We start from the raw sequence: 144,179 nt of genomic DNA, 5'->3' as shown, positions 1-144,179 counted from the left end.
CAAGGAAAGAAAGGGTTTATTTTCATTCCGATATTTGTGTCCCATTGACTTGCATTGGTTTCCGGTATCGGAATCGGCGATATCCGATATTTTTTGGGTATCGGTCCGATCCAATCCGATATTTCACGATATCAGAAGGTATCGCTCAACACTACTCATATGCGATTTTAAAACTTACGGTCACCTGACAACGAGCTTCTCTTCCTGCTTCTCTCAGTTTTTCACTGAACATTGAGAGAATTAGGGAGACCAGCTCGTCGGCACATAACTAAGTTTGCAGATCGCATATATCCTTTGGGGTGAGGGGCGCCAAACTGAAATTTTGCCCCGGGTGCCAGAAAACCTAGATACACCTTTGAGATCTGCTACTGAAAATTTCACAGTAGAACATATTTTTTTAAGAAAAATAGAATGTTTTAATAGCACCAGATACACCAATACTTCCACTGGCACTACTTCTCTAGTAAGTGGAAAATATCTGCTGGTTTGAGATCCGGTGGCTGGCAACGTCATAAAAAATACCAAGGAAAAGTTCCTTCTTTTAAGTCAAACAAAAAATTCAGTTAAATAGAGCATAGAAATATCTGCTGGAGTGCAAACGTTAGGTGGCTTTATGAGGTTGTGTTTTGCAAATACAACCATTGTGAGGTCACATTTTAGGGCCACATTGTTTGGAAAGAATACAATATACCCTATTTTATTACACAAGATTAGGGTAAATCCAATCTGTGCCACTGACTATAGAATACCAACACACAAAACAATGTAGACAGTTCCCATTCTCATTATCATTGACACAGCAGACTGACGTTTGAACCCTGTATACTTAGATCTAAGGTGGAAATGCATATGACATACTGATGCTACAACTCACCCCCGTTCTCCTGCATCTTTGAACTAACTTCAGTTTATTAAAGGGAATCTGTCAGCAGGATTGTATTATGTAACCTGAGAGCAGCGTGATATATGTGTACAGATGTTCATTTCAGTGATGTATCACTTGCTGGGCAGTTTGTTGTTGTTTCAATAAAATCAGTGTTTTATCAGTCAGAGATTATCACTAGATGACTAGTTGTCTTGTGCCATGTAATCCTCTGGCACTGTGTAACCCTGCCCCCAACACTGATTGGCAGATTTCTACCTATGCACAGTGTACACAAAAAGCTGCCAACCAGTGGTGTAGGCAGGGTTATACAGAGCTCAAAATTCAGAGAGCTGGTAGATCTGCAGAAGAGAAAACAGGGATTTTATCAAAATGACAGCAAGCAGCCCAGTAAGTGATAAATCACTGGTATTAGGGGGTCTGTCACTGTTTAATGCTGCTCTCAGAAGTACTGATTCAGCTAATTCCATGATCTATATTGCACTTTACTGTTGATCTATTTACCATGGGATCTCTGACATTAAACCTGCATATAGAGAGACATCTAATAATTTCACTCTAAGGAGCTCGATAGTGGCCCAGACTGTGAATAGAGATGTAAAACCAATTTTCACTTGTTTGAATCTGAGCTAATGAAAAAAAGAGTTGCACTAATTTATTAAAATTGATGTCATACTGGGGAACTGTTACGGATCTGGGTGGTGGAACCTCTGTGCCGTGGTGCAAGGAGGGACCCAGAGGGGAGTAACTAAGTATCAACTCAGACCGACCCTGGTCGTACGGCGGCTAACAACTCCGTGACCAGGGAGGGACCGAGCAGAGGGATCAGGTGCTACTCTGGGGACGACCTTGTAAGAGAGCAGGTGGCTCCCACGGGTCGGATGACTGGGACTGACCGGTATAGTGGATGGGCACAACAAGCAGGCAGAAGTCGTAGGCTATCAGTTGGTCACGGCAAGTGACGGCCAAGCAGGCTGAAGTCTCTTGGTTAGCAGGCAGGTGGTCACGGCAAGTGACGGCAGAGCCTCCAGGTAGGCTAGCAGGTAACAGGCAGGTAGCAGGCGAGTGCTCCCAGGTGAGCAGGCTAGCAGGCACGGCAGGTAGCAGGCAGGTAACTGGCAGGTGCTTCCAGGTAAGCAGGCGGGCTTGCCCATAGACAGACTGGTGGGTTGAATGGAAGACAGACTGTCGGGCAGGAGAGTAGTCAGGCTGGCGGACTGGAACAGTAGTCAGGCTGGCAACTGGACCTGAGGGCTGAAGCAGAGGTAAGAATACTTGTGCAACAACTATTGCTCGGGCACCTCCATTTTGGAGGAGGTGCCTTAAATATGGGAGGTCCTCCGGCAATTGGCCGGGGACTCCTTAGGACGGCGTGCGCGGCCCCTTTAAGAGAGAGGGAGCGCGCGCGTGCCCTAAGTACAGTGCCCGGGAGGAGCGCAGGAGGACGCCGCGCGGGAAGCGGGGAGGTGAGAGGGACGGCGTCTCTGCCTGGCAGGTGGCAGAGACGCCGATGCTACAGGAACATTGGTCCTACCAGAGGACTTGATTCTATAGAAAACCAATGCATTATTATTAAAGGGTTTTTTAGGATGCAGGTGTTAGTTTTGGAAATGAAAATTTACAGGGTGATTCCATAATTTTTTCCTCAAAATTCAGTGACTCCATAATTTTTCCCTCTGCTTGGTCTGAAAAAAATTACCCTTACTGAGTACCACTTTTTTTTCTTGATTTCTTTTAGTGTTTCTTAAAGCCCTAAAGTTGCCATTTGAAATGACTTTAGTTGTGTGCCATGTCTGTGATCTGCTTTTTTTTTCAACAACATTAAACAACTGAATGAACATCCTCCGAGCCCGGTGATTCCATAATTTTTGCCAGCGGTTGTATAGCCCACTTAATAATGTAGAAAGACCTTCTTAAGTAGTTTTTCTTTAATTAGGCTAAAACTAATTATCATGGGTGTTTGAGATTGATTTCAGCAATCCAAAGAGCCCTAAGACACAATACCAAACATGAGTTTATTTAAAAAACAAAAAATTGCATCTTTATGACACTAAAACCCAATTTGCATAATAATTTGGAATGCAGTGTACAGTATGATGATCCCTACAGGATTCCTATACACGGTATGTTGGTCCCCAAAGCTCCATATATGCATTATAATGGCCCCTACAGCTTCCTATACCTAGTATGTCAGCCCTCACAGCTCGTTACATGATATGGTAGTTCAATTAATTTTTGCACTTGTGTATACATCTTTGAATATTACCAGTTTCTCAGAAAGATAACTATATTTTGCCAAGAAAGATTATGGTCTGGGCATTATGCAAAGAAAAACTCGACACGTAATAGAAGATAGTATAACATAATTAGGTGAAAAGTTGCAAAATGGAGTATAAGGACAAACAAAATGGCAAGCACTCCAACACTGCAATTTTTGGGTTTGTATTTATTTGTCTTAGATTTTACGCTGTTCATCACACTGTACAAATGACATATTGAATTTATTCTGTGGTTCAACACATTTAGGCGGATATCAAATTTATATATTTTTTTATATGTAATTTTTGAACAATTAAAACACTTAAAAAACATTTTTGTGCCTATATATTCTGAAAGAAATAAATGCTTATGTGAAGTCTTTTTTTTCAGAGTGAGTTGACATTTTATCAGTATAATTTTGGGGTTTACAAGTCTTTTTGATCACTGTGAGATGGGATAAACAAAAACAGCTATTCTGCCATTGTCTTCATTTGATTTTTAGAACATTTATTGTACTACTTAAATAGCATTGTGGTGCCCCTGAGGGTTCGACCGCCACAGGGATGCTGCACTTCTCTAATGGAGTGTAGTGTTCCTCCTCTGAGGTAAGAACAGTGTGATAGTCGTGACCCAACCTTTGCATCCAACACCACATTTCTCCACCAGATGGGGCTAGTATGCACTAGGTGCTGCTCCCCTGGTTACAGGGAGACTGGGGAACCAAGAGTGAGGGGAACCAGTTAGTGGGTGAGGGTGGAGGACTTACAAGTTAGTTACCCTTTAAATTTCATATTTAATAAAAAGCCATCTTTGGTTTTGGTCTTTGCTCGTTCTTCTGACTGTCAAGTAATGTGATCTCCCATCCTGAAAGTGGATCCTGTGTGGACCTGCACGGGAGGGAGACACGGCCCTCGTACCCCGGCCTTGGGACGAGGGGCAGGTTGCAGACAATGAATGTCTCAGCCCGGTTAAGGACCATGACCAAGAAGGCCCGGAGCTAAAGAGTGTGGCTCCACAGCAAATGGATCCCAGGCAGGATGCAGACGGAGCGGTGTACGCCACCTGTCCTCGCCATGCTGATATATTCAGAGGGAGTCCGGCTGCAAGAGGGGTACCGGCCCCCGACACCCAACCTTGCTACTCTATGTCCTGGTCGGGAAAGCCCAGTAGGCCCTGAGGATCCCACCAGGTATCGGACGGAGCGGAGCTGCCACCCGTGCCCTTGTTCTGAGAGGAGCTCAGAGGGAGATCCGGCCTATTCGCACACACACGGACAGGAAAGGACTCGGTCTGTACTGTAGTTCAGGAACACTCTGGTGTAGGGTCCCGACTGAATGCTGGACTTACTCGGAGGTTGTCGGACCCCCGTCCCTGGTGACCGCAGGACTCCGCGGGGAGCAGGGAGTCGCCTTCCTTCTGCCATCTCTAAAGTGAGTAAAGCCTTGGAAGTTCACCCCTATGGCCTCCGGACTGTTTATTCTGCGCCACCCCGCGAGACGCGGAGCCCGTACTCCTCTACTACTACCCCCTCCATCGAGTCGCTCTGCCCTGAGGCCCTGCTCCGCCTGTGGGGAGTAGTAATAACTCTGGCCGCCATAACACCATGCCTCAGAGGACTGCAGCGGCGCTGGTGGCCCTTCACCAGGTACCACAGGTGGCGTAGTCGTTAATCAGCCACTCAACCCGGATAAGCCCATACCATCCTTTTTAAACTGTGACGGCCCTGAGCACGGGTCGGGTCCGGGCCACGGCTGCACCCCATCTCTCCATCGACGGACCCGACTCCGAGTCCCCCATCTCCCAGGGTAAACTAAAGGGCTTTTTCGAGCAAGAGGCATCACAGCATGATCAGTTTAAATTTAAAGTTATTTGGAAGCGGCAATTTCAATTATATGTACATTTTCTTACTTTCTAATTTGTATATACTAAAACAATTTTTAGAGGGGGGATTTTTTTGCGCTTTTTTTTTCTTTTTTTTTATATTTTTAAACTTTTTTTTGTTACTTTTTTATTTCCACTTTGGAATTTGAATGCTGATTACCCCTATCATAAACTACTGCTAAGGCTCACCTGGGAGGTGGATTTGACTCGCCCCCTGTGCCGTGGGGTACCCGGAACCGGGCTTCTGTACGATGCTGGGGGTAGTAGTGGCAACCCGATCCCGTGGCTCAGGGTGGTCAGACCAAATTGTGGCAGTCTATTTATCAGTGTTTTGAATGTCCGACTACGCCACCCGTGGATTGCGGTCAGGGATAACCGCCGCTGCAAGGCAGACCGCTGAGGCTGGTGTTGGTGTGCAGCACAGGGGTAGGATAACTCCCCACGGGAAGAGTGTAGCCTCAGGGCAGTGTAGGTGGATGCTGGGGGTGATAGTGCAGGCCGCAATAGTAAGAGTTCAGAGTCCGCTTCAAACAATCCAGGGTCTTTATTGTAGGTATTATTAATGACCCAACAGTGGTACTGGTTAGGAATGGGCCTGGGTGTCTGAGAGCATTCGGGCGAGCCCCACTGGTCAGGGTGAGTGTGTAGGCCTACCGTTCTCTCTATGCTCTTTCTGACTATCCCCCTCTTCGTGGTGTAATAGCCCACGTCCCTGAGCTGGCCGTGTACTTCTCGCCCATATGGCTTGCAACTTGGGTTCCCTTTACCTTTGGCCTCTCTAGGCTTTGCTGGTCCCTTCTGTTGTGGCGGAGCCTCCGGGCTTCTTAGGCCAAAGGACATGAGATCCCTCGCGGGTTGGTTCTCTGCTGTGGGACTTAGAGTCTTTACAGCCTCGGACCCCAATGTCCGGTTAGATTAATTCTTTGCCAGGACCGGCTCTCATCGCCTCTGTCCCTGGCCTGCAGTTCCTCCTCTGCCTCACGGACTCCTCAGCTGCTGCTGATCTGTCCCTTCCTCTAAGGAACCCTTCTGGTCACTTCAGAAGTGGGTTCTGGTCTCCCTAACCCTGCCCCAGTTCCAGCTTTTATAGGGCAGCCAGCTCCCCCTACTGGCCTGGGACAGGAGGTGCTGCATGCTAATGGTCCCTAACCAGGGAACCTCCCTCCTGCTCTCAAACACAGCCTTTAATATTTGTGGCATCCAGGCCTGGGGTCACACATTCCCCCCTAGTAAAATTTAGTACTCCGGACTAAACAGGAAACACCAATACAGGGTATAAATGATAACATAACATATTTGCAAGCACATTTTGTCCTTAAGGTCACGGCGCTTCCGTAACCGGGTGTCCATGTCACCCAACTAGGTGAAGCTTTGAACGGTGCTGGGACCTGTCTCCATAAACCCCAAGTTCCTGGCCCTGGGCGTGGTGACAAGGCTGAGCTATCTACTTTGGACCACCAGGGAGCCACGCCGGACAGGTTTTTCTTCTGTGGCCATCTTCGCAAGAGGGCACCAAGTGCAACTATCTACAAGACAGTTCCGGCCATTCAGTGTCCATGACCTGTCAGTCCATTGAACTAGGGAAACTGGAAAAACATTATTAATAACCGGGTAACAAACATAAAACATTTGCAATATACAGCAATTAGATCTTCCAGAGAGCTGGTATTTGACCCCTAGTGCTCCGGGTTGACCTGCGTAACCCACTGTCTGGTGGTGGTCTAACCTGGCTTTCCCCACTAGCATTTAGGGTACAGCTACTAGCTGGGTTTACAGGCAGTGCAGGCAGCTGTCTGCGGGTCCTTTGGCTTACCGCAGGCATGGCAGGCTCACTGTCAGCAGAGGGTTGACTCTCCTGGGCTGGTGGCATGGGTTCTTCTGCCTCCGGGGCTGCTTGTTCCTCTTGTTATTCCTGCTCTCCTGTAGGCTCCTGCTGGGTAGGTTGAAGGAAGTGTAGGACGGGTACCACTATGGCATCGTTTATCCGAGTCCAGGACCGGGGGAACTCTCCAAGAACTGTGCTGACCATTTCTTCCTTGTCCACTGCGGACTCAAGGTCATCTTGTTCTTCACTTGGACTCTGCAGTTGCTCGGGGCACCGTTTTAGGTGGTCTCTGGAGACAGTGCTAGTGGTTTCTCCTCCATCCTTGGTAATTACACATACCTTCGGGTTGTTGTGGTCGGACTGCAGTACTGTGTACGGGTCTCTCTCCCACTGGTCATCTAGCTTGTGAAGCTTTCTCTTCCGTTTCAGGACTTGCTCGCCAGGTTCCAGGGGACCAGCAGGGGCGTGTTGGTTGAAGAGCCTCTCTTGCTTTTCTCTCGCTTGAGCCAGACTCCTCTCCACACTCTCCTGTACCTTCTTGTACTGTAGCCGCCGTTCCGTATCCCAGTCCGCATCTGGGGAGGTGTCATCGGGTGTCAGGACTCCCATCTCCAGGTCCATAGGCAGCTTACCTGGTCTTGCTCGCATCAGGTAAGCCGGGGTGCAGTTGGTAGCATTCACCGGGATATGGTTGTATAAGTCTATCAGGTCTGGCAGCTTCTCTGGCCACAGGCTGCGTTCTTCCAGGGGCAACGTCTTGAGGAGATCAATGACGATATTATTCATTTTCTCACACAGCCCGTTGGTTTGCGGGTGGTATGGCATTGTCTGAATCTTCTTACAGCCGTAGAGGTTGCAGAACTCTTGGAAGATTTCCGCCTCGAACGCTGGACCTTGATCTGTCAAGACCTGTTCCGGATACCCGTGTGGACGGCAGAAGTGTTGTTGGAAGGCTCTGGCCGCTGTTTGGGCTGTCAAGTCTTTAACGGGAACCACCACCAGGAACCGGGAATAGTAGTCCACTATTGTCAGGGCATAGACGTAGCCCGACCGGCTTGGAGCCAATTTCACATGGTCCAGAGCTACCAGCTCAAGAGGCTGCCTGGTGACGATGGGCCTCAAGGGTGTCTTCTGGCTGGTACCATCCTTCCTTCTGAGGTTACATGGGCCGCAGTCCCTGCACCACTTCTCTATGGCCCCTCTCATACCGACCCAGAAGAACAGCTCTCTCAGTAGGAACTCCAGCTTCTTCCACCCGAAGTGTCCCGCTCTGTCATGGCAGGCCTCCAGGACCATTGCTGCATCTTGTCTTGGGACCACTACCTGCCAGGTCAGCTCGTGCGTCCGGTAGTTGACAAGCCTTCTGCACAGCTTACCTTCGTAGAGGAATAGCCTGCTTTTCTCCTTCCATAACTGCTTGGCTTCCTCTGGAGCGTCCGGGCCAGGGCTAGCGTCGGCCTGGGTTAACATGTCTTTCACCAGGCGTACTGCAGGGTCACTATCTTGCGTTTCAGCCCAGCCATGGTGGGGTAAGGGGTTGAACATGACGGTGGTTAGGTCTTTGTCTCTTACCCGGTGAGAATACTGAGTGGCCCCATACCGGTGGAACGCAGGGAGCTCTACTTCCTCCAACTCTTCTGAGTCTTCTTCTCCTTCGGGTAGGTGGGGCATTCTTGATAGGGCGTCTGCATTGGCGTTGGTTCTGACCGGCCCGGTATTTGATTGTGAAGTCATAATTCGATAGCCGGGCCATCCACCGCTGTTCCAGGGCACCAAGTCTTGCATTGTCCAGGTGTGTCAACGGGTTGTTGTCCGTGTACTCAGTGAACTTTGCGGAGGCCAGGTAATGTTTAAACCGTTCTGTGATGGCCCACACCACTGCCAAGAATTCTAGCTTGAAGGAGCTGTAATTCTCCGTGTTTCTCTGGGTGGGCCTCAGCTTCCGGCTGGCGTACGCGATCACACTTTCTCTGCCCTGTTGGTTTTGGGACAGTACGGCTCCTAGCCCCACATTACTGGCGTCGGTGTGGAGGATAAAAGGCTGGCTATAATCAGGGTAGGCCAGAATTTCATCTCCCATGAGGGCCATTTTCAGCTGGCGGAAGGAATCCTCTTCCAACTTATCCCACTTGAAGGGTGGCTTGTGACTTCTGGATTTAGACTGACCTATCAGAAGGTCCTGCATTGGAGCTGCCATCTTAGTGAACCCGGGGATGAACCTTCGGTAGTAGCCTACCAACCCGAGGAATTGCCTCACTTCTTTGATGTTAGAGGGGCTTGGCCAGCTCTTGATTACTGTCACCTAGTCGGGGTCAGGGGCTACTCCCTCTGAACTGACCACGTGTCCTAGGTACTGTACCTTTGGTTTCAACAGGTGACACTTTGAGGGCTTCACCTTCAGGCCAAAGCCTGCCAGGGCTTCGAACACCTCTGCCAGGTGTTTCAGATGGTCCTCGTAGGTCTTTGACCTTGTCGTCAAGGTCTGCGGGGTAAGGCACCGCCCCCTGGTGGTAAGTGATGGCAGGGCGCCGGGAAGCTACAGCGCCACCTGGTGCGGGTTCTCGGAGCACCCGGATGGCCCTATCTTTGAACTGTGCAAAAGTCAAATCGGGGTTCTGTAGGGCGCTGGACAGCAAACCTTCTATGAACTGATCAGTCAACAGTTTATCTGTATCCTGCACGCTGCCAGGGTCAGCTTGCTTAACTGCCCCCAAGGCTTCCTGTAAATTTAGGGCATAATCTCTGATGCTATCTTGAGCTCTCTGCTTACATCCATAGAAAAGCATTTTGATTTCTGCTGAGGTACGGGTATCAAAGGTGTCCCGTAGACGGGTCAGAACCCCCCTTACAGTCCTTTTCTCCTCAGCAGTCCAAGACTTTACCTCCCGCTGGGCAGCACCAGTTAACTGCCCTATCAGTATGCTTACTTTCTGTTCTTCTGTCAGGGGATAAACTTTGAACAGGCTATACAGCCTTTCTTTAAAGTCGCCCAAGGTATGCGACTCGCCGGCATACTGTGGCAGCCAGGCCGCTCCGGGGATATAGGGCATGGAAAACGGCAGCTGCAGCAGCTACGCTGGTGGTGGAGGGTCCCTCCGCGTCCGACATCTTCCTCCCCAGTAGTTAACCGTGGCCTACCTTCCGGCGATCCTCTTCTGTAGGCCGCGGCTCCGCTCGCGATGCTCTCTGGGCGAGGACCTTGCGTCGCACGGTGATGACGTCGGCGTCCGCTGGATCTCCTTCCAGGACCTTGCGCAGCGTCTCAGCTAAGGGCGGGGCTTCAGGTCTCGCGCGTTTTTGACGTCCACGCCCCTCTTCTTCCCGCGCAGCGTCCCGAAGATGGCGCCCGATGGCGGGAAACGGCTCCGATTGGCGGGAAATGGCCCCGAATGGTGGGAAACTTCACTCAGGTGAGTATAAAGTCTTTTTCAGGCACGCAATACCCGTTTGTGGTGGGTTGGTAACAATCCTGCCGACTACGCCAAAGCTGACTCGCCCCCTGGGGTACCCGGAACCGGGCTTCTGTACGATGCTGGGGGTAGTAGTGGCAACCCGATCCCGTGGCTCAGGGTGGTCAGACCAAATTGTGGCAGTCTATTTATCAGTGTTTTGAATGTCCGACTATGCCACCCGTGGATTGCGGTCAGGGATAACCGCCGCTACAAGGCAGACCGCTGAGGCTGGTGTTGGTGTGCAGCACAGGGGTAGGATAACTCCCCACGGGAAGAGTGTAGCCTCAGGGCAGTGTAGGTGGATGCTGGGGGTGATAGTGCAGGCCGCAATAGTAAGAGTTCAGAGTCCGCTTCAAACAGTCCAGGGTCTTTATTGTAGGTATTATTAATGACCCAACAGTGGTACCGGTTAGGAATGGGCCTGGGTGTCTGAGAGCATTTGGGCGAGCCCCACTGGTCAGGGTGAGTGTGTAGGCCTACCGTTCTCTCTATGCTCTTTCTGACTATCCCCCTCTTCGTGGTGTAATAGCCCACGTCCCTGAGCTGGCCGTGTACTTCTCGCCCATATGGCTTGCAACTTGGGTTCCTTTTACCTTTGGCCTCTCTTGGCCTCGCTGGTCCCTTCTGTTGTGGCGGAGCCTCCGGGCTTCTTAGGCCAAAGGACATGAGATCCCTCACGGGTTGGTTCTCTGCTGTGGGACTTAGAGTCTTTACAGCCTCGGACCCCAATGTCCAGTTAGATTAATTCTTTGGCAGGACCGGCTCTCGTCGCCTCTGTCCCTGGCCTGCAGTTCCTCCTCTGCCTCACGGACTCCTCAGCTGCTGCTGACCTGTCCCTTCCTCTAAGGAACCCTTCTGGTCACTTCAGAAGTGGGTTCTGGTCTCCCTAACCCTTCCCTAGTTCCAGCTTTTAAAGGGCAGCCAGCTCCCCCTACTGGCCTGGGACAGGAGGTGCTGCATGCTAATGGTCCCTAACCAGGGAACCTCCCTCCTGCTCTGACACAGCCTTTAATATTTGTGGCATCCAGGCCTGGGGTGACACAGATTCACTAAGACAAAAGTCATACAGACCGCGGGCCATAGCACAGCATTGACCACCTGGATAATGGATTATGCTGGACAGCAATCAAACAAGTGGAGAAGGACATACTTGAAGCCACGGAGTCATGAATATAGACAAACACAGGAAAGCAGATGAAGGGTTAAACAACAGGTCTGAACCAGTATGTAGATGCTGGTTGTAGAAACCACAGGAGTTTTGCAGAGATGATTGCAGGGTTATGTGAACAATCTATCGATTGCAGTTTGTAATGCTTTCACCATATGATGGAATAATCAGCACGTAGAGGAGCAGCATATTGAAGAAACACATGAGTTCACAGAGATGATTGCAGCTGAAGAAAATGGATGGCGGCGCACTCCAAATGGCAGCTGAACATAAAAGCTGACTAAATATTCAGACACCACATGTGTATCTAACTTAACCTTAAAAGGCCTTGGATGATGATGTCAGAGAGTAACATCGGGCTTGCCGTGAAACCCAACAGCTAAGGGATGCGGCCATAGGTGATTGTCAGCAGCATCTAAAACAACATCTAAAGGGTTAAGCTGCTGGGATTGATGCAAAGTGGGTATTGAGTATACTGTGAGGTTTTCTATTCTCCCCTGCAATATATCATGCTACATAATAGCACCTACATATTTTGCAGCAAACAATAGGAAATGCCACAATCTACTGTATCTTCCTAAACTATTTCTGGAAATAAAAAGTACATGCTGGCCATGAATCATACTTTTCTTTGCATTGTGTCATATCTATATGAACAGTAAAAAAGAGGAATTTAGATAGTGGATTGTTCAGAGTTTTAAAGAATACAACATGTCTGCAATTGCAGCATTAGTACTATCAGAGATGGGCTGTATCAACTCTATGTAATGGTAGGTTTTACACTTCATAATTTATGAAGAATGTTAATGATGGCTTTCTTTCCTTTTTCTGTGCAGTGTAATGGTTTCTATTTACAACAAACCAATAATCGTATAACTTTAGCTATGCTGATGAGTAATCCATCAGAGAGCTGACAAATACATGGTGGATTTTGAAAAGCTTATATATCTTTTGATTAGAGATGCAAGCTTTAGGGCCTATGCACACGTTGCAGATTTGTCGCTTTTTTTCTGCGCAGAATTATCACAAAACCTAAAGGGATTCCTGATGCCAGCAAAGTGAATGAGAATTGTGAAGTTTCATGCACACATTGCTTTTTTGTGATTTGCAGATTTGGTGCAGATGTAAATCTGCGGCATGTCAATTCTTTCAGCGTTTTTGCTGCAGATTTCACCTATACTAATAAGTGGGGGAAAACACATGTAAAAATGCATCAAAAACACACTTAGGCTATGTTCACACATTGCGTTTTTGATGCGTTTTTCTTTCTGCAGGCAAAACATGCTCTCTTGGCAGTAAAGAAGCAATGTCAAAAAAGCAGGTTTTGCGGAGTTGTTGCTGCATTTTTTGCAGTGTTTTTGCTGCAATTTTTATTGTGTTTTTGTCAGGTTACATTTGTCTCTTGTGCATGCTGATGAAGTTTAGTGCATTAAAAAAATAACCTGATTCAACTTCATCAGGCTTTGGCACCAAAAACGCAGCAAAACCTGATACCTGCGTTTTTTGCTGCATTTTTGCAGCATTTTTTGCACTATCCATTGCTTTCAATGAGTGAAAAATGCAGCAAAAACGCTGAAAGAAGTGACATGCTGCAGTTTGCAAAAACGCAGCTCTTAGACAAAACAGTCAGGAAAAAATCAAGCTGTGTGCATGAGATTTCTGAAATCTCATAGACTTTGCCGGTACTATAAAACGCAGCTGAAAATTTCATAAACGCTGCAAAAACGCAACATGTGAACATAGCCTTATTATATGCTGTGTTTTTCCTGCCAAGAGATGCAGAAATGGTGCAGAAATTTGTGCCCTAAATATTTCACGTGTGCACTTACCCTCCAGTAAAACTGACAGCTGATTCATGCTACTTGGACTATAGGCAGCAATAATCAGAGTCTGGTTGCATTATGCACTTCTGCTGCCCCGTCCCTGGCTGGAGTGGGGGGAACCAAAAGTGAGGGGGAACCAAGTAGTGGGTGTAGGTGGAGGACGCAGAACCGGGGAGCACTTGAATATATTTATATATATATATATATATATATATATATATATATATATATATATATATATATATGGAGGCCATCTTTTTAGGGAGTTGAACAGTGAGAAAGAGAAGAGGAGAAGTGAAGGGAGCAGAGGCTCTTCAGGAGCTCTGCTCGGGAGGCAGGCTCGGCCTGTCATGCCCAAGACTGAGAGAGGAGTGGGAGCAAGGGAGGAAGGCTCCAGTAACAGAAGGGATCCCAGGGGGTACGGTGAGTGCAGGGCGGCACCCGTACGCCCGAATCTGCCAGGTGTCAGAGGGATCAGGCCGCAAGAAGGGAACCGGTCCCTGGACTAGCCGAGTTACTTTACGCCTCAGCTAGAAAACCAGAGGCTTCTGCACTTTCAAGGTGCAGTTGCCACATCCGCACCTAAGCCGCCGAAAAGGGCACCAAGCAAGGTCCGGGAACTTCAAGTTGCCCAGAGGGATCTCAAGGTACCCGATCGGGACTTTGCGTGGTGGGGCGCAGGGCAGGAGGGAGAGACCCAGCGCGGGAAGTCGGCTAAGAAAGGAACATACAGAGAGGGGTCCCGTTAAGTGCTCTTGAGATACTTGAGGGAGTGCTGAACCCCTGCCTGGTAAACGCAGCGCGACATGGGAGACTGTCAGCTATATAGTGGTACCTGAGGAACCTAAATAACTGTGAGTAAACTCGGATGACTGCACCCCACTGCTTCTGTCAGTTATTTCTACCACGCTATCGCTCCTGCACTACAACGCCCAGCATCACCACCTGCACCTACACTGCCCAGGAGCTGTGCTCTGCCTGTGGAGAGCCGCACCAACTCAGCTGCCCTAACATCTGCCCCAGAGGTCTGCAGCAGCGCCGGTACCCATTATCGGGAACCACAGGTGGCGTCACGAGACAAAACGGTTATTCATCCCATCAAGTAACAAAGCCCCTTTTAAAGAGTGACCCCAGGGTACGGGCCCGGGAGGCGACTGCCGTGACATCCCAAAGAAGGTCAAGGCCCGGGTACCAAGTTTACCCCATATCCCCCTGGGCGAGTCAGGAGTAGGGTGATGCCACTGGAGACCTACCTGTGTGGTATTTCACAGTAAAATAATAATAATCTTTATTTCTATAATACCAAAATATTCCGCAGCACTTTACAATTCAGAGGGAAAATGTACAGACAATAACAGACATTAAATAGTAACACATAATTCAACAATTAAAATTGTTGCTAACAATTAGGTCATTAGCGGCTGAACGCAGAGAAGGGGTACTGTGGTAGACATAGATGAGAGAGGAGATGTAGGGTGGTACAGAACTGTTGACAGCTTTGTGGGTGAGAGAGGTAAGATTATATTGAATTCCGTAGTGAATGGGTAACCAGTGCAATAACTGGCACAGGGTAGTTGCTGGACAGAAATATGAGCCTGGCTGCTGCTTTCTGAATAGATTGGAGAGGAGACATTTTATTAAAAGGGAGATGGATTAGTAGAGAGTTTCAGTAAAAAATACACAGTGAAATTGATGCGGCTGGACTTAGATTCATGCTGCGCATGTTTCGGGCAGCATAAATCAGTTGTCAGGTTCACTTTAAAGGCACATTCCCATCTCAAGATTTAATAACCACAATAAATATTAAATGTCTAATAGTTGTAAGTCGCACACCCATATTGAGAACACTATCCCATCTTGTGGCAGTTCTGAATGGATAGGGGACTGCGCATATGTGGCTTTCTCTAGTCACTTCTATTGAAGCTCCAAAAATAGGAGAATAGGAGAGAGGGATTCATCTGTCAGACACATATAGCACATTTTGTGGCTATGCCATAAATGTCCATGATGGAAATACTTCTTTAAGTACTATATTGAAGGACAACACACTACGATGTACTGCCTTAGGGTTCATTCAGACGAGTGTATTATATTTATCTCATACGGAGAGCACACGCACTCATTATAGTCAATGTGACAATCACATGGCTCATTTTCCACATAGACCAACAGGCTGCGTATAATAAAATCGTAGCATGCATTACTGTAGTCAGGGGCGTATATAGGAATCATGGGGCCCCATAGCAGAAGTTCTAATTGGGCTCCCCCCCTAAACCCCCCCCCCCCCATAAGGTATGATGCCAACAAAAGTGCCCCCCCCAACCACAGTGATACACCCAAGTTGAATTCCTCCACATGTGCAGTATAATGACCCTACTGTACCCCATCTCAACTCCCAGGGCAAAGTATGCTGACCCCAACACAGTATGATCCCCTAACTGTGACCCCCTAGAGCTAGAGAGGATGGTAGGTAATAAGGGTGGGTGTTATACATAATAAAAGATTAAACATAATAAGTGAGTACACTATATACTAAGGGACTGTGCTATACATAAGTGAGTACACTATAGACTAAGGGACTGTGCTACACATAATAAGTGAGTACACTATATACTAAGGGACTGTGCTATACATAATAAGTGAGTCCACTATATTCTAAGGGACTGTGCTATACATAATAAGTGAGTACACTATATACTAAGGGACTGTGCTATACATAATAAGTGAGTACACTATATTCTAAGGGACTGTGCTATACATAATAAGGCTATATTCTTGTATCTGTGTGCAGGGTTGGTGTGCTGCCCTATTTTACAGACATATTGAGCACGTCCTATTCTAATCCTCAAAATCAGATCAGAACAGGACATTCTCTGACCCTCACAGATCTCATTCTCAGATCCATGATTTTCATGGATGTGTGAATGGATCTATAAAACTCTATGAGTCCATGGACCATTCAATAAAAAAATCTGGACATTTCTCACACAAATGTGAGAATGCAGCCTAAGGGATTTTACATACAGCATTATCACTCCAAGTCACACAGTGCAGATACAGAATAATATTTCCATCCAGGAACTTACCACTGATGTCTCATCTGATCAGAGATGGTTTCTGCTGTTTCTTCTCCGTCTGGTCAGACCTTCATGTCGACATCTCCCAGCCACGACTCGTCTTGTCACGATGATCTCCAGCCTAGAAAATAACAAGGTCACATATATTGTATATATACATGTATCTCCCCCACACTGCACCCCTGAATAGAGATATGTACCCCCCACGATTAATATACTATTAGCCACTTAAGCAATCAAAATGTAAAGTGATAAGCAGCACTGTGCCCCCCATTAACTATAATCTCCTCCGGACAATAATATAAATTATTCAGTCTCTGTGACTCTCCCCAATTAACTGTAAGGCTATGTGCACACGGAAAACATACAAGGTTTTACAGTACAAGCAAAGTGAAACCCCCATAATTGCTCTCTCCCAGCACCCCCATGATTGCTCGCTCCCAGCACCCCCATGATTGCTCGCTCCCAGCACCCACATGATTGCTCTGTCCCAGCACCCCCATCATTGCTCTGTCCCAGCACCCCATCATTGCTTTGTCCCAGCACCCCCATCATTGCACTCTCCCAGCACCCCCATCATTGCTCTGTCCCAGCACCCCCATCATTGCACTCTCCCAGCACCCCCATCATTGCTCTGTCCCAGCACCCCCATCATTGCTCTGTCCCAGCACCCCCATCATTGCACTCTCCCAGCACCCCCATCATTGCTCTGTCCCAGCACCCAATCATTGTTCTGTCCCACCACCCCCATCATTGCTCTGTCCCCATTGCCACCAGCCCCATCATTGCTCTGTCCCACCACCCCCATCATTGCTCTGTCCCCATTGCCACCAGCCCCGTCATTGCTCTGTCCCCATTGCCACCAGCCCCATTATTGCTCTGTCCCCATTGCCACCAGCCCCATCATTGCTGTCCCCATTGCCACCAGCCCCGTCATTGCTCTGTCCCCATTGCCACCAGCCCCATCATTGCTCTGTACCCATTGCCACCAGCCCCATCATTGCTGTCTCCATTGCCACCAGCCTCATCCTTGCTGTCCCCATTGCCACCAGCCCCATCATTGCTGTCCCCCACCTCCCCTCATTCTGCCCGCCGCTCAATATTAGCCGCCCCGCAAGGGCCCCCCTGACCCTCCAGGCCCCGGTGCAGCTGCACCGGCAGTATGTCCGCCCCTGGACTGCTATGGGGCCCCCCGGGCTCACGGGCCCCATAGCAGTCGCGTGGTCTGCCGCCATTGGCGGTACGCCACTGACTGTAGTCCAATTTATGGACGACCAGGCTAGTGCATGTAAATAGCAGGCAGCTCCTGCAATCATCCGCAGTTTGCGGATGTCATTAGCTTGAGTTTAGTTCAGCCTTCTGAACCTGGCCTTAGGCTGTGCTTACACTTTGTGGCTATGGCATGTTTTCTCTGTGATAAACACCCTTTGCTGAGATTTTCAAAAATAGTTGCAAAACATTGCGGTTTTAAAGTGATTGGGGCAAAAAAATGCATCACAGCTGCAATGTGTGAATGTAGCTGAAGGCCTTATTCAGATGTCTGTGAGTCACATGCGTGTTCCATCCATGTTTTCTCTTATAAAATGACGCGCGCCCTAGGACCGTGGGGTACTCACCACCAGGTTGGTTGGTTCCTTGGGATTGTCACAGGGGCGTGACCCGGTCCGGTGCCCTAGGTGGTCAATAAAAAGGACAGTTTATTTAGGGGAAAAGTTTTGTGGCTATAGGTGGCCGCTGCTGCTGAAAGAGACCGCTGGGGCCGTTGGTGATGCAGCTGGGATGGATTTGCTCCCCACTGGTAGAGGGGGGCCCCAGGGCTACCGGTACGGTTTATGTAGGGGATTGTGGATGTTGGGGTGCAGGACTGAGGGTGCAGATAATGACCAGGCAACACAAGAATGGCGGTTTCCTCTACCTTTACTTGATGTTTGATGGTGCAGACTGGGGCACTGGTAACAGAAGGTAATGAAGATCCGGGCAGCCTAGATGCAATTTGGGATCCACCTCGCCAGGTGGGGTTGTAGGCCTTCCTTCTGCGCTGCCCTCTTTGGTTCTGCTGCCTAAAGCTATGCTGCGGCCCTCTTTCCTGAGTGATCATTAAATCCTAGCCCGTATGGCAGGCAGCTCGAGCCTTTTTCAGGCGTCGCTCCTTCGTGGCGGCTCTAGTATGCTACTGAGCTGCCAGGTGTTTGGTGGGGCCAGGAAACCTGAAGTCTCCTGCCCTCCGGATTTAGCTGCCAGGACTTCAGTAACCGAGCAACCACGGACTCTGGTGTCTGGTTTCTGGCGCTTTTCTCTGGGGCGAGCTTGGTCACAGCTCCCCTCCCCAGGTTCTCCCTCGTCTCTCTCTCCCGTCTCCAACAGACTTTTCTCACTCCAACTGACTTTTCTAACTCTCGCCTCTGGGCTCCAATTTAAAGGGGAAGCTCCCATGAAGCCAGGTTACAGCTTCTGGTCTGGAGCCAGGAAAAGTGTTGGATGCTGGTGTTACCTGATAAGGGGACCCCTCCTTGCTTCCAGGCATGGCATCACCTCCTGTGAGGGTGGCAATGACAATGTGGCAACCGGACTCCAGGTGTGCCACATTCCCCCCTAGTAAAATTCAGTACTCCCGGACTGAGGACACCTTTAGAGTTAAACAATTAACAACAATAATGATTTATATTATCAAAAATTTACAAAATCTCAAAAAGGCAAAAATTACAGAACAAAAAAAAAAACAAACAAAAATTAGAAGCAGTCATTGCGGCGCTTATTCTTTATGCCGCTATCCGGGAATTGTCTTTTTCCGGGTACCTGAAGGTTGGTTGGTGGGAACCGCCTTAACCCACTTCGTGTATCGTCCCTGGGTGTGGCTTCATGGCACTCTGTCGGTGGGCCTGGTTTTCGGCCACACCTGCGGTTTATTTTCAAGGTTAACAATTAACTTTACTCAATATTGTTCTGACCACATCTAGTCCTGTGGTACATTTGTCCATAAATATAACTAAATGCACTCAAAATTGCTTTAAAGTTCTTACAGGAAGTCTCTGTAGGCTCTCATTCTTAACGGTTGCAATTATGTACTATACACTATTATCTTATTCTATCCTATAACGGGCAGGGAGCTGAACTCTGGTACTACGGGTTGATCTACGCAGTACAGTTATTGCTAATGACCTACCCAGGTCTCTAGTGTCTAGTGCTGGTGTGGTGGGTGCACTATTCACTACGCTACTTGTGGACCTACGTAGTACTGGTATACCAGATTGCCTTCTGCGAACTCCTATACTCACCATGGGACTGACAGATTCACCGCTAGCAGGGGGTAGATTCACTCGTTCCACTGAGGTTGTGGCATCTGTTGCTGGGGCCGTCTAGTCTCCCAGCTGTTCTAGAGTCTCTGCGGCTTCTGGTAAGGCTACTTGGGGAAAAGTCAGGACAGGTACCATGATTGCTTGGTTCACCTGCGTCCAAGACCGGGGAAATTCTCCAAAGATGGTTTGGACCGTCTCTTCCACCTTTTCTGTGTGCTGGGGGCTGTTTTGGTCTTCCTCTTGGTGTCTCAATTGATCAGGGTATATCTTTAGGTGGTCTCTTGAGACTGCCGCCGAAGTCTCTCCTCCATCTTTACTGATGAGGCATACCTTGGTGTTGTCGAAATTTGAAGGTAAGACGGTGTATGGCTCAACCTCCCACTGATCGTCGAATTTGTGAACTCGTCTCTTCCTTTTGAGTACCTGTTCTCCAGGTGACAAGGGAACTGCAGGAGCATGCTGATTATAAGTTCTTTCCTGCCTTTGCCTCGCCTGGGACAAACTTCTCTCTACACATTCTTGCACCTTGCGGTATTGTTGCTGCCACTCCGTATACCAGTCTGCATCTGGTGATGTCGTCTCAGGTGTTAAAACTCTCATGTCTAAGTCAATGGGTAATTTGCCAGGTCTTGCCCTCATCAGGTAGGCGGGCGTACAGTTGGTGGAGTTCACCGGGATGTGGTTATATAGGTCTACCAAATCCGGTAACTTCTCTGGCCACAGGCTATGCTCCTCAAGGGGCAGCGTCTTCAACAGGTCTATTACTACCTGGTTCATTTTCTCGCATAACCCGTTGGTCTGGGGATGATACGGTGTCGTCCTTATTTTCTTGCAGCCGTACAAGTTACAGAATTCCTGAAACACTTCTGCTTCAAAGGCCGTGCCTTGGTCGGTAAGCACTCATTCAGGGTAACCGTGCGGGCGACAAAAGTGTTGTTGAAACGCTTTGGCTGCTGTCTTAGCCGTCTGATCCTTCACTGGCACTACTACCAGGGACCGGGAGTAGTGGTCTACTAAGGTGAGAGCGTAGACATCGCCTGACTGGCTTGGGGTTAGCTTCACGTGGTCCAAGGCTACCAGTTCAAGTGGTTGTTTGGTGACTATGGGCTGCAGGGGAGCCCTCTGGCTATCACAGTCTTTCCATCTCAGGTTGCATGGACCACATGCTTGACACCATCTCTTAATTGCTTTCCTCATGCCAACCCAGTGGAATCGCTCACGTAGCAGGACTTCCAACTTCTCCCACCCAAAGTGTCCTGCTCCATCGTGGTAAGCCTCTAAGACCATTGGCGCATCCCGCTTCGGGACTACCATCTGCCAGACCAGTTTGTGCGTCCGGGAGTTGATGCTTCTCCGACACAGCTTTCCCTCATAGATGAACAGCTTGCCCTTCTCCTTCCACAACTGTTGGGTCTCCTGTGGAGCATCTAAACCAGGGTGCGAGTCAACTTGTGTCAGCAACTCCTTTACTAGGCGGACAGCCGGATCGCTATCCTGCGTCTCTGACCATCCATGGTGGGGCAATGGGTTAAACGTGGCCTCTCTGTTGGCAGAGCGCTTGTCCCTCACACAGTGGGAGCACTGGGTCACCCCGTGATGATGGAAAGCCGATAGCTCTATCTCCTCCAGCTCTTCCGGGTCTTCTCCCCCATCTGGCAAGTTGGGCATCCTGGACAGCGCATCAGCATTAGAGTTTTTATGCCCCACCCCATACTTGATGGTAAAGTCGGTAGTTGGACAGCCGGGCCATCCATTGCTGCTCCAGCACACCTAGCTTCGCCATTTCAAGGTGGGTCAGCGGATTATTGTCTGTGAAAATGGTAAACTTCACTGAAGCCAGGCAGTGTTTGAAGCGCTCCGTTATAGCCCAGACTATGGCTAGAAACTCCAACTTAAAGGAACTATAGTTGTCGGCGTTCCTTTCCGTGGGACAGAGCTTCCTGCTGGCATAGGCAATCACACTCTCTCTTTGCCTTGGTGTACCTGGGATAGCACTGCTCCCAATCCCATGTTGCTGGCATCCGTATAGAGTATAAAGGGTTGGCCATAGTAGGGGTAGACCAGGACTTCGTCTCCCGTAAGAGCCACCATCAGCTGAGTGAAGGATTCTTCTTCTTTTTTACCCCACTTGAACTGAGGATTCAGGTTCTTGGCCTTCTTGGACTAGCCTACCAAGAGGTCTTGATGGGAGCCGCTATCTTGGTGAAACCCTTGATGAATCTCCTGTAGTAGCCTACCAGCCCGAGGAACTGCCTCACTTTCTTGATAGTGGAGGGTCTTGCCCAGTCCTTGATCACGGTGACTTTTTCAGGGTCTGGTGCTACACCTTCGACACTTACCACATGGCCTAGGTACTGCACCTTGGGTTTCAACAGGTGGCACTTGGACGGCTTTACTTTCAGGCCAAAACCGGATAAGGCCTCGAACACCTCGGCCAGGTGCTCCAGGTGGGCTTCGTACATCTTTGAGTAGACGATTACGTCGTCCAGGTACAGCAGAACGGCTTCAAAGTTTTTGTGTCCTAGGCAACACTCCATTAACCGCTGGAATGTTCCCAGGGTGTTGCAGAGCCCGAATGGCATGCAGTTGAACTCACAGAGGCCCATTGGTATCGTAAATGCGGTCTTCTCTCTGTCTGCCTCTGCCACGGGAACCTGCCAATACCCACTGGTGAGATCTAACATGGAGAAATAGTTAGCGGATCTCAGTGCAGCTAATGATTCCTCAATTCTGGGTAATGGGTAGGTGTCCTTATGTGTAATGCCATTAATCTGCCTATAAGCAACACATATCCTCATTGCACCATCTTTCTTTCTAACGAGGACTAATGGAGCAGCCCAGGGGCTACAACTGTCTCTGATCACCCCAGCCTCCTTCATCTCCCGTAACATTCCCTTGGCACATTGATAGTGAGCTGGGGGTACAGGCTAGTACCTCTATTTAATGGTCGGATGATCTCCTGTGGGGATATGATGTTGGACCCCTTTTACCTGCCCAAAGCCTAGTGGGTGTTTGCTAAAGACTCGCTCATAATCTTGGACCACCCGGTACACCCCATGCTTTTGGTGCGAAGGGGTGGAGTCAGTGCTTACTTGTAGCTTCTGACACCAATCCTCCATCTGCCCCTTGGAGCCATTGTCCTCCGCCTGTTCGGACGGAGTCAAGGGTTCCACTGCCTTTATTGCGTTGTTACTGACAGTGAATAGCTTAGCAAGGCTGGCATACCAGGGTCAATGGACCTCTTTTTCCCCACAATTCAGGATGCGTATCTGTACTCTCCCCTTGCGGACATCGACTACCCCCTTGGCCGTCAAGATGGTAGGCCTACTATCAGAGTACACGGGTTCTACCAGGGCCTGATAATCTTGACCCCTGAGACCTATTGCTGCCCGACACCATATTAACATTTCACTCCTAGGGGGTATTGCAATGGGGAATTGATCACTCACTCTGACACTGCCGACTTCTCCATCAGACAGCTCTACCTGTTGTCTCTACATCAGGGCTTTCATCTCCTTCTGCAGAACTCACTGCTGACTAGAGCTGGCAGTCTCTGCGACCTGTTGCAACAAAACAATAAAACAATTCTCTATCACATTGGTGCCTAAGGTTATCATAGGATGGCTTTCTCGGCGATCAATATCTACAATAATCAACTCTTGTGATGGCAATTCTACTCGGCCAACCTTTATGGTCACTTCTTTATACCCCACCTGAGGAAAGGGCTGACCATTGCTGGCAAAGATGTTAAAGTGTTCATCTGGACTACGGGTAATGTCTGAATCAGCCCAGTACCATTTAAAAAGGATATATGGCATCGTTGTCACCTGGGAACCGGTGTCCAGTAACGCGTTCACCGGGATGCCATCAAGCACGACAGGCAAGACCGGTCGTTCTCCTACGTACTTGTCTCGCCAGCTTTGTGGGCCTGGTCGTCTTACTCCTGGGGGTTGACCCTCTGCCCCAGGGGTTGCTCGTTTAAAATCGCAGAATCTTGCGATGTGCCCCGCCTTTTGCAAGCACCATCTGCGGCGGCAGATGGGTTGTCCGTTTTGGTCGTAGCAATCACTGTCTCTCCCTGTGGTCAGTGGAATTCTTCTCTGCCGTCGCCACGGGACGTCATCTGGACTGGAAGCCAGCTGGATCCTTTCCTTTGGAGATACTTGCATGGCCGGAATGGTTTTGGTTAGTGTAGCCCCCCTTTGGTCAGCTCCTGGACCTGAAGGCGTAGGTCTACAGATGGGTCATTATCTAGGGTCTGCGTGTCAGCCTCCACAGGTGCCGGGGAAAAGGACGCCGCCTCCCGGTGGTATGTGATTGCTGGGCGCCAGAGGGGTGCAGTGCCACTTGGGGTTGATTCTCGCAGCACCTGGATGGCCCGGTCTTTAAATTGCGCAAAGTCTAGATCAGGGTTTTGCAGAGCCATAATGCGCAGCTGTGTCCGGTGAGTGTTAGGCAGGAGCCCCTCAATAAACTGTTCAGTTAGCAATCTGTCCTTGTCTCGAACACTGTCGGGGTCTACTTGTTTAATGGCCCGCAGCGCCTCCTGCAGGTTTAGAGCATAGTCCCATACACTGTCCTGCACCCTTTGTTTGCACCCATACAACTTCATTTTAATCTCCGCTGCTGTGCGGGTGTCAAAGGTATCCTTCAACCTGGCCAGACTTTGCTTAACAGTTGTTTTGTCCCTGCCCGGCCAGGCCTCCCTCTGGGCTGCACCGATTAGCTGGCCTATAAGGATGTTGACTTTTTGCTTCTCAGACAGGGGGTACACTTCGAAAAAACTATGCAGTCTCTCCTCAAATTGGCTCAGGGTGTGCGACTCCCCTGAGTACTGAGGCAACCACGCCGCCCCGGGGATATACGGCATGGATAAAGGCACGCCCGCAGATGGATCCTCTTCTAGGTTGGGCATCCCCCCCCCCCAGTGAACCTCAGCCAGGTCCTGGGTTTCTGCTGGCGTACCAGTCTGCTGCTCTGCAGGCAAGATGGATCGCTTACCCGGCGGTTCCGGATCGGGGCCTCCTGCTTCGGGGTTATACCGGGCTACAATAATCCTGTTCGTGACGCCAAAAATGATGCGCCCCCTAGGACCGTGGGGTACTCGCCACCGGGTCTCGTCAGTTCCTTGGGATTGTCACAGGGGCGTGACCCAGTCCGGGGCCCTAGGCGGTCAATAAAAAGGACAGTTTATTTAGCGGAAAAGTTTTGTGATGCCACCAGTGGTATGCGGCTATAGGTGGCCGCTGCTGCTGAAAGAGACCGCTGGTGCCATTGGTGACGCAGCTGGGAAGGATTTACTTCCCATTGGTAGAGCGGGGCCCCAGGGCTACCGGTACGGTTTATGTAGGGGATTGTGGATTTTGGGGTGCAGGACTGAGGGTGCAGATAATGACCAGGCGACACAAGAATGGCGGTTTCCTCTACCTTTACTTGATGTTTGATGGTGCAGACCGGGGCACTGGTAACAGAAGGTAATGGAGATCCGGGCAGCCTAGAAGCAATTTGGGATCCATCTTACCAGGTGGGGTTGTAGGCCTTCCTTCTGCGCTGTCCTCTTTGGCCCTGCTGCCTAAAGCTATGCTGTGGCCCTCTTTCCTGAGTGATCGTTAAATCCTAGCCAGTATGGCAGGCAGCTCGAGCCTTTTTCAGGTGTCGCTCCTTCGTGGCGGCTCCGGGCTCTAGTATGCTGCTGAGCCGCCGGGTGTTTGGTGGTGCCAGGATACCTACAGTCTCCTGCCCTCCGGATTTAGATGCCGGGACTTCAGTGTCCGGTTTCTGGCGCTTTTCTCTGGGGCGAGCTTGGTCACAGCTCCCCTCCCCAGGTTCTCCCTCGTCTCTCTCTCCCGTCTCCAACTGACTTTTCTCACTCCAACTGACTTCTCTAACTCCCGCCTCTGGGTTCCAATTTAAAAGGGGAAGCTCCCCTGAAACCAGGTTAGAGCTCCCCCTTCTGGTCTGGAGCCAGGAAAAGTGTTGGATGCTGGTGTTACCTGATAAGGGGACCCCTCCTTGCTTCCAGGCATGGCATCACCTCCTGTGAGGGTGGCAATGCCAATATGGCAACCGGACTCCTGGGGTGCCACAAATCCATGTGGCTTCTCACATGTTCACGTCTTTGTGGACCGGATAGTCAACAAAAAAAATCTCTGCAACATGTCTGCTCTGGATCTGAGTCACAGATTACAATTATCCACATAAATCTATGGGTCAATGAAAATCACTGACAGCGCAGGGATGTAATTAATGTGCGATCCGTGTGCTGTCTGTGATCAACATTGCAATGTATAAGAGAAGCTTTCCAGTTTTTAATTTATTTTTTCATCAGTGAAAGTCAATGATGAAATATCGATGGTAAAAACTGACTCACTGATCAAATACTACTGAAAATCGGATCCAAAACACTGATGGCATTGGTCCCTGTACTTACGCACGAAAGAAACTGGAAATGGGGTCAATGAGCTGAGAGAAGGAGCTTTCACTTTTTGTCAAACTCTGATGCTTACATCACGTTACCACCACAGCATCTGAAGAGTTAAACTGCTGGGATTGGTGATTTTGACGATATTAGAAGTTTCAGCAGGAGCCTGGCTTTTGCAACTGATCGCATGAGTACAAATGCAGTTTTTGTACGATCACCATGGTGTATATATCCAGAAACTGGCCCAATTCTCTGTAACTTGCCTTCCACTATTTCGAGCAGGTGGTTCCTCTTTATCAGCTTTCCTCAGCACTATAGGTGCTTGAACATATTTTCCCTCCGTTCCCAGCATCTTTCTATTATGCCTGCGTGCAGTCTGAGAGATAGGAAAGCAGGAACAAAGAAGCAAAGACCCGACCCTTAGGCTATGTTCACACATGTTGTGTTTCGCTGCGTATTTTGCAGCAGATTTTTATGCAAATTTTCAGCTGCGTCTAGCAGTATCAGCAAAGTGTATGAGAAACAAGAATTCTCTGTTCACACATGTTGCTTTTAGTTTGCTGCGTATTTTCTGCCTTGCTTGCGTATTTGGAAAATAGAGCATGTCACTTCTTTCAGCGTTTTTGCAGCAGAAAACGCACCTGCGTTTTTGCTGCGTATTTGCAGCATTCTTTCACCCATAGGAAGTAATGGGTGGTCAAAATAACGTAGCAGAATCTGCGTTTTTAATGCAGCTGTTTTCCTGCCAGAGAAAAGTTATCAGCAGAAAAAAACACAACATGTGTGAATATAGCCTTAGACTAGATTATACTAGAGATCTGAGACTGAACATTAAATTAGACAGAGGGGAGACTAGAGGCCAGCAGTTTGAAGTGATTTTTCAAGGGTCAGACAACATTATTTGCAGATTACCTATTTATCATATTATCTATGAAATTAGATCAAGTTGTCTGACAGTACAGTGACCAAATCATTAAAGTTAAATAAATAATTATGTAAAATTAATAAATGATAGTTTTAATTACCAGTAAACCATATTTTTTAAATATTAGGTGTACCCACACTCATACTTGTACAAAAAAAAATCATTATCTATAAAGGTAAGGTGTGAGAATTGAACAGCATACAAAATAATTGCATTTTTATTTATGCCACCATAATTAAAAAAAAAACAATACAAAACATCAATACTGCACATTATCCATGTCAGCATAAGCTGTCATTTGGGCCGTGATACCCCTAGCCAAATTTTACATTTTGGAATGCTGAAGGTTAATTTGTATTTCATAGTTTACCCCCAATGTTTTGTTTCCTTTTTGCAGGACACATACATTTTTTAAATTAAATATTTTTTTTTATTAGTTTATCATAGTTATTTTATTTATTTACCATGTTTATTCATTCCAATTTTCTTCTACTAGACACCTGAACAAGAGCTATAATTAGTTCAGTCCTTAAAGGTTGATTCATTTCCATATTTACTATTGCATGTGAACATGATAGATGGATTTTTCTCGACTTGGGACTCTCCTCTATGAGCCACTAACAAGGTGAGGCTTTCATCCTTTCAGACCCAGTACATATATGTCTTACATGGTTAGCAATTAATTAACCATCAAATAATGCTACATAATTAAACAATGTAGAGTAATAGAGTTCCTAGAATGAGTTATTCTTAACCTTAATTTACAGAATATAGACTTGATTTTTCAGGAAAATGTGCAAGCTTGTAAGGCTGCGTGCACACAATGCATTTTTCATGCGTTTATGCTGCGGAATTTCCACAGCGGAAACGCATGGTAATCCGCACCCCATGGTCCCCAATGGCATTCCGCAATGTCAATGCACATGCTGCGGATTTTTCCGCAGCGTTTCAGCAGCGCTCATAAATCCGCAGCATGTTCATTAATTTTGCGGAAGCGCCGCCATTGACTTGCATTGAGACGCATAGAATGCGCGTCTGTACATTTGTACAAGCGGATTCTATGCGTCTCTATGTGCGGATGGTACCCAGTTCTGGAGGAGAGAAGACTCTCATCCAGACCTGGGTACCATTGTACCTGGAAAAAAAAGAATAAAATAATAAATAAAGTTATATTCACCAGTCCAACGGCTTCTCTCGGCATGCCGGCAGCGCTGAAGGACCTTCGGTGACGTCACAGTCATGTGACCGCAGGCCCTTCACCGCTGTGTCTCGCGATATGCCGGCAGCCGGGAACCAGACAGGAACGAGCGCTGCAGCACACGCCGGGGCATCGGGGGTGAGTATAGCTTTATTTTAAGCATTGTTTTACGGTCACACCATATAAATCCATGCTGTTTGCATTGATTTATATAGTGTGACCTAGTTGTCAAGCACTTTTCAAGTGATGCTAATCGCCTGGAAAGCGCTTGTCAATCTGCATGCGGAAACGCATGTGAATCCGCATGTATTCCGCATGTATTCTGCAGGAAAAACGTATGCACAATCTGCATGCGTTTTTTCTGCCAGGGAGATGCAGAAATGCTGCAGAAATTTTCTGCTTCATTTCTGCATCGTGGGCACATAGCCTAAGAATTTATTTTCCTGTCCATGTAAGAAGATTTATAACTGAGAAGACTCACACAGTTAATGCCTAGCAGAATGTCTGCAAGCGAACAACGCCATCTGCTGGTCAAAGATGATAGGAAAGGGGAAAGCAGAGAGAATTGCATCAGCAGGAACTGAAGAGTGAAGTGCATGTTCCCTCGGGGAAGAGATTGGAGGAGGCACCAGGTCAGGTGATAGCTGTGGCGCAGTTAGTAATTATAAAAGGCCCAGGAGGGCAATGAAGGGGAGGAGTTTGGGCCTGAACCTGTAGCAGGGCGGACATGCGGTGCAGCGAGGTTGGCTTATAGCAATTACGAGTCACCAGATTCGAGTGAAGAATCGAATGACCTGACCCAAGTGAAGAATCCAGTGACCAGATCTAAGTGGGGAACCGAGTGACCAGACTGGACACAAAACGAGAGAAGTGAGTTACCAGAATCGGCGAGTGAGGGACTGCTGGGTAGCTGGAACTGGAGATGAGAGACCAGAGCTAAGAGATCTGAGCAGAGCCAGAGATGAGAGCGAGAAGACCAGGCCATTGGAGAAGGACATTCGTGTTAGCTGTGACTTCCGGTGTAGACATACGGTACACAGGTGTTCAGGCCGTGCTTCAGGGGATGAAAGCTCCAAGTGTGTTCAAAGTGACTCATTGATAAGGGACTCGTGGCTAACGGTGTGGCATCATAGGCCTCCGTTTGGGCCTGTATTATGTCTCGTATACCCTAGAGAGTGACAGAGAGGCGATGGTAACGTGCGTGATTGTGACAGTGACGCACCGCAGGTTAAGATATTAGGACCAAGACAACAATATTTTGTTTATTTGTATTAATAGAACAATAGTGTGTGATTAGAATTTTGTTGATATTCTATATAGCTGAATTGCTATATTTTATTGTACAATAATTCATGGTCCTTCCACCTTTTGCTTTATTCTTTATAATGAGCCATAGGCATCACTTATAGTTGTGTTAATCAAATAAATATTTGTTGGTTAAGTTACCACTGTGTCCCCTTACTCCGCGCTGTTGCATCCACTTTCCCAGAGCCGTTGTTAGGGGCAGGCAGACTAGGCATCTAGTCTGCCTAATAGCTAATCTGCTAATAGCGGCACACCACACAGCCACTATGGAGCCCATGAGTCAGGGTGGCCCGGCGCCGGCGCCAGCGCCGCCCCACCCACATTGCGCATTCAACTGTATCAGCATTACAGATGCCGACACAGTTGAAAGCAATGATGGCGGAGGGAGCGTCATGTGACGCTCTTTCTCCCATCATTCCCCCTCAGCCTCTGACACAGCGGGCGCGATGACATCGCCACGCTGTGCCAGCAGTGGAGCTGCTGAGAATGCAAAGCAGCAGGGGGACAAGGAGAGGTAAGTATTGTATTTATTTTTTTATATCAGTGAGTACATGGTGCAACACTGCAGGACTGAGTGGGCTGCATTATACTCTATGGGAGTATTACTATTTTACTATATGGGACCTGCATTATACGGTATCCAGGACTATGGAGAATGCATTGCACTATATGGAGGACTATGGGGGGTGCATTACACAATATGGAGGACTATGGGGAGTGCATTATACAAATTGAGGACAATGGGGAGTGCATTATACTATCTAGTCTGCCTAATAGCTAATCTGCTAATAGCGGTACACCACACAACCACTATGGAGTCCATGAATCAGGGTGGCCCGGCGACAGCGCAGCCCCACCCACCCTCATTCCCCCTCTGCTTCTGAGGCAGCAGGTGCGATGATATCGCCACGCTGTGCCAGCAGGGGAGCTGCTGAGAGTCCGAAGCAGCGGAGGGGACAAGGAGAGGTAAGTATTGTATTTATTTTTTTTATATCAGTGAGTACATGGTGCAACACTGCAGGACTGAGTAGGCTGCATTATACTCTATGGGGTGGCTGCATTATACTCATATTGAGGACTATGGGGTGCATTATACTATTTGTACTATATGGGGGAAGGATAAGGTGCTGTGTATTATACTTTATGGACTACTATGGTGAGTGTATTATACTGTATGGAGGACCATGGAGAGTGTATAATACTATATGGAGGACTATGAGGAGTGCATTATACTATACAGTATGGAGGACTATGGGGTGTGCAATATACTAAATTGAGGGCTATGGGGAGTGTATTTTACTATATGGAGGGCTACGGGGAGTGCATTTTACTGTATGGAGGGCTATGGGGTACATTATACAATATGGAGGACTATGGGGTGTGCATTTTTTCTTTGTAGAGGACTACGGAATGTATAATACTAAACAAGCAAAATGCAGCCTATTCATCAAGTGATTGGATTGTTTATGCCGGAACAAAAGTCATTGTTCTCAGTAGCACATCGCGCGGTGTAAACTGCAGATGACATGATACTGTATGGGGATAGATTTACTAGTAATCATTCTGTGCCTATCATTCTTCCTCAGCCAGTGTAAAGAGGCCAGGAAACAAGCGTCGAACGACTTGTTGTAAATACAATTGATATGTTTCTGTGTGATTGTGCAATATGTTAGCATGTGGGGCCCCACTTTAAACTTTTGCCCAGGGCCCCACTTTGTCTAAAACTGGCCCTGCAATTTCCTGTTTACACTTGGCGTAGTCTACAGGATGCCACACTGGAGTACAGAGATGGAGGATCAGTCAGTAACTGAGGCCACAGGGGACAGCCTCCTATGAGCTACAGTATGCTCAGCAAGATACCAAAATTTACGGGTGACAATTCACTGATGTGGGACTGAGGCGAACGTCTGAAGAGTATGTTATGAATGCACCCTATGATGCCTGCCCTACAGGCAAGGATAGCCTTGCTGACCTTGGACAGAGAGGCCCGACAAATGATTGTGTTCAGACAGCCGAGAGACCGTGATACTGTAGATAACGTGATCAAGATTCTAGAGGATGTGCACGGGGATATGACAGATTTAGATAATCGGCACATTCACCTCTTTTGTAGGGTTCAAAGGGAGAGATAGTTGACCAATATGTGAACACACTGCAAGAAGCAACGGCTCACATAACTAAGAAGACCGAAGGAGATTCTGGGGAACTAGGCCCCCTAGATGAAATATTAAGGGTCCAGTTAGTCGCTGGCCTAAGAGACACCTACACAAGTAAGACCCTGAAAGAACGTCTACACTACAATCCCAACATGAGCTTCCTTGAGGTCGGAGCTGAGGCCAGAGTCCAAGAACAAGAGCCCCCGACCATGGTGGGTATGGTCTGAAGCCATGAAGCAACCAAATCGGGTGCGATCAATGCTGGACCCAACTGGGTATGCAAATTATGACAAGAGATGTGAGAAATCAGGGGGGAGCTATTGAGCATAAGAAAAAATAAAAAAGATACCCCAGAATCAAGCCCCTTACCCCAGTATGAACAGCGGCTAGAGAGGGGGTATCCCCCTCCTGGAGATGATTGGCATTGAGGTCTGTATCAATCAGACAAGCGCAGAATGGAGTGCTGGACTTGTGCAAGAGAAAGACACATGTCGAGGAACTGATTTATCTGAGGCAGCCAGCAGAAGGGGCGGCCGTTAAACGAAAGGACCCTGTGGTCAGGGAGCATTCCGCGGGGCTAGGTCCCTTTGCAAGGAGTATTGAAGGCTCCAAAGATGTCATTTCCGAGAGTCCCGTTACGTGGGCTGAGCTAAATGGGCAGAGGAATCGTTGTCTAATGCATACGGTGTAGCAGGTGACTACAATGCTAGAGGTATATTTCTGTCAATGACTCCCAAACATCACCCGATCGACAGGAGGGCCATCCATTTGACTGATGGCTGCCAATCAGTTAGCCATCCCAGTAGTGGGGGTGGTATAGATGGAGAGACTTGTCTGCGGACGGAATGTAGGAAGGGTAACATGCTTGTGAAGAGCCCCATTGGCGATGGATTCGTTGCGACATTGCGGATGAATGTCCTGAAGGAAGTAGGACACTTACTGGTGGACAGCCGACAGGGAAATGACTGTATGTGCACAACATAATACCGCCCTAGCAAAAAAATATTCCAGCTGCTAATCCGGGCCCGTTAAATTCAGAGGTCTCCAGCTGCCTCACAGGCCCTGGGGAAAGTGGTGGTACCCACTACTACCACCCTGACTTTGTCACATGGTCAGACAGTGCTCATAATTAGAGATGAGCGCTGTTCGACTCGAACTGTTCGCCAATCTCAAATTCGAGCTGTTTTGGGCGGTGTTTGAGCCGTTCGGCGAACACAAACGATTTGAAAAAAATTCGGCTGTTCGAGGTTATGTTCGATAACTGTTCGTGCACCAAAATCATAACATGATTTTTTCTCAGTAATGATGAAAATTAATGTTTGAGTGTACAGTTTGAGTGTACAGCGGGGTGGGGGGAGGGGCAGGGGATGGATCTCTGCAGGAATAATGATGATCTCCATTTTTTTTTCTCTTTCCCGCATTTACAGTGGGGAGGTGCAATCTGTCAGCCTATCAGCAGCGCACACACGTAGCGAAGTGCTTTTTTTCACACAAGCAAGGGCATGTGTCATTGGCAGTGTATGTCACATGTCCTTGCCCTATAAGACCCAGCCATTTTCCCCGTTGCCACCATTTTCTCACTGCTGCAGCTGCGTGTTAGATGGCACCGCTGTTGCTGTGTGCGCTATACCTTGTTAATTTCAAGCCAATTTTCGCACAAATCTACAGATAGCTTGGGAGTAGGGAATAGTTGTGATTGCAGTCCTTTTAAGGACTAGGTTACAGCATTTCCTACGACTTTTATCAGGCAGGTCTGTACTCTTAAATAGATAGGTTGGGAGTAAAGACTAATTGTAATTGCAGTCCTTTTCAGGACTAAGTTACATCAGTTCCTATCAGTTTTTGCCAGGCAGGTCTGTGCCAGTGCTGTGCAAGTTTTTTTCCACAGCATTTGGCTAAATCTAGCAAAGCTAATCCTTTTTGGCCTATTGCAGAGTGTGTTAGTCAGTGGAGTAGCCTGTCTGTGTTGCAAGCTACACCACCTGTGTATAGAATACCAATTTTTTTACTGCACCTAGTGAAGTAAAACCTTTTGGGCATGGCATCATTCTATTAGTCCATCTATACTAACCTCCACCAGGTTGCAAATTGAATATAATTTTTTTCTGCATCTAGCTCTGAAAAAATATTTGGGCTTCTAGCAGTGTGTGAGACTTGGTCTATTAGTCCATCTATACTGACCTCCATCAGGTTGCAAATTTAATATAATTTTTTTCTGCATCTAACCCAGCCAATAGTTTTGGCCTAATACCACAGTTTGGCCACTCAGCTCTGCTCGGTTCCCATCCATTGTTTCTTTGTGCAAACAACTCCAGAGTTGTGAATTAGTTAACCACCAAAATGAGTGGAAAAAGGCCTGCTGCTGGTGGAAAGGGGAATAGGCGTGTTGGGAAGGGGAAAAAAGGTTGTGTCCGTGGGGTAGGTGTTAAAGCAACAGTAACATCTGCAGAAGAAAGACCATCTTCCAGCCAAACTAAAATGTCTACTTTTAGCGGACAATGTGATAAGATCCCTTTCTTACGGCCACGCCAATCACTACAAATTCCAGATGAGGCACAAAAACAGCAGGTGCTTCAACGGATATCAAGTGCTCCTTTAAGTGGGCTCTCCTCCACATCAACTTCAACATCACAAATACTCCAGTTCTCAGAGGTGTCACCCCAATCGCACTTGCTTCCTCACAGCTCCCAAATCTCCAGCTGCCCGTCTGAGTATGAGGTAGAACAGATGGTTGAGTCTGCAGAGCTGTTTACTCATACTATAGCCTGGGAATCAGAGGTCGGCTCCAGCGCTTCTGTGAATCTAGAAGAGGAAATGATCTGCACTGATGCCCAGAATCTTTATGAGTCGGATCCAGGACCAGACGCAGAAGGTTCTGACCATAATGTAGACCCTCATTCCCAAACTGTAACTCCTGTTGGTGGAGACAATGAGGAAGACGATGATGAGACTCAAATACCTGATTGGAGCGACAACTTTATTTTTTTGTCAGGGCAGGAACAGGTTGGCTCTGAGGACGACGGGTGTGATAACACACAGGGTGATGATGATGAGGATGGAGATCCCACTTACTGTCAACCCACAGTCAGCCAAGAGATGAGGTCAGCTGAGGAGGTGGAGGAGAATGCTAGTGACGACGAGGTCAGGTTGCGCCTTCCTGGACAGAGACGTAGTACTGGAAGCACGTCAACAACTGCATCCTCAAACACAACTCTGCCTCTCACCACAAGTCGTGGTGGCTCTTCAGGTCGCATGGGTGCTAAGCCTTGCATGGCCTGGGCATTTTTTCAGATCGATAAAGATGACCCAACTCGTGTTATCTGTAACATTTGTCAGCAAAAGCTAAGTAGAGGCCAAAAAATACATAGTTTGAGTACTTCATGCATGAACCGGCACATGGACATGAAGCATAAGTTGCAGTGGGAAGCTCACTGTGCTACAATGCGGCCTAGCCGGCCGGGCCAACCACCGTCTGCCACATCTTGTGCATCCGCGGACTCTTCATCCTCTGTGACTGGGGGGACAGCAGTCACACCTGTTTTGGGACGCAGACCTGCCACCTCTTTACCCGCAACAGCCAGCGTGATTGGCAGGTCATCATTTTCTTTGGAGGTGGTAACACCAGCTGGTGTTGAGCGCTGTCCGACATCGATAGCACCACCTTTGGATCAAGGCAACCTAACATGTCCGCCTGCATTTTCCTCACAGACCGGCAGTTTGCCGGGGACACCCTTCTCAACCCCGTCTAAGCACAACAGCCAGCCCTCGGTCCCTCAGATGTGGACAAGTAAAAGACCATTTCCTCCTAGCCATGACAAAGCTAAGAAGTTGAATTTCACCATCTGCAAGCTCTTGGCTTCAGAAATGCTTCCTTTCCGCCTGGTGGACACAGAGGATTTTCGAGACCTTATGTCCGTCGCAGTGCCCCTGTACCAGATACCCAGTCGGCACTACTTCTCAAAGAAAGGTGTGCCTGCGCTCCACCAGCATGTCACACATAACATCACCGCTTCTTTGAGAAACTCTGTGTGTCACAGGGTGCATTTCACCACAGACACTTGGACGAGTAGGCATGGACAGGGGCGTTACATGTCGCTGACTGGGCACTGGGTAACTATGGTGACAGCAGGACAAGGGGCTGCTGTCCAAGTTTTGCCGTCCCCACGAGTTGTGCGTCAATCCTCTTTATCTCAAAGTTCCTCCACTGCTTCTGCCTCCTCAACCTCCTCTCGGTCCTCCACCTGCACCCAAAGCCTGTCTGGTCATGCCACAAGCTTTCTAACTGCGCAGAAGGAATCCTGCACACCTCCTTACTATGCTGGCAGCAGGGCTCAACGTCATCAGGCGGTTTTTACTTTTAAATGTCTGGGAAATGTGAGTCACACAGCTGAGGAGTTGTGGTCAGCTCTGGAGAACCAGTTTCATGAATGGTTGTCTCCACTGGACCTGAAACCAGGGAAGGCCGTGTGCGACAATGCTGCAAACCTGGGTGCGGCCCTTCGCCAGGGCAATGTCACACACGTGCCTTGTATGGCTCACGTGTTGAACCTGGTTGTCCAGCAATTTTTAGCCCACTATCCCAGACTAGATGGCCTTCTGCAGAGGGCACGGTCGCTGTGTGCTCACTTCCGCCGTTCGCATCCCGCAGCTCAGCGACTTACATCTCTACAGAAGTCGTTGGGCCTGCCACTTCACCGGCTAAAATGCGATGTGCCTACCCGGTGGAATTCAACTCTGCACATGTTGCAGCGACTGTGGCAGCACCGACAAGCCCTGGTGCAATATGTTCTGACGTATAGCCTGGGCCAACGAGATCCAGAGGTGGGGCAAATCACGCTGGAGGAGTGGTCTCAGATCAGGGACCTATGCACCCTTCTGCACAGTTTTGAAATGGCGACGAAGATGTTTAGTGCTGACGATGCCATTATCAGCATGACTATTCCGGTGATTTACATGCTGGAGCACATGTTAAACAGAATTCGGAGTCAGGTGGTGGCACAAGAGGAGGTGGAGGAAGTAGAGGAGGAGGAGTTGTATGCGGAAGGGCTAACATCTGCAAGGTACAGACGGTCGGCAGCACCAAGGCGGCAGGCATGTGAGGGTGGGGGAGATGGTTTTACCAGGGCGCATGGTAGCAGCCAAACTAGTGAGGAAGGTGCAGGAGCCCAGGAAGAAGTAGAGGACGAACTGATGGAAGACTCATCAGATGAGGGAGACCTTGATCACATTTCTGTTGTGCGAGGTTGGGGGGAGAGGACAGAGGAAGGAAGCATGATTGTTACCTCGCCACCAACACAACAGGGACTTGGTGCTCCTGGATGCGCAAGACACATGAGTGCCTTCTTGCTGCACTACCTGCAACATGACCCTCGAATTGTGAGAATTAGAAATAATCCTAACTACTGGGTTGCCACACTGTTAGATCCCCGATACAAAAGTAAATTTGCAGAAATTATTCCTGCCATAGAAAGGGATGCACGCATGCAGGAGTATCAGCAGAGACTGTTGCAGAATCTTACATATGCTTTTCCACAAAACACCAGTGGTGCACGTAGTGAATCTCACAGTTCCAACTTGCCAACCGTGGGACCGAAGAGTGTTCAGCACTCAAACCGTAACAGAAACACAGTATCTGCTGGTAACATCAATTTTGCGGAATCATTTCACCACTTTTTTAGCCCATCCTTTGCAAGGCCACAGGAGACAAGAAGTCTGACACATAGTCAACGCCTAGAGACGATGGTACAGGAGTATCTCCAAGTAAACATTGAAGCCATGATTGTGTCACTGGACCCTTGCTCTTTTTGGGCTTCCAATCTGGATAAATGGCCGGAGCTAGCCACTTACGCCTTGGAGATCTTGTCATGCCCCGCAGCCAGCGTTCTGTCTGAACGTGTTTTCAGCGCTGCTGGTGGTGTGCTGACAGATAAGCGCACGCGGCTCTCCACTGATAATGTAGACAGACTCACGTTCATAAAGATGAACAAATCATGGATCCGAAATGACTTTTCTACCCCTGTGTCATCCTGGGGAGAGTAAAAGCTTGATGATTGGTTAAAATCACCTCACTAACCGTTTTAAGCTTTCAAATTACTAATCATGTTTATCTGTATCTTGGCTGGAAAATAATTTGGGCTTTGCAGCAGTGTGCAGTACTGATTCTATTAGGCCATCTATACTAAGCTCCACCAGATTTAAAATTACTAATCATGTTTATCTGTATCTTGGCTGGAAAATAATTTAGGCTTTGTAGCAGTGTGCAGTACTGATTCTATTAGGCCATCTATACTAAGCTCCACCAGATTTAAAATTAATAATAATTTTTAGCTGCATCTAACCCGGAAAATAATTTTGGGGCTCCGAGATGCGCAAGACACATAAGTGCCTTCTTGCTGCACTACCTGCAACATGACCCTCAGATTGTCAGAATTCAAAGTAATCCTGACTACTGGGTTGCCACACTCTTAGATCCCCCACACTCTTCGATCAACCTTTTCATTTTAATAAAGACCAAAAAAATGGTCATTTTTGAAATTATAAGCATTAGCAGGTTATTAGAAACTGAAATCAAACAATTTTCAACTCAAAACTTTATTCTAGGTGATGTTACATTTGCACATAGGACCCCTTGTTCGAAAGGAGCTTCTGAACTCTCTCGTCCATTGAATTTGTCAGGTTTTGGATGGTTTCTGCTTCAATTGTTTTGCATGAGGACAGAATACCCTCCCAGAGCTGTTGCTTAGATGTGAACTGCCTCCCGCCATCATAGACACTCGTTTTGATGATGCTCCAGAGGTTCTGAATGGGGTAGAGGTCAGGGGAGAATGGGGGTCACACCATAAGTTTGTCCTCTTTTATGCCCATATCAGCCAGAGATGCAGATGTGTTATGTGCAGCATGAGACGGGGCATTATCATGCATGAAAATGATCTTGCTGTGGAATACATGGTGGATGCTGGTGGTTGTAGTCTCCGTGGCGGCGACCCGGTTCCGTGGCTCAGGGCGGTCAAACCAGTGGCGGAACTATTTATGTGGTTTTGATGTTTAAATGTCCGACTACGCCACCCGTGGATTGCGGTCAGAGTGAACCGCCGCTGCAGGGCAGACCGCTGAGGCTGGTGTTGTGGGTGCAGCAGAGCGTAGCATAACTCCCCACGGGAGGAGTATAGCCTCAGGGTAGTGTATGCAGAGGATGGGGGTGATGGTGCAGGGCAGCAGCAGTAACGACACAGAGTCAGTGATGCAGTCCAGGGCCTTTACTCACAGTTCTTATTATCCAGACCACTTCTGCAGGTAACGGCTGCCCACGTCGTACTGTGCTCACCAGGTGAGGGGCTCAGACAACTCCCAGATAACTTTGGAGCGCTTCACAGGACCCCCTTTGTGTGTCCTATGTCTGGCCTTAATTACCAACCCTTCTGTCCGGCTGCCTCGGGCCTCCTCTTGGTAAACTTGGCGCCAGTTTCCCTGACCCTGTGTGGTGGCTTCCTAGCGGGTGTAGCGAGGGGCTGCGCCACATAAAATGTCACAGCCTCCGGTTTCTAGCTGAGGGTCGTTTCCCGCCTCCACTAGTTTCGGGGACCGGTCTCCCCCTTTGGCCTGACCCCTCCACGCAGGTGGATTCGGGCGTGCGGTGGCGACTCGCCCGTCCGCACCCCTGGGATCCCTTCATTCCTCGTTCCTGGAGCCTTCTCCGCTCCTCTTCCTTCCTTCTCCCTCTTCCAGGCCTGGGCCTCTGTTACTAGGCCCGCCTCCGGAGCAGAGCTCATGCAGAGCCCCTGCTCCCTGTCACTTCTGCTCAGACTTCTCTGCACTGAACTAAGATGGTGCCCACCTTTTATATTCCCTTCTCAATTAACCCAGGAACTGCTTCCTCCCTGCTCCTGCACTACAGGGTTCCCCTTCCTCAGTGTTCCCTCCCCCCACTCCAGCCAGGGACAGGGACTGTCGTGCCCATCTCAGGGGCATATTGGTCGCCCTGCCCCACGGCAATGTGGTGTAATGCATGCAGGTGTCAGGTCCTGATCCACACTCCATCCTTAACTGAGAGTGAGATATCACACCTCTGGGTGAGGTGCAATACCTCTGTAGCAACCGAGCCCTCAGGGTGCTACAGTTCCATTTATCTTCAGCCTAGGTGACGTATTGCGATACAGGGCCGTGGTTTTGGCTATAAAAGGGTCCCCTAGACCCCTACCCCAAGCTGTTTAAGAGAATAATATATGGCGTGCCAGGAGACTCTATGGAATGCTTTCTCAGCATCCAACGAGAGTATCTAATTACAAATTTTTAACTGCATCTAGCCCAGGAAATACTTTGTGCCTAGTAGCAGTGTCTGCTAGTCAGCGGATTATCCTGGCTGTTAAGCAAGCTACACCACCTGTAGTTTGGACACTTAATTTTTTCAAAGGAAATGCTTCGGGACCACGGAATACTCAGTGAAGAGCATCAGGAGGCACCCCAAGGCATAGGGGCTGGGACTGGCGGTAGGATGCCTTGCGGTGGACAGCCGAGCTCGATCCTTATAAAAGCTTTTTAACTGCAGCAGCTTTAGTGGACGCTACTGGAGCTGGAATTACGCGGCTGCTGGCATGAGACTTGCCCTCCAATAGATCCTTGTAAAAGGATTTAAAGTGTATTCATTCAAATTAGAGAGACAATTTAAATTAAAAAGCTTAGAGCTGCCTCCACCACAGGGGGGCTCGCTCGACCCACCAGCGGACAGGCACCAGTATTGGGAGAGGGGGGCTGGCCGTCAGGGTCCACCGTGGCTCAGGCACAAACCCGACGACACGGAGGTGGCACGGGCAGGAACGGACTGGCCGTGTCGGCTTCTCACTTTTTGGATTTTAGAAGGGCATGACATGCCTATATCTGTGTCTCCCCCTCCTTTTACTCCTCCACCTCTTTTCTTTTCGCATGACTATATGTACTTGTCACTTTTCCATGTGTTAGTTGTGTCTTCTGAGCAGTTTGTCAGCTTTTGGACACCTTTGAAGGTGTTTTCTATGTGTTTCTATGTGTTTTTGTTTGCCTGCCATTGGTTTTAACGGTGTTCGAAGGTGTTCGACGAACAGTTCGACGAACAGTTCGGCGAACACACGGGTGTTCGACGAACCGAACTCGAACACTACGAGGGTGGCTCAACTCTACTCATAATACTAGTCTGGGCCTGGATGTCTTTGGAAAGAGTAGAAGTGCAGGTTAAACGTCAGGAGACAGGAGAAGTGATGACGGAACTTCCCCATCTTCCGCACACTGATGACAGTGCGCCAAGGACAAGTGCTGGTGAGATGCCTTAATTTCAGCAGCATCTACAGCTGCTCCTAGGAAGCAAGTGGCATGATTCTATGGGATTCAGGAAAATCTCACAAGATCCGATGCTGTGAATTTGACCCTTGTGGATGGGGATCCTAGGACACTGTCGATGTCCATAGACTGGAAAAAGATGGCCATGGTAAATTGGAGCAGATAGAAGCAGATCTATCTGAGTTTTCCTCCAGACAAGTGGGACAAGTGGAAGACCTGTTGGGGCAGTATCAGGAAGTGTTCATCCAGGCACGATGATGACTTTGGATGTACAGAGGCCATTTAGCATGAGATCCCTATGAAAAATATGGCCCCCATACAGGAAAGATATCAAATTCCGCCCCAGATGTATCAAGAGGTGAAGGATCTGTTGGCTCACATGCTACAGAATGGGGTGATACGAGAAAGCCAGAGTCCCTGGGCTGTGCCCATCATGTTGCTCTGGAAGAAGGATGGGACTATTGTCGGTTGAATGCCTGCACGGTTTGAGATTCATAGTCTTTGTTGAGGATAGAAGAATCCCTGTCAGCACTAGGAAGAGCCAGGTACTTTTCCCCTCTCAATTTGGCCAGTCCCTATGGGACTGTTTGAGTTTCACTGGATGCCGTTTGGACTAACTAATGCTTCAGGGACGTTTCAGCGATTGATGGAAAGAGGTCTTGGAGACTTGAACTTTGAGGCAACGCTGATATATCTGTACAAAATTATAATATACTTCACCACATTTGAGGAGCATCTTGCTAGACTCAGGCAGATGCTAGAGTGACTGCTGAAACATGGACTGAATGTAAAGCCTCGAAAGTGCCATCTGTTCCAGAAGGAAATAGAATATCTAGGGCATATGGCCTCCAGCGAAGGTGTGTACCCGACAAAAGAGAAAGTGGCTGCAGTGCAGACGTGGCCTACACCCGCGTCATTGAGAGCGTTAAGTGCATTCCTGGGTCTGTCGGGGTATTATAAAAGATTCAAGAAGGATTTTGTGAAGAATGTGGCACCATTACATGAATTACTAAGGGGAACGACAGGAGGTTCCAAGAGTCAGTTGATCCAGTGGGAGCCAAGGCAAAAGGAGGCCTTTCAGGCACCAAAGCTCACATTGACAAACATTCCCATCTTGGCCTAAGCAGAAATCTCTCAAACAATTGTGTTATACACGGATGGGAGTCTCTATGGTCTGGGAGCTGTGCTGGCCCAGGTCTTGGAAGGGCAAGAACGAGTGATTGCATATTCGATGGGTCATGACTGAGAAGTTTGTGGAGTATCTATCGGGGTCTGAAGTTAATGCGCAGACTGACAGTAACCCGCTTGCCCATTTAAAAAACTTGAAGCTAGGAGCATTGGAACAATGGTGGGTCATGGGGATGTCCAAGTACCTATATGAGATAGCCTATTGGCGAAGCCTGAAAATACCCACGCAGATGCTCTATCCAGAGTGACCCATGAGGGACCAGACCAGGACATGGATGAAGAGCTGGAGGGGGATGAGAACTCAGATTTCAGACTCTTTGCCACAGCTCTTGTGGCCTCTCAAGAATCGGCAGGAGAACACCGACCGAATCGGGAGCTGGAATGCCCAAGAGACAAATGGGTCCAACTCCAACAGTCAGACCCAGAGCTGTCGAAGTTACGGAAATGGGTAACCCTAGAACAGAGGCCCAACAGAGGCGAGAGGGCAGCCTTATTTATAAGTGCCCTACAGACATTAGAACGGTAGGAGCGGCTCTGTATGAAGAATGGCTTGCTATACATGTTGATACAGTTACCGAGAGAGTTCGGGAATACGTGGCAAGTAGTGATTCCAGAATGGATGGTGCCGAGTGTGGGGTAAGAAGCCCATGAGAGGGATGCACACTTCGGAACAGAAAGGATTTTCCTATGGTTGCAACAGCTTGTGTATTGGCCTCAATTATGTAGAGTGGTGGAAGAAGTTTGTCAAAACAGAGGTCAGAGGGCACCTACTCAGGAGACAAGGAAGTCTGAACCACTGGAAGTGTTGATGGTGGACTACCTTATAATCGGCCCATCCCATAACTGTTGTGAATATTGCCTGGTGATGACGGAACATCTCACGAAGTTTGAAGTTGTAACCCTTACCAGAGATCAGATGGCAGAGTCAGCAGCCCGAGCCATCTGCTATGACTGAATTTGGGTATACGGGTGCCCGACGAGGATTCACTCTGACCAAGGAGCGTGTTTCCAAGAGTGCATCATGGACGAACTACACCTAATCTATGGCATTGAGAAGTCCAAGACAATGCTCTATCACCCCCAAGGAAATGGGGCCTCTGAGCATTTTAACAGAATATTGTTACAGATGTTAAGGACACTGGAAGATGATCGAAAGATGAAGTGGCTGAGCACATGCCACAACCGAGTACACTCCCTACTTGTTGCCGTTTGGCCATAACGGCCGCAAGAATACTGAACTAAAACTTGACCTAGAGGAAGATTGCACCAGAATGAGTATGTTCACCTGGGTGCGGGAACACTGGCACCAGTTCCAGATGCTAAGGCGACTAGTTGGACAAAGATTCCAGGAGACGAGCCATCCTGATATAACCCCTGTGCAGGAAGCGGCATTACAACCCTGAAATAGAGTCTTGATGGGAGATGGGAGGCGACTCTTCACAGAGTGACGAAGAGTACACCCCAAGAATCTGGTGTATGAGATCGGACCCGAGGGAGAAGATGAGGCAGTGGTAGACAGCAAACTCAACTTTAGGGACCAGTGCCAGGCAACTACAGCCAAGGAAAATAAAAACATAGGGTGCATTAAAAGAGGCATAGATGCTCATGACAAGAACATAGTTTTGCCTCTATACAAGTCACTAGTGTGGCCACACTTAGATTACTGTGTACAATTTTGGCTCCAATGTATAAGAAGGACATAGCTGAACTAGAAGAGTGACCAAGGTTACTATGGTAGTGGGTAGATTGCAATACCAATGTTACACATCTGCCCCGGGTATCCTGGGCTCCGCTTCCTTCCCCTATGTCAGCTGCTTTCTGCTGTGCCCCGCATCAGGTTTTGCAAGTTGCCCTGAGTGGATCAATGACATAATCTCCCTCAAACTATTTAAGGCCCATTGACACACACACACACACATGCATCTTGGGACTGAGACTCTAGTCCTTTGCTTGGTGTGCTCCACCTTCTGTGCTGCTACTCCTGAGATTCCTGTGTTTGCCAAGTCCTAGTTGCCAAGTGCCTTCCTACTTACTGCATCAACTCGTGGGGCCCATGTGCCATCCTGGACCTAAGGCTTAAACGATCTACCTTATCTGGTGAGCCTCATAACCAAGACGGGTTGTAAAACTTAGAGTAATTCAGTTTAATAAATGAAGGCTTAGGGGCTATCTTATTAAAATGTACACATATATAAAAGGAACAGTACAGAGATCTTTTTAATCTTTGTACATCTAGGCCTGCAAGGATGACAAGGGGACATCCTCTATGTCTAGAGGAGAGATTTCAAACTTTGAGGCCTGCGAGACTCATGCAGCCCCTGAGGCTGTCATCTGCGGACAGTGGGTACCGGACCTCCTGAGACATTCTCTAGACAGCTGAGAGCAGGCAAACGCAGGATCACATCGGCATCCTTTAATGAGATCAAGCTGGAGCCCAGTTCATCGAAGCAGAGGCATTTCTTACCCGCTCTGCTAGATAGCAGGTGGTAGATGAATATGGGGAGAAGAATTTTTTTAACCACTTCCTGACATCCACCTTACATGCACAGCACAGTGGGAGTTGACTTCCTGCAAACTACTGTATATCTGCGGCTCGGTGATGGCACAGGCTCACAAGCAAAGCAGGCACCATCATCAGCAGGTGTCAGCTGTATATCATAGCTAACATCCTGCTGCAATCCACACAAACAGTATTAGCACTGATTGCAGCCTTTTAAACCTTTAGATACCCACTAGAAAGTTATTTTAGGGAGGTGGCTAACTTTTTAAGCCTATCAGCACCCCAGTGCAGAAGTATTGCCGGATATTAGAACAGCGATAAAGGAAGTAAAAGTCCCTTATAGGAACTTTAAAAAGTAATAATAATAAGAAATAAAAATAAATCATAAACATTCAAATAAATTCTAAATAAATTATTAAAAAATAACGGAAATATATTTTGCCACTAAATACACTGTTTTATGTAAAGATTATTATTAATTTAGTATTATGCATTGTTTATATAGAAACACAGGTAAATTAAAATGTATACGCTTGGTATTACCGCATCAGGTATGAGCCAACCTAAAATACTGTACCATAACCCATACGATGAAAAAACATTTAAAAAAAAAGCATGCCAAAAATGAAGCCTTCTCATTATACTGATGCACGAAAGCTAGAATAAAAAGTGATCAAAAAGTTGCATGGGAAAAAAATGGTATCACTAAAAATGTCATCTCAACCCACAAGAATTGCGGTTTATCAGCTTTGAATGTTTTCTATGTTGGGCCCATTTAATTGGCCGAGTTTGAGACCCCTTGTCTAGAAGAAAGAAGGTTTACTCATAATCACAGATAACGACTCTTTACTGTAAGAAGAGTGAGACTATGGAATTCTCTGCCCCAGGATGTTTTAATGGTTGATTCACTAAATAATTTCAGGGAGGGCCTGAATGGCTTAATTGAAAAATATAATACTACAGGTTATGGTTACTTGACTATGCAATAAAACATTAATCCAATGAACTAATTTTCCCTTAATATAGGGCAATTAGCATCTGCCACATGGGGATTTTGCCTTCTTCTGGAACAACTTGTTAGGTTACATGTTGAACTCGATGGACTAGTCACTAGGGGGTCTCAAACTGAGCTGGGTAAAGGGGCCGCACATAAAAAAAAATTGAATAAGAAAGGCCGTGTTTTTGTGAGAGAAAATTAAGTTTTCAGTGATACCATTATTTTTCTATATGACTTTTTGATTATAATTTTTGCGTTTTTTTTTATCTTTTTTAATGTTGTTTATCATATGGGTTATGATACAGGTCTTCCTTTTTACTTAAATTTTTACGTAAAACAGCATTTTTAAAGGTCAAATATTATTCCACTTTTTCATTCTTTATTTTACATTTTCTTTTAAATGTTTTCCTTTTTTTTATCCCCATTCAGCCCCATACAGTAATATAGTTTTTCAATTAGCCCCATATAGTAATTCTGGCCCCCATCCTGTAATAATGTATCCAATCCTGTAACAATGGTCCCCAGTACCATTATAATGTTCCCAATCCTGTAATAATGTCCACTGTCCTGTAACAATATTCACAAGCTTGCAATAAAGGTCACTCGTCCTGTAATAATCGTACCCGTCCTGTAATAATGGTCACCGTCCATTAATAATGTCCCCAATCATGTAATAATGTCCCCAAACTTGTAATAATGTCTCCTGTCCTGAAATAATGGTCCCCTGTCCTGTAGTAATGTACCCATCCTGGGCCCATCTTATAGTAATGTCCCCATCCTGGTCTCATCTTATAGAAATGTCCCCATCCTTGCCCCTTCTTGTAACAACGTCTCCCATTCTGCTGCTCTTTATATGCACATAAAAATTCTTCTCATCTGACCTCGCTCCTTTGGCGACGATTCATATTTTGTTGAAAAGAAGCGCTGACGTCAGTGGTCCCTGGCTCGCTGGACATGATTGTCTCAGGGGCCTAAGGGCCGCACAACGGAGCCTCAGGGGCTGCATGTTTGAGACCCCTGGACTAGTATTTTCTTTCAACCATAAAACTATGATACTTGTCATGTAGTGATGATGTGCCAACCATATGCACGTAAGTGCTTAAGACAGTCTGTGACCTCTGTGGTCTCGGACTGACTATGCTACCATCACATATAATGTAGGGTATGGTCAGCACGTCAGCATTGGAGGTCTAATGAAAGACTATTCAAGATCAATGGAGTTACAGGTTACAGAGTGGGAATTAGCAAGTGAGAATGAGTTTTTTATTTTCCCACTTTCCCTGCCTTTTGTAAAATATTTTCATGTCCTGAAAAACCCTTTAAATTTTACGTTTGCAAATTTAGACTAGCATTGTGATCTGTATACTCTTTGTGGCTGTGTTTAGAATGGTTTGACTCTACAGCATGAGTCAAGCTCCTAAATCCAAAGTATTGAACCAGACTTTGCGGTGACTCGTTGTCTTTGACACTGTCTGCAAGGATGAAGAATGTGGTTACATGAGTACCTTCATGACATATATGATTATGTTACATTAGTGGTAGGAATTCCTGTATAAGCAGTAGTATATTCTTATCTCTGAATACTTCTAACATTGCTAGTATCTAAGATAATGATCTTGTACTACTTGGCCAGGTAAGGACATTCCTGATTTGTGTTATAGGGTGAAAAACACAGTGCAGAATTGTAAACATAACCGGAGCATCTTGATTACAGGGGCTAAGCTACATGAGCAACAATAGCAGGGCCGCTCTGCTATATAGCATTGCCCTAACTTGTTGATTGCAGTTTAATTTCATTATATTCTTTATAACTAAGCTAAATGGAGACAACACAACCTAAATTCTATGTTAGGGTATAGTGTATTGCATAGACTCCAACATTCTCGGAAGACGCAAAGGAAACTTTTGTTGATCCTAAATTTTGCAGTCATAGAGTCAACCTTGACTGTCTTCAGATGCCGCTCATAGCAGCCCCAGCCCCTCCTGTATCCAGTGTCTTGTCTGTGCCTCACGTGACACAATTATGTCTCAGAATAACCACTTTTCCATTCTTTTCATTAATTGTAAAGTAAAGTAAAGACATACTTGGCTATAAAAGTAATTAATTCAGAGCTTGAAATCTAAAAATGTTTTACATACGCACGTAGCACCAGCATATTGAGTAGTATTGGGGAATCAGTGGTAAGCATTATACATAAATAAAAACGAAAAACACATTATTATCTGGTGTGGCCAGACACATGGACCAGTGGCAGAGGAAAATTCGGTACACTTATAGGGGATCCCCTCTACTTTACAATTTCCCCAATGTGCCTAGTAAAATAAAAGTATACTTACCTCCTGGACCGGCATCGCTCCTCCGCTCCAAGTGGGGTGTCTCTGGTGATCTTGTGATATTGTTTGTGTGATGTAAGCACCGCAGCCTTCACAGTTCCATCAGACAGCTTACACAGTTTCAACAAGAAAAGGCAGCTACACTCTGAAATGCTATTATATGCAAACATTGAATATGTGAAATTGGACCTGCATTACTGTAATAGAATATATGTTTCAAAATGAAGGCACTTAGTGCACAACTTGGCCAATTTATGAGAGCCCATCAGCCGTCGCAAGGCGTACCCCTTTGATGAGACCCTAAACTTATATGCCTCTCCCAGACCCCTTGTAATATACTTACCAGCTGCTGTCTTCAGCTCTTCTCGGCAGTCGGCACCACTCCCTTTGCATGCCGCCATATTGTGACCGCAACTTCTGACTGACTGGAAGTTAGAGGTAACTAATCAACCACAAGCTCTCAATGCATGAGAGCCTCATTCTAACTCTTCAAGGGTGTGGAGTAGTGTCATAGTAGAAAGCTATGAGTCAGGCATTAACACGCTCCTCAAACTACAAAATAACTGTTTTAATATAGAATGCTACTGCAGCAGGAGGTAACTTCAGTCTAAGCGGTTTAAAGGGATCCTGTCAGCGCTTTCATGATCATGACCAACCTTGGGCAGCATGAGTCAGAGACCGGCTCCTGAATTTACACATTTATGTGTTACTTCATTGCACCTATTTATCAAAGTGTTTTCACCGTAAAACACTGAGGAAAAACATGTAAACTCAAAATTGAGCAAAAATTTACGTTTCACACCACTCATGGCCTGATTGGCTAAAGTGAGCGGAACATGGCTCTGTGTGTGGGGGGGTGTCTAGAGGCCTGCCCAACAAAGTCTTCAAAAGTTACGCCACTTTAGAGGCATAACTTACACCAAAAATGTACTCCAGTCCCTGTAATAACATCTGCAATAAGGTGCATGGAGGCACACACCACTGGAAAGATGCATCGAATTTATGAAGTGACACATCTTATTCCTGCACGTAAATGATTAACACGTTCGAACTGCCAGTGTTAATAAATCTGAGCTAAAATATTAAGGGGCGGCTGGGAAAGAGAAGACTAATGTAAGAGGCAGGTCCCCACAGACTTCTCCCTGCCCGCTCAGATAGACTGATAGGTCTCTACTAGTGATGAGCGAGTATGTTCTGTTAACCCTTTCGCCGACGGGCGGATGCTCGAGTCCCCTCCCTTCATGTTTGGCGCTCTTTAGAGCGCCAATCAACATGCAGAGATTGTCTGCCACGCACTGTAATGCCGTAGCCATGTTGGTTGTGGCATTACAGTGATTGGCTGGTCGCACAGTGTCATCAGGTCTATATCAGACCTGACGCCGCTGTGCTCGTCACAGTCTACTACGCAATCAGGCAGTGCAGGGAGAGGTGCTGCTGAGTTAGGGAGGGATTTGGTTGTTTATTAGTTAGTGTAGGTTTTCCACAAGATTCTCTACATATCCATCTCAACTAACAGTCCTTCTGAGGACTAATCCAGCTGCAGAGATATCAGTGCTAGACAGGCAGGGTATATAGTAGACTGAGTGCATATTGTTAGAGCCCTCCTGTTAGTTTTTGCTATCTTGTGTTTTGCGGTCATGTGACCAGCTTCCTATATATTCCAGCACCGCCCTTCTGGCTTTGCTGGACTTCAGTGTTGTTTTGACTGTCTCTCTAGCCGGGTGCTTCGGTGCCTATCTCTGTCAGTTCTTGGTCCTCTGGACCTTTAGTACTTTTTGTCAGTTTGTCCTTTTTGCTCTGCAACAACTTCTGTTTAGGAGGTGTCCCTTTTTTGTCCCAGTCCTTAGTTCTTTTAGGGACCCCTCCCTTTATTCTATAGGTCTCCGTTCAGACTAGCCAAGGATGAAGGCGGGTCTGTTCACAAGGAACAGGCAGCCCGCTACATCGTAGGGATTCAGCTTAGTCTTACTGTAGGGACAGCTTTTCCTTATCTTTCCTTAGTTTATGTTGCAGATCATAACAGTAAGTCCAGCCCAAAAAAAAAAACTAAAGGAAAGAAAATTTGGGGATCAGTATGGTTTCCGTCCAGGAGTTGGCTCAACGCCTGCAGGGATTGTCTCTGGAGGTGGCCGAGCTTCAGCAACACGCGAGTAGCTGTCCTGGAGCGCATTTTGTTGAATCCAAGGTAGGACTGCCTGATGTTTTTTATGGTAAAAAGCAAGATTTTTTTTTCCTTTAAAAATGCTTTGTTATATTTTCGTTTGAGACCAAGATCCTCTGGGAATGAATCACAGCGCATTGGTTTTATTATGTCACTTTTGCGCAAAGAACCACAGGGTTGGGCCTTTTCTCTCCAGCCTAATGATCCGTGTTTAAGTTCTGTTGAAGAATTTTTTTATGCTATGGGGCTATTATATGACGATCCTGATAGACGTTTGAATCAGGGGTCAGATGATGTTGAAAATTATTGCACACACTTCAGGAGATGGGCCTCTGAAGTTAAATGGAATGATTCTGCGCTGAAATGTTTATTTCTTGCTGGTCTGAGTGAAAGGGTTAAGGATTTGCTAATTCCATTCCCTGCACCTGAGACTCTGCAGGAAGCTATGCAGTTAGCTGTTCGTGTGGACAGGAGACTGAGGTCCAGGGTTAATGATGTAAAGACTCCTGTAACTTCAGGTCCTAGTTCCCAGAAAATCTGCTCTGACAGCGGAGAACCAAAGGAGGTTGGGGCAATGTCACTCCGCTCTCAGGAAAGAGATCGGAGATTCGCCGAGGGTTTGTGTTTTTATTGTGGTAAAGATGATCATTTGATTAAGTATTGTGAGCTTCGTTTAAGTAAAGAAAAAAAAAATGTCAGTTACGCCCGTATAGCTTGTTTACACTCTGCAGGAGTATTTCTTTCTGGGAGTACTACTCTGCAGGGAGATTTGATTGAATTTCAGGTATTTGTAGATTGTGGTTCAACACTTAATGTGATTGATAAAGGGTTTTTGGAAAACCTTAAATTGAAATCCAAACCTTTGTCATCACCTATTTCTGTGATTGCTATTGATAACACTCCATTGAAATGTATTACTCACAAGACTGCTGCATTTCCTCTCACTATCAATGGAGATCACCAAGATATTTTGGACTTGGTTGTATTGGATAATTTGCCCTCTCCAGTTGTTCTAGGATTGCCTTGGTTAAGACTGCACAATCCTTTATTGGACTGGTCTACTAATGTGATTAAGTCTTGGAGTCCAAAGTGCTATGATAAATGTTGTAATGGTCGCATTGCGGCTGTGGAAAAAGGGGAATTACCTGTACCTATTCAAGATTTCTGGAGGGTTTTTTCAGAGGAGGAGTCACAAGTTTTACCTCCTCATAGGGATTATGATTGCGCCATTGAGTTTGTTCCGGGTGCAACTCTTCCCAAAAGTCGTTTGTTTAATCTGACTATCCCTGAGAGAAAGGCCTTGGAGGAGTTCATAAAGACTAGCCTGGCTGCTGGTCACATTAGACCTTCTAAGTCACCTGTGGCGGTTGGATTCTTCTTTGTTAAAAAAAAGGACGGCGGGTTACGTCCATGTCTGGATTTTCGTGAAATTAATAAGATTACCGTACGCAATTCCTACCCATTGCCGTTAATTCCTGACTTGTTTAACCAGTTAGTGGGGGCCAAGTGGTTCTCCAAAATTGATCTCCGGGGGGCATACAATTTGTTACGTGTGAAGGAGGGTGATGAATGGAAAACTGCCTTTAACACTCCGGTAGGTCACTTTGAGAATCTGGTGATGCCTTTTGTTCTTACCAATGCACCTGCATTTTTTCAGAACCTTATTAATGACATCCTGAGACATTTGATTGGTAAGAATGTGGTTGTGTATTTGGATGACATTTTGATTTATTCACCAGATCTCGAGTCCCATTGGCAAAGTGTACGTGAAGTTTTGCAGTTATTGAGTGATAATTCACTCTTTGCTAAGCTGGAGAAATGTGAGTTCGCTGTGCAGAAAATTAGTTTTTTGGGCTACATTGTCTCCAGCGAGGGCTTTGAGATGGACCCTGTGAAGGTTCAGGCTGTGCAGGAATGGCCTAGGCCTATTGGTTTGAAATCTATACAGAGATTTTGGAGTTTTGCCAATTATTACAGGAAATTCATTAAGAATTTTTCTGTAATTGTTAAACCTCTGACCGATCTCACCAGGAAAGGTGCGAATATGGCCCAGTGGACTACTGAAGCCATTGAAGCGCTTGAGTATCTCAAAGAGAGGTTCAGTTCTGCCCCTATCCTTATGCAGCCTGATGAGACCAAGCCTTTTTTGGTCGAGGTCGATGCTTCATCAGTGGGGGTCGGAGCAGTTTTGTCTCAAGAGAACAAGGGTGGAGTACATCCTTGTGCCTTTTTTTTTTTTTGAAAAATTTTTCGGAAACCGAACTGAATTATGATGTTGGAAATCGGGAGTTGCTGGCTATTAAACTTGCGCTTGAACACTGGCGTCATTTTTTGGAAGGCGCTAGATTTCCTATTCAAGTTTTCACAGATCATAAGAATTTGATCTATCTGGATGCTGCCAAGCGCTTGAATGCCCGTCAAGCTAGGTGGGCACTTTTTTTTCTCGGTTTCATTTTTCTGTTACCTATATCCCTGGTACTAAGAATGTTAAAGCTGATGCTTTATCTCGCAGCTTCTCTCCTACGGTCGGTGCCGAGGAGGAGGAGAGCATTTTGCAGAAAGGAGTTGTGGTGGCGGCTTTGGACTCCGTTTTGGAGAATGGGATTCTGAATGCTCAAGATGATGCTCCATCTAACACTCCCCATGGGAGGTTGTTCGTGCCTAGAGCCTTTAGGAGAGATTGGTTTGTGGAGTGTCATGAGTCTCAGTTGGCAGGTCATCCAGGAGTTTCGAAGACTAAGAGACTTATCAGTCGCAGTTTTTGGTGGCCTGGATGGCAGAAGGAAGTCAGCAAGTGGGTGCTTCAGTGTACTGTGTGTGCTAGGTCAAAGGCTTCACATACTCCTGCTGCGGGGTTGCTTTGCCCTCTGGAGGTTCCCAGTGCGCCTTGGACGCATCTCACTATGGATTTTATTACTGATCTTCCAGTGTCCGAGGGTTTTACTGTCATCTGGGTGGTCGTGGACCGTTTTATTAAGATGTGTCATTTGGTTCCATTTGTTAAGTTGCCCTGCGCCAAGACACTCGCTAAGGCGTTTGTTAAGGAGATTGTTAAGCTCCATGGCGTTCCCACGGATATTGTTTCTGATAGAGGACCTCAGTTTGTGGCTCGCTTTTGGCGTGCTTTTTGTGACAGGTTGGGAGTCCATTTGTCATTTTCGTCTGGGTATCATCCTGAGTCTAATGGACAGACTGAAAGAAAGAACCAGGATGTTGAACAGTTTTTGCGTTGTTTTGTGGCGGACAATCAAGAGGTGTGGTCTGAGTTTCTGCCTCTCGCAGAATTTGCTTTTAACAATCATACATCCTCCTATGCTGGGTGTTCTCCTTTTTTTGTTGTACTGGGAGACATCCGTCTTTTGGTTCGTTCTCCAAATTGGGGTCGGCGGTGCCGGAGGAGGAGAATTTTTCCGGTGATTTGGAGAGAGTTTGGACTAATGTACATTGTAACCTGCAAGAGGCTAACAAGAAGTCCAAGAAGTATTTTGACAGGAAACGTAAAGAGGTTGTGTTCACTGTGGGTGACATGGTTTGGTTGTCCTCGAAGAACCTGCGGTTGAGGATTCCCTCTAAAAAACTGGGTCCTAAGTTTGTGGGTCCATTTAAAGTGCTTCAGGTTGTTAACCCGTCTGCTGTTAGGTTGGATGTCCCTACTTCCTGGAAGATTAATCCTGTGTTTCAAGTTTCCTTGTTGAAAAAGGCTGACGTATCTAATAGGGACGCCACGGTCACAGTTCCCCCTGTGGTGGAAGACGGCGAATATTAAATTTCTCGTATTTTGAATTCAAGATGGTATAGAGGGATATTACAGTATCTTGTCTCCTGGAAGGGTTTCGGTCCCGAAGACAACTCCTGGGTAAGGACGGGTGATGTCTCTGCTCCTAGGCTTGTTAAAGCTTTCTACAGGAGGTTTCCGGATAGGCCTGGGCCTGGAGGATCCGGAGGATCCTCATAGAAGAGGAGGTACTGTTAGAACCCTCCTGTTAGTTTTTGCTATCTTGTGTTTTGCGGTCACGTGACCAGCTTCCTATATATTCCAGCTCCGCCCTTCTGGCTTTGCTGGACTTCAGTGTTGTTTTGACTGTCTCTCTAGCCAGGTGCTTCGGTGCCTATCTCTGTCAGTTTTTGGTCCTCTGGACCTTTAGTACTTTTTGTCAGTTTGTCCTTTTTGCTCTGCAACAACTTCTGTTTAGGAGGTGTCCCTTTTTTGTCCCAGTCCTTAGTTCTTTTAGGGACCCCTCCCTTTATTCTATAGGTCTCCGTTCAGACTAGCCGAGGACGAAGGCAGGTCTGTTCACAAGGAACAGGCAGCCCGCTACATCGTAGGGATTCAGCTTAGTCTTACTGTAGGGACAGCTTTCCCTTATCTTTCCTTAGTTTATGTTGCAGATCATAACACATATAGCAAGAGGGTTCATTCCAGTTATGTCTGCTGGTGCTTTTACAGATATTTGTAGAAATAGCCCCAGGTCAGGGGCCAGGAATATTTTTTTTTTCTTAACCCCTTTACAACCCAAGGAGGTTTGCACGTTAATGACCAGGCCAATTTTTACAATTCTGACCACTGTCACTTTATGAGGTAATTACTCTGGAACGCTTCAACGGATCCCCCTGATTCTGAGAAAGTTTTTTCGTGACATATTGTACTTCATGATTGTGGTAAAAAATTTTCGATATCACTTGCGTTTATTTGTGAAAAAAAAGGAAATTTGGTTTAAATTTTGAAATTTTCAAAATTTGAATTTTTATGCCCTTAAATCAGAGAGATATGTCACACAAAAGAGTTAATAAATAACATTTCCCACATGTCTACTTTACATCAGCACAATTTTGGAACCAACATTTTTTTTATTAGGGAGCTATAAGGGTTAAAAGTTGACCAGCGATTTCTCATTTTTCCAACAAAATTTACAAAACCATTTTTTTTTAGGAACCGCATCACAATTGAAGTCACTTTGAGGGGTCTTTATGACAGAAAATACCCAAAAGTGACACCATTCTAAAAAGTGCACCCCTCAAGGTGCTCAAAATCACATTCAAGAACTTTATTAACCTTTCAGGTGCTTCACAGGAATTTTTGGAATGTGGAAGAAAATGTTATTTTAAACCCAATTTTTTTTATTTTCGCAGGGGTAACAGGGAAAAAATGGACCTCAAAATTTGTTGCGCAATTTCCCCTGAGCATGCAGATACCCCATATGTGGGGAAAAAACACTGTTTGGGCGCATGGCAGGGTTCGGAAGGGAAGGAGCCTCATTTGACTTTTTGTTTGTACAATTTGCTTGAATAATTAGGGGACGACATGTTGAGTTTGCAGAGCCCCTGATGTGCCTAAACAGTGGAAACTCCCCACAGGTGACACCATTTTGTAAAATAGACCCCTCAGCGAACTTATCTAGATGTGTGTTGAGCACCTTTAACCCCCAGGTGCTTCACAGAAGTTTATAACATTGAGCCGTAAAAATAAAATTTTCACATTTTCCCCACAAAAATGTTTTTCAGCCCCCAATTTTGCATTTTCATAAGGGTAAGAGGAGAAAATGGATCCCAAAAACTTTTGTGCAATGTCTCCTGAGTACACCAATACCCCATATGTGGGGAAAATACAGTGTTTGGGTGCACGGCAGGGTTCAGAAGGGAAGGAGCACTGTGTGACTTTTTGAACGCAAAATTGGCTGGAATCGAGAGCGGATGCCATGTCGCATTTGGAGAGCCCCTGATGTGCCTAAATATTGGAAACCCCCCACAAGTGACCCCATTTTGGAAACTACATCCCTCAAGGATTTTATCAAGGGGTATAGTGAACATTTTGAACCCAGAGGTATGACACAGAATTTGATAACATTAGGTCATCATATTGAATAAGTTGTCATCAGTCTTGAGCGCAAGTGCTTACTACTTGAGTTTGCATCGGGTACTCAGGTATGCACCACGTATCACGGGTGCTCGAGTGACCTGTTCGAGTCCCCGCCCGCATGTTTCACGGTTATTAGACACCCAAAAAAAACCATGCGGAGATTGCCCGTGCATGGCAGGCAATCCCTACAAGTTTTTTTTGGCCGCAAAGCATGTGGGGCAGAGACTTGAGCATGTCACTTGAGCACCCGCGATACTCAGTGCATTCCTGAGCACCCGATGCAAACTCAAGTAGCGAGCACTTGCGCTCAACACTAGTTGCCATATCGCCATTTTTTTTTTTTTTTTTTTTTTACTTTTGAAAAACATCCCAACCCTAACCCTAGCACAACCCTAACCCGAGAGTTTATTTTTTATGCTGTTCCTCATGCAGTATAAGTGATTAGACGGCTTTATTCTTCGGGTCGGTGCGAATACAGTGATACCAGAATCATATCGGGTTTTTATGATTGACAGCTGTCACACACTAAAAGACGCATTTTTTGTAAAATCTAGTTTTTGCATCGCCATATTTTGAGAGCTATAATTTTTCCATAATTTGGCCGACAAAGTCATGTGACAGCTTGTTTTTTGCGGGATGAGTTGACGTTTTTATTGGTGCCATTTTCAGGCATGTGACATTTTTTTGATCGCTTTCTATTCCGATTTTTGGGAGGCAGAATAAACAAATACCAACAATTCAGGAATTGCTTTTTTTAAATTTTTTAATGCTGTTCCGCGTGTGGTAAAATTGATAAGGTAGCCTTATTCTTCGGGTCAGTACGTTTACAGTGATACCACATTTATATCATTTTTCTATGTTTTGGCGCTTTTACACAATAAAAGCTATTTTATAGAAAAAATTATTTTTTGCATTGCTTTATTCTGAGAGCTGGAACTTTTTTATTTTTCGGCTGATGGAGCTGTATGGTGGCTTGTTTTTTTGCGGGACGAGATGACGTTTTCAGCGGTACCATTTTTATTTATATTCGTCTTTTTGATCGCGTGTTATTCCATTTTTTGTTTGGCGGTAAGGTGATAAAGCATTGTTTTTTGCTTTGTTTTTTTTTTTCCTTTTTTTTTTACCGTGTTCATTGAAGGGGCTAACTAGTGGGACAATTTTATAGGTCTGGTCATTCCGGACGCGGCGATACCAAATATGTGTACTTTTATTGTTTTTTTTTTTCATAATAATATTTATTGATGGGTACATTATAGTTTTATTTTTGATGGATTATTTTTTTTAAATATTTTTACAATTTTTTTTTTTTTCACTTTCTGATACTTTTTTTTACTTTTATACTTTGTCCCACTATGGGACTTTCACTTTTTTTATTCTGATCGCCTGCATAGCACAGGAATGGAGCACCATTCCTGTGCTATGCAGGATTTCAGAGCTCCACAGGGAGAAGATAGTTTGGTCATGCGCAGTGCATGACCAAAACATCTTCCTGCTGTCTGATGACCCGGATGTTGTCATGATGACATCGGGTCGTCATGACAAAATCCGGGAAGCCCACGGCAGACAGCGCTGGAGGCCGGAAGAGGAGGTGAGTATTGCGATCACCTCCCCTTGCCACCGCAATGCTGCGATCGACTTCGATTGCAGCATTGCGGGGGTTAATGTGCCGGGAGCGGTGCGAGACCGCTCCCTGCACATGGCACCGGATGTCAGCTGTGACAATCAGCTGACACCCGGCGGCGATCGCGCCCACACAGCCTGTGTGCGGGCGCGATCGCCATGACGTATTATTCCGTACCTGGCTCTTAAGTCCCAGGCGCAGGTACGGAATAGTACGTTATGGGCTTTAAAGGGGTTAATCCTGTTTATTTGCTTAAAAAGCAATCCAGAGAACACTGTTTTTCTGCGCCATTTGCTTGTTGGAACTGCAGAATACAGCCAGGTCCTTTCCATATTATAGCGCTAAAAATCCAGCTATTTAAAACAGTGGTTTGCCCATCACACAGATCACATATAATTGCGCTAAAAATTCTGCCATTTCTGGCCTCCATTGAAATTTTGTTGCAGGGTGTCAGCGAAGTTATTGACTCCAGTTTGCTGTTAAAAATAGTTACCTACAGGTCAGCTATTTAAAACTGTGGTTTGTCCATCACACAGATCACATATAAGTTTGCTCCTAATTCAGCCATTTGTAGTGAGCGTGGAAGATATTGTCCTCCATTTAAAATGGGCAAGGCGCATGGCATGGGATGGGGAACTGGACTTGATGGTGATGGTGCATGCAGAGGCCGAGGCAATGGGCAAGCTGAAATTGTGCAACAACAAACACCCACATCTGCTCGCCCGACCTTCCTTTCCCAATTACTATGGGACCGCAGCACACCACTATTGAACCCAGAGCAGTGTCAAAAGGTTATTGGTTGGATAGCAGATAATGCTTCCAGTCACTTTGCAACCACCACCACCACCCTGTGTTCCATATGGTCAAGTCTCAGTAGCTGTGAGTCTGGACCGCATATTCCTCACCCTGATCCTCCTTCCTCCCACCATGACGAGTGCCCAGAGACAACTGATCCCACACTTGGACACTCAGAAGAGCTGTTTACTTTTCTATTTGTAGATTCGGACCTCTCGCCTGGTCCACTTGAAGCGGGGCAAGAGGAGATCGCATGTAGCGATGCCCAAATATTTGAGCAGCCACGGACATACGAAGGTGACGGTGGGAAAGTGTCACAAGAGGTGGACGATGATGAGACACAATTGCCAGAAAGTCAGGAGGAGGACCAGGGTGTGGAAGTGGAAGACGAGGTGGTGGATGATATAGTAACTGACCCAACCCGGCAGGAGGACATGCAGAGCGAGGACTGCAGCACACAGGGGGGTGGAGGCAGAACTCTCTAAGAATAGTAAAGGCCGCCTGATGGCCGTATAAAAATAGGCTTTGTGACTTTCAGAGTTCCTCCTTCATAAATGAAACAGAATGTGTCTGATCATGTCTCACACACCACATGGCCAGATAAGGTTGTAAAATGTTAAAATGACATTTCCCGGTGAATGCATTTGTCACGGTTGAGAACAATGCAAAAGTTCAAAAACGCTACGTGTGAACATAGACCCAAGGTGTGGAGGAGTATTTTTGGGTATTTATTTTGCCTTATATACAAGTCATTACCCTGGAAAGGATATTCCTTAACATATTTCCCAGGAAAATCCATTTTGGGTTCGTTTTTGTATGTTTTATTGTGAGTCCGTAAAAGTAGCGTAATACCTCTGACAACGTTGTTGAGAGCAGTGACCTGGGAGTCAGAAATGCTTCCAGGGGTCTTCCCCATGCTGTTCCCATGTCATTTGAGAACTGTTCCCATCGATTTCTGCAATTTCCAGTGCCTCTGCAGACTGACGGGGGGGGCCGCCGGGAAAATGCTTGAGTTTCCCATAGACTTACATTGGGCTCGTTGCTCGGGTCGATCACCCTAGTATTTCAATGTGCTCGACCCGAGCATCGAGCACCCGAGCATTTTAGTGCTCGCCCATCACTAGTCTCTACCTATGTGTGTGTACAGGGAGAGACCTGTCATTGGGCACTGAGAAGTTTGCAGGGACCGGCCTCTTGAACAAGTCACCTTGTCCCTGAACGCACTTTCAACTGTTTTTCTGTGAAACTCTGCAGCATTTTAAAGAAAAACACATGTTTAGATTAAAGGAGCACCTCTCTGATTCATGATGACTATGGTTGGGGCGGTAAGACTTTTAACTTAATAAAAATAGTCTGCTGCCATGTTTTGGGAGTTCCGGGGGCAGTTTTGGAGCAGACATAAAGGGGTTTTCCCCCTAATTTAAAACATATTGCGTAAGGGAATGGGGCAGGGAATTATGAAAAATCCCCTGTGCTCTTCTCCCAAAGTAGTGCTGCTCCGCCACACTGGCTGCTCTGTCCCCACCTGAATGTGAAAGCTGCAGCTGACTAGTGGCCACTGATTCATTGTGTAAGGCTAGCGATCTAATGCCAGGAGACTGATGGAGGATATAGTAGCCAGTGCAGAAAGTAAGCACTGCTCTGGGAGTCCTTTTCTTTTTTTTAATCACTTTACCCCCAAGCCTGGTTTCACCTTCTTGACCAGGCCAAATTATACAATTCTGACCAGTGTCACTTTATGTGGTATTAACTCTGGAACGGATCCCAGTGATTCTGTGTTTCTTTTTGTGACTCCTTGTATTTCATGTCAGTGATAAAATTAGGCAGATATTTTTTGCATTTATTTGTGAAAATATCGGAATTTTGGCAAAACTTTTGAACATTTTGCAATTTTCAAACTTTTAATTTTTATGTCCTTAAACCAGATAGTTATATCACACAGAATAGTTAATAAATAACATTTACCACATGTCTACTTTACATCAGCATCATTTTTTGAAACAGAATTTTTTTTTGTTAGGAAGTTAGAAGGGTTAAAAGTTGATCGGCAATTTCTCAATTTTTCCACAAAATTTACAAAACCAATTTTTTAGGGACCACATAACATTTGAGGGGCCTATATGACAGAAAATATCCAAAAAGTGATACCATTTTAAAAACTGCATTCCTCAATGTGCTCAAAACCTCATTCAAAAAATGCATTAACCCTTCAGATGCTTCACAGGAATTAAAGGAATTGGAGCATTCTATAATCTTTTTTGTCCTGTGGTATTAATTCTATGGAGTGATCCAGGGAACGTTGATTTCTGTCTGTCTTTTTGTAGGGTGTTATAGGGCAGCCCAGCGACAGACTACTTATTAGCAGGGGCGCCAGTCTTGTATAGTGTCTTAGGGTGCCTACCCCCGCTGCTATGAAGAGGTACAGCAGTCTAGAATTGGGACAGAGCACCCTTACATCCCCCCAGTTTGACTTTATTCTGGTGTGCACTGGTTCACTTTTTGAATTTATGCATCTTACTTACGTCTTTTTGGTTCGGATTGAACACTTTTAAAATACTTTTAAAATAACCTAATAAGTGTTATTTTTTAATTGGGTTTTTCTTGTAAGTCTCATACTCTAAGCATGGTCTTACAGGTTTGCTGTAGCTGGCTCACTCGGAGGTTGTCATGACTATCTCTGGTTGCCCTGGCAATGATCTGGCCCTTGTGATGTTGCAGGGGCGCCGATCAGACGTGAGTTGGACTCTCCCAGCCTTCTAAATGCTGCAATCGCTATTCTTTGTGGCATTTAGGCGGTTAAATGGCCCGGAGTGGCGTGGGCACCGCTCCTTGTGGTGACAGCCGGAGCTCGGATATATCTTACGCCGAGTTCCCAGCGTCGATCGTGCGGGCACTGCTCCTATGCCCACATGGTTGCCATGACGTAAATTTACGTAATTTTGTGGGAGCCCCTATCTTACCATGACGTAAACTTACGTCAAATGTTGTAAAGGAGTTGACCCCTTAACGATCTTGGATGTATGAGTACAACTAAGGTCGCATCCCGTCTCTTTCCGGGGACATGAGAGTTGATCTGTACAGTTGTTATGTGCCCCTACCAGTCGCGGGTGGAATCGCGATCCACCCCTGGCTGTTACCATGTTAAATGCTGCTGTCAATCTCTGGCAGCGGCATTTAACATGCACGCGCTGTAAGCGCGTCACTAGACCCGCCTGTCGGCGCCTGTGTCACATAAACGCGAGTCACCCATGGGTTGGCATGACAACTCGGGTTCAGCAGACCACTGCGGTTGTCATTGCCGGGATTCTATGAGCGCCGCCCAGTGGTCGGCCTCATAGCAAGTGAGCATCTTTGTTACACATGGCAGGACTTAAGCTCTGCTATGTGTAACGCAGGCAATCGGAAGATCACAGCTTCTAGTCTCCCATGGAGAGACTATTGAAGCATGTGTAAAGTAAAAAAAAAAAGTTTTTAAAAATATATATTTTTAAAAAAAATATATAAAAGTTCAAATCACCCCCGTTTCGCCCCATTCAAAATAAAACAATAAAAAAACTAAATATACACATATTTGGTATCGCCGCATTCAGAATCGCCCGAATTAATCTGATTGGTAAACGGCGTAATGATAAAAAAAATCAAAATGCCAAAATTACGTTTTTTGGTTGCCCCAACATTTCAATAAAAAGCAGTAACAGGCAATAAAAAGATTGTATCTACCCCAAAATTGTATCAATAAAAATATCAGCTTGGAGCGCAAATATAAGCCCTCACCCAGCCCCAGATCCCGAAAAATAGAAACGCTATGGGTCTCGGAAAATGGCGACCTTTTTTGTGCAAACTTTAAATTTTTTTCACCACTTAAATAAAAAAGAACCTATACATGTTTGGTATCTACGAACTCGTAATGACCTGGAGAATCATAATGGCAGGTCAGTTTTAGCATTCAGTGAACGTGGTAAAAAAACAACAACAAATAACTGTGGAATTGCACTTGTTTTGCAATTTCACCACACTTTGAATTTTTTTCCCGTTTTCCAGTACACAATATTGTAAAACCAATGGTGTCGTTCAAAAGAACAACTCGTCCTGCAAAAAACAATCCCTCACATGGCTATATTGACAGAAAAATAAAAACGTTATGGCTCTGGGAAGAAGGGGAGCAAAAAATGAAAACGCAAAAAAGGTGAAAGGGTTAAAGAGTACCTGTCTTTTAATTTGCTTAATCAATAGGTCACCTGAAAATAAGTAACTTTATAACATATGTTATCATAGAAATCTGCTTCTTTCGCCTCCTGGACTGATCATTCACTCTTAATTCAGGTTGGAAATCTGAAAAATCTGTGTTCAATTAAGACAGGAGATCTCCTACTGAGATAGGTGATGGCAGTTGGTGCTTTTAAGTTCTATGGAGGGAGGAGCTAGAGGAAGACACAGACATTCTGCTGCAAGTACTCCTGAATCCACAGTTACAGTTCTACATAGAACTTCATGAGCACCAACTGTCATCACCTATGTCAGTAATGGCAAAATCTATAATCACTGAAGAGAGACTTTACCCGTGAATTGAGATTTTTGAGAAGGAATGATCAGTCCCAGGAGGAGAAAGAAGCAGATCTCAGATAAGATATATTATATAGTTCCTTATTTTACCAACCTATAGAAGTATGAATTATATTTATTAGCCCCATCTACAAATAAAAATAAATATTATAGAATGAACTAATAATCCCAGACTAGAAAACACAGTCAGAAGAGGCATGTGTCCTAAAAACAACAAAAAAAATATATAACTCCCCCCCCCCCCCCTTTGTACATCTGCAAGTAATCTCAGCTGTTTATCCCGCTGGTGTGCCTGTAGTATAGCAGTATACACTCTGCCACATTGCGCCCAGTCTGTCTCTGCTGTTTATCCCGCTGGTGTGCCTGTAGTATAGCAGTATACACTCTGCCACATTGCGCCCAGTCTGTCGCTGCTGTTTATCCCGCTGGTGTGCCTGTAGTATAGCAGTATACACTCTGCCACCTTGTGCCCAGTCTATCTCAGCTGTTTATCCCGCTGGTGTGCCTGTAGTAAAGCAGTATACAATCTGCCACCTTGTGCCCATTCTGTCTCAGCTGTTTATCCCGCTGGTGTGCCTGCAGTATAGCAGTATACACTCTGCCACCTTGTGCCCATCAATCTCAGCTGTTTATCCCGCTGGTGTGCCTGTAGTAAAGCAGTATACAATCTGCCACCTTGTGCCCATTCTGTCTCAGCTGTTTATCCCGCTGGTGTGCCTGTAGTATAGCAGTATACAATCTGCCACCTTGTGCCCATTCTGTCTCAGCTGTTTATCCCACTGGTGTGCCTGTAGTATAGCAGTATACACTCTGCCACCTTGTGTCCATCAATCTCAGCTGTTTATCCCGCTGGTGTGCATGTAGTATAGCAGTATACACTCTGCCACCTTGTGCCCAGTGTATCTCAGCTGTTTATCCTGCTGGTGTGCCTGTAGTATAGCAGTATACACTCTGCCACATTGCGCCCAGTTTGTCTCTGCTGTTTATCCCATTTGTGTGCATGTAGTATAGCAGTATACACTCTGCCACCTTGTGCCCAGTGTATCTCAGCTGTTTATCCCCTTGGTGTGCTTGTAGTATAGCAGTATACACTCTGCCACCTTGTGCTCTGTCTATCTCTGCTGTTTATCCCGTTGGTGTGCCTGTAGTATAGCAGTATACACTCTGCCACATTGCGCCCAGTCTGTCTCTGCTGTTTATCCCGCTGGTGTGCCTGTAGTATACACTGCCACCTTGTGCCCGTCTAGCTCAGCTGTTTATCCCGCTGGTGTGCCTGTAGTACAGCAGTATACAATCTGCCACCTTGTGCCCATTCTGTCTCAGCTGTTTATCCTGCTGGTGTGTCTGTAATATAGCAGTATACAATCTGCCACCTTGTGCCCATCAATCTCAGCTGTTTATCCCGCTGGTGTGCATGTAGTATAACAGTATACACTCTACCACCTTGTGCCCAGTGTATCTCTGCTGTTTATTCCCCTGGTGTGCCTGTAGTATAGCAGTATACACTCTGCCACCTTGTACCCATCCATCTCAGCTGTTTATCCCGCTGGTGTGCCTGTAGTATAGCAGTATACACTCTGCCACCTTGCGCCCAGTCTGTCTCAGCTGTTTATCCCATTGGTGTGCATGTAGTATAGCAGTATACACTCTGCCACCTTGTGCCCAGTGTATCTCAGCTGTTTATCCCCTTGGTGTGCTTGTAGTATAGCAGTATACACTCTGCCACCTTGTGCTCTGTCTATCTCTGCTGTTTATCCCGTTGGTGTGCCTGTAGTATAGCAGTATACACTCTGCCACCTTGTGCCCAGTCTATCTCAGCTGTTTATCCCGCTGGTGTGCCTGTAGTAAAGCAGTATACACTCTGCCACCTTGTGCCCAGTCTATCTCAGCTGTTTATCCCGCTGGTGTGCCTGTAGTAAAGCAGTATACACTCTGCCACCTTGTGCCCAGTCTATCTCAGCTGTTTATCCCGCTGGTGTGCCTGTAGTATAGCAGTATACACTCTGCCACCTTGTTCCAGGCCTGTAGTATAGCAGTATACACTCTGCCACCTTGTGCCCGTCTATCTCAGCTGTTTATCCCGCCGGTGTGCCTGTAGTATAGCAGTATACACTCTGCCACCTTGTACCCATCAATCTCAGCTGTTTATCCCGCTGGTGTGCCTGTAGTATAGCAGTATACACTCTGCCACCTTGTGCCATTCTGTCTCAGCTGTTTCTCCCGCTGGTGTGCATGTAATATAGCAGTATACACTCAGCCACCTTGTGCCCAGTGCATCTCAGCTGTTTATCCCGCTGGTGTGCCTGTAGTATAGCAGTATACACTCTGCCACCTTGTGCCCAGTCTGTCTCAGCTGTTTATCCCGCCGGTGTGCCAGTAGTATAGCAGTATACACTCTGCCACCTTGTGCTATTCTGTCTCAGCTGTTTATCCCGCTGGTGTGCATGTAGTATAGCAGTATACACTCAGCCACCTTGTGCCCAGTGTATCTCAGCTGTTTATCCCGCTGGTGTGCCTGTAGTATAGCAGTATACACTCAGCCACCTTGTGCCCAGTGTATCTCAGCTGTTTATCCCGCTGGTGTGCCTGTAGTATAGCAGTATACACTGCCACCTTGTGCCCAGTCTGTCTCAGCTGTTTATCCCGCTGGTGTGCCTGTAGTATACACTCTGCCACCTTGTGCCCAGTGTATCTCGGCTGTTTATCCCACTGGTGTGCCTGTAGTATAGCAGTATACACTCTGCCACCTTGTGCCCATCTATCTCAGCTGTTTATCCCCTTGGTGTGCCTGTAGTATAGCAGTATACACTCTGCCACCTTGTGCCCAGTCTGTCTCAGCTGTTTATCCCGCCGGTGTGCCTGTAGTATAGCAGTATACACTCTGCCACCTTGTGCCCAGTCTGTCTCAGCTGTTTATCCCGCTGGTGTGCATGTAGTATAGCAGTATACACTCTGCCACCTTGTGCCCAGTCTGTCTCAGCTGTTTATCCCGCCGGTGTGCCTGTAGTATAGCAGCATACACTCTGCCACCTTGTGCCATTCTGTCTCAGCTGTTTATCCCGCTGGTGTGCATGTAGTATAGCAGTAAACACTCAGCCACCTTGTGCCCAGTGTATCTCAGCTGTTTATCCCGCTGGTGTGCCTGTAGTATAGCAGTATACACTCTGCCACCTTGTGCCCAGTCTGTCTCAGCTGTTTATCCCGCTGGTGTGCATGTAGTATAGCAGTATACACTCTGCCACCTTGTGCCCAGTCTGTCTCAGCTGTTTATCCCGCTGGTGTGCCTGTAGTATAGCAGTATACACTCTGCCACCTTGTGCCCAGTGTATCTCAGCTGTTTATCCCGCTGGTGTGCCTGTAGTATAGCAGTATACACTCCGCCACCTTGTGCCCAGTCTGTCTCAGCTGTTTATCCCGCTGGTGTGCCTGTAGTATAGCAGTATACACTCAGCCACCTTGTGCCCAGTGTATCTCAGCTGTTTATCCCGCTGGTGTGCCTGTAGTATAGCAGTATACACTCTGCCACCTTGTGCCCAGTGTATCTCAGCTGTTTATCCTGCTGGTGTGCCTGTAGTATAGCAGTATACACTCTGCCACCTTGTACCCATCAATCTCAGCTGTTTATCCCGCTGGTGTGCCTGTAGTATAGCAGTATACACTCTGCCACCTTGTGCCCATCAATCTCAGCTGTTTATCCCCTTGGTGTGCCTGTAGTATAGCAGTATACACTCTGCCACATTGCTCCCAGTCTGTCTCTGCTGTTTATTCCCCTGGTGTGCCTGTAGTATAGCAGTATACACTCTGCCACCTTGTACCCATCAATCTCAGCTGTTTATCCCGCTGGTGTGCCTGTAGTATAGCAGTATACTCTGCCACCTTGTACCCATCAATCTCAGCTGTTTATCCCGTTGGTGTGCCTGTAGTATAGCAGTATACACTGCCACCTTGTGCCCAGTCTGTCTCAGCTGTTATTCCCGCTGGTAGGCCTATAGTATAGCAGTATACACTCTGCCACTTTGTGCCCGTCTATCTCAGCTGTTTATCCCGCTGGTGTGCCTGTAGTATAGCAGTATACACTCTGCCACCTTGTTCCAGGCCTGTAGTATAGTAGTATACACTCTGCCACCTTGTGCCCGTCTATCTCAGCTGTTTATCCCGCCGGTGTGCCTGTAATATAGCAGTATACACTCTGCCACCTTGTGCCCAGTCTGTCTCAGCTGTTTATCCCCCTGGTGTGCCTGTAGTATACACTCTGCCACCTTGTGCCCAGTCTGTCTCAGCTGTTTATCACGCAGGTGTGCCTGTAGTATAGCAGTATACACTCTGCCACCTTGTGCCCAGTGTATCTCAGCTGTTTATCCCGCTGGTGTGCCTGTAGTATAGCAGTATACACTCTGCCACATTGTGCCAGTCTGTCTCAGCTGTTTATCCCGCTGGTGTGCCTGTAGTATAGCAGTATACACTCTGCCACCTTGTGCCCAGTCTGTCTCAGCTGTTTATCCCGCTGGTGTGCCTGTAGTATAGCAGTATACACTCTGCCACCTTGTGCCATTCTGTCTCAGCTGTTTATCCCACTGGTGTGCATGTAGTATAGCAGTATACACTCAGCCACCTTGTGCCCAGTGTATCTCAGCTGTTTATCCCGCTGGTGTGCCTGTAGTATAGCAGTATACACTCAGCCACCTTGTGCCCAGTGTATCTCAGCTGTTTATCCCGCTGGTGTGCCTGTAGTATAGCAGTATACACTCTGCCACCTTGTGCCCATCAATCTCAGCTGTTTATCCCACTGGTGTGCCTGTAGTATAGCAGTATACACTCTGCCACATTGCTCCCAGTCTGTCTCTGCTGTTTATTCCCCTGGTGTGCCTGTAGTATAGCAGTATACACTCTGCCACCTTGTACCCATCAATCTCAGCTGTTTATCCCGCTGGTGTGCCTGTAGTATAGCAGTATACTCTGCCACCTTGTACCCATCAATCTCAGCTGTTTATCCCGTTGGTGTGCCTGTAGTATAGCAGTATACACTGCCACCTTGTGCCCAGTCTGTCTCAGCTGTTATTCCCGCTGGTAGGCCTATAGTATAGCAGTATACACTCTGCCACTTTGTGCCCGTCTATCTCAGCTGTTTATCCCGCTGGTGTGCCTGTAGTATAGCAGTATACACTCTGCCACCTTGTTCCAGGCCTGTAGTATAGTAGTATACACTCTGCCACCTTGTGCCCGTCTATCTCAGCTGTTTATCCCGCCGGTGTGCCTGTAGTATAGCAGTATACACTCTGCCACCTTGTGCCCAGTCTGTCTCAGCTGTTTATCCCCCTGGTGTGCCTGTAGTATACACTCTGCCACCTTGTGCCCAGTCTGTCTCAGCTGTTTATCACGCAGGTGTGCCTGTAGTATAGCAGTATACACTCTGCCACCTTGTGCCCAGTGTATCTCAGCTGTTTATCCCGCTGGTGTGCCTGTAGTATAGCAGTATACACTCTGCCACATTGTGCCAGTCTGTCTCAGCTGTTTATCCCGCTGGTGTGCCTGTAGTATAGCAGTATACACTCTGCCACCTTGTGCCCAGTCTGTCTCAGCTGTTTATCCCGCTGGTGTGCCTGTAGTATAGCAGTATACACTCTGCCACCTTGTGCCATTCTGTCTCAGCTGTTTATCCCACTGGTGTGCATGTAGTATAGCAGTATACACTCAGCCACCTTGTGCCCAGTGTATCTCAGCTGTTTATCCCGCTGGTGTGCCTGTAGTATAGCAGTATACACTGCCACCTTGTGCCCAGTCTGTCTCAGCTGTTATTCCCGCTGGTAGGCCTATAGTATAGCAGTATACACTCTGCCACCTTGTGCCCGTCTATCTCAGCTGTTTATCCCGCTGGTGTGCCTGTAGTATAGCAGTATATACTCTGCCACCTTGTGCCCAGTGTATCTCAGCTGTTTATCCCGCTGGTGTGCCTGTAGTATAGCAGTATACACTCTGCCACCTTGTGCCCAGTGTATCTCAGCTGTTTATCCCGCTGGTGTGCCTGTAGTATAGCAGTATACACTCTGCCACCTTGTGCCCAGTCTGTCTCTGCTGTTTATCCCGCTGGTGTGCATGTAGCATAGCAGTATACACTCTGCCACCTTGTGCCCAGTCTGTCTCAGCTGTTTATCCCGCCGGTGTGCCTGTAGTATAGCAGTATATACTCTGCCACCTTGTGCCCTGTGTATCTCAGCTGTTTATCCCGCTGGTGTGCATGTAGTATAGCAGTATACACTCTGCCACCTTGTGCCCAGTCTGTCTCAGCTGTTTATCCCGCCGGTGTGCCTGTAGTATAGCAGTATACACTCTGCCACCTTGTGCCCAGTCTACTCGTGCCCTCCCCTCCGTCCGCCTGTAACTGGAGATCAGAAAATGATGCGCCGCCGCCCTCCCGTGGTCGCTCCCTGTACAGCACTGCAGCGCTGCCTCTCACGCATGCCGCCATGCTGTTTACGGCTGACGGCAGGGGAGGCGGCCCGGCTTATAGGACGTCCTGCTCTGCTGGGTGGAGCTTGCGACGTCATTCCGTCAGACGCCCGGCACAGTCTCTCCCTGTTTGTGCAGCTGTGTCCGGGGAAGGGATACAAGGACCCAGAGGAGGTGTCTGGGGAGACGGCGTCAGGAGAGCAGGAGCTCCCAGGTAATGCGGCAGTGCAGCCCCCCAGACAGCTCACACCCAGCCCTGCTCCTGCCAGACGAGCTGCCTGATGCAGGTGTGGAGACTGGTCCCCCTAGGGGTGTAGTGGAGTCAGTGCCAGAACCTGGCTACTGAGCAGAGCCAGTGTATAGCCAGCAGTTAGCCATGGCCATGCTCTCACTAGCCTGGTGTGTGTAGGAGATATACATGTTCACTTTTGGCATTTTTGGTGCCGTATTACTTGCCATTATTTAGTGGTGTATTTCTTTAAAGGGGTTTTCCACATAAGTCTCTTCACCCACTAGGCACTGGCTAAAAATAATAAACATTGTACAAGCTGCTGAGCCCAGTGATTGTCTGCAGCGGTCACGAATACTGTGATGTCACCCCTGCAGCCTGTAAACAGTCTTTGTGAGCAGCGGCACATCTGTTACCGCAGCAGAACAAGGATCCATTTGCTGTAGCAGATGTGACCCCAGAGGGCTCGTCAGGACGGCGGCACCGGTGACCCCAGAGGGCTCGTCGTGGCTCCTATGATGTCCAGCGGTTTTCCTGTATAAAGAAAGTTCTGGTCTATATGTACTGGCTGCAGCGGTGACCTCACAACTACCGCACACATCACTGCTGCCGCCAATCACTGAGCTCATGGGCTCTGTCATTGTAGTCGAACAAGAATGTTTTAACATGGTCGATCAACAAGTGGTTAAAGCCGTCGTCCAGTACAAAACAACCCCTTATTAATGGACTCATGGTTCTACTGGAAAAAAAAAATCTACTTATGCCCTGGACCTCTGATCTCAGCCCTGTGTCCCCAAACTGTCTCCTAACAGTCACATGACTGCTGCAGCCAATCAGCATCCCTTTGACGGTTGCAGCCTACATAATTAAGTCCAAGTGGCAGAAACTCTGTGGGACACGTAAGGCTGGCGTATATACTGGTGTTAATAAAAGCCTCGCAGGATTAATGAGGAGGCGCCTGACCCTGAGTATATGTGGTGCTCTGCGTGCAGCATAAAAACCTCTACTCTGACCACAGTAGTGGACAACCTCTTTAAAGGGTATTCTCATCTCAGACAAGTCTGATGGATGCGGGTCCCTCCACTGTAACCTGGGCCCATCTGGAGAATGGACCCCCTCTGGCATGGAGCTGTCTGTACTAGATGCACATAGGCCGCCATTGTTCTCGGCAGCACAAGTCATGTTTACATAGGGTGATGCACCGCCGAGGACTATTCTTTTTCTCCTGTATAAAAGATTTCACCCAATGAGCAAACATCTTGCTTGTTCATCAGGTGATCGGCAGCCTATTTACGCGGCAAGATGATCATGACACGAGCATTTTTGACCACGCGCTCACGATTATCTTGCCCCTTTACTGAAAGTGTTGCTACTGGGAGAAAATAAACTTTATTCCTTCCAGCAGCCTCCAGCTTTTAGTCAGAGGCATGCTGGCAAGACTTCAGTCGCCGGCCGCTGTCTCTGCCGCGTATCAGTGCGGAGTGAGCTATGAAGATGCCAGGGCGTGCGTACAGCTGCTGCTTGCTGTGTAGTGGTGACTGAAGGCTGATGGTTCCCAGGAGGAGGAAAGATAACTTTCTCCCAGTAGCTGCTCTTTTCTTAAGGTGGCAGGACAGTTTTCTAATGTTACTAACCTGCAGATTACCTCCTATATATCTGCAGGTTAAGTGTTTGGGGACAGTACATGTTGCATTTAAGGTGCAGCTGACAGTTGATACCTGCTGCCTGTGGATTGAACATCATGTATCAGACACTGGTTGTATGAAATCAGCCAGGTATGTTGGACTCTGAACCATTTCGGCGTTTCAGAGCAATACATACTTTAAAGGTCCTCTGTCAGCATAAAAGGACTGTTCAAACGAAGTCCCGCCGCTCGGTGCTTCACGGTGGCCAATCATTTATATACACCTTCCCACCTGCTTGGTTTACCTCTATCTACACCCACCTGCTTCTTTGACAGCTTTGGCTTCACAGCGCCAGAGAAAGGTGGAGATAGATGGAAACCAAGCAGGTGGGAAGGGGTATTTAAATGATTGACCCCACCATGATGCACCGAGTGTCTGTACTTGTTTTGAACAGTCTGCGCTGACAAATTCCTTTTTAAATGACTTATAGGGAAATACCTGTCAGTCACTGGCAGCAGGAAAGGAGAAGCCGCCAGGGACCTGCCTGTCCAACTAGTCTACAGCGCGACTCGATCTGCGGCGCCTCATAAAGTATGTTTTTCTCTGATTCGCCGCAGCGTTTCAGTGAAACATACCTGGCTGATACATTCTGCCCACAGATCGGATAGCATATGTCAGCTGACAGGTAAGCTTTAATATCATGTAGGCATATGGACCAGTACTGTTATTACATTTGTGTAGCACCCACCCTAGTAACTGCAATAAACCTTCTATTGGCCTTGTGAAAGAAGCCCTTCCATGAAGCTTTTTGTTTATTATTCATTAAATGTGTTTGTCGATATAGTGTAGTGTGAGTGTATTAATATACTCACTTGCCGCCACCTTCATTGCAATCTAGTGCCGTTCTTCTCAATGGTGTTGCCAATCTTCAGACTACCGTATCACATCTATGCTCTGTAAGCCGGAAGTCTGCACCTTTTTTCTACCACACTTTTTCCTTCCACTGAACTTTTCATTAATATGCTTGGATACATCACTCTGTGAACCGCCAGCTTCTTTAGCAATGACCTTTTGTGGCTTACCTTCCTTGTGTGGTGTGTCAATGACTGCCTTCTGGACATCTGTCAAGTCAGCAGTCTTCCCCATGATTGTGGAGCCTAGTGAAACAGACTAAGGGACTTTTTTTTTTAAATGCGTAGGAAGCCTTTGCAGGTGTTTTTTGTTAATTATTGTAATTTACTGAGATAATGACTTTTGTGTTTTCATTGGCTGTAAGCCATAATCATCAACATTAACAGAAATAAACACTTGAAATAGATCACTCTGTTTGTAATGACTCTATATAATATGAGTTTTACTTTTTGTATTGAAGAACTGAAATAAATTAACTTTTTGATGATATTTTAATTTAGTGAGAAGCACTTGTATATTTGTTATCAGAAAAAATGCCATGTTTCATAGCAATAGGAGAATGCATTATTTAAACACCCAGATTTTTCAGTGAGGTTTTCTGGTCATAGTCTGGGTTTTTCATGCAGAAAAAATAGTATAAAAAAAACCTGAGTGTGAACATTACCTGTTTTAAATAATTCACTGCTTATGGTTTCTACTTTCAAAATATGAAATAGTTTAGGACATATTTAGGGCATGTTCCATTTAGACCTCTGTTGGTTGCAGTATCTCCCTTCAATCCCCATAACTATGTGAAAACATGTTTTATATGAGGTGTCTGACTAATATTTTTGTCTTCTAAGGCATGGAGCCAGCGCCCATGAGGATTCATCACAGGCCACCCTGAAAATCTGTGCCAGCTCAAGAAGCGGTGTCTGCCACATTGGGAAGTACCAGCACAGCTGCAGCCTGTAATTGTCTGCAGTAGTCAGGTGACTAGAAATGGACATCATCAGAGAATCAGCTGATAGGTGACTAGAAGAGTGGGCTATCAGCTGATTCTCTGACGTCCATTTCTAGTCACCTGACTGGTGCAGCCCATAACAGCCTGCGGTGATACTCTGACTTCTCGCCAGAGCTGAAGCAGACCTCCAGAGTGGCCTGTGCTGCGTTCAAAGGGGTACTGGAAGGTGAATAGGCCTTGATTGATTAAAAGTAATAAACGCAGGCACAAAATAAAATGATTTTACTCTCGGACAACCCCTTTAACTGTTGACAAAAGAAGTGAATTAAGGACGTGAAGAGAAGAAAATAATGAGAACCTTAATATGTAATAACTTGACAGCGCTCTAAAATCTTTCTCAGTCATATCAAAAGGGTTTTCCTTTTATGTAAAAAAATAAAAATAAAATAAAAAAACGCATTAAAATTTTAAAGGGTTTTTCACTATTTTGTGAATTTGACCTGTAGGTTGCCATAGAATATGACATCAATATCAGATTGGTGGGGGACCAACACCCAGGACATCCACACATCAGATGTAATTGTTTCTGGTAGCGACTTGAAATAAACATCGTATTCGATTGATTTTTTTTTTTTTTTTTTTGTGAATTTTGAAACCAATTCTGCTCCGAAATCAAATTCATGCTTTTGAAATGAGCTCCATGCTGAGGTCAATGTTAAAACACCTGCTGTTTTTGTCCTCTTGATTTAGCCTGGAAAATAAAAAAGCAAAATGTGAATATTTGAGACCTTTCTGGCTGACAAGAGATACGCCAAAACTGTATCAAAACCCACCCCCAAAAAATGTTGTGCTGATTCAAAGTTGTTGTTTTTTATTTTTTTCTTTCAGTTTGTATCCGCTTTTTCTTTTTAAGATCTTTGCCACTTTTCTTTTTTGTTCGTCAATATGGGCATGGTTAACCAAAGGTTTTCACCTGATTTATCATTTGCTTTTCAAAAAAAAAAAAAAAAAATTCTCCTCCTTGCTTGGTGTATTTTTTTATAAGTTAGTGTTCAACTGTGCACAAAAGAATAACGTTCAACATTTTAAAGGATTGTGCGACTTTTAACTCTAGAAAGATGTTAAACAAGTGAAGACTAGAAAAGGCATCTTTGATTTTTGACAACATGTGCCATCTTGCTAAATTTGGCAAAAAAAAAAAAAAAATTACCAAGTGCAAAACCAAAAAAAGATTCTTTGAAGTCTCTGCAAACGGTGAATTACATTTAGCAGAGCAAATGGGTGTGAACGTACCCTTAAAGGACGCACAAAGCCTCTCTGCCACATGTATAGACAGTAGGACTGTAAGGCTACCTCCGACATGTACAAAACTTCTGTTGCTGCATTTCCAATTGTATTCATGTTTGTCTTGGCCTGTTTTGCTGCAGATTTCACCTAATGCATTGCAAACTATCAAATGTGTCCAGCATCGCTCCGGTCCTCTGAGTCACATGACTATTCCGACTTGCCACCTCACATTGGACTCTGTGGGGGCCGGAAGAATTTAACATATGATACTGAATTTCTGCAACACTAAGTTTACAAAAGTATGAATGAGTGGCTGACAGACTATAGCAGTGTGTTGTGATTGGTCTCTATTATTGCAGTGAAGCCATTGAGATGGCCACTCTAATAGCATAAATAGTGTATAAAGCCTCATCGTGGCACGTTGCCCATATAATGGCACTATAAGTTGCCAATAACAGTGATAGAGTGCCCAAATCATACCAGGACCAGGGCAGTCTGAAAAGGAGGACATCTGCAATTGGTTCTATAAAATTGGAAGGATAGGGTGCATGAATTTCTCCTTTTACCGTTTTAACAATATCCTATAGTATTAAGTGTGTTTATCAATTATCATATTCATTTTATTGAATTACACTTCACAATAAATCATTGAATGTCTTTTTTTCTTTGTAGGTCTCCATGGAGTAAGCGCTGTTAAAGATCTCTTAATGGGCAGTCATATTGGTGGTGTGCTCTACGTTTCGTCATTGCTGCCACTTGTGAAGTCTGAGAAGCTACAGTGATGTGACAGAACACGGGGGGGATTTTATAATGTCGTTAGCTTTTTGAAAAACTGGGGTTTTTGTAAAAGGACTGGCCTGGAAAGTTTATCAATTGCCATGGAACAAGCTGTGATGGATAACCCTGTGACTTTGGTGATTAAGGCTCCCAATCAGAAATATGATGACCAAACCATTAACTGCTTCCTAGAATGGACAGTGGAGAAACTAAAAAGTCATCTCTCTAAGGTTTACCCCAGCAAACCGGTAAGTATTGTAGACTTCTTAACACAGCACCTTGCAAATGCTTGGACCCCTCCTAACTCTGCCGGTCATCAGTGATTAGTAGCCTTTTAAAGGGGCTGTATGAACAGAGGATCTTTTAAATGTACGGTAAGTCATTGTAGTAATGTGTCGGCAAAGCTTTTGAGATGTCAGATTCCTGCTAAGAGTTGTTCAGGCAGCGCACACTCATTAGATTGGCCATGCTTATTAGTTTCCAGTGTCCAATCCACGTGAAAAGTACACAAGCAGAATAGTTTATTTTTCCAAATTGCAGGTAAAATTTTCAGGGTGAATCTTTCCTCTAAAACTGGCAGTTTATGCATCAGTTTTTATACAAAAGGTTGCAACAGTAAAGTGTGCTAAATTAAAGGGGATCTCAGAAGTACTGTAATCCAAGATTGCTGCTTCACCTATTACAGGCTGCAACTCGTCCTAGGCTCACACTAAGACGTTTGCAATCTGAAGAAACGCTTGAGACCCATGTCTTGACTGTCTGGCTAAGGAGGATCTACTGTATGTTACTAAGAGAACCAAATTTTAAAGCTTCTGTTAAAGGGAATCTGTCACCCCCATCGGACGCTTTTAACATATTGCTATGGGCATACAGGTGATAGAATTGTTAAAATATTCCTACCTGTATGCCTCATAGCTGCAGTCTTGTTGAGAAATTCTTTTAATCCTGTATGTTAATGAGGTCCTCCAGGCTCCGGGGCGTGTGGTGCCTGCACCCTGCAATAGCGTGATTATGCGTCCCTTTTCTGCCCTTCTATGAGCATTGGCTTCATTGTTCTTCTGCGCAGGCACCATCGAGTCACTGCAGAAAAGGGAGACATAATTGCGCTATTGCAGGTGCGGGATTTCGACGTCACATGGCACTGTGACACTGATGGGAGGGGGGGTACGCATATGAACTTATGCTGAAGGGGTGCACGTGTGTGGGGTTCATGCACGTGTCATCGGTGCCAAGTGTGGGCAGTTATTCAATTTGGCAGTTAGTCATTGTAGGAGTCAGGTAACCGCACTTTATACCCTCTTTAACTATGCACTGAAAGATAGTACACATTCACACTAAGCAATGTTTCTATATGTTTTCACTCTCTCCCCTATAGTCCTCCACTTTCTACTAACCCACCTAATACCTACACCTTGTAATGAACTGTTCATCTCTCCCTCCATCCTACCCCTTCATCTCATCTCCTCCTCAGAATTGTTCTTTAATATTCAATCTTCTGTCTCAAAACACAGACAACCACCTCATGCTCTCTCCTGCTCCCACCTACTAACACTTTCTCTTATCCTCCTCACTGCTGGTGATATCTCTCCAAATCCTTGCCCTCCTCACCACATCCCCACAGTCACTTCTACCTCCTACCCATGACCTACCACAAATTTCTGTAACCTCTCTAACCTTCTACCCATCCACCCAGCCCCCGCTTCCCCAGTCCCACTAACAGGAGCTCTCTGACACGCTTGCTGTGTCTGTAACAAACTTTCCTACATCCATGATCTTTTCATTACTAACAAACTCTCCTTCCTCGGCATCACAGAAACCTGGCTCACCTCCTCTGACACAGCTTCTCCAGCTGCACTTTTCTATGGTGGATTCCATCTTTCTCACACACCCCGCTCCAGCGGCAAGCATGACAGAGGAGTTGGTATCCCCCTGTCAGATAACTGCTCCTTCTCCCCAATTCCACTGCCGCCCTCTGTTACTTTCCCCTTTTTCGAGGCACACTGTTTTCGCAACTACTCCCCCTCCAACCTCCAACTGGCTGTCATTTACCGCCCCCCAGGGCCAGCCACCAATTTCTTTGACCAATTCACCACCTGGGTGCTTCACTTACTTTCCGCTGACATCCCCACTATCATCATGGGCGACTTCAACATCCCCATTGACACTTCCCACTCATCTGTCTATAAGCTTCTATCCCTCACTTCCTCCTTCGGCCTTGCTCAATGGTCTTCTGCAGCCACCCACAAAGATGGCCACACACTGGATCTCATCTTCACCTACCTCTGTTCCCTATCTAACCTCTCCAACTCGCCTCTCCCTCTATCTGACCACAACCTACTCACATTCTCTTCCCTCTCCTCCCCAGGTGCACAATCCCCACTCCACAAACTTGCATACCCTTGCAGAAATCTCAAACACCTCTATCTACACTCACTCTGAATCCTTTCTCCCTCTTACAGACATAAGCTCCTTACACGATGCAGATGCTGCTGCTGCTTTATATAACACCACAACAGCTGCCACCCTCACACATACCAAATCTCTCACAAACGGGCACCCCTGGCACACCAGCTTGACTAAAGAACTGAGACAGACCTCCAGGGTTGCTGAGCGGAGATAAGAAAAAGTCCCACTCCAACAAGCACTTCATCGCATTCAAACAGTCCCTCACTACTTTCAAGTCCACACTCACTGCAGCAAAACAAACCTACTTGTCATATCCTCACTGTCACACAAGCTATTCAACACTTTCAATTCTCTTCTCTGTCCCTCAGCACCTCCTCCCTCTCTTCATCTCAGCTGAGGACTTTGCCTAGTTCTTCAAGCAGAAGATTGATACCATCAGACAAAGCTTTTGCCTAAAGTCCCCACAGCCCCTCCTCATATCTACTCAATCTTCCTCCTCCAAAACCAGCTTGTCCGCCATTACGGAAGATCAACTTTCCTCCTCACACTCCAAGTCACACCTCACCACCTGTGAACTTGACCCTATCCCCTCTCACCTATCCCTTAACCTTACTACAGTCTTCATCTCAACTCTAACCCACCTCTTCAACCTGTCACTAACTAGTGTCTTCCCCTCATGCTTCAAACATGCCTCGATCACACACATCCCCAAAAAACCCTCCCTTGACCCATCCTCTGTCTAGCTATCGCCCCATATCACTTCTCCTCTATGCCTCAAAACTACTCGAACAAAACGTCCATTCTGAACTGTCCTCCCACCTCCCCTCCTGCTCCCTCTGACCGCTTACAATCTGGCTTCCGACCGCACCATTCTACTGAAACTGCCCTGACTAAAGTCACCAACGACCTACTAACCGCCAAATCCAAGCGACATTATTCTGTCCTCCTCCTGGACCTGTCATCTGCCTTTGACACAGTGGACCATTCCCTCTTACTACAGACTCTTTCATCTCTTGGTATCAAAGACTTGGCCTTATCTTGGATCTCCTCATACTTAACAGACAGGACCTTCAGTGTTTCTCATTCACAAACCACCTCCTCATGTTGCCCCCTATCTGTCGGTGTCCCCCAAGGTTCAGTGCTAGGGACCCTGCTCTTCTCCATCTACACCTTCGGCCTGGGACAGCTCATAGTCCCACGGCTTTCAGTATCATCTCTATGCTGACGACACAGATTTACCTCTCTGGACCTGATATCACCTCCTTACTAATCAGAATCCCACAATGTCTGTCCGCTATCTCATCCTTCTTCTCTGCTAGTTTTCTAAAACTTAACTTGGATAAAACAGAATTCATCATCTTTCCCCCCCCTCTCACTCAGCCCCCCCCATCTGACCTATCCATCAAAATCAATGGCTGTCCACTTTCTCCAGTCCCACAAGCTCGCTGCCTCGGGGTAACCCTGGACTCTAACCTCTCCTTCAAACCACATATCCAAGCCCTTTCCACTTCCTGCCGACTCGAACTCAAACAACTCTCCCGGATCCCCACATTCCTCAACCACGAATCTGCAAACACACTAGTGCATGCCCTCATCTCCCGCCTCGACTACTGCAACTTCCTGTTCTGTGGCCTCCCCTCTAAGACTCTTGTACCCCTCCAATCTATCCTAAATTCTGCTGCCCGACTAATCCACCTGTCCCCCCGCTATTCACCGGCCTCTCCGTCAAACACTTCACTGGCTCCCCATTGCCCAGAGACTCCATTTCAAAACCCTAACCATGGCATACAAAGCCATCCACAACCTGTCTCCTCCATTCATCTGTGACCTAGTCTCCCGGTACACACCTACATGCCACCTACGATCCTCACAAGAACTCCTTCTCTACTCCCCTCTTATCTCCTCTTCCCACAATCGCATACAAGATTTCTCCCGTGCACCCCCCCCCCCCCTACTCTGGAACTCTCTGTCCCAAAGCATCAGACTCTCGCCTACCGTGGAAACCTTCAAAAGGAACCAGAAGACCCATCTCTTCCGACAAGCCTCCAACCTGCAGTAACCATCGCTCTACCCTCACCTTCTGTATCCCTTGTAGACTGTGAGCCCTCGTGGGCAGGGTCCTCTCTCCTCCTGTACCAGTTTGCCGTTGCGTTTTTGTTCAAGATTTTTGTAATTGTGTTTGCTATGTATACCCCCTTTTTTCACATGTAAAGCGCCATGGAATAAATGGCGCTATAATATTATTAATAATATTTCTCAACAACAAGACAGTATGAGACATACAGGTAGGACTATTTTAACAATTATCTCACCTGTATGCTCATAGTAACTTCTTCACTTTGACGCTATAAGTCGGTGAACAATATGTAAAGGAAAAGCATGAGCCCTCATACATCTTTTGGCAGACAAATTTTAAACTTATGACACAGAATATACGGTAACCATACAGAAGCAAACTTTTTTTTTGCTTCCAAACATCTAATATATATATATATATATATATATATATATATATATATATATATATATATATATATATATATATATATATATATATATATATATATTATATTATATTATATTAATCGTCTTATCCCGTCTGTCTGTCCAGGAAATCCCGCGTCGCTGATTGGTCTGGCCGCAGCCGGACCAATCAGCGACGCGGGATTTCAGAAAAAGATGGCGGCCGTTAGCGGCTCATCTGCCGAACGGAAGTCAGCGGCGATGCAGCCGGGAGATGAGCGGCGCTAGACGCTCATCTCCCCACTGCTGGCAGCACAAGTACCCCGACGGGCGGCGCCGCTGACCTCCATGTGGCTACCGTCGGGAGATCAGCGGCTTGGGCCGCTGATCTCCCGACGGCAAGTGTGAAGGGAGGGACGGTGTCGCTGCCCGGTCCTCAGTAAAACGGTTCGCTGATTGGTGGCGGCCGCCACCAATCAGCGAGATTGGCGGCGGCCGCCACCAATCAGCGAGATTGGCGCCAAATTTAAACAACGCTCTGCTGATTGGTCGCGGCCGCATATATATTCTAGAATACCCAATGCGTTAGAATCGGGCCACCATCTAGTTTTACATATTTGTACTAAAACTATAAATTTAGAATTGCGTTAACCTTATTCTGTAGATTAAGTATGATTAACTCTTTATTTGTGCAGCTCATGAATAGCAAAAATTCTCGAATATTAAAGGGGTTATCTGGGACTTTTTAATTTTTTCGTATGGTGCTATGAACCAACAAGCTTGCTCTGCCCAGCGCTGGTCTCTTCTGGCTCAGCTGTCACAGACCGCTCCTGCCAGAGATTTTGTAACTTTTGCTGAAGTCATGTCAACAGAGTAGCGCCTTCATTTCTGCTCTGTAGACAGATGGGCAGTGGGGAGGCGGCTGTCAGATGCCTGCAGTGACTGAGGGGCTGTTCTGTTGAGGAGGGATGAAATGAAGCAGTGGAATTTCAGGCTGAGGCAGCTGAGATTGTCCCTGTACAGAACAGGCAGGTAATTGGTTCTTGGCACAAAATGCAAAAATATGAAAAGTCCTAATAGCCTCTTTAAAAGGCAGCAGAATTGCTGTTAATTTTTTACAAAAAAAAAAAAATTAACCAGTTGAGTATTAAAGGGTAATGATCATGTCAGCTCCGTTAATCTGTAGCTTAATAGCGTTACAAAGATGTCCGGCCAACTAACTGAAAGTGCAGCATCCGGGAGAAAATGAACTTTATTTCCTCTGGGAGCATAGAGGCATACCAGTGCGGCTACAGTCATCACTCAGACTTTGACAGCCCGCTCTACAGTGCTTCAGTGTAGAGCGAGCGGTCACTCAGAGTAGGCCTTACAGTTACATCTGGTAGATGGCACAGGAGTTGTCATCCGCAGCAAAGAGCTAGCTGTAATTCATAGCTGAGCGCCTGCTGCATGCACTGAAACCGGATAGCAGCATGTGATAAGTCTGACAAAAGGGCGATCCCTCCATCTGTCAGCTCATCAGCACCTCTACAATGCGATCGCTGGGTGTCAATGGGTTGCTTTGGTTACAGGAGGTCTGACAATGGCCTTTGTGTCTGTTATATTCCCCAGTTAATCAAATCTCGGGGCCTTTTAGGCAAACTGTCTATTTAGCATTGATGGGTAATGCACTATGCTGCAAAGGTTGTGACTAAATGCACAGGTTCAAGTCCCCTTTGGGACTAGTGCGTATTGTAAAAAAAATGAAAACATTAAGTGGTATTTAAAAAATAGTTTTTTTAATGGTTTATTTATTAAAAACAACCCAACCCCATTCCAAAAACTACACATTTGATATTGTCTTGTTCGTAGTAGTACTATAAAACTATATGTTTTTATCCCATACTGTGGACACCGTTATAAAATACTAGATGGTGGCCTGATTCTAACGCATCGGGTATTCTAGAATATGTATGCGGCCGACCGGGCGCAATCAGCAGAGCAATGTTTAAATTTAGCGCCAAAATCGCTGATTGGTCGCGGGCGACGGCCGCGACTAATCAGCGAACCGTGTTTAGTGAGGACTGGAGAGCGAGGTTTAAATTTGGTGCCAATATCGCTGATTGGTCGCGGCCGGCCAATCAGCGAATCTTATTAGTGAGGACCGGGGAGCGGCGCTGCCTGAGCGGGTACTTCCACTGCGAGCAGCCGGGAGACGAGCGGCTGCTCGCAGCAGAAGTATCCCGACCGGCGGCGGCGCTCCCCGGTCCTCCCTTCACACTTGCCGTCGGGAGATCAGCGGCCCTAGGCGCTGATCTCCCGATGGTAGCCGCATGGAGGTCAGCGGCGCCGCCCGTCGGGGTACTTGTGCTGCCAGCAGCGGGGAGATGAGCGTCGAGCGGCGCTCATCTCCCAGCTGCATTGCCGCTGACTTCCGTCCGGCAGATGGGCCACTAACGGCCGCAATCTTTTTCTGAAATCCCGCGTCGCTGATTGGTCCGGCCGCGGCCAATCAGCGACGCGGGATTTCCTGGACAGAGACAGATGGGATAAGACAATTATATAATAGTCATTTTGAAAACCTTGACAAAAAAAAAAAAATTAAATGATCAAAAAGTTGTTTCAAATTGGTACCAATAAAAACTACAGCTCATTACTCATAAAACAATCTCTCATACAACTTTAAGAAAAAAATAAAATAAAAACTTTAGAGCTCTTTAAAATATAACCATGTTTTTTTTTTTCCTTTTGAGACTTTTTCACAAGAAAAATCATACATTCCTTGACACTTTTGGGGTCAAAATGATCACTACACCTCTTGATGGATATCTTGACAGGTTAAGTTTCCAAAATGGCATCACATCTGTACTAATACCTGTACAACATGGGGTTTCCTCTATACTCAGCAGCTCTGCAATTGCAATATGGCAACATAACACCATTGTAGCAAAAGCCAAAAGGTGCTCCTTACCTTCTGAACCCCTCCATGTACCCAAATAAGTGTACCACCACATATAGGATATTGCCATACTCAGTACTCTTGTGTTCTAGACACAGTTAATATAATAGAGATGAACAAATTGACTTGATACAAATCAATTTTGTGTTGGGTTTTTAGGAACTCACTGAACCTGTTGAAATTGAACAATTTGCGATTCACTTTGTGCGCATTGCCTACCACTCCCGGCACTTTAACCCCCTAAATGCTACTGGCATTTATCGAGCGAGCAGAGGGACAGAAGCCCCTCTGCTCTTGAATTGGAGACCCCGTGGGGTCCCGATCGTTGCCATGATGACCCGATGTTCTCATAATGACATCCGGGGCACCACGCACTAGCAAGGTAGTTAGATCATGCACAGTGCATGGTCTAAATATCTTTTGTCTGCAGGGCTGACACCTATGAGGCATAGCAGTGGTCCTGCACTGTTATGCCTTATAGCATCAATCAGACTGCAGAAAGTGAAAGTCCCATAGTGGGACTAAGTAAAAAAAAAAAAAAAAGTTGTAAAAATAACAATAAAAGTACACATTTGGTATCGCTGTGTCCGGAACAACCTGACCTATAAAGTGGTCCCACTATTTAACTCCTTTAGTGAACATGGTAAAAATAAAACATCGTTTTTTTACTTTTTTTTTATCATTATACCGCTGAACAAAAAGTGGAATAAAACGCAATCAAATATTGAATGTAAATAAAAATGGTACCGCTGAAAACGTCATCTTGTCCCTCAAAAAACAAGCTGCTATACATATCCTTAAGCCGAAAAAGAAGAAAAAAGTTATAGCCCTCGGAATAAAATAGTTTAATGGGTAAAGGAGCCAAAGCATAAAAAAGATGCTACATTTATATCGCTGTAAACGTACTGACCCGAAGAATAAAGCTGCCTGATTAATTTTATCACACGCGGAATGGCATAAAAAAAACAAAAAAAAAAAGCAAAACAATTCCTGCATTGTTGTTTTGTTTGTTCTGCCTCCTAAAAATCGGAATAGAAGGCGATCAATAAATGTCACGTGCCTGAAAATGGTACTATAAAAAAAACTTGTCCCGCAAAAACAAGCCCTTGCATGACTCTGTAGGCCGGAATATGGAAAAGTGATAATTCTCAAAATATGGGGATGCAAAAACTAGTTTTTGCAATAAAGCATCTTTTAGTGTGTGACAGCAGCCAATCATAAGAACCTGATATAAATCTGGTATTGCTGTAATTCCACTGACCTGAAGAATAAAGTAGTCTAATACCGCACGAGGAACGGTGTAAAAAAAAAATAATAAAGCAAACAAATTCTTCACCTGCTGCTTATTTGTTTATTCTGCCTCCAAAAGATCACAGCATGGATCAGCTCATTTATCCTGCGCTGAGCGCTTACACCAAGTTTTCCGTGTAAGGCTACGTGCCCACGATGCGTTTTTTATGCGTTTCCGCAGTGGAAACGCATCAAAAACGCTTGGTAATCTGCACCACATGGTCCTCAATGGCATTCCGCAATGTCAATCCACATGCTGCGGATTATTCCGCAGCATTTCTGCGGCGCTCATAAATCCGCAGCATGTTCATTAATTTTGCGGAAGCACAGCGGAATTGCCGCCATTGACTTGCATTGAGACACATAGAATCCGTGTCAGTATATACACGCGGATTATATGCATTTCAATGTGCGGATGGTACCCAGTTCTGGAGGAGAGAAGACTCCTCATCCAGACCTGGGTACCATTGTACCTGTGAAAAAAAGAATAAAATAATAAATAAAGTTTATATTTACCTTCTTGCGGGCCGGCCGGCAGCGCTTATCTTCCAGGACCTGAGATGACGTCGCGGTCATGTGACCGCAGGCTGTCTCGTGATATGCCGGCAACCCGGAAGGAGCATGACAACACACGCGGCGGGGGATCGGTAAGTATAGCTTTATTTTTTACGGTCACACTATATAAATCCATGCTGTTTGCATGGATTTATATAGTGTGACCTAGTTGTCAAGCACTTTCCAAGTGATGCTATCGCCTGGAAAGTGCTTGTCAGTCCGCATCATAAACGCATGTGAATACGCGTGTATTCTGCAGGAAAAACGCATGCACAATCTGCATGCGTTTTTTCTGCCAGGGAGATACAGAAACGCTGCAGAAATTTTCTGCTTCATTTCTGCATCGTGGGCACATAGCCTAAATCTCTGAAATACGTGATGCAGACAGAACCCCCGGTGGAAGATTCCCTGTAATGAGACAGATGGAGACACTGGACGCTGTCTAGCCTGTGATCCCACGGTGTCCGTCTTCATATTAGGCGTGCATAAAAGTGCCGTCGGCGACGGTTTTGTGAACCTCTGGAAAAAGGACAAAACTTAACAGAGGCCAAACTGAGTCCAGAGTAACTCTGCTGCCTCATTATAGTGAATGGATCCCTCGGGGGTTTCATCTGAATTACTTCACTTGGAGATTTAACTGGAAACCCCGATATCAGTGCTCAGCGTAGAGCACAGGATGAATGGGAACATTTTACATAACATTTTGGATCACAATAAAAGCTTCGACTCAATCCACAAAAAAAGCAAGTCCCTACTCAGGTCCATCATCTGTTAACGGAAATATAGGGGGCTTCCATGTTACTAATGGCACAAAGGTTCTGGAAAAGCGAAATGGCCCTTGCCCCCCCAAAAGAAATTCAGCAAATTCTGTGCTGCCAAATACAAATGACACCCTTCCTTCTGAGCCTCAGTGTGCCTAAACAGCAGTTAACATCCACATGTTTGGCATAACTGTAGAGGTGAGAGCCCACCTAATTTACATGTGCATGTCTCCAGAAGCACGAGCTTGGCACAACGTACTGGTCACTACAACAGCAGTTTACAATTTTCACTCAGCAATATTTTCTGGAAAACACCCATGGAGTCAAAATAGTCACTACACCTGTAGATAAATTCCCAAAGGGGTATAATTTCCAAAATTGGGTCACTTGAGGGGGGATTCTGCTATTCTAGCACATATGGGCTCTGTATATGGAGTCCGCATACTATTCTAGAAAAATCTGCGCTCCAGGAGGCAAATGGCGCTCCAAATCTCGCCGTGTGGCTAAGCAGTACTGTACAGCCACATATGGGGTATTTCTACATTCAGCAGAAATTGTGGGACAAATTTTGGTGCCATTTTTTACCCATTGCCCAGTGTGAAAATGTAAAATCTGGGGCTAAAACTAAATTTTGGTGGTAAAATTTTTTTTTTTTTTTTTTCTTCACTGCTCAATGGTATAAAATTCTGTTATCCACCTTTGGTGTCAACATGCTCACTGCACCCCTAGATTAATTCATTGAGAGGTGTAGTTTGTAAAATGGGATCTGTTGTTCTACCACCTCAGGGGCTTTGCCAATGTAACATGGCACCCTCAAACCATTCCCGCAAAATATGAACTCAATATGGTGCTTCTTACTTCTAAGCTTTGCGCTATGCATCACAAGTAGCTTTTGACCACATATGGGATATTGGCGTACATAGGAAAAATTTAACAAAAAATTGTGGGGTCCATTTTCTCCTGCTATCCTTTTGAAAATGAAAAAATTTGGGGCTAAAACAACATTTTTATTGGAAAAATATATATTTTGTTTAATTTTCACAGATCCATGTTGTAAAATTCTGTGGATCCAAGGTGCTCACCACGCATCTAAATTTCTTGCGGGATCTAGTTTCCAAAATGGGGTCACTTGTGGGGGTTTTCCACTGTTTAGGCACATCAGGGACTCTCCAAATGCGATATGACACCTGCAGACCATTCCATCAAAGTCTGCGTTCCAAAATGTCACTCCTTCATTTGAGTCCTGCTGTGCACCCAAACAATAGTTTTCCCCCACATATGGGGTATGGACTTGCTCAGGAGAAATTACACAACAAATGCTGGGGTCCATTTTCTCCGGTTACCTCTTTTGAAAATAAAATATTTGGGGCTAAAAAAAATATTTTTATGGGAAAAATGGGATTTATTTTCACGGCTCCACGTTATAAACTTTTGTGAAGCACTTGGGGGTTGAAGGTGCTCACCACACATCTAGATAAGTTCCCTGAAGGGTCTAGTTTCCAAAATGGTGTCACTTGTGCCTAAACAGTGGAATCCCCTCACATCAGGGGTTCTCCAAACATCACATGGCATCCGCTAATTTTTCAAGCAAATTTTACATTCAAAAAGTCAAATGGCGCTCCTTCCCTTCCAAGCCCTGCCGTGTGCCCAAACAGTGGTTTTCCCCCACATATGGGGTATCGGCGTGCTCAGGAGAAATTACACAACAAATTTTGGGGTTTTTTTTTTTTTTTTTTTCTGTTACCCTTGCGAAAATAAAGTTACATTTTTGTGAAAAAAAAGTTAAATGTTTTGTTTTCTTCCACATTCCAAAAATTCCTGTGAAGCACTTGAAGGGTTAATAAGCTTCTTGAATGTGGGTTTGATCACCTTGAGGGGTGCAATTTTTAGAATGGTGTCACTTTTGGGTATTTTCTATCATAAAGGCCCCTCAAAGTCACTTCAAATAAGAGGTGGTCCCCACAAAATAAAATAAATAAATGGGTTTTGTAAATTTTGTTAGAAAAAGTTAACCAGCGATTTCTAATTTTAACAGAAAAAAAAGTTGGTTCCAAATTGTGCTGATGTAAAGTAGACATGTGGGAAATGTTATTTATTAACTATTTTGTGACATCTCTTTGATTTAAAGGCATGAAAATTTAAAGTTTGAACGTTGTGAAATTGTCGCCAAATTTTCCAATTTTTTTTTCACAAATGCAAATCATGTCGAATAAATTGTTACCACTATCATGAAGTACAATATGTCACAAAAAACAATCTCAGAATCAGGGGGATCCATTGAAGCGTTCCAGAGTAATTACCTCATAAAGTGACAGTGGTCAGAATTACAAAAATTGGCCTGGTCATTAATGTGCAAATCACCCTGGGGAGGGTAAAGGGGTTAAAATAATTACTCTGTCTGAATGTAGCACTAAGTTATATAAGGTACAATATGTATCCTGAAGAGAGATTTCAGAAGCCATAAATGTTACCTATTGAACTGGATTCTAGAGGAAAGCAGGAGCAGTTGGACTGGATGAAGTTGCGTCCTCCTCACTTTGATTTTTTTTTTTTATTACTTTTTAATATTTCTAGTAAAGATTCATTATATTTTATTTGATTCTCTTCATTACTGTGTATGAATATTTCTATATTGGGGCATGTGTTAAATGGGCTACATGATGCAGACGTCCACACCCGGAGAGTCAAAGAGAGAGCGCTGCGCAGGAAGTCAAGAATGGCTTCTTCTGGCTACAATGCGATTCTCTATTCCTGCTTGTGGAGCTACAGGATTGCTCCCTGCCCGGCGATGTATGCTGCCAATGGTTGCAAAAAAAATTAATGACTATAATAAGGGGAGAGTATCTGGCCATGAGCCCCACCACAGCCCCGGGCCTCATATTGCCTCATTATGATCCACCCCTGCATTTACCAGTAGCCATAAATGGTGATGTCACTTTGACACTATTAAGGCTTTGTTTCTGTTAGAGACTGATGGGGGTGGATACGATACTAGGAGATCTGTGTCGCACACATTTTTTCAATGCACTTGGAAACTTTGCAGTTCTTTCAATTTGCAGCAAATTAATTTTATCTTTTTCAAAATAGGGTTGCTGTCAAATTCAAATTGAAAAAGATTAGTCTATCTACGGTTAATAATGGAGACGACCGCACTGAATTTTAGGGGAATATGCAAAATACAATTGGGACCAAGATGTGACGATTTGTATAAAAGGCTTTTTAAAAAAAGAAGCATGGTGGATATGAGTAGACTAAAGCCAAAAGTGCTGAATGAAGGCCTCACCTTCGGCCCTCTTGTTAAATCTAAAATGAAATGGCAACCTGTCATTACCGTACTAATATTAGCTGTCAACACAGCCCTATGATGGATTGTAAATGTGGAAGTATGCACTGAATTAAAGGGAATCTGGAGGGAAAGACTATTTCTTCTGGGGCGGACTGGATCATGCATTGTGGTTGTACATATCCTCCATTCCCTTTATCATTTCTTATCGCTTGGTTAAACTTGGACATTTTGTTTTATTTCGACTGTATGAACTATGTATTCTATGCAATGTTAGTGCCCTAATATTCCAGTTGGCCTGTCATGATGTGCTGTAGAAGCTTCTGTACAGAAAAATGATTTATTCATACCTGAATCATATTGAAAAAGTGCTGATAACCAATCATCTATGTCTTGATAGATGTAAGAAAAAAAGTGATTACAGATCATATCAAATATTAAAGGGGTTGTCCGGTCAAAAGCGATGAGTCTGCAGTCTGTGTGTGACTGCAGACTTGTGAATCCCCCCACCTCCCCAGTGCAGGCACTGCGCTGCAGGGATTCGCCGGTTTCAGACCAGGGACCGGAGGGTATGTATGTGTTATACATACCACTGGCCTGTGGGCGTGGCCTCGCTCCATACACTTATATTGAGCAAAGCAGTGCCTTCTAGTCGGACACGCCCACTGGCCATCAGCATCACTAGATGCGGCGTGGCCTCGCTCAATACAAGTGTATGGAGACCGAGGCCATGTGCACTGGCATGTACAGTGGGTGCGGAAAGTATTCAGACCCCTTTAAATTTTTCACTCTTTCATTGCAGCCATTTGGTAAATTCTAAAAAGTTCATTTTTTTTCTCAGTCATTAATGCACACTCTGCATCCCATCTTGACTGAAAAAAAAAAAGAAATGTAGAAATGTTTGCAAATTTATTAAAGAATAACTGAAATATCATATGGTCATAAGTATTCAGACCCTTTGCTCAGTATTCAGTAGAAGCACCCTTTTGAGCTAGTACAGCCATGAGTCTTCTTGGGAATAATGCAACAATTTTTCACACCTGGATTTGGGGGATCCTCTGCCATTCTTCCTTGCAGTTCCGTCAGGTTGGATGGTGAACGTTGGTGAACAGCCATTTTCAGGTCTCCAGAGATGTTCAATTGGGTTTAGGTCAGGGTTCTGGCTCGGCCAGTCAAGAATGGTCACAGAGTTGTTTTGAAGCCACTCCTTTGTTATTTTAGCTGTGTGCGTAGGGTCATTGTCTTGTTGGAAGGTGATCCTTCCGCCAAGTCTGAGGTCCAGAGCACTCTGGAAGAGGTTTTCATCCATGGATATCTCTGTACTTGGCCGCATTCATATTTCCTTCAATTGCAACCAGTCGTCCTGTCCCTGCAGCTGAAAAACACCCCCATAGCATGATGCTGCCACCACCATGTTTCACGGTTGGGATTGTATTGGGCAGGTGATGAGCAGTGCCTGGTTTTCTCCACACATACCGCTTAGAACTTTTTGGTGATAATTCTATCTTTGTCTCATCAGACAAGAGAATGTTATTTCTCATAGTCTGCGAGTCCTTTATGTGTTTTTGAGCAAATTCTATGCAGGCTTTCATATGTCTTGCACTGAGGAGAGGCTTCCGTCGGGCCACTCTGCCATAAAGGCCTGACTGGTGGAGGGCTGCAGTGATAGTTGACATTGTGGAACTTTCTCCCATCTCCCTACTGCATCTCTGGAGCTCAGCCACAGTGACCTTGGTGTTCTTCTTTACCTCTCACCAAGGCTCTTCTCCCACGATTGCTCAGTTTGGCTGGACGGCCAGGTCTAGGAAAAATTCTGGTGGTCCCAAACTTCTTCCATTTAAGGATTATGGAGGCCACTGTGCTCTTAGGAACTTTGAGTAATGCAGAAATTCTTTTGTAACCTTGGCCAGATCTGTGCCTTGCCACAATTCTGTCTCTGAGCTCCTTGGGCAGTTCCTTTTTGAGCTCATGATTCTCATTTGGTCTGACATGCACTGTGAGCTGTGAGGTCTTATATAGACAGGTGTGTGCCTTTCCAAATCAAGTCCTATCAGTTTAATTAAACACAGCTGGACTCCAATGAAGGAGTAGAACCATCTCAAGGAGGATCACAAGGAAATGGACAGCATGTAACTTAAATATGAGTGTCTGAATACTTATGACCATGTGATATTTTAGTTTCTTTTTTAATAAATTGCAAAAGATGGGGTGCAGAGTGTACTTAATGAGAAAAATGAACTTTTTAGAATTTACCAAATGGCTGCAATGAAACAAAGAGTGAAAAATTGAAAGGGGTCTGAATACTTTCCGTACCCACTGTACAACTCATACATACCCTCCAGTCCCTGATCTGAAATTGGCAAATACCTGCAGCGCACCGTGCCGGCGATGGGGGGATTCACAAGTCTTCAGTCACACACAGTGACTGAAGACTTATCGCTTTTGACTGGACAACCCCTTTAATGAGGAATGCATTTAGTTCTAGAAACAAAATGATCATTCAAAAGGTCAACACGCCTAAGAGTTCAAACATCATTTATGACTTGTTCCAAAAAATACTTGAAGATAGAGGGCAAAAAGAAAATAAATCATACTGCAATAAATCACTTTGTTGTTTGAAATATATTTTGAGCGTAAAAAGCATGCAGTCTCCTTTGAAAATATACTCTCCTGTTCTGTGTATACTGTAGCTGTGATCTTGATAATCTCAGTCTATATACATATAAAGAAAGCTTTTGTTGCCTGACAAAGATCCCAAATATCTGCATTACCCTATCAAATACGTTAAGTTATTTTCCCTTTATCTGACCTAGACTTTGGATCCAATCTGACAGCAGCACTCTAGTTTCCTAAAGGGGTATAATCTCTATTTGCTCAGATTTATTCTTGCATCAATATTGTGAAGAGTAAGCCTATGTTCACTATGGCAGAGTATTTGGAAACTAAAGACTTCACTCCTTGCTAGGAAGCAGCCAGGGCTGTGGAGTCGGTAAGCCAAACCTGCGACTCCGACTCCTCAATTTCCCTTACACTGGCTCCGACTCCACGACTCCAACTCCCACATATATTGCTTATATTTAAGTGAAAAATTTACTGTAGTACAATGTGAACAACTGACATTTAATAATTTTTATGATACAATAATCAAGATATTTAGATAGAACATAATATATTTATTGGAATACAACTTCAGAACACAAAACTGTAAATATGTAATACACTATGTAATATCTATTTTTTTTTTTTTTTTTTTTTTTTTTAAATATATCACTGTGTGCAGAATTATTAGGCAAGTTGTATTTTAGAGGATTATTTTTATTATTGATCAACAACTATGTTCTCAATCAACCCAAAAGACTCAAATATCCAAGCTTAATATTCTTGGAAGTTGGAGTGTTTTTTTTTTTAGATTTGGCTATCTTAGGAGAATATCTGTTTGTGCAGGTAACTATTACTGTCCCGAATTATTAGGCAACTTAATAAAAATCCGATATAATCCCATCTCACTTGTTTATTTTCACCAGGTAAACCAATATCCGTGCACCAAATTTAGAAATAAACATTTCTGACATGCAAAAGCAAAAAAATTAGTGATCAATATAGCCACCTTTCTTTATGATGACACTCAACAGCCTTCCATCCATAGATTCTGTCAGTTGCTTGATCTGTTTTCGATCAACATTGCGTGCAGCAGCCACCACAGCCTCCCAGACGCTGTTCCGAGAGGTGTACTGTTTTCCCTCCCTGTAGATCTCACATTTCATAATGGACCACATGTTCTCTATGGGGTTCAGATCAGGTGAACAAGGGGGCCATGTCATTATTTTTTCTTCTTTTAGACCTTTACTGGCCAGCCACGCTGTGGAGTAGTTGGATGCATGTGATGGAGCATTGTCCTGCATGAAAATCATGTTTTTCTTGAACGATACCGACTTCTTCCTGTACCACTGCTTGAAGAAGTTGTCTTCCAGAAACTGGCAGTAGGTCTGCGAGTTGAGCTTCACTCCATCCTCAACCCGAAAAGGTCCCACAAGTTCATCTTTGATGATACCAGCCCATACCAGTACCCCACCTCCACCTTTCTGGCGTCTGAGTCGGAGTGGAGCTCTCTGCCCTTTACTGATCCAGCCTATGGCCCATCAAGAGTCACTCTCATTTCATCAGTATATAAAACCTTTGAAAAATCAGTCTTAAGATATTTCTTGGCCCATTCTTGACGTTTTATCTTATGTTTCTTGTTCATTAGTGGTCGTTTTTCAGCCTTCCTTACCTTGGCCATGTCCCTGAGTATCGCACACCTTGTGATTTTTGATACTCCAGTAACGTTGCAGCTCTGAAATATGGCAAAACTGGTGGCGAATGGCATCTTGGCAGCTTCACGCTTGATTTTCCTCAATTCATGGGCAGTTATTTTGCGCCTTTTTTGGCCAACACATTCTTGCGACCCTGTTGGCTATTTGCCATGAAACGCTTGACTGTTCGGTGATCACGCTTCAAACGTTTGGAAATTTCAATACTGCTGCATCCCTCTGCAAGACATCTCACAATTTTGGACTTTTCAGAGCCCGTCAAATCTCTCTTCTGACCCATTTTGCCAAAGGAAAGGAAGTTGCCTAATAATTAAGCACACCTTATATAGGGTGTTGATGTCATTAGACAACACCCCTCCTCATTACAGAGATGCACATCACCAGATTTACTTAATTGGTAATTGGTTCTCAAGCCTATGCAGCTTGAAGTAGGACAACATGTATAAAAAGTATCAGTGATCAAAATACGCATTTGCCTAATAATTCTACACGCGGTGTATATATATCACTATGTAAGTGGCAAAAAACAGTTTTCAACAAAAACATACTAAATAACATTTGTGCAGTCTATGAATTTGTTCTAAGAAATAGAATTGCCTCCATCAGATCCTCCTTCATAGATGACCTCAAATCTGACCTAATAATTTTAAGGCTAGAGAACAATCTCTCTACACTAACTTGGGTTGGAGGCAAAGCTGTAACCACATGGGCAACATCTCTAACAATTTCCGGGTATAAAGGAATTGCCTCATGCACAGTCAGTTTTGATGAACGGTTGAATTTTTCTATTTCTTTGAGAGCAAGTGAAACCTTTTGCTGAAATATGGTCAATCTGCTTGCTATAGGAGACGGAGTGAAATCTTTTTCCTTGCGGCAACGCTTTGCCTGCTCCATATCATCCAAATACTTGTCAAAGTCAAACTCCTCATCTGATGAAGATGAAGATATGGCAGCAGTAGCACGGTCAGGACCCAAGTCCTCTTGCGCCTGGCAGTCCTCCTGTAGGCCATTCATCCTAACTGCTACCTCAGAGCTTCTTTTCCTTTAGTAAGCTGTTGATTATCAAGCAGTATACGATGACTTGGTTCCACATAAACAGCTGCCAGAAATTTTTTATTTTCCAATAGCTGTGTGTGTCTCTGTTTCATTGAAGCAGAAATGCCATCTGCGATTAAACTTCCTCTTTGGGACAGGCAAAATAGCAAGTTCTTCCACTCCCTTATGAAAAATGCAAGGAGTTAAATCCTCAGCTTGTAATTTTTTAGTCACGGTAAATGGGTGATTTAAGGAATTCCTTCAATTCAGCCACCTGTGTCCATTAACCTTCATTTAAGGTTACCTAAGGGTTCACCATATCTAGAAGAAACTGTTTTAGTTCAAGCAATCGCTCAATCACTAAATAAGTGCTGCCCCACCGAGTGGCTTGATCGACAATTGCCCCTTTCCCAGCACGTCTCTTTAAGATGGAATCAATTTTAGGGGTTCTGGCTGCAATAACCAATTTCTTCACTTTTCCAATCAGATTTCCAGCATGTCCCTTTTGCAAACTATCTTATTGTCAGCTGTAGCGTGTGCACAACACAGCGCATGTGATGAATATGAAAGTGTTTTGAAGCAGCTTCAACAAGATCATCTATTTCTAAAGTATATGTATGTGTATGGAGGAATAGATAGATTAATAGAGGGATGGATAGGTAAATAGAGGGATGGAGAGATAGATGGATACAGGAATGGATGGATAAATATATGGATAGATAGATGATAGCCATATGGATGGATAGCTGGAGGGATAGATGAAAGGATGGATAGATAAATGAAAGGATAGATGGATGAATACATGGAGGGATAGATAGTGTGATAGACAGATGACAGCTACAGACAGCAAATAGTACATTGCACATATAGTTCACACACATTATACAGAGATCACATAATAATCACCTACAATATTAGCATTAGTTACCTTCCTGTGACAGATGAGCAGTAGTACTTTCACTTTCTCCAGCTCGGGGCCCAGGAATCGGATCCTGTGCAGGGCAGGCACCCCTCTCCCTCCTCTCTGGTGAAGACTGCAGAAGGCAGGACAGAGGAGGGGAGATTGCCCCCTGCAGTCTGGAGCCAGTGCAAGACGGGAGCACTGCAGCATACAAGTGAGTTTTGATAGGTGCATGCCCCTGCTTCTAGGGGGGGGGGGGGGGCATGCACCTATCACACACACCGTTTTTGCGGATCCATGTTTTGCAGTAAAATGCAGTGACTCTGGGCATCCCAGCAAAGTCAATGGGTTTCAAGATATGACATTCAGACACACCGTTTTGTGACTATCCGTTTTTGGGCTCAAACACGGATCCTCACAAAGAATGAGCATGTCCATTTGTGCGGCGTTTTTCTAATCTGCTTTTGCTATTGAAAACATTGTCTATGAGCTCAAAAACCTTTCAGGTGATGCGGTTTTTTAAAAAGCTGATCTGCTTTTGCAGCTGAAAAACGTATCCTCAAAAAAATGCAGCAAAAACGCTGTGTGAATGTAGCCTTAGATCAGGAATAGACCAGCGATTTATAGGACATTTTATAACTTTCCCAAATTCATATGAAAAAATACTCAGCACATTCTGCATTGAACTACTGTACCCAATTTATTATATATTTTAGGAGTCGGTACATTTTATACCGACTCCACAGCCCTGGAAGCAGCCTTAGGAGTTGGATGACTAAGTAGCAACTATTAGGCTAGTAGGCTTGTCGGTAAAGCTATGGGAAGTGGGAATGTCTTGATCCTGTTACAAGATTGGTTGAGAGCGGACAAAGTCCTCTGACATCAGAAACCCAGGAATTAAAGGTCCTACTGTCGGACCGACAGTGCCATTTCCCCACTACCCCTAAAGACTTGAGGGGTGAAACCTGTCATTGGGGGTTCTGCTGTTACGTTTTAAGCGGGATGTTGTGCTCAGTCAAGCATAACCGAGAACAGGGAGGTTTGCAGTGCAGACATCTCATCAGTATGTTTACAAGTAGCAGAATTGAAGTGGTCATACTCTGATAATTAACCATAGTCATAGAATACTGTGCCTCATATACCGGTATTTCAGTTTCCAAACATTCCTTTGTGGTTTATAATTGTTAAAAAAATAGAATATATAACTACTTGTAAATTGCTCCAGGGTAAGCACTTTATAACAGAGCAAGAAAAGGAAGGTTTTTAGTTTGTCACCTATAGACAGTTGACATTGTTTTAAGGTGGTTCTTGCACCTCCTGGGGTTAAAATCTGACCTTTTTAGATCTGGTCAATATTTAAATGATCTAAAAACCTACGGCAGCTATGTGCCCTTGTAGATTTCTACTATAATTTAGACACATTCCTGTAAGGCTATGTGCCCACGATGCAGAAATGGTCAGGATTTTTTCCTGAGCGTTTCTGCATCTCCCTGGCAGAAAAAAACGCATGCGGATTGTACATGTGGATTGTACATGCGTTTTCCTGCCAGGGACATGCGGAAATGGAGCGGTTACCCACTGACATTTCCGCATGCGGATTGACAAGCGCTTTCCAAGCGATTAGAATCACTTGGAAAGTGCTTGTGACAACTAGGTCACACTATATAAATCCATACAACCAGCATGGATTTATATAGTGTGACCCGAGAGAGTGGTAAAAATAAATATATACTTACCCTCTGATGGCCCCCGGTGTCCTGCTCACTCCGTTCTCCCTTGCCGGCAACAGTGAATTGAAAGACCTGCCGACGTCAGTGTCACGTGACCCGTCACATGACTCTGACGTCAGCGCAGGTCCTTCAACTCGCTGCAAAGTGCCGGGAGCCAAGCAGGAGCGGTGCGCGGGCCGACAGAAGGTAAGTATACATTTTATTTTTTATTTTATTCTTTTTTTACAGATTTTTTAATGGTACCTGGGTGTGGAGGAGAGTCTCCTCTCATCTACACCCGCGTACCATCCGCACATTAGAACGCTTGGATTACGCATCTACATATACAATGATGCGTAATCCATGCGGTCTAATGCAAGTCAATGGCGGCGAAGACGCAGCACTTCCGCAAAATAATTGGTAGTGCTGCGTTTTTTTCCGCAGTGGAAATTCCCGCAGCATGTGCACAGCACATGCGGATTATCATTGGGGAACATTGCTGCCCTTCTACCATACGTTTTTAATGTGTTTCCGCAGCTGCGGAAACGCATTAAAAGCGCATCAAAAACGCATCGTGTGCACACAGCCTAAATGTGTAAGGCTGCAGTTTGCCGCATAAAACAAACAAAAAACGCAATAAATTGTTATGCAAATCAGGATTGCACCATAATGTGGCGTGTTTTTTTTTTTCTGCCAGATAACTCGCACATGGTTTGATAAATTTCCCCATTGCTGTATACTTTATTTTATGACCCACACCTCCATGGTACATTAACCTATCTGGCATAAGCCCTTCATCAGCTTACTTCTGAGACAGAAGGATACTACTGCCGTCCAGCCTGATGAAGACTGATCCCGAAATGTTGCTGAAAACTGTGTCATACGAAATTGATGTACCACAGTGGTGGTATAAGTGATGACCTGGAATAATGGTATAGATTAAGAAATTCAGCAGCAGTTTGGATTGATAATCCATAATTTTTGTGTTTCTGTATAAAATCTGCCAAATGGGCTTCACAGTGCAATTAAAGTGGATTTCATTGATTCAGATGTCTGATATAGACAGTATCACATTGAGGGGCTTCGCTCAGAAATGACACCATTTTCCTTCTGTGTACTTGGATCATTGTGACTAGTGAAATTGTTATATTGTTAATCATTCCTTGTCTTTTGTTTCCAAAGAATCAGGCTTAATGTACTAAAGTCTGTTATCATTTTCCTTATAGCTAACCAAGGATCAACGACTTGTATATTCTGGCAAACTCCTCCTTGATCACTTGCGTTTGAAAGATGTTCTCAGGAAAGTAAGTATACAGAATATTGCTGTGCATTCACATTCCTCTCTGGTTAATTTATAAAAAAAAAAAAAAAGTGTTGGCGTTGTCCGTCCGATGAAACATACCTCAGTGAATATCTGCTATTTTAAAAGTAGTTGCTCTCCTAGTTTTGGGAAACCCACTTGATCTTCTACCAACATGCAGTCCATAAAGTGTTGTTTTGAGGGTTTTTTTCTCCCTCTGAAGGAAAAAAAAAAAAAAAAGGAAAACTATAATAAGAAAGCCACCTATTGTTTTAACCTTTTTTGTGTTAAGTATTTTTTTGCAACAAAACACAATCTGTATTAAAATAAAAAATTTAAATCTGGCAATTTTTCACACTGATCACAGGTGTAAAGTAGATCCAATGTAACTTCCTGTCATTACAGGAAATCCACGTGTACATTAGCAGAAATAGGCTGACTCTGACCCTAGCTTTGGTATTGATGCAGCTAATGAGCGAGTGCCCAAGTCATTGTGAATGGAGGAGCAGGGTCAGCTGTGACATTGCTTATTGTGATTGATGGATGCTATGTTGTCAACTGTATATAGAGGTGTTGCCTGTCATTGCGATATGGAAAAAAAAAAAAAAAAAAATTACCAAATTTTTTTGCTTTTGTCTTGTACTGCTGGAGTGGTACAACTAATCTAAGTTCCCTGCCCCTAGAATTAGACTTACTAGCTACCGTCTTATTCTGTTATTTGTGCCGCTCTGGTTAGTCTTCTGCAGGTTGTGACAGACCTCTCCAGTGTTTGCTGGATTATCCAGAAGTCACAATTCGATGTAAGTCTAAGAGCCAGAATGAGGGCGAATGAGGCTCTCATAGACTTACATTGAGAGCTTGTCAGTTACCCCAGACCTCCGATCAGTCAGAAGTTGGGGTTACAAGGGCACCACTTTGGACCCACATCGCGACAAGAACAACTGAAGATGGAGGCTGGTAAGTATACTAGGGTCAGGGAACTTAGGTCAATTGTACCACTCCAGGATTGAAATAAAAGCTGGAGTCGTGCTTTACATACATGTAGCTTTAAAAATGGATTTTAATTTAAACAATAGGCTATTGTCACGGCACTGTTTGATATCTCGGGGCTAGGGGCTCCTTCCCTATCCCTAAAGCTAGGGGCACTTTAGCTATCCCTGCTCCCCAGATTACTTCTAATGGTGAAGACGCCAGGGCCACGTGCCTTGCTAAGCTCCTAAATCAGCCCTTGTTTGACCCTCCTCCCCCACCCAGTGAAGTGGGGAGGAGTAGTGTATAAGATTACACAAACAAGACTAACAAGGGAAGACATACAGGGATAAATGAAAATACCAATTGTAGAGATCTGAGGTTGTGGATTGTAAGTAATCACCAGGTTAAAGGGGTTGTCCACTACTTTAGATTACCCCCAATGTATCTCCCCGGGGCCCCTAAGCCTTTGTAAATATCTTCCGTTGCAGATAATGCCTGTGAGCGGCGCGATCACTGGCCGCTCACGCGTCAGGTGACCCCCTTTTTCTTCCTGGTTCCAGGTGGATGCCAGGCTGTGGGCGGGGTCCGTCCCCCCCCCCATCCCCCAGCGTCACACCCGGTATCCACCGCGCGCCCTTCCTCTCCCCATTCATTGGGAAAGCGCGCGGTGGATGCTGGGTGTGATGCGGAGGGTAACCCCGCCCACAACCCAGCAGCCACTGCGGCAACCCCAGCGCTGAGTCACGCCTCACTTGTCGTGATGTCAGCGTGGGGTCATGTGATGCCTGTGAGCGGCCAAGGATTGCACAGGCAGTATCTGCAAGGGAAGGTATTTACAAAAAGGCTTAGGGGTGCCGGGGGGGATATATTGGGGGGATTAACCTAAAGTCGTGCACAACTTCTTTAACGATGCAACATTATTTTATTAATCACAACCATGGGCATAAAGCAATTCCAGATAAATGGCCAAAATACAGTTCTCTCAGTCCTTAACTTCCCAACCTGGGATCAGTAGTTTCACTGACTTTGTGCCAGGCAATACTCACTGTCTCCCAACTTTTGGTTGGCCCACAGATTCGTATCTCCAGCCAGTATAGTCTGTTGTCACAGTCCACGATCCTCCAGAGGACAGATAAAAGGACTGTTACTTCTGGATACCTCATTTTAAGAACGTTTAAATCCAAACAACATATCCACAACTGTAGCACATTTATCCAGCCTAGCCGGTAACTGATCTCCAACACTCCATTAACCATCCATCCTTCAGCTTCACGTCCATAGCCATAGATCCTCTTCCTTCAGCGTCCTTCCACCAACTCCTTGACTAAAATCATGTCTCTTCTCCTTCCCTGGGCTCAAACCCCTGAATGGGCAGAAGAGCTCGCCCCTCCCTCCCCCAGCTAATTGCGTCTTAGTGGAGATATTTTCTCAGGTGGAAACCATCACCTCGGTTTGCATGTGAGACCCCCTGTGGTGACGGCTTCTCTGCGTCTACTCTTTCCATCTACATAAGGGGTCCATTGGCTCAAAGAACATTGGCCCAAGGCCCTGAGATAAGGTCACTGAGTGGAATTGATATCTGAGGTTGAACTGATGAGTAAACAAATCACTAACACAACACAGCAAACAAAACACAAAAATAAGATCTCCGAAAACAAGTGTTCAGTGCTCGAAAAGTATTTAGTAAGTGGCCAGGTCCTCACACCAATCATACAAATATGCACTCACAAACAGAGGATGACGATATGCATACAGATAAATCACCAAGCAACAGTCTTCAGAACAATACTCCAAACGCCTCCTTAATCCTGCTGTTCTGTTCGTTAGCACTTAGCACTTGTTGGCCCTTTTGCCTTCACTCTGCGTTCCAGCTCACCCCAAACCATCTCGATTGTGTTCAGGTCTGGTGACTGTGGAGGCCAGGTCATCTGGCGTAGCACCCCATCACTCTCCTTGGTAAAATATCCCTTACACAGCCTGGAGGTGTGTTTGGGGTCATTGTCCTGTTGAAAAATAAATGATGGTCCAACTAAACGCAAACCGGATGGAATAGCATGCCGCTGCAAGATGCTGTGGTAGCCATGCTGGCTCAGTATGCCTTCAATTTTGAGTAAATCCCCAACAGTGTCACCAGCAAAGCACCCCCACACCATCACACTGCCTCCTCCATGCTTCACGGTGGGAACCAGGCATGTAGAGTCCATCCGTTCACCTTTTCTGCTTCGCACAAAGACACGGTGGTTGGAACCAAAGATCTCAGATTTAAATTCATCAGACCAAAGCACAGATTTCCATTGGTCTAATGTCCATTCCTTTTTTTCTTTAGCCCAAACAAGTCTCTTCTGCTTGTTGCCTGTCCTTTGCAGTGGTTTCCTAGCAGCTATTTTACCATGAAGGCCTGCTGCACAAAGTCTCCTCTTAACAGTAGTTGTAGAGATGTGTCTGCTGCTAGAACTCTGTGTGGCATTGACCTGGTCTCTAATCTGAGCTGCTGTTAACCTGCGATTTCTGAGGCTGGTGACTCTGATAAACTTATCCTCAGAAGCAGAGGAGACTCTTGGTCTTCCTTTCCTGGGGTGGTCCTCATGTGAGCCAGTTTCTTTGTAGCGCTTGATGGTTTTTGCAACTGGACTTGGAGACACTTTCAAAGTTTGCCCAATTTTTCGTACTGACTGACCTTCATTTCTTAAAGTAGTGATGGCCACTTATTTTTCTTTACTTAGCTGCTTTTTTCTTTCCATAATACAAATTCTAACAGTCTGTTCAGTAGGACTATCAGCTGTGTATCCACCAGACTTCTGCACAACACAACTGATGGTCCCAACCCCATTTATAAGGCAAGAAATCCCACTTATTAAACCTGACAGGGCACACCTGTGAAGTGAAAACCATTTCCGGTGACTACCTCTTGATGCTCATCAAGAGAATGTCAAGAGTGTGCAGAGCAGTCATCAAAGCAAAAGGTGGCTACTTTGAAGAACCTAGAATATAAGACATATTTTCAGTTGTTTCACACTTTTTTGTTAAGTATATAATTCCACATGTGTTAATTCATAGTTTTGATGCCTTCAGTGTGAATGTACAATTTTCAAAGTCATGAAAATACAGAAAAATCTTTAAATGAGAAGGTGTGTCCAAACTTTTGGTCTGTACTGTATATATTTTCCTACAGTTTGTTAGTTTACAGTTATATAAAGAATATTTTTTGTGCAATATGCATGAATATTGCAATAAGGCCATGTAACATTTTTTGATAAAAAATAAACATTAAGTTTTTGATTTCTTTTGTTTATGAACAACCATGTTCACATACGGTATAATAATGCAACAGGTATTCAAAGAAAACACTTAAATTAGCTAAAAATCAAGACTTTAATAGGTCTGGTCAAAAATGACCGTAACATTAAGTGTATAGTAGACCCAAACAGAACAGCAGGGTTAAACAACAAACACCTCCAACTCCACACCAGGCAGTATGAAACTAAGGCTACGTTCACACAATGCGTATTTTTGCACGCACTTTTTCAAAATGCGCAATGTGCCTTGTCTACCGGCAAAGTGAATGGGAAATTCACTTTGCCGTTCAGACACTGTGTAATTTTACGCAGCACGAAAGCGCAGCTGCGTAAAGAATTGACATGTCAATTCTTTACGCACCGCCGCCTGCGCTTTCTCCTATATTGTGCCCATTATAAGTGATGGAATTACACAGCGGTGTTCACACACTGCGTAATTCCAGCGCTTTTTTACGGAGGTGCAGGAGAATTGAAGGATGTGACGTCACACGGGGGCAGCCCTAGGGAAAACAGGAACAGGAAGTCCCACTTCATAGTACTTCATAGTAGCACTTCAGCTACTATAATGAGCCCCAGCCGATGTCTGTTCCGCTTGCTGAGGCGTCTTTGACTTAAGGCCATTGCAGCTGGCAGATTAGCCATGCTGTATACTCCAGTGTATATTCTCTTCTCAGTAGAGAAGATAGGAAGTGACACTTTTTTTTTTTTTTTCCAACAAACTTTTTCTGTCTTTGTTTTTTCTGCAGTGTACACTACAATCGCATGCGTAAAAAAACGCAGTGTGTGAATGGAGGTGTTTTTTTTTTTTTTTTTTTTTTTTTACCTGCGTAAAAAAACGCAGGTAAAAACTGGAGGAAAATACCCGCGCGTAAAAAAAAAAAAAAAAAAAAAAAAAAAAAGCAGCAAATACGCAGTGTGTGAACGTAGCCTAACACTGCCAATCCATGATTACCAGAGGCGAGTATATATAGCGGAGGGGAGTGGCCAACACTGAGCAGATGAGACTATCAAAGCAGGTAAGCTCCAAGAGCTCTCCACTGAACAGATTAACCCCTGCACTGCTAGCAGAAATCTGCACTCTAATATGATGGTGACATGCTTCTAATCTGGGCAGGAGTACGTGAAATCAGACACTGCGGTCTTCTGGCCCCTCTCTGTCGCGGTAAACCCGTGACAGTAATTTAATGGCTTACCTTTTTAAAGTGTAGCGATAATGTTTTTAATTTATTTTTTATGTATTGTATATACGTAAATGGGTTGCCAATCAGTGGGGAGACGGGTTCTAAGACCCCCATCGATCACTCAAAAGCATTGCACTGATGCACTAATTTATGCAATCAGCAGTACTCGGCTCACTCAGAAAAGATATGAGAGAGAAAATCTGTACTGATTTCTGCAGTGTCGTATAATGCGATTTCCAACACATTTGTGGGAAAAAGACATAGACCCCTGTTCATCAAAACTGCTTTGAAAAGTCGCAGAATTGGGCGCAGATGGTACAGGACGTACTTGCAGCAGAGCATGATGCCACATCTACTCGAATTCATAACCAGCTGTGGCGCACGGAGGTGCACGCCACTCGTTCGACGCACTTGATTCATTAAGAGGCACGTGCCTCCTACCCACCCCTCATTAGAACTGGCAAGAATATCTCCCGTCCTGATGAATCTGAGCGATAAAGCTTTTAATCCTTGTACAATCATATTTTACACCATTTTGTCTTGCATCCTTTCATTTGCTCTCCTTTTTCCAGTTCGATTTGCATCATCCTTCATGTTTACAGGTATGCCTCTGCGTGCAGACACAAGTACAATATGCCACGTGTCCATATGGTTAAGAAATTGAAGAACCTAGAATTCCCCCACTACCACCACCATCCTTCTACTTAACCAAAGTTAGGTTCCAGATATTTTGCCTGTTACTATGCTGATTTAGACTCTTATTCTTTCTCTTTTCAGCAGGATGAATATCACATGGTTCATTTAGTATGTGCCTCCAGGACCCCACCAAATTCCCCTAAACCAAGCACCAGCAGAGCGAACACTAGAGCTGAAAAAGCCAGCTGTAGATCAGTAAGTTGATGGAGAGGCTTGAAAACCTGTCATTTTCATTGGTCCTTCACTGTAGGAATGGTTTGACACGCAACATTTTTAAGGAAAACTGCTGCAATTTTGCATTATATGCAATGTTTATGCAGATAACGATTCATCCAGATGTTAATGGGGGCAGCATGCTTTGGTATGGCATAGTGACAGAAGATAAGTGACTTTTTTTTTTTACACTACACCTCTTCATTTGATCGGTTTGTGCTTGGTAATGTTAGGTTTGTATGCAGTTACCCAGGCGTGGAAATCCATGCCATGAAGCGCCCAGTTTTAGTGGTGGTTATACCTCCGGAGGTAGTTTGAAACTTAGCAGAGCAATGATCACTGGTATCTGTTGTCTGATGATGTAACAGAGGAGACAATGGGCAAGTTATTAATATTACAGGAGCTGCAGAGATAATTTGGATGGACCTTCCCAAGTGCAGACATTAAAATGAATTAGGCTTTTTTTTTCAATTAAGAGCAAATATCCATGAAACACTCTGCTAGCAGATTGAATAATGGTTGATTTAAAAAAAAAAATGTATCTGGATGCCTCCCTGAAAAAATAACACATTATGGGTGTTAGATCTTTTCCGATGAATCATTAATCCAGAAAATGTATTAGTTTTTGCATATTTAAGGTCAGAGAGTTTATTTTCCCCTTAATATGATGGTAATGGAGTACCTTTTGTTTTTTTTATGTCCTACACATGTTACTTTGTTATTTAATTATTTATGCAAAACTTACATTTTTTTTTACTGCTAGCCAGTTTATTATCTGTCCTCTATTTTTCAGAATTCAGAACACTCAGGATCATCTCCATCCGTATCTACAAGCTGCGATATGTCATCCACTGCATCAAATTCAAGAAATGAGGAAAACTTAAGACATCGCCATAATCCTCCTATGTATACAGATGCCATGCACAACCACTCATTTCTATACAACAGACAACCGTAAGTCTGATTTAGTGATATGAATGGGTTTTCACTAACTAACTTTATTTGAATGCTTTATATAAGACTCCAGTGCGCTCTGCATAACATAAAAAATTTGTTTTTATTATACTCCCCTACAGGGTGGTCTAGTCCGATAGGCGTCTCTTGTCTTGAACCAGCGCCTTCGCTCTTCTGACAATTGCCGTCTTTGTTCCCTCCTTTGTGTGGATGACTCCTCCTACGTCATCCACACAATGTCCTCCATCGAGCTCCTGCGCAGGTGCTGAAGGCAGAGCAAAGTACTGCAGTGCTCACGCGCTGGCGGTCTTTGCCTTTTCCCCGCGCATTACAGTACTTTGCTCTGCCCTCGGCAGGGCAGAGAGACGCAAGCCTGTGCAGAAGTGCGATGGAGGACACTATATGGATGATATAGGACACGTCGTCACCAAGCAAGGAGAGATCCACCAAATCAAGACCAGCGACGCCTATCAGACTGGACTGCGATGTATGTAGGGGAGAATAATAAAACCTATATATTTGTTACGCAGAGCGCATTCGGGACATTTATACAGCATTCTAGAATACTGAATGAGTGCTTAAAGATGGTGGCGATAGAGAGAGATATAATATATCATATATCTAATATATCTCTCTATTTTATAGAGAGAGACAGAGAGATATATTAGATATATATTAGATATAATAACTTATTGCAATATATAATGAGAGGGAATCGGTCACCAGATTTGCTTACCTTAACCCTTTCGCAACCTTGGGTTTTGTCGTTTTTGCTTTTTCGTTTTTTACTCCCCTTGTTCCCAGAGCCTTAGCGTCTTTATTTTTTGGGCAATATGGCCGTGCGAGGGCTTATTTTTTGCGGGACGAGTTGTACTTGTCAACGCCATTACTAGTTTTACCATATCATGTACGGGAAAACGGGAAAAAAATTCCAAGTGCGGTAAAATTGCAAAAAAAGTGCCATACCACAGTTGTTTTTTATTTATTTTTTTTACCACGTTCACTGAATGCTAAAACTGACCTGCCATTCTTATTCTACAGGTCATTACAAGTTCATAGACATCAAACATGTATAGGTTCTTTTGTATTTAAGCGGTGAAAAAAAATTCCAAAATTTGGTTAAAAAAAAAAAGCGCCATTTTTCGTGATCTGGGGCTGGGTGAGGGCTTATTTTTTGCGCGCCGGGCTGATTTTTTTTATTAACATTTTGGGGTAGATCCGATGTTTTGATCGCCCGTTATTGCATTTTATTGCAATTTTGCGGCGACCAAAAAACGTAATTCTGGCGTTTACAATTTTTTTCTCATTACGCCGTTTACCGATCGGATTAATTCTTTTTTTATATTGATAGATCGGGCGATTCTGAATGCGGCGATACCAAATATGTGTATGTGAGGTTTATTTTTTATTTTATTTTGAATGGGGCAAAAGGGGGGTGATTTAAACTTTTATATTTTTTTAATTTTTTTTATTTTTTTAAAACTTTTTTTTTTCACTTACTGCATGCTTCAATAGTCTCCATAGGAGACTAGAAGCAGCAGTTGTCTGATCGGCTCTGCTACATACAGGGGAACAGCAGGTCCCCTGTATGCAGCAGAAATGGTCCTGTGCTATGAGCGCCGACCACTAGGTGGCGCTCATAGCGACCAGATCATGACAACCACAGGCGTCTGCTGCAGACCCTGGGTTGTCATGCACGCCCATCGGCGACATGCGATCACGTGACTGGGTCGCAGGTGGGCGGGGCTTAGGACGCGCTTCCAGGAAGCGCGCGTTAAATCCCGCTGTCGGAGATTGACAGCGGCATTTAACAGGTTAACAGCCACGGGTGGATCGCGATTCCACCTGCGGCTGTTGCGGGCACATGTCAGCTGTAAGAATCAGCTGACATGTGCTCGGTTCAGTGAGGGCTCAGCGCAGCAGCCCTCACTGAACGGGCAGTACGCAAATGTGCGTACTAATACGGCATGGGCTCTAAAGGGGTTTAAATGTCATAATAACGCTTCTTTTTTTTATTTTTTATAATGATAGATCTGTAGAGAATCTCCCTGCACAAGCAGCACCAGCTGGATTTCCTGTTTATTCAGCCTTCACCCCCTTACAGTTGATGTGGTGGCAACAGATATATGCACGACAATACTACATGCAGTAGTAGGTTCATGTCCTCCTTCTTTTTTCTTTTTTTTAAATAGATAGATATAGATATAGATGAGCTTGAATGTCAAGAACATGCTTCTTTTAAACTTGTAACACATTTTTTCATGTTTTTTTCTCTACCTAAAATCAGATGCACGTATTTGCTATTCAGCAAAGACATTTACAGGGGAGTTGTAGGAGATGTGAATAAAAGGTCATGGGGTTGGTTATGCTGCGAGCTAGAGCGGCGCTCTCCTTCAACCTTTTGTGACTCCTCAGGTTTTGGTAACTGAGACCCTTCTCCTGGTTCTTGTGTGTGATAGGTGTATTGTCTTACTTTCCTTCATATAGAGTAGGCTTTTATTGTAATGGAGGAATTGAGCTAAAAAAAAGACACATGTTCATTCTAGCTTCATTTAAACCTGACCTTTCCACTGAATATTTGCTTTTAGTCTTCTGTGCAATGTTTTTGTTATGAAATAGTGAAGTTTTAAACACGGTCATCTTTGATAAAAATTGTCTACCTGATTTTTAATGATCTGTGCCGCCATATGAGATAAGATGAGGATCTAATAGGTTTGATTTATGGCTCTCTGCATTGTAGTTCTCACTTTGGTATTTACTATTACTCCGACAACCCATTCTCAATCAGCATATCTGCATGTAAAGTGTCAGCCTGCATTCGCCTCTAGTGCCGATGCTGTTCCAGCGAAGTCCATGCTGTATTTTCTGGGGCTTGTCTGGCTGCAGGGCTCGCGTGACATAATGTCATTCATCAGTTGCTAAAAGGCTACTTTACTCTCGCTTCCTTCAGACGAAACAGAAGAAGTGAGTGCTGCTGCTCTCACTCCCTTCAGGTGTCAATTGCGTCCAAAGGAAGGGAGAGTGGAGCGGGCAGTAACGTCACGTGAGCCCCGGCGCCTGAGGTGAGTATTTTACTTATAGGAATATGATGATTGAGAAGAGGTTGTCTGAGTAGTGGACAACCCCTTTAAAGAGAATCTGTCAACAGAATCAGCCCTCCTAAGCAGTCTATATGGGCATGCAGGTCATAGAAAGTTGATTAAAATGATACCTTATTCCAGGGAAATCCACCTTTTTCTTATATGTAAATGAACTGTTCCAGGCTATGGGCCGAACACTGATCTGCATGAGAATCTGTTTCCAAAGCTTATTTTAAAGGAAAGGGTGGTGTAATATGTAATTGCAGAGCTGTGTGTGATTATACCTGACACATCTGCAGGTTCCTCTCTGCTTCCATCTCACACGCAGACAGGGTTGTAATATTTTCATATAATGAGAAAAAAATTTGAAGCCTCAACATGTTGTTCAATATCACGACCGTTCACAATATAGCGTTGCTGTTCCAAGGAAAACCGCCGACCCATGGTAAAATACGAAGAAAAATTCCAAGTGTCAGAAACTAAATAAAATCTTCAAAGCTTTATTTCAAAACATAGAAATAAAATTTATGCTGGTAGCTAAGTGACGCTCAGATGAGTTTCAGGCATGAACTGCCCTTGATCACGTAGTACTCAGTGATCAAGGGCAGTTCATGCCTGAAACGTGTCTGAGGGTTGTAATGTTGCAGCAGAGCTGTGAGAACTGCAGATGCTAATATGTTTGATATGAGACAAAGTTCAGTTCTCCTTTCTGTGTTAGTTACACATCTCATACTGGTAACACCCCCTTTCATTTAAAATAAGCTCTGGAGGCAGGTTCTCATGCAGATCTGTGTTCGGCCCCATAGATCTTAACAACAGCTCATTTACATATAAGAAAAATGTGGATTTCTCTGGAATAAGACATCGAATCGCAGATATCAAGGTATAGTTTTATTCCGCTTCCTATGACCTACACGCCCATATAGACTGATTCGGAGGGTGGCTCCTACTGACGGATTCCCTTTAACGTAGTTTTAGTTTTCTGTAATTACGTTCATACAACAGGGTTGTTGTTTTTTTTTTTTCTCTTTCGCTATCTTTATAGCATTCCTATTTAATTTTATAGTATAATCTCAAATTTTCTTTCCTTGATCACGCAGTCAGGCAGCTGCTTCCAGCCAAGAGACACCTGGTAATGCAGTAGCACAGCCACCAGCCACTCCTACCATAAATTCTGATCGGCCACCACCCAACCCTCCAAGAGCAGCTCCAAATGTTGCACCCGAGGTGAATCAGAATGTTCAAATGAACGCTCAAGGGGGTCCTGTAATGAATGAAGAAGATATTAACCGTGATTGGCTTGACTGGATGTATACAGTATCCCGAGCAGCTATACTTCTCAGCATAGTGTACTTCTACTCGTCCTTTAGCCGCTTTGTCATGGTTATGGGAGCTATGATACTTGTTTACATGTAAGTATAATTTCCATAATTAGCTGTGTATGTCCTGCTATACAGCGGGTGAAATAAGTATTGAACACATCACCAATTTGCTAAGTAAAGTATATTTTTAAAGGTGCTATTGACATGAAATTCTCACCAAATGTCGTTAACAATCATCCAGTCCACACAGACAAAGAAATCACACACAGATGTCCATAAATTATGTGTAATAATGAGAAATGACACAGAAAACAAATATTGAACACGCTTACTGAAATTTATTACTTCGTACAAAAGCCTTTGTAGGTAATGACAGCTTGAAGGTGCTTCCTGTATGGAGAAATTAGTCGCATGCATTGCTCAGGAGTAATTTTGGTCCATTCTTCCACACACAAACGCTTCAAATCCAGAAGGTTCTGTGGGCTCCTTCTATGAATGCTGAGCTTTAGTTTCTTCCATAAAATTTCTATTGGATTCAGGTAAGGTGATCGGCTGGGCCATTCTAGCAGCTTTATTTTCTTTCTCTGAAACAAATTTAAAGTTTCCTTGCCTTTTGTGTTTGGGATCATTGTCTTGCTGAAATGTTCGCCCTCGGTTCATCTTCATCATCCTGGCAACAGATTTTTATCAAGAATGTCTCGGTACATTTTTCCATTCATCCTTCATTCAATTACATGAAGTCTGCCAGTGCTGTTTGCTGGAAAACAGCCCCACATCATGAAGTTCCCACCTCCAAATGTCCCCCTACCTCCAAATGTCCCTGTTGGTATGGTGTTTTTGGGGAGATATGCAGTGCCTTTTGGCCTCCAAACATAGTGTGTATTATGGCATCCAAAGACTTACATTTTTGTCTCCTCTAACCAGACTATAACTTCCCAGTATTTCACAGACTTTCTTAATGTTGTTGAGGAAACTTTAAACACGCTTGAGCATGCTTTTTGTTCAGCAGTGGAGTCTTGCGTGGTGAGCGTGCATACACGCCATAGAGATAGAGGTTGAGTGCATTACTTAGTTTTCTTTGAAACAATTGTACAGGCTGATTCCAGGTGGTTCTGTAGCTCTCCACAGGTGGTTCTGTAGCTCTCCACAGGTGGTCATTGGCTCTTGGACAACTCCTCTGATAAATATTTTCACTCCTCTTGTCAGAAATTTTGCGCGGAGCACCTGGTCGTGGCTGGTTTATGGTGAAGTGATCTTTTCACTTTCGGATTATGGCCCCAACCGTGCTCACTGGAACCTTTTAGTAGTTTAGAAAGTCGCCTGTAACCAATGCCATCAGAATGCTTTGCAACAATAAGGTTGCTAAGGTCTTGAGACAGCTCACTGGGTTTACCCATTATGAGATGTTTCTTATTTGGCACTTAGGTAATGAGATACCTTTTTATAGGCCAGCAGTTGAACCAGCTGATGTTATTTTTCACTAAGTGGCAGGATTACTTTCTAATTACTGATAGATTTGAGCTGGTGTGATGACTTTCCATGGCTTTTTGCCTCTCTTTCTTCATGTTTTCAATACTTTTCCCCCTGTGTTATTTCTCATTACACACAACTAAATTTATGGACATCTATGGTGTGATTTCTTTGCCGGTGTGGATTAGATGGGTTGTTATGGACAGCTGGTGAGCATTTCATGGCAATAGCACCTTTTTGAAATATATTTACTTAAAAAATTGGTGATGTGTTCAATACTTATTTCACTTGCTGAATATAAATTATAACTTGCATACAATATATGGACAGAAGTATTGGGCTACATCTCTTAATCATTCTGTTCAGTTTTTTTTCTTCAGTCCCATTACCATAGATGTATAAAATCCTGCTCCGGGCCGTGTAGTCTGTCTTTACAGACATTTGTGACAGAATAGGTCATTCTAAAGAGCTCACTGAATGTGAACGTGGTATTGTAATAGGATGTCACAAGTGTAACAAGTCAGCTTGTGAAATGTCCTAAGTATTCCACAATTGACTGCGAGTGATAATGAAAAATGGAAACTTTTGTGAACCAAAGTAATTCAGTCATGAAGTTAGTGGGGTCGTCAATTGATGAGGTGCATAGTTCTTAAGTCACCAATGCTCTGCTGACTCTAACTTCTAAGTTCCAAATCTTGGCTTGCATTGACATCACCAGACCTGTGCACAAGGGTTCATGTCATGGATTTCCATAGCCGAGCATTTGCATTCGAGTCTTATATCACCAAGGACAATGCCATGTATGAGGTGGAATGGTGTAAAGCATGCCGCCATTAGACTGTACAGTAGCAGAAACGTGTTCTGTGGAGCCACAGACCACGCTTCTTTATCTGGCACTTTGCTGGAACAGTCTTCATTTGACAAATGCAAAGAGAAATTTACCTGCCTGAATGCGTTGTCAACTTTAAAGTTTGGAGGTGATCAAGCTATAGAGTTGTTTTTTTTTTTAGGGATTGGCCTAGACCCCTTTTAGTTTTAGTAAAGGGAAATCTTAATTCTTCAGCATACCAAAACATTTTGTACAAAGTTTAAAACTTTGTGGGAAAAGATTGGAGAAGGTCCTTTTTATGTTCCAACATAACTGTGTTCCAGTGCACACCGCAAGGTCCGTGAAGGCATGATTGGTGAGTTTGGTGTGGAAGAATGTGATTGACTGCACCTTTGGTGATTGTGAGCCAGGCCTTCTCTTCCAACATGAGTATCTGACATCACAAATGCTTTTCTGGATGCATGAATGAGCAAAAAATCTCAGACGCACAACAAAATGTTATAGATTAAATGCTCCTGTAGGTATAATGTGACGGCACCCCGATACATTTGTCCATATAGTGTATATTAAATTTACATAAATTAGGACACTCACTATGAAATGCAACCTTTGACTATGATAAAGGGTTAGATCAGAAAGTACTAAAACACCCTAAATTGCATCCAATAAAGAGTACAACTAATTGTTCTGTCTAGCCAGAATGTCAACATCTAAAGGAAACATGCTCAAATTATTAACATACTGTACTATTTTTATGCTACGCAGTAAACATATGAAAACTGCATATTCATATGTCCTATGCCAAGCAGTTGGTGTTTGCAGTTACTGTCGTAAAGCCACTCATTTTCTAATTTTAGAGAAATTTCAAACTTAGAGGTTGTCCACTACTTTTACATTGATGACCTATCCCTGGGATAGGTCATCAATGTCTGATCGGCCGGGGTCCAGCACCTGGCACCCCCGACAATCAGCTGTTTTCTGTGTCTGGCAACCGCCGGAAGTGCTCACTTGCGGAGCTGGCCATATTCTGACAGTGGCTGCCGTGCAGTACTAAGCCTTGGCCGCTACCAGAAGATGGAGCAGCTCGGCAAGTGAGTACTTCCGGGTGCCGCCAACTCCGATAACAGCTGATCAGTGGGAGTGCCGGGAGTCAGAACCTGGCACTCAGACATTGATGACCTACAGTTCTTCTCATTGTTATTGGCACCTGTCACAAACCGATCGGAGCCACGTGCCCCTGATCCTTCCTCACAACTTCCGTGAGTTCCGGGTTTAGGATAATGTGAAGCGAGCTTATAAATTTTATATATTTATTTACTCATCAAAGGTCTCTGGACACGGCAGGAAGGGTGCTGTCATGGGTCCAGGGCGGTTCCTTATGTCTTTCTGCCCATCTGTAGCGACAGGAGACCCTCAACAGAAGCCCCCTCCTCTCACAGAGGGACACATTTATACGTAACTTGGGCAGGGCAGAAAATAGGCGATTTACATGTAATCTCCTCTTCCCTTCTATCGGACATTTCATAATCCATTTCCCAGCAATATCCTCATTGTAAGGTGCGCATGGTAATTGATCTAACACAGGAGCTGTCCCCTGACTTCAGAGGTAATTCAATTAGCTATTCCTCATTGCCATGATTCAATTAGCTCCCCCATACTCTTGTCAGGAATAGGCGTTTGCACTACAAAGGTATATATCCTAGCTGACCTGTATTCAATTCTCTCCTGGGGTCCTTTTGAAGTCAGACAGACTAGCCTTCCTGCTGAGACCTTCATAACTGGGAATATGAATTTCCAGTCCCTGGCCTCACCACAGCACCCATGAAGTTTAAATACATAATGTGGAATGTCTCCTGAAAAAAAATGAATCAAGTGAAACAGTTTTGTATAGCGCACTAGCGTTAAATACAAAAGAGCAAATGCTAAATAATTAAATAAAAATAAAAAAACTATGGGAGGGAAAAGCAGAAAAACCTAAAGCTTGCTGTGACACTGGTGTTGGCGCCCTTTACATTAATTTAGTATGGAAACACATTTTGACTCGCCTGTGGTAAATCACAAGAGATTTACCTGTGATTGTCGGTGCCGATATGACATGAATTAACAAATGAATGATGACTTCAGTGTTTTAAAAAGCCACATGGTAGGCCTTGTTCCTTTGTCACAATAGTGAAAACAAAGGAGCTGTCTGAGGACATCTGAACTGCTATTAGCAAACACAAGACTTCCAAAAGGGTATAAAGGCCAAACCAAAGACCTTGGTATCCCAGTTTAAACAGTATGCAATGTTATTAAGAAGTTTGCCAAGCATGGCAGCGTCAAGGACCTCCCTGGACATAGGAGAAAGAGGCATATTGACAAGAGATGTCTTCGAAGGTTGGTTCGAATGATGGAAAAAACACCATTTCAAACATCCAAAGACCTGAAAACCAACCTGGATCAGTCTGGGGTCATGGTTTCAACAACTACCATATGCCGCACACTAAACCAAGCAGAGCTTTATGGGCGAAGGCCAATTAAGAAACCGTTGCTGAAGAAAAGACCTAAAAAGCAACGACTGATCTTTGCCAAAGAGTACCTTGACAAGCCACAAACCTTCTGGGAAAATGTTCTGTGGACAGCTAAAACAAAAGTAGAGCTTTTTGACAATGCAAAGCAACAGTTTGTTTACAGACGGCGCAATGAAGCTTCTAAGGAAAAAAACACCTTACAAACAGTTAGGCATGGTGGAGGATCCATAATGCTGTGTGGTTGCTTTGCGGTGTCTGGTACTGGAGGCCTAGACCGTATCACAGGAATCATGAAATCAGAATTATCAAGAGATTTTAGAGTGAAATGTCCTACCCAGTGTAAGAAAACTTGGTTTGAGTCGAAGATCATGGGTCCTCCAGTAAGACATTGACCCAAAGTACACAGGAATGGTTGAAAAAGAAAAAATGGACTGTTTGTTTTAAAATGGCCAGCAATGAGTCCTGACCTTTAATACCATTGAAAATCTTTGGGTGAGCTGAAATCTGCCATTGGAGAAAAAAAAAAACCTGCAAACATTCAAGAGCTTGACCAAACTGCAGAGGAAGAGTGGGAGAAAATTCCAGCTGAGAAGTGCAGGAAGCTTATAGATGGCTACAAGAAACGTTTGGAGGTAGTCAGCAATGCCAAAGGGTGTGCAACCAAGTATTAATTAGGGGTGCCATTATTGCTGCACATGCTGTTTATTCTGTTTTTTTTCTTTGCAAAATGGAAGTTTGAAAAACCATGTTTTATTGTTGTATTACTTTAGACCACTAATTAAAAAATCCTGAGGATATAACTTCGGTACACTTCAATTTATTTCTGAAGATATTGTACAGTCTATGGAAAAAATGAAGGGGTGCCAATAATGGTGAGCAGCACTGTATCCTAGGGATAGGTCATCAATGTAAAAGCAGTGGACAACCTCTTTAAGTCCTTTTTATAAAGAGTGATTAACCACTTCGCACCAGAGCCTGTTTTTGCCTTCGTGACCGGGCCAATTTTTTCAATTCTGACCGCTGTCACTTTATGAAGCAATTACTCTGGAACGCTTCAACGGATCCCCCTGATTCTGAGATTGTTTTTTCGTGACATATTGTACTTCATGATAGTGGTAAAATTTCTTTGATATCACATGCGTTTATTTGTGAAAAAATCGGAAATTTGGTGAAAATTTTGAAAATTTTGCAATTTTCAAACTTTGAATTTTTAAGCCCTTAAATCAGAGAAATATGTCACACAAAATACTTAATAAATAACATTTCCCACATGTATACTTTACATCAGCACAATTTTGGAACCAAAATTTTTTTTTGTTAGGGAGCTATAAGGGTTAAAAGTTGACCAGCGATTTCTCATTTTTCCAACAAAATTTACAAAAACATTTTTTTAGGGACCACATCATATTTGAAGTCACTTTGAGGGGTCTTTATGACAGAAAATACCCAAAAGTGACACCGTTCTAAAAACTGCACCCCTCAAGGTGCTCAAAACCACATTCAAGAACTTTATTAACCCTTCAGGTACTTCACAGAAATTTTTGGAATGTGGAAGAAAAAAATTAACATTTAACTTTTTTCACAAAAATGTTACTTTAGACCCAATTTTTTTTATTTTCACAGGGGTAACAGGAAAAAATGGACCCCAAAATTTTTTGTGCAATTTCTCTTGAGCGTGCTGATACCCCATATGTGAGGGAAAACCACTGTTTGGGCGCACGGCAGGGCTCGGAAAGGAAGGAGCGCCATTAGACTTTTTGAATGTAAAATTTGTCTGAATAATTAGCAGACACCATGTTGCGTTTGGAGAGCCCCTGATGTTCCTAAACAGTGGAAACCCCCCACAAGTGACACCATTTTGGAAACTAGACCCCTTAGGGAACTTATCTAGATGTGTGGTGAGCACCTTGAACCCCAACGTGCTTCACAGAAGTTTATAATAATCAGCTGTAAAAATAAAATTTTCACATTTTTCCCGCAAAAACGTTTTTCATCCCTTAATTTTGCATTATCATAAGGGTAATAGGATAAATTGCACCATGAAATTTGTTGTGCAATTTCTCCTGAACACGCCGATACCCCATATGTGGGGGAAAACCACTGCTTTGGTGTACGGCAGGGTTCGGAAGAGAAAGGAGCGCTATGTTGGCTGGGATAGGCAGCAGACACCATGTCACATTTGAAGAGTCGCTGACATGCAGAAACAGCAGAAACCCCCACAAGTGACCCCATTTTGTAAACTACACCTCTCAAGGAATTCATCTAGGGAAGTAGTGAGTATTTTTTAATTTTTAAATTTATACCATTGGGCAGTGAAAAAAGCATAATTATATTTTTACCACAAAAAAATGTTTTACCCTCAGATTTTACATTTTCACACAGGGCAATGGGTAAAAATGGTGCCGAAATGTGTCACACAATTTCTTCTAAAAGTGGCAATACCCCATATGTGGCTGTATCGTACCACTCAGCCATACAGCGAGATCTGGGGGGGGGAGCGCTATTTGACAATTGGAGAACAAATTATTGTAGAATAGGCATTTGGATTTGGGAGCACAACATTTTCTGAATTTCTTTTGGGTGGCAATGGCCATTTTGCTTTTCCAGAGCCTTTCTGCTACCAGTAACTTGAAAGTCCCTTATATTTTTAACAGATGACGGACCTGAGTGTGGACTACCTTTTTTTGAGGACTGAGTTGAAGCTTTTATTGGGAACATTTTACGTAACATTTATCCGGCGCTCTAGGCTGAGCACTTACATCGGGGTTTCCATCTAAATTTCCAAGTGATGTAATTCAGATGAAACCCCTGCGGGATCCATTCACTGTAAGAGGCAGCAGAGTTACTCTGGACTCCATCTGGCCTCTGTTTAGTGGTGTCCTTTTTTTCAGAAGTGCACAAAACTGTGGCCAACTGCACTTTTATGCACGCCTAAAACAAATGACACCGTGGAATCACAGGCCAGACGGCATCCACAGTGGCCTATATCTGCCTCATTACAGGGAATCTTCCGTCATGGGTTCCGGCTGAATCACATATTTCAGAGATTTACACGGAAACTCTGGCGTAAGTGCTCAGCGCAGAGCGCAGGATAAATGTGTGCCGGGCCATACTGCGATCTTTGGGAGACATAATAAACAAATCAGTAGCAGGTGAAGAATTGGTTTTATTTATTTTTTTACGCCGTTCCTAGTGTGATATAACTGATTAGATTACTTTATTCTTCGGGTCGGTGCAATTACAGAGATACCAGATTTATATCGGGTTTTTATGACTGACAGCTGTCACACACTAAGAGACGCTTTTTTTTTGCAAAATCTAGTTTTAGCATTGCCATATTTTGAGAGCTATAATTTTTCCATATTTCGGCCGACAGAGTCATGTGATGGCTTGTTTTTTGTGGGACGAGTTGACATTTTTATTGGTACCATTTGTGGGTACGTGACATTTTTTGATCGCTTTCTATTCCGTTTTTTTGGGAGGTAAAATTAACAAAAACCAACAATTCAGGAATTGTTTTTTGAGGGTTTTTTTTATGCCGTTCTGCGTGTGGTAAAAGTGATCAGGCAGCGTTATTCTTCGGGTCAGTACGTTTACAGCGATACTACACTTACTGTATATTTTTTTATGTTTTGGCGCTTTTACACAATAAAACAATTTTAAAGAAAAAATATTTTTTTTGCATTGCTTTATTCTCAGAGGTATAACTTTTTTATTTTTTGGCTGATGGAGCTGTATAGTGGCTTGATTTTTGCAGAACAAGATGACGTTTTCAGCGGTACCATTTCTATTTCCATTTTGCTTTTTGATCGCATTCTTTTCCACTTTTTGTTTGGCGATATGAGGAAAAAGCATAGTTTTTTGCTCCGTTTTTTATTTATTTTTATTACGGTGTACACATAAGGAGTTAATTAGTGTGACAGTTTTATAGCTCGGGTTGTTTCGAACGCGGCAATACCAAATATGTGTACTTTTTTTATTTTTGCATAACTATATGGATTTATCGGTTTAATATTTTATTTATTTATTTTTATTTTGTATTTTTTTTTTAACAGTTTCAAAACATTTTTTTTTACTTTTTTTACATTTTTACTTAGTCCCTGTATGGGACATTAATTTTTATTTTTCTGATCCCTGATCTCATGTAATGTAATAGACATATATTACATTACATGAGATCTTCACTGACTCTTTCAGTCAGTTTCCTGTCTGGCATCAGCTACATACAGGCTGAAGTCAGACAGGAAGGCCACCATATATGGCAGAGCTGGAGGCGGTCATGTGACCTCCAGCTGCCATAGCAACGCCAGGTCCTGAAAGCAATCAAGGGGTCGTCAGAGAGGTAAGTGGACGACCCCCTCTCCTCCTGCTGTCTCCTATATGCCGCGATCACTATAGATCACAGCATATAGAAGACAGCAAAGGGTTAACATCACTGGGACCTGATCTAATCAGGTCCCGATGATGTTCCCTGTCAGAGCTAACGCTCTGCACCGCTCTCACAGCGCTTGCAGGACCCAGGGGGTCCTGAGCACTGCGAGACCACCCACCGTTTTTAAACGTCCGCGCTGCACAGAGCCCAGGCAGCGCGGACGTTTATCTACAGTGGGCGGTCGGGAAGCGGTTAATAAACTTTACTTTCCTGTATGTGAAATTTATAGTGTTTGAACTGTAAAATACCTGTCGGATAGCCTATGTCTGGTAAGTCCAGGGGGGTACAGATTGGACTCAAAAAAGCTTCATTGTGCATTCTCTAAAAACTGGTACTTAGTCCAAATTTATATTTGACTCTCTAATATTTGTGCCCCATCACGCGAAAGCTTGTGATATTTTACTGCAATGTCCACACAAAATTGGCTATATTTAAGCCAGTTAGGATGAAGAGTGATTTCTATCCACATGTGACTCTGGGTTTGTAACCTCAGATGTTGAACACTTACCTGTTATAGGAAATTTTCCTTCTTCCTCTAAAGCTAGAATATACTGTCTTAATTTTCTCTAAATGATGTTCCTATGATGCCACAAAGTTACCGGAGCACAGGAAAGAATTTGTAGGGCTTTATTTGCAGGTTGGACAGCTTGCATTAGTCTTGTGTGTGCACTTGGGATATATCCCTGTGTGTGTGTGTGTGTGTGTGTGTGTGTGTTCATGGAGTTCTGTAAATAGCCTTATGTAGTTGTATTATGCTTTAACACTATATTCTGCATTCAGATTCTGGAACTTGCGTACCTTTTTGTTCACAGGCACCAAGCTGGCTGGTTTCCGTTCAGACAAGAGGATGGTCAACCACAGGCGAGAGATGAAGCAGGAGATGTCAATCCTGACCGGGTAAACAACAATGATCTTCTGGAGATGGTACGTGGCTGCTCTGCTTTGAGGGTTTAGTTATTACAGCCATGAAAACTATGTAAAAGCGAGGGCAAAGAATAGAGATTTTAAAGGAAATCTGTCACCACTTCGGAGATATCAGATCTCTACTATGGGCATACAGGGTATAGAAAAGTAAATCTATACATACCTGTATGGCCCATAGTAGAGGTTTTATTGCAGAGAAAAGCGCTTTAATAAATTTTGTTTTGTACAGGCTTGGTGTCTGGACGCCAAAAAATCCCTGCCTATGTGCTTATTATTCCCGAAAATCCCCACCTATGTGTGTATTATATTCCTCCCCAACGCCCCCCCCCCTGCACGTCACAGGGCCCTGTGACATGCACTATGCTCCCTTTATTGCCGGGCATGCGCAAAGTGCCGCTCACACAGGGCGCTCTTTGTTTCATTCCGGCCCCATCTCTGTGCTCTGCGCCGCAGGTTTCTATTGAGCAGGCACCGGGAAGTGACAATGAAGCAACGATGAAGCAAAGCGCGCTCTATGTGAGCGGCGCTTTGCGCATGCCCAGCAAAGCAGGGAGCACAGTGCAGGGGAAGGGGGGAAATATGGTAAATAAGCATATAGGTGGTGATTTTGGGGAATAATCACATAGGCGGGGATTTCTTGGCATCCCCTGGACGCAAAGCCTGTGCACAACTGAGTTTATAAAAACTGATTTCTCTGCAATCAAACCTCTACTATGGGTCATACAGGTAAGTATAATTTACTTTTCTATAACCTGTATGCCCATAGTACAGGTCTGATAACTCCAAAGTGGTGACAGATTCCCTTTAAAGCAAAACACATTTGCATTGGATGATTGCACCCCAAAAACGTTTGTGTTTTTTTTTTTTTAGATAAACAGTAGACGTGTGGCCCAATATCACATTTTGGCATAAACATTCTTTTTGAGGTACAGTTTTGTTTGGCTGACAAATATCTAATTTTATTTGAGGGGCTTAGGGGACTCCCAACTTTCCCTCCCAATAGATGATGTTGGGGTTAGAAAAAGAGAACAAATCGGACATGTTAAATATCACTACCCACACTTATTGTTCTCTGGCTAAATAAGATGTCGCCAGAATGGTTTGGCAGTGGCTTACTCCCTTCCTCTATTGAGAATGGATACTTACTTTCCTGAACTGAGCGTGCATGTTTTTGTCGTAGTAACCCCTTCCAAGGAGAGCTAATTTGGGTTGAGATACAAATTATCTCCAGATCTGCCATTGTTGGTCCAATTAAATAAAAACGATGCAAGCCAAGAAAACACAGCCAGTGTCGGTCAGTGTACAATTCTTGTTTGCCCTCAGATCCCAAGCAACAAGTATTTCCCAGGACGCCCCTCATGACAGCACGACAGGAGGTAAGTCCTATTCATCCTCTAGGGACAGGAAACACAGAGAGGTTTAAAAGCCTCCCATTCCCCTCCTTCCACATCACCCTCATGGTTTTTCCTGTCCCTAGCAGGACAGGATGCAGAAGAGGAGCACAGCAGCGCAACATACCTTAGGAGCTCAGAGGAAACAGAGGGGACCGATCTCTTCCCTTCCCTCTGTCAAGCGACTGATACCTCTCTGGGCGGGGGTCCCTCAGTCCGGTCAGTGGTAGTAGGTGATGCTCCTGACAATCGCCGCTTCCCTCTGCGGAGGGCTCTCTGCGCCATGCCATACCTGCCGGCCGCAACTTCCTGTTCCTGGTGCACGTGTGCGTTCCAGGATTGAACGCTCTTCTGGTCCGCGGCGCAACTTGATGAACACACGCCAGGCCTAGGAGGACAAACTGCCGGATCACACGGCTCAGCATCCTTCACAGGTGGGATTCGTCGGCATGACAAGAGGAGGGGTGGAACCTGGATCACCTGGAGGCAGGTAAGACCCTACAAAAGCTTACTGGACACAGTGGTGAGGCTGCACAGTCTGAGAAACACGGATTCTAATCCAGCTTATTCAGAGGCGCCTGCTGAAACCGTGGGTAGTGTAAGTACTCCCTTCAGGAGCCTCCCACCCCCTCCCCTCTGATATTCTAAGTGCCAGTTTTAAGAATGGGCCCATATCTTTTATTGAAATTAGGATAAAGGAGCCGAACCAGGATCCGGATCCTCCTCACAGAAAAGAAGATGCCCGGCATGCAATGCCAAGCTATCTCAGTCATACAAAAAACAATTATGCTCAAAGTGCATAGCTAAATTTCTGAAGGATGAACAGTCATCCTTCCAAGAGGATATGTGGTCCACTATAAGAGAGGAGGTCCAGTCTACTCTCTCTACCCTCATGCCTCCCCAAACAGCTCAGTCCACTTCCCGACCTAAGCGGGCTAGGTGGGAGATGGAGGAATCATCTGAGGAAGGGACTTGTCCTTTCTCAGACTCCAATCAGGATTTTGAGGGAGAAGAGGAGTACTCCTCCCAGTTACGGTCAGAGGCAAGGAAAAAGTACCTTTTTTCATGGGAAAATACGGACAGTTTGCTTAAAACCGTAAGATAATAAGGTGGCTCACTCCATACAAGATGAAATGTTTGGAGGTTTAAGAACACAGAGAAACAGTGATCAGCTTAACAGCAATTACTGTACTTGCAAAGTCAATATTTGCCCAGAAAATGAACTTTAACCCCCAAAACACATTTTAACATCATTGCAGTCCTGCCTTAAAAGGAGCAGCTAACATCGTTTTAGTGATTGATCCATTAACACAGGTGTGGGTGTTGATGAGGACAGGGCTGGCGATCAATCAGTCATGATTAAGTAAGAATGACATCACTGGACACTTTAAAAGGAGGCTGGTTCTTGGTATCATTGTTTCTCTTCAGTTAACCATGGTTATCTCTAAAGAAACACGTGCAGCCATCATTGCACTGCACAAAAATGGCCTAACAGGGAAGAGTATCGCAGCTACAAAGATTGCACCTCAGTCAACAATCTATCGCATCATCAAGAACTTCAAGGAGAGAGCTTCCATTGTTGTCAAAAAGGCTCCAGGGCACCCAAGAAAGACCAGCATGCGCCAGGACCGTATCTTAAAACTGTTTCAGCTGCGGGATCGGACTACCAGCAGTGCCGAGCTTGCTCAGGAATGGCAGCAGGCTGGTGTGAGTGCTTCTGCACGCACTGTGAGGCGGAGACTCTTTGAGCAAGGGCTGGTTTCAAGGAGGGCAGCAAAGAAGCCACTTCTCTCCAGAAAAAACATCAGGGACCGACTGATATTCTGCAAAAGGTACAGGGAGTGGACTGCTGAGGACTGGGGCAAAGTCATTTTCTCTGATGAATCCCCTTTTCGATTGTTTGGGACATCTGGAAAACAGCTTATTCGGAGAAGAAGAGGTGAGCGCTACCACCAGTCTTGTCTCATGCCAACTGTAAAGCATCCTGAAACCATTCATGTGTGGGGTTGCTTCTCAGCCAAGGGAATTGGCTCACTCACAGTCTTGCCTAAAAACACAGCCATGAATAAAGAATGGTACCAGAATGTCCTCCAAGAGCAACTTCTCCCAACCGTCCAAGAGCAGTTTGGCGCCCAACAATGGCTTTTCCAGCATGATGGAGCACCTTGAAATAAAGCAAAGGAGATAACTAAATGGCTCATTCGACAAAACATAGACATTTTGGGTCCATGGCCTGGAAACTCCCCAGATCTTAATCCCATTGAGAACTTGTGGTCAATCATCAAGAGACTGGTGTACAAACAAAAACCAACAAATTCTGGCAAAATGCAAGCATTGATTATGCAAGAATGGACTGCTATCAGTCAGGATTTGGTCCAAAAGTTGATTGAGAGCATGCCAGGGAGAATTACAGAGGTCTTGAAGAAGAAGGGGCAACACTGCAAATATTGACTTGCTGCATTAACTCATTCTAACTGTCAATATAACCTATTGGTACTCATAATATGATTGCAATTATATTTCTGTATGTGATATAAACATCAGACAAACACTAATAAAAACCAGAGGCCAACAGATCATGTGAAAATATAATTTTGGTGAAAAGAAAAGAAAGGGCGCATGTGTAGACTCACAGGGCTATTTGCTGAATTTAAAAAGTGCCAGTACACTCACCTGTGAAGGTTGTGTACGTCTACACAACCAAGATTAAGCGTGTAATTAATGAGGCTCCGGGTCACCTCTATTTGTAGTACCGTCCTGTCGGTGTTTGCCTCGCAACTCCGTGCTCCTCAAGTGGTCACACGATCCTGCTGGACCAGATACCACGTCACCGCAGGTCCTCAGTAGTTTAACCCGGTGGTTGGATACCGCAGGTCCTCAAACATCCAAATAGACCAGGCCGCTCCTGCCGCTTTAGCTCCGCATGGAGATATCTCACAAGTAAACAATGGTGCAGCGGTCTCAGGGAGCGCCAAAGGAATACTGGACAATTTAGTAGATGTCAACCGACTTTTATTCTTCCTCCAATACCACTGCCACAACGCGTTTCAACGGTCTAAGCCGTCTTCATCAGGTGGGGGTCAATATAATTTTGGTGTCATTCTCAAAACTTTTGGCCATGACTGTAGATATGTTGATGGAACATAGCCTTGTTTTATTATCTTGGGAATAATGCAGCCGGGTCTGAGACGCTGTTATGTAAAGAATACATCCTACCTGTACTTGGCTTCATTACTTGTAATGCATAGTCTGTACATAACTAGGAGTCGGCGTTGGCTGTGTTATTCACTAGATCTAAAGAGAGGAAATGTGCTGGCATTTATAAAAATATCTTTGCACTCCACAAAGTGCAATGAGTGCTGACTGCAGGGGTCCAGGCATCCGGGGTCTCAGGTATTGAAAATTTTGGGGGATCACTACTGTTAGCTCTGCTACAGGTACATCTCACAAAATTAGAATATCATCAAAAAGTTAATTTATTTCAGTTCTTCAATACAAAAAGTGAAACGCCTATTATATAAAGTCATTACAAACAGTGATCTATTTCAAGTATTTTTATGTTAATGTTGATGATTATGGCTTACAGCCAATGAAAACATAAGTCATTATCTCAGTAAGTTAGGAAACCTTTGCAGGTGTTTTTTGTTATTTTAAGTGTTTAAAAAGGTCCCTTAGTCTGCTTCAGTAGGCTCTACAATCATGGGGAAGACTGCTGACTTGACAGATGTCCAGAAGGCAGTCATTGACACACTCCACAAGGTCCCAGAGTTCCAATTTTTATTTGGAAATCAAGGTCCCAGAGTCTGGAGGAAGAGTGGAGAGGCCACAATCCAAGCTGCTTGAGGTCTAGTGTGAAGTTTCCACAATCAGTGATGGTTTGGGGAGCCATGTCATCTGCTGGTGTAGGTCCACTGTGTTTTATCAAGATCCTAGTCAGCGCAGCCGTCTACCAGGAAATTTTAGAGCACTTCATGCTTCCCTCTGCCAACAAGCTTTTTGGAGATGGAAATGTCATTCTCCAGCAGGACTTGGCACCTGTACACGCTGCCAAAAGTACCAATATCTGGTTTAAAAACAACAGTATCACTGTGCTTGATTGGCCAGCAAACTTGCCTGACCATAACCCCACAGAGAATCTATGGAGTATTGTGAAGAGGAAGATGAGCGACCCCAGCCCCAACAATGCAGACGAGCTGAAGGCTGCTATCAAAGCAACCTGGGCTTCCAGAACACCTCAGCAGTGCCACAGGCTGATCGATTCCATGCCACGCTGCATTGATGCAGTAATTGATGCAGAAGGAGCCTCGACCAAGTATTGAATGCATTTACTGAACAGACATTTCAGTAGGCCAACATTTCGGATTTTAAAAACATTTTTCAAGCTGTTGTTATAAAGTATTCTAATTTACTGAGATAATGACTTTTGTGTTTTCATTGGCTGTAAGCCATAATCATCAACATTAACAGAAATAAACACTTGAAATAGATCACTATTTGTAATGACTCTATATAATATGTCGTTTCACTTTTTGTATTGAAGAACAAATAAATTAACTTTTGATGATATTCTAATTTTGTGAGATGCACCTGTATGATCTGAACACTGCTGACAAACATTTTTGAAATACTTCCAATTTACATAATTTAAAGTCACAACGTGTTGTACTAGTCAGACAACCTTTTTAGGTCTTATTTTCACACTTTTCTGAAAATCATTCTTGCCCACAGCGTTGCTGTATCAGTGTCGTATTGTAACCAATGTTTTTCTCCACAGGAGCGTCGTATGGATGAAGGCGTTCAGGAGGATGCAGCAGAAGAGCGAGGGGATGATGCTCCAGAAGTAGAACCTCCAGGACTTGTGGCATCAGCTTGGTCATTCATAACCACATTCTTCACATCCCTCATACCAGAAGGCCCTCCACAAGTTGTAAACTAGATATTATTCTGACTGCCATCCAGACGTAAATGCAGGAAAAGAGAAACTTTAAAAATTATTGTGCCGTTTCAGAAACTTTTTTTTTTTAAATCTTAAAAATGTCTGTGTCCCTGAACCATTGACAGGCTGTTCTTGGTATTTTAAGCACAATCACCTTTTCTTTTTTTTTTTTTTTTTTTTTTATACATAATTCTCCTTTCTTTATAAGGAAAATAACCACGTCTTCCTTTTCTCCAATTGCTATTCGATCAGTGAAGTTATTCTAAAGTCTTGCTGATTTTTCATTCAAGGCTGATATTGCTTTTTAGTATTTACCCCCAAAACCTCTTTGTGGCTCTATTGTAAGTATAAAGCAATCAGTTTTGGAACAGTGTAAGCGCATGCAACAATATGAATAATCCTTGCAAGTGCGTGGTTTTATGCCTCCGATAATTTAGCTTCATTTCCAAGATAATGTCAGGACACAAGGCTATAGTTTTCAGACAAGTAATTCTACATTCTTATGTTGTACGACTTAATAGTATTGATATTGGCGGTTATCCCAACTTGGCAATTCCTGACCATATGCCCTATTAAAGCTTATGGACTTCATAGAGATGGTACCTACTCTATTACCCCTTGTGGAGAGTATTGTGATGAAACCTCTCTTTAGGACTTGACCTGATCATGTGTACCACGGTTGCCATTTATTGCGTGGCTAACCACCGTTACAAGAACAGGGTAGCTTGCATTTGTAAAGCAGTTGTCCACTTGGGAGAAACCCTTTAACAGAAGTTGATGGACTAATCAGATTAAAAGCATTATATGGACTAGACACTGCCATCGCAACTAAGAAAAAAAAAAGTGTTAATTCAGTCTATCTGCTGCCCCTTCTCACTTTCTATATCTGCTTAGTTTTACCTCTGTCCTTTCTAATACAAAAATTTTATGGATGATTTTCTACCAAACATATATGCAATCGTATTCATAAAAGCTATGGTTGAGTATATTCCCCCATTTATTAACAATGCCTTTTATAAGTTAGAAGATTTTAAGAGTTTAAGTATTGCTGAAATCATCCACTTACTGCAGATGCATGCAAATTCTTATATTGTCTTATCAAAGCAGATACTGTATGTGCATTTAATGTTATATTACCATGATCCACATTGATTTCCAGACATGTAAAATAGGCTGTCACTACTCTTTATTTGGTATATGCTTGAGAACAATATAAATGAGTGTAATGCAATATTTCGACCGTTTTATAGATACAAAAAATAAGTAATAGCATCTTGAAATTCAGTATTTTTTTTTTCTACAATTATCAGTTTCATAAACTCTAATTGTATGAACCAGTTGTTTTGTATTTTGTGCATATAGATACAATTTTATTTTTTTTTCCCCCTAAAAGCGTACTATCAAACTATTCAGTAGTAGTTTTGTGGAGAGGCTTCTGGTGTTATATGGTACAAGAGCGCTTGTTTTACTTGCTGCAAAGTTATGTCCTGTCTTTCCAGCAGGAGATTTCAGCTGACAACAGACTACTCATTGTTTATTAAAGGCATCATAAAAATGAATATTCCTAGATCAATGTGGGCCCAACCGCTCGGACCCTCAATGATTGCTGTGAATTGTTATTTCTGGCAGTCCAATAAAGAATGAACAGAGCAATGGTGTGCATGTTTGACAGCTAGCTGCCTCATTCAAACTGGGGACTGATGCTCCCTGATTTAGCAATTGGTGTGGGTCTCAGTAGTCTGACCTCCTCCTATCACGTAGTTATCAACTATCCTTTGGATATCCACAGAATAAAGGTACATCTAAGCTGTAATACTTTACGTACCTGTCACTCTTTTATATTTGTATTCTGGGAGAAATAAAATCACATATCATATGTGATACTAGACGACCCTTTTTATCATAGTTTTAAAATGTATAAAGTTGGAATGCAAAGATAGAGAAATGCCAGCTTATTCTATTTTATATATTTTACTCACTTATATAGCGCCATTAATTCCACAGGGCTTTACAGACATCATCATCACTGTCCCCATTGGGGCTTACAATCTAAATTCCCAATCAGTATGTCTTTGGAGTGTGGGAGGAAACCAGAGAACTCGGAGGAAACCCACACAAACACAGGGAGAACATACAAACTCCTTGCAGATGTTCTTGGTGGGATTTGAACCCAGGACCCCAGTTATTCTATTTCATAGTTTAAAATTGCAGGAAAGAAAAATTAAACACTGGTCCTGCTCACACTGCTGCCCACGCAACAGCAAAGTCTGTTGAGTACTACTAGTCCCTTTTTATAGTATGTATGTATGTATGTATGTATGTATGTATGTATGTATGTCAAACTGTCCACTTAGGAAGCAACACTGAGTGCCAATCAATTTCACATGCTGTTGCGCAAATGGAATAGACAATAGATGGAACTTATTGCCAATTATCAAGACACCCTCAATAAAGGAGTGGTTCTGCAGGTGGGGACCACAGACCACATCTCAGTACCAATGCTTTCTGGCTGATGTTTTGGTCACTTTCGAATGTTGGTTGTGCGTTCACGCTCATGGTAGCATGAGATGGACTCTACAACCCACAGAAGTTGCTCAGGTAGTGCAGCTCATCCAGGATGGCACATCATTGTGAGCTGTGGCAAGAAGATTTGCTGTGTCTGTCAGCGTAGTGACCAGAGGCTGGAGGCGCTACCAGGAGACAGGCCAGTACACCAGGAGATGTGGAGGGGGACGTAGGAGGGCAACAACCCAGCAGCAGGACCGCTCCCTCCGCCTTTGTGCAAGGAGGAACAGGAGGAGTACTGCCAGAGCCCTGCAAAATGACCTCCAGCAGGCCACAAATGTGCATGTGTCTGCAGAAACGGTTCGAAACCGACTCCATGAGGGTGGTATGAGGGCCCGACGTCCACAGATGGAGGTTGTGCTCACAGCCCAACACCGTGCAGGATGCTTGGCATTTGCCACAGAACACCAGGATTGGCAAAGTCGCCACTGGCGCCCTGTGCTCTTCACAGATGAAAGCAGGTTCACACTGAGCACATGTGACAGACATGACAGAGTCTGGAGATGCCGTGAAGAACAATCTACTGCCTGCAACATCCTTCAGCATGACTGGTTTGGCCGTGAGTCAGTAATGGTGTGGGGTGGCATTTCTTCGGAGGGCCGCACAGCCCTCCATGTGCTCGCAAGAGGTAGCCTGACTACCATTAGGTACTGAGATGAGATCCTCAGACCCCTTGTGAGACCATATGCTGGTGCGGTTGTCCCTGGGTTCCTCCTAATGCAGGACAATGCCAGACCTCATGTGGCTGGAGTGTGTCAGCAGTTCCTGCAAGATGAAGGCATTGAAGCTATGGACTGGCCCGCCCGTTCCCCAGACCTGAATCCGATTGAGCACATCAGGGACATCGTGTCTCGCTCCATCCACCAACGTCACGTTGCACCACAGACTGTACAGGAGTTGGCAGATGCTTTAGTCCAGGTCTGGGAGGAGATCCCACAGGAGACCATCCACAACCTCATCAGGAGCATGCCCAGGTGTTGTAGGGAGGTCATACAGGCACGTGGAGGCCACACACAATACTGAGCCTCATTTTGACTTGTTTTAAGGACATTACATCAAATTTGGATCAGCCTGTAGTGTGTTTTTCCACTTTAATTTTGGGGGTGACTCCAAATCCAGGCCTCCATTGGTTAATAAATTTGATTTCCAGTGATGATTTTTGTGTGATTTTGTTGTCAGCACATTCAACTTTGTGCAGAACAAAGTATTCAATGAGAATATTTCATTCATTCAGATCTAGGATGTGTTATTTGAGTGTTTCCTTTATTTTTTTGATCAGTGTACACACACGCATATACATACATACATTATAATGTGTGTGTATGTGTGTGTATATATATATATATATATATATATATATATATATATGTGTGTGTGTGTGTGTGTGCAAAATATATATATATATATATATATATATATATATATATATATATATATATATATATATACACACATGTATATATGTAAGTACTGTAAGTCAACGAACTAAAAAGAATTAATGATGATATGAACAGTTAATCCTAATCCAAGAAATTCTACTGTGGCTAAAATCAGTCCTTATGTTAAAATAAAATGTAAAGTCCCCTTGACTGCCAAATTCTGGATCAGCTTGTACTGTATAGACTTAGTTTCTGCTTTTCTTGATTCATAAATCAAATCCATATAGAAGATGAGGCTGTTTCACGCCTTACAGAGCTCGATTTGGGGTTTAGCCGCTTTCTTCTATATTGACTGGGAACTGATTTGAACCAAAACTAAAGCCACATTCACAAGTTCAGTATTTGGTCAGTATTTTACATCAGTATTTGTAAGCCAAAACCCGGAGTGGAACAATCAGAGGAAAAGTATAATAGAAACAAGTCACCACTTCTGTATTTATCACCCACTCCTGGTTTTCTCCTACAAAAATTGATGTAAAATACTGAACGTGTGAACGTGGCCTTAAGGTCCATTTACACTAGATGATTTTGATGCATTAAATGATCACTGATTGTTAAATATTTTCTGATTGGCATTTGTTTAACAGTCTGTTTTACACAGGCAGATAGTGACGCGCCCCTGGGCCTTCTGTGTCGTGCGGCATCGCGCGCACGGGGGCTTACCCGGAGCCGGATCAGATGGGGGTAGTAGTCTCGTGGCGGTGACCCGGTCCGTGCCCAGGGAGTCAAACTAAGTGGCGAGTCTATTAGCAGTAGATGTTGGATGACTACGCCACCCGTTGAATGCAGCTTTGGAGCTGCCGCTGCAGAGCAGACCGCTGAGGCCGGTGGAAAGATGGTGCAGCGGGGATGGTATAACCCCCAACGGGAGGGGTATGGCCTCAGGGCAGCAGGTGGAGATGATGGGGGTTGTGATGGTGCGGTAAGGAGGCACAGAGACGTGGGATGCAGTTTCAGGGTTTTTACTCACTGGTGTTGCTTCAGTCACTTCGGCCAGGAGTGACCACCCGAGCCGTGCTGCGTCCACCAGGTGCGGGACTCGGCCAACCCCCAGGCAATTCCGGAACGTGGTCCTGAGCTCCCCTCTCTCTCCCTCTCTCCGGCCATCCCCACCAGGGATCCACCTTTGTCTGGTTCCCTTGGGCCTCTATATGGTAAAACCTTTTAAGGCTTTCCTGACCCTACTCGTGGTGTACCTTCCTGGTGAATGTGGTGAGGGTTGTGCAAAACTTGACCACGACCTCCGGTTCCTGATTAAGGATGTTTTGCCTCCGTCAGTTTGGGATCCGGTGCCCTCTTCTGCCAACCCTTCACCCTTTTTAGCTCACTCGTGGGATCTCAGGGTTCCCTCTTGGTCTTATGCCTCTGGGCCTTTCTTCCTCTTCCTCTCTGCTTCAGGCCTGGCCCTGGAGCTGGGCCCAGCTGGAGCCACAGCTCCCTGTCAGCCCTCCTGGCTGAACTCCTCCTCAGAACTCTCCTGACAGACTGACCCTATCTCTAGATGGTGCCCACCATATATACTCCCTCTATGTGTGAGCCCAGGTGACTAGCACCCAATGGGCTCCTACCTCTATGCCCAGAGCCCCTCCCCTATCTGCCCCTACACTACTGGGATGTTCCTCCCCCCCCTCCCACTCCAGCCAGGGACAGACGCTGTCGTACCTGCACATCTAACTGGTGGGAGTACCGTAGTTCTGTCCCCCGGAAATGGGATGAGTGTAGTGCATGCAGCTATCTGAGCTCAGTCCCACATTCCATCCTTACCCGGGAGTGGAATACCACACCTCTGGTTTGAGGTGCAATACCCCTGTAGCAGCCGAGTCCTCAGGGTGCTACATTCCCCCCTGGTAAACCACAGCACGTCCTCGGGCTGTAAAAGAGTAAAACAATATAAAACATACAAAAATTTTAAAGTGCACTTACATATAAAACACATTAACTTTCAATATAAAACTCTTGCATATAAAACATTCTCTTATAAAACACACTCTTGATCTTCTGGCCACGGTGAAATTTATGACCAGGTAAAAGTGCAACAGTCACAAATACAGTTCCTTATAAAACCGGTAGGGGGCGCCTTAGGAAGCGCAACTATTTACAGGGTGGCCGCTCTCAGTCCTCGGCCAGTGGGGATAAAGGGATGGCTGCTCACAGTCCTCAGCCTGGTTAGGGATAGGGACACACGGGAACAATTCACTAGTCCCAACGGGGACCATATTTTAATTAGCAGCAGTTCTTGTACCCTTACGGGTAACTATTTACAGTTCCACTTTACCGTACTTCAGTAACGGCGTCCTCCTGCTCCTTTCTGAGGGTAATCTTCAAACCCGTCCGGGTCCTCTTGATCCGCCTCATACCGCAGCTCTTCCTCGGTCAGTCGGTGCACATGAAGAGCATATGGTCCCTTAGCACACTGATGCCGGGTGAAGGTGACCTCGTCACCCGGGTAAAGGTCACGTCCTCTGTGTCCCTCCGGCAGATGACTCTCGACATCTCTGCGGGTGACAAAGACGTCGCCGGGGGTTCTGTGATCCCGGATAAAGCCCCAACCGTGCTCCAGTTGGAACTTGATTATGGTCCCGGTGGCGCGGAGACCGTGGGCTGCACGGGGGTTTCGCCGGGTCCGACGTTTCTGCTCCGCACTCTGAACTTGCAGCCGCTCCTCGCGGATCCGCCTCTCTCGCCGTTCTTTGTTGAAGACCTCCAGTTGTTGTCGGCAGCACTCCGCACGCTGGGCTGCGGCCGCCCGGGTCTCTTGGGTGAACCCCATGAGGTTTTCACCGGTGGGGTCCCATGCGAACTGCGCCTCCTCCAACGGGAGTGGGGTGATCTTGGCGGGTGCCGGAGCCGGGATCAGGGGCTCACACAGGGGCCATTCCTTCTGGAGTCGGGGAGTGGTGTACTCCGGAGGCCACACAAAGGGTTGCCCATCCGGGCAAGTATGCTGGGCGAACAAGTCTTCACCCAAGGGTAGCACTCTGGAGGTCGAGGGCGCGGTGGTGGCAACGGCGCCCGGATTCACCAGGCCTTGCGACCAGGCCGGCGGCACCCTGAAGGTGAAGGGCGCTGTGGAGACTGCGGCGCCCGGGGGTACTCGATCTTGTGACCAGGCCGATGGCTTAGTGGAGGTAGAGGGCGCTGTTGGAACTGCGGCGCCCGGGGGTACTCGGCCCTGCGACCAGGCCGGTGGCGTTTCCTGCTTGGCCACGCTCTGGATTGAGGCGCGTGACGTCACAGAGGGCGCGGCCACGGCTCCTGCCGCTTGAGGCCTAGTTTGGAGCGGTGACGGTGCAGCAACAGGCTCGGTAAGGGGAATTTCGGGCTCTGCGACGGGGAGCTGGGGCAGGCTTACGGCTACTAGGCTTGGGGTGGTGACGTCCCCTTTACCTGCTTCCATCTCTTCAGCTCCTTCCACGGCGTCGTCTCCGGCCTTCGTCCCTCCTGCACCATCTTCAGGGGCAGGCGTGCTCCTCGTTGCGGGTGGCGGCCTTTGCTGGCGGGTTCCAGCTTGCAGGGCCATTTCTCTGCTCCACTCGGCCAGCACTTCTTGCTGCACTCGGGCCATCTTCCGAGCCAAGCCCTCCAGTGCGGTCTGTGCATGCTCCCGATCTCGGGGGAGCTGTGCCAGAATCTCCACCAGGCCTTCGGGGGTAGCGGCCTGCAACAGGCTCCTGAACACAGGGTCGGTGCTGCTTGACTCTCCCTCCATCTCCGGGTGCGATCTCTCCAGACTCCTCCAGGCTGCACCCATCCTCTCTCTTTTGTTCTTGATCCGCCCATACAGAGGGCGGACCTGGGGCAACTTGGTGATTGTCAGTTCCAGGGGCAGACCCCCCACTCTGATGGACATCTCTATCATTGCAGTCTCTGCTGGTGGGGGCGGTCTTTGCTTTTGGCGCTCTTCTGGGACCAGGCCCACGATGGGAGGTGGCCTCTTGCCACCCTCTGGCACGCCCATAATGGCGTCCGCTCTGCCAGGGCGGGAAATCATCTCAGATGGCGGGAATCGTCTCCTAATGGCGGGAAACTCCGTGGATGGCGGGAAAAGGCTGCAGATGGCGGGCAAACGGCGGGAAACGATCCGAGATGGCGTCCGATGGCGGGGACCCTCTGGAATTGGCGGGAGACTTCTTCTTACGGTAACTGTGAACTTTTCTTCAGGCACGCAGTACCCGGTGGTGGCGGGCACGCGATCCTGCCGACTACGCCAAAAGTTGACGCGCCCCTGGGCCTTCTGTGTCGTGCGGCATCGCGCGCACGGGGGCTTACCCGGAGCCGGATCAGATGGGGGTAGTAGTCTCGTGGCGGTGACCCGGTCCGTGCCCAGGGAGTCAAACTAAGTGGCGAGTCTATTAGCAGTAGATGTTGGATGACTACGCCACCCGTTGAATGCAGCTTTGGAGCTGCCGCTGCAGAGCAGACCGCTGAGGCCGGTGGAAGGATGGTGCAGCGGGGATGGTATAACCCCCAACGGGAGGGGTATGGCCTCAGGGCAGCAGGTGGAGATGATGGGGGTTGTGATGGTGCGGTAAGGAGGCACAGAGACGTGGGATGCAGTTTCAGGGTTTTTACTCACTGGTGTTGCTTCAGTCACTTCGGCCAGGAGTGACCACCCGAGCCGTGCTGCGTCCACCAGGTGCGGGACTCGGCCAACCCCCAGGCAATTCCGGAACGTGGTCCTGAGCTCCCCTCTCTCTCCCTCTCTCCGGCCATCCCCACCAGGGATCCACCTTTGTCCGGTTCCCTTGGGCCTCTATATGGTAAAACCTTTTAAGACTTTCCTGACCCTACTCGTGGTGTACCTTCCTGGTGAATGTGGTGAGGGTCGTGGCAAAACTTGACCACGACCTCCGGTTCCTGATTAAGGATGTTTTGCCTCCGTCAGTTTGGGATCCGGTGCCCTCTTCTGCCAACCCTTCACCCTTTTTAGCTCACTCGTGGGATCTCAGGGTTCCCTCTTGGTCTTATGCCTCTGGGCCTTTCTTCCTCTTCCTCTCTGCTTCAGGCCTGGCCCTGGAGCTGGGCCCAGCCGGAGCCACAGCTCCCTGTCAGCCCTCCTGGCTGCACTCCTCCTCAGAACTCTCCTGACAGACTGACCCTATCTCTAGATGGTGCCCACCATATATACTCCCTCTATGTGTGAGCCCAGGTGACTAGCACCCAATGGGCTCCTACCTCTATGCCCAGAGCCCCTCCCCTATCTGCCCCTACACTACTGGGATGTTCCTCCCCCCCCTCCCACTCCAGCCAGGGACAGACGCTGTCGTACCTGCACATCTAACTGGAGGGAGTACCGTAGTTCTGTCCCCCGGAAATGGGATGAGTGTAGTGCATGCAGCTATCTGAGCTCAGTCCCACATTCCATCCTTACCCGGGAGTGGAATACCACACCTCTGGTTTGAGGTGCAATACCCCTGTAGCAGCCGAGTCCTCAGGGTGCTACAATAGCACTTCAGATGCGATTGTTCTCAGCCTGTTTACACAGGAGGATGCGCTGCTGAGAGATTATCTTTTTGTTAAAACTAAAAGACCCTTTCACCTGACGAGTGAGCTTTTCAACTGCACGATTATTAAATGAACGTTTCTAGGATATGTTCACGATAAGTTTAAATGGAGCTTAATGTGTATAATATACAACTAAACACTGTGCAGCACATTTTAGGCACGGAAGCTTTTTGTTTGGCTACGGTTGTAGTCAAAGTGCAAGTCAAGCCTGCCACACTTTAAAGTGATATGGTGGGCACTCTAGAATGGATTATTTTTGGGTGCCACTGGTAAGATCAGTCATGTACAGATAATTGATGATTTAGAGAATTTACGTTACTCTAACTATGATTCTGATTATTTCATTTCTAAAAATGTGATTTAGGGTATGTGCCCACAATGCAGAATTGAAACAGAAAATTTCTGCAGCGTTTCTGCATGTTCTTGGCAGTAAAAACGCTTGCGGATTTTACACGCGTTTTTACATGTGCATTTGACTTGCGTTTTTCAAGTGCATTGGGACCTCAAATCCGCATATGAAACACACAAATAATGGACATGCTGCGGATTTTTCCGTAAGGAAAATCCGCTGCGGAAAATTCCGCAGCATGGGCACAGAACATGCAGATTTTCGTTGGGGATCATGGGGTATGGATTGCCAAGCTTTTACACTGCAGAAATTCCACAGAAAAAACGCTTGAAAAACACATAGTGGGCACACAGCCAAAACAATAACTTTGAAATCCTGCCTTTTAGTTAGTGTTGTAGTTGTTGTTCCACAGCCAACTATAATACAAGCATTAGTTAAAAGGCATATGAATGTTTGTTTTATCAACAGTTTTTTTTGTTAAACTTTTCTTTGCAACTTTAACAACCTTTTGTCTTTCTTGCATATTTTGTCTGGGTATTACAATTGTTAAGGATCTTTTCTTGTGAGTCTTTACAACTTCTTCAGCTGGGTTCAAATCCGTAAAGGATGAGCACAAACGTATAATAGAAACCAGAAAAAAATGGCCTGAAAAACAATCTTTTAGTACCAACTTGCAACAGAATTTTTGGACTCACTTGGAGGGATTATCAAACTTGTCCACTGCAGTGGTCATGTACTGCATGTAATGGCATCACCGCTTCGCACCAACCTCGTTTGTTAGAGGCACGTCCTGGCTTGTAACAAGCAGCCATTACCTTACCAGTGTGGGGCCAGCTCACCCAGTGAGCCTGCTGCATAATCCCACTCACTACTTGTGCGGTACATGTACGACAGATGTTGGTAAGGGGTTAATATTACATTAGTGGCTGTTAAAGTAGATGAATGAATATCTATTTTTGTGTTCCCTCCCAACAGCAGCATTGGAACACTATTTTATAGCGTTTTGTAAGAGTTTAACATGGATTGTCTAAAATTGTCCTTGAGTATTTATGTGCAAAAGTCAGTATCCACATTAAAGCTGGACATATGCATTAGATGGCTGTCGGCAAAACGATGCTATCTGCTGATCATTTGGTGAATAGCAGACTCTCCCATTCACAGGCGCGCTCATTTGGCCAAGTGCTCCTTCGTTCTCTTTGAGAAAGCTGCTGGCTGATACATCAGCTGGCTGCTTTTCTCTAGGAGAACAATGCGATTGGTAGTCCAAAATCGGACATGCATCGACATCTCTCCTGTCCGTTTGTCAGCTGGTGTTTCCCATATACACTGCTCAAAAAAATAAAGGGAACACTTAAACAACAGAATATAACTCCAAGTGAATCAAACTTCTGTGAAATCAAACTGTCCACTTAGGAAGCAACACTGATTGACAATCAATTTCACATGCTGTTGTGCAAATGGAATAGACAATAGATGGAAATTATTGGCAATTATCAAGGCACCCTCAATAAAGGAGTGGATCTGCAGGTGGGAACCACAGACCACATCTCAGTACCAATGTTTTCTGGCTGATGTTTTGGTCACTTTTGAATGTAGGTTGTGCTTTCACACTCGTGGTAGCATGAGACAGACTCTACAACCCACAGAAGTTGCTCAGTTAGTGCAGCTCATCCAGGATAGCACATCAATGAGAGCTGTGGCAAGAAGGTTTGCTGTGTCTGTCAGCGTAGTGTCCAGAGGCTGGAGGCGCTACCAGGAGACAGGCCAGTACACCAGGAGACGGGGAGGGGGCCGTAGGAGGGCAACAACCCAGCAGCAGAACCGTTATCTCCGCCTTTGTGCAAGGAGGAACAGGAGGAGCACTGCCAGAGCCCTGCAAAATGACCTCCAGCAAGCCACAAATGTGCATGTGTCTGCATAAACTGTTAGAAACCGACTCCATGAGGGTGGTATGAGGGCCCGACGTCCACAGATGGGGGTTGTGCTCACAGCCCAACACCGTGCATGATGCTTGGCATTTTCCACAGAACACCAGGATTGGCAAAGTCGTCACTGGTGCCCTGTGCTCTTCATAGATGAAAGCAGGTTCACACTGAGCACATGTGACAGAGTCTGGAGATGCCGTGTAGAGCGATCTGCTGCCTGCAACATCCTTCAGCATGACCGGTTTGGCAGTGGGTCAGTAATGGTGTGGGCTGGCATTTCTTTGGAGGGCCGCACAGCCCTCCAGGTGCTCGCCAGAGGTAGCCTGACTGCCATTAGGTACCAAGATGAGATCCTCAGACCCCTTGTGAGACCATATGCTGGTGGGGTTGTCCCTGGGTTCCTCCTAATGCAGGACAATGCCAGACCTCATGTGGCTAGAGTGTGTCAGCAGTTCCTGCAAGATGAAGGCATTGAAGCTATGGACTGGCCCTCCCGTTCCCCAGACCTGAATCCGATTGAACACATCTGGGACATCATGTCTCGCTCCATCCACCAACGTCACGTTGCACCACAGACTGTCCAGGAGTTGGATGATTTAGTCCAGGTCTGGGAGGAGATCCCACAGGAGACCATCCGCAACCTCATCAGGAGCATGCCCAGGCATTGTAGGGAGGTCATACAGGCACGTGGAGGCCACACACAATACTCATTTTGACTTGTTTTAAGGACATTACATCACAGTTGGATCAGCCTGTAGTGTGTTTTCCCACTTTAATTTTGTGGGTGACTCCAAATCCAGGCCTCCATTGGTTAATAAATTTGATTTCCATTGATGATTTTTGTGTGATTTTGTTGTTAGCACATTCAACTTTGTACAGAACAAAGTATTCAATGAGAATATTTCATTCATTCAGATCTAGGATGTGTTATTTGAGTGCTTCCTTTATTTTTTTGAGCAGTGTACTTTAGACCATAGTACTTATCTCTTTAGACAAAATGAGATTTGCGAATTTAAAGGTATTTAAAAATTAGACTTTTTTACCTATTCATGGAGAACCCGCTTTTTAAAGAGTTGGTCTAAAGGAGTTTTCTGATTTAAAAAAAACAAAAACATATCCCCCAGCTAAAGTTTATTTAAAAAACACAAACTGTGCATTACCCACCCTCCCTGGGTCCAGCGCTGACATCAGTCACAAACCTGCAGCCAAGAAGTGATCACAGCGGCTCTGCCTGAGTTGATATAATGGACTGCTTGGAGCCGCTGTGATCACTGATTGGCTAAAACACTATTGACATGACATTAACTTTGCAGATAACAGACACTGACCACAGCTATGGAGTCAGCTTGAATAAAGCACAGTTTGTTTCTTAAAACTATTCACAAACAAACCATAGACCACAGCTGGGGAACGGATTTTCTGAAAGGGTCAATACAAACCTGTAGAGGAGTTGAATGGGTTTATGGTAAGATTCTCGATGGCTAAGCTGAGCGAGAAGATGGAGGCCTGCATACCTCTTAGTCTAAGACATAGGAGAGATTATTATCAGAACCTCTTTTGGTGTTGGATAAATAAGAGCCACATTCCGACTAGACGGTTTCCAGCCTTGCTGAATACACTTTCATTGAGTTATGCCACGTCCTTATAGTTTGAATATGGTTGGGAGTGTGCATATCGCATATGCGGTCACATGACTGCCGGCACCAGAGAATCCTCATGGCGTGTGGTGTGTGCGATGTGAGGATTCAGAAGTCTGCAGTCACATAGGGTAACTGCAGACTTTTAGTTTAAGACTAGACAACCCCTTTAATTTTTCATATGTCGCTCTGAAAATAAAATAAGTCTCCATTAAAACTACAATGCATAATGCCTGGTCTTATTTCTAGAGCTGAGAAAGCGGTCGTCTTTACGTAACAACCTTTTTAATTTCACATAAAGGTAAACTAGTCTTACAGTTGAGTAAAACAATCACTGCCCTACTACTTTTACCCATTTATTAACACTTCTGCTTGGCTTGTGGTATAACTTACGTTTGAAAAAACACGTCTGTCTGAAATATCAAGCTTTGGCTCATTGAGGACTTCAAGGTTTTCTTGTACAATGTCAGCTGCAAAATCAAAAGAACAAATCTCAATACTCAAGTTATTTTTACATTTATTTAACCCTTTTTATTGGCCCTTATTCACCAGACTATTTAAGCCAAAAATCTTGCGTAAAATATTTTAAAAGCGCATGTATTTTAACAAGAATTATTTTTTTATACCATTCCATCCTTGAAGCCACCCCATTTCTTTCCTCCTTGTAAATTTTTTGTGCAATGCCTTAATTTTTGTACACCTTAATTTTGCAACTTTTGGCGTTTCAGCCAGCTGCGCCAAATTGGGCTAAGGTGGAGTAGTGGCGTAGTGCCGCAGCTTTGTTAAATTTTTGATGAGCTTTAGCGCCACATCTTTCACCACTCCCTGACTAGTGTAAGATTTGTTATGAGGCTTGCACTTAATGAATCAAGCCCCCTGAATCCACTATACCTCCTTAGCAAAAACAATGCCGATCTCTATGAACCAGGACCCATATGTTTTGATGTAATTCAAAAGCAGAAATAAAAATTTTGATAAGCTTTTTTTTTTTCTATAAATGAAAGGAATTCTGCTCTAAACAATTGATACAATATTCAGCATGCGGTGGTTTATAATGAAAAATACAATATTAATGCTACGCAGTATCCTTTTTACAGGTTTTTACCCCTTTTACAATAAGCTTATTTTGTTTTGGGATCTTCACTCACATATGGGGAGTTTTTAACCCAAGAAAATATATATATTGTGCTCAAAAAAAAAATAAAGGGAACACTTAAACAACAGAATATAACTCCAAGTAAATCAAACTTCTGTGAAATCTAACTGTCCACTTTGGAAGCAACACTGATTGACAATCAATTTCACATGCTGTTGTGCAAATGGAATAGACAATAGATGGAAATTATTGGCAATTATCAAGACACCCTCAATAAAGGAGTGGTTCTGCAGGTGGGGACCACAGACCACATCTCAGTACCAATGCTTTCTGGCTGATGTTTTGGTCACTTTTGAATGTTGGTTGTGCTTTCACACTCGTGGTAGCATGAGACGGACTCTACAACCCACAGAAGTTGCTCAGGTAGTGCAGCTCATCCAGGATGGCACATCAATGTGAGCTGTGGCAAGAAGATTTGCTGCATCTGTCAGCGTAGTGGCCAGAGGCTGGAGGCGCTACCAGGAGACAGGCCAGTACACCAGGAGACGTGGATGGGGCCATAGGAGGGCAACAACCCAGGAGCAGGATCGCTACCTCCGCATTTGTGCAAGGAGGAACGCTGCCAGAGCCCTGCAAAATGACCTCCAGCAGGCCACAAATGTGCATGTGTCTGCACAAATGGTTAGAAACCGACTCCATGCGGGTGGTATGAGGGCCAGACGTCTACAGATGGGGATTGTGCTCACAGCCCAACACCGTGCAAGACGCTTTGCATTTGCCACAGAACACCAGGATTGGCAAAGTCACCACTGGCACCCTGTGCTCTACACGGATGGAAGTCGGTTCACGCTGCACACATGTGACAGTCTGGAGACGCCGTGGAGAGCGATCTGCTGCCTGCAACATCCTTCAGCATGACCGGTTTGGCAGTGGGTCAGTAATGGTGTGGGGTGGCATTTCTTTGGAGGGCCGCACAGCCCTCCATGTGCTCGCCAGAGGTAGCCTGACTGCCATTAGGTACCGAGATGAAATCCTCAGACCCCTTGTGAGACCATATGCTGGTGCGGTTGTCCCTGGGTTCCTCCTAATGCAGGACAATGCCAGACCTCATGTGGCTGGAGTGTGTCAGCAGTTCCTGCAAGATGAAGGCATTGAAGCTATGGACTGGCCCGCCCGTTCCCCAGACCTGAATCCGATTGAGCACATCTGGGACATCATGTCTCGCTCCATCCACCAACATCACGTTGCACCACAGACTGTACAGGATGCTTTAGTCCAGGTCTGGGAGGAGATCCTACAGGAGACCATCCGCAACCTCATCAGGAGCATGCCCAGGCGTTGTAGGGACGTCATACAGGCACGTGGAGGCCACACACAATACTGAGCCTCATTTTGACTTGTTTTAAGGACATTATATCAAAGTTGGATCAGCCTGTAGTGTGTTTTTCCACTTTAATTTTGGGGGTGACTCCAAATCCAGGCCTCCATTGGTTAATAAATTTGATTTTCATATTTCCATTGATGATTTTTGTGTGATTTTGTTGTCAGCACATTGAATTTTGTACAGAGCAAAGTATTCAAAGAGAATATTTCATTCATTCAGATCTAGGATGTGTTATTTGAGTGTTCCCTTTATTTTTTTGAGCAGTGTGTGTGTGTGTGTGTGTGTGTGTGTGTGTATATACAGTACAGACCAAAAGTTTGGACACACCACACTATGAAAATTGAACATTCACACTGAAGGCATCAAAACTATGAATTAACTCATGTGGAATTATATACTTAACAAAAAAGTGTGAAACAACTGAAAATATGTCTTATATTCTAGGTTCTTCAAAGTAGCCACCTTTTGCTTTGATGACTGCTTTGCACACTCTTGGCATTCTCTTGATATGTTTCAGGAGGTAGTCATCGGAAATGGTCTTCCAACATTGAAGGAGATGCTTAGCACTTGTTGGCCCTTTTGCCTTCACTCTGCGGTCCAGCTCACCCCAAACCATCTCGATTGGGTTCAGGTCTGGTGACTGTGGAGGCCAGGTCATCTAGCGTAGCACCCCATCATTCTCCTTCTTGGTCAAATAGCCCTTACACAGCCTGGAGGTGTGTTTGGGGTCACTGTCCTGTTGAAAAATAAATGATGGTCCAACTAAACGCAAACTGGATGGAATAGCATGCCGCTGCAAGATTCTGTGGTAGCCATGCTGGTTTAGTATGCCTTCAATTTTGAATAAATCCCCAACAGTGTCACCAGAAAAGCACCCCCACACCATCACACCTCCTCCTCCATGCTTCGCGGTGGGAACCAGGCATGTAGAGTCCATCCGTTCACTTTTTCTGCATCGCACAAAGACACGGTGGTTGGAACCAAAGATCTCAAATTTGGACTCATCAGAACAGATTTCCACTGGTCTAATGTCCATTCCTTGTGTTCTTTAGCCCAAACAAGTCTCTTCTGCTTGTTGTCTGTCCTTAGCAGTGGTTTCCTACCAGCTAGGAAGGCCTGCTGCACAAAGTCTCCTCTTAACAGTTGTTGAAGAGATGTGTCTGCTGCTAGAACTCTGTGTGGCATTGACCTGGTTTCTAATCTGAGCTGCTGTTAACCTGCGATTTCTGAGGCTGGTGACTCGGATAAACTTATCCTCAGAAGCAGAGGTGACTCTTGGTCTTCCTTTCCTGGGGCGGTCCTCATGTGAGCCATTTTCTTTGTAGCGCTTGATGGTTTTTTCAACTGCACTTGGGGACACTTTCAAAGTATTCTCAATTTTTCGGACTGACCTTCATTTCTTAAAGTAATGATGGCCACTCGTTTTTCATTACTTAGCAGCTTTTTTCTTGCCATAATACAAATTCTAACAGTCTATTCAGCAGGACTATCAGCTGTGTATCCACCAGTCTCCTGCACAACACAACAGATGGTCCCAACCCCATTTATAAGACAAGAAATCCCACTTATTAAACCTGACAGGGTACACCTGTGAAGTGAAAACCATTTCCGGTGACTACCTCTTGAAGCTCATCAAGAGAATGCCAAGAGTGTGCAAAGCAGTCATCAAAGCAAAAGGTGGCTACTTTGAAGAACCTAGAATATAAGACATATTTTCAGTTGTTTCACACTTTTTTGTTAAGTATATAATTCCACATGTGTTAATTCATAGTTTTGATGCCTTCAGTGTGAATGTACAATTTTCAAAGTCATGAAAATACAGAAAAATCTTTAAATGAGAAGGTGTGTCTAAACTTTTGGTCTGTACTATATATATGCGTACACATATGCACCATAGGGGTAGTTAGA

The 144,179-nt window shown here is 45.1% G+C and overlaps 1 protein-coding gene across 6 annotated transcripts; it reads left to right on the top strand.

Annotated features, from left to right (window-relative positions):
- Positions 1-69,499: 69,499 nt before the first annotated feature.
- Positions 69,500-127,705, top strand: HERPUD2 (HERPUD family member 2). 6 transcript variants are annotated; one of them, XM_073678234.1, is made up of 10 exons: positions 69,500-69,655; positions 75,110-75,462; positions 98,092-98,169; positions 104,392-104,505; positions 105,317-105,477; positions 107,509-107,628; positions 109,658-109,969; positions 119,933-120,044; positions 120,915-120,970; positions 126,210-126,346. In XM_073678234.1, the coding sequence occupies exons 2-9, from the start codon at positions 75,316-75,318 to the stop codon at positions 120,954-120,956; spliced, it is 1,086 nt and encodes a 361-aa protein (XP_073534335.1). In that variant the 5' UTR covers positions 69,500-69,655; positions 75,110-75,315; the 3' UTR covers positions 120,957-120,970; positions 126,210-126,346. The 6 variants fall into 6 exon arrangements, with proteins under 6 accessions (XP_073534335.1, XP_073534332.1, XP_073534331.1 ...); XM_073678231.1 differs by lacking the exon at positions 120,915-120,970 and having other exon boundaries at positions 104,395-104,505; positions 126,210-127,705; XM_073678230.1 differs by lacking the exon at positions 120,915-120,970 and having other exon boundaries at positions 126,210-127,705.
- Positions 127,706-144,179: the final 16,474 nt, after the last annotated feature.

This window comes from Phyllobates terribilis, unplaced genomic scaffold, assembly GCF_046119375.1.
Source record: "Phyllobates terribilis strain yellow unplaced genomic scaffold, ASM4611937v1 Scaffold_4__5_contigs__length_816908805, whole genome shotgun sequence".
Taxonomy (NCBI): Eukaryota; Metazoa; Chordata; class Amphibia; order Anura; family Dendrobatidae; genus Phyllobates; species Phyllobates terribilis.
The sequence above is the reverse complement of the archived record's forward strand: the minus strand, read 5'-3'. Positions and strand labels throughout refer to the sequence as shown.

Bases quoted from the DNA above. Each gene is read 5' to 3' on its own strand.
- HERPUD2 (XM_073678230.1), top strand. From the start codon at position 75,316: ATGGAACAAGCTGTGATGGATAACCCTGTGACTTTGGTGATTAAGGCT. The intron at 98,170-104,391 runs GTAAGTATACAG...TTCTCTTTTCAG, and splicing joins TGAAAGATGTTCTCAGGAAA to CAGGATGAATATCACATGGT. The intron at 109,970-119,932 runs GTAAGTATAATT...TTTTGTTCACAG, and splicing joins GCTATGATACTTGTTTACAT to GCACCAAGCTGGCTGGTTTC.